This window comes from Akebia trifoliata, chromosome 5 (genome assembly GCF_017979445.1).
Source record: "Akebia trifoliata isolate Shusen 1 chromosome 5, ASM1797944v1, whole genome shotgun sequence".
NCBI lineage: Eukaryota > Viridiplantae > Streptophyta > Magnoliopsida > Ranunculales > Lardizabalaceae > Akebia > Akebia trifoliata.
Window position 1 is genome coordinate 28512328 of NC_141379.1, and position 144179 is coordinate 28656506.

Below are 144179 nucleotides of genomic sequence, written 5' to 3' on the forward strand. Positions count from 1 at the left end.
ATTTTGAATTGTTTAGTTTAATTTGGAGCTTGTTTTATGATTTTTATTTTGTTTTTTTATTTTTCTGAATTTTTTTTTTATTACTATTTCATTTATTGTAATTGGTGAATTAGAGGACAATTCCATTGCTAGTTAAACCTCTATATTCGACGGCCATACTCTATTGATTTTGTTTTTGTTTTTTTGAAGCTCATTCTCTAATAATTTATTAGTTCAAGACCGTCAAAAAAAAAAAAATCTACAAGAAAATATTTGACAGGCATATTTGATGAGATGGTCCGTCAAATTTTTCAAAATTTGACGGGCTGAGACCATCAAATATGGGCTTTTCACATAGTGTATAGTACTAGTCAAACAGATGTCCATATCAAAAGTTACACCATAAAAATTATGATTTGTTTTTGCACCAAAACAAACGTGGATGGAGGTAGTGAGAGTAGAAATGGACACATATGAACTAATAGAAGATAGTATTTTTTAAGGAAAGGCTTTGAGTATGATTTTCTTCCACATATGCTAAGGCAAACCAATTACTCACCGAACGGTGAAATGGATTCTTCAGGAGAAGTGGTAGCAACTGTAACCTCTTGCTACTATTTATTCTCTTTGATGACTTCTTCTCATGGGCAGAGAAACACGAAAAGCAATTATGAGTCGATAAACCAATAAATTCTTTTTGAATTCTTAGATATGGAACCTTTAAAATCTTAGGGTATGTTTGATTGCAAGTAGAATAATTATCTAGCAAATCATTTGTCACCAAGTAAATCCTTTTCCTCTATTTGAGTACAACATGGAAAATCACGCCCAAAAGTTCCATTAAATTGGGTGTATAAGTTTATTTATTTATGGCTTTCAAAAACACGATTCAATGTCACGGTGATGTAGAGAAAAAAATTCTATGAACTTTAAAGAAAAAAAAATCTTGAAAAAGGTTATTTTTCATTGCTAGATTTTAATTTTAAATTTGGGAGTTCGATGGGAGTTTGGTAACCGTCTATTCTTCAAACCTTGGATCAAGTAAAAAAAAAAAAAAAATCAATTTTTTTTAGGATTTGAGTATTTCCATGAAATCAAGAGGGCTATGGTGTTGGATTGCCAATTTGATACATATTTGAGCTTGATGACCCTAGTAAGACTTAAAATCTTATTTAGTTCTCCCTTTTTTAAAAAACAATTAAATTAGAAGAAGGTATGAGCAGTTTCATATGTATCCATAGAGTTTATTTGTAATTTAAAATATTGATCACAGGATTTTAAAGATTACACTACCAAAAAAAAGAACATATTTTTTTATAGATTTGAAAATGAAACAAATCATACCTTCCATGTTGTCTTCTTGAACATACTGATTGAGGTCAAGTCCACTGTTCACGGTTATCCTATTTGTGATTTGTTCCTGAACATGGTGATTGCGGTCAAATCCACTGTTCGTTGTAACATTATAATATGTGTTGAGCTCTTGATGATCAATGCGATGGTTCAAACCAAAGCCATCACTGTTGACCGTAGGCTTAATGTATGTATCGAGCTCCTGATGATCAATGCGATGGTTCAAGCCAAATCCGCTGTTGGCCGTAAGATTAGTAAATGTGTTGGACTCATCAATTTGGTGGTTCAAGTCAAATCCACTATTGGTAGTTGAACTATCCATATTAATGTATAGTGAATATCTAATATTGGGGTTGATTAGGATCTATTTTGGTTCCCTATTTTTATAACTAAAAGGCTCAATCTGCAAAGAAGAAAACAAATACACCTTAGAGGTTGTGAAAACTGAAAAAAAATATATGAGTACTGATTATCTGACTTAACAACGTGACAACTCAATCAACTTACCTGATGTGATAAGTTTGAGAATCATGCTCTCCTCGAGATACAAAGGTGCAGTTTTGTATAAGAGGAGAACACATCACGGTTTGCAAGCCTGGCATGTCAGATAAGTCGATTGAGTATGTCACATGCCTAAGTCAGATTATCAATGATGAAAAAGGCTAAAATTCAAACAAAAATCACTCAACAACTATGAATTTTTTACAATCAAACAAAAAATATCACTCCCTCTCTTTTTTTTTTTTTTTCTGATTTATTAAAAGATACTCTCAAAAGTGTAGACTACTCATTTTAATTTTGAAAATGGTAAATTACTATTTTTGAAATTAAAATATTTTACATAAATAGGAAAAATTATTACATAAATCATAAATATTTTTTTCGCTACAATTTTAATAAAAATAGTTTTAAAAAAATTCGCCTTATAAAATAGTAAATTTTCCCATTCTAACGTAAAATAGTTTAATTCCAAAAATTATAATTTACCATATATATGTAGAAGCAGAAGATGTCGTTGGAGAGAGAGAGAGAACCTGTATTTGGGTGGGAGATTCCTCCATATATATAAAATCGATCGTCTAAAAGTAAACTCATGAGGAAAACGAATACGGAGTTCGTCGAAGCTACCCAGAAATTACTACTTTTTGGACGATTGTGCGTCGAAGCTACACAGAAATTAAGTACTTTTTGGATGAGTAGGGGATCCACAACGGTCTCCGTTCGAAACGAAGGTCATGTGGCACCCCATTTTTAGAGAGAGAACCTGTATTTGGATGGGAGATTCCTCCGTATATATAAAATTCATCTTCTGAAAGTCAACTCATGAAGAAAACGAATACGGAGTTCGTCGAAGCTACCCAGAAATTAAAGTACTTTTTTTTTTTTAATATTTATCAGTTTGATTCATCCATGGATTATAGCATTGTCTTAACTCTTAAGAATGATTTATAATCGTTGGATTTAAATTCTTTATCTTAAGAACATTGGAGGTACTCCAATGTTTCAAAATTAATGACAAGTCTCTTGACTATGGTCATCTCTTATAGGCCAATGAAAAAATAGATATCAATGAAAAAATAATTCTTAATTTTCTTTTTCTAAAACTAGTAATCTTTAATTCACATAGATGATGATGATTACAATAAAGATGGTGATGGAGATGAGTATAATCATCATCATCATCAAATTGATTAAAATTTTTAAAATATATAAATAATTTTTCAATAATTAAAACATAATTTTAAAACTTGACTTAGAATGTTAATCAAATTGATTCAAAAGATTCTTTATAAATTAATAATTTATTAAGTGGAGTTTAAATGATTCATATTTTTTTCTAGGAGACTATTCGATACATATTCTTAATAAAGAGTCCTTCATTTTCTTTGTAAGGTGAGCAAAGAAAATATGTCATTTTCGAAATAAAGACGATTAGTGCATCGTTTGTGGAATTTTCAACTTTTTCTCTATTGATTTGGTCATTCCCTCTATTTTCTTTGTTAGGTGAGCACGGGGTCGGTGATCAACAGTACTCCTCAAGCCTTTACCAACTAACAAGATAACAATCCAAATAACAACAGTTCTTAATTATTATAAGGGTCAAATAAAACATAAATTCCATTTAAGAGCATCAGAAATCATACCAGCATATAATAATAATACACTATAAATTTGAACTGAAATTAAACCTTAAACATTAAAATTTAAAGATACCCTTAGATGAAATTTTAACTTATAAGATATTTAGAAGCAAATATGTTGTTGGAAGAAGAGAGAGAACCTGTATTTTGAGTGGGAGAAATTAAAATTTATTTTCTTAAAGTCGACTCATAAGGAAAACTAATCTGGACTTCGTCGAATCTACCTAGAAATTAAGTACTTGAAATTGATTGTTGGCTGATGGATTTAAAAATCTATTAAAGGTCTAGAGTTTTGTTGACTTTGAGAAAATAAACTATTATGGACTTGGAGTTTATATGGACTTATACTCAGGAATTGATTGTTGCCAGATGGATTTAGAATCTATTAAACATCTTGAGGAAAACAAATTTGCCCACATCCACCAATCTCGTGTATTGAATGGCATTTCTAATTTATAAAAGTATCCTTTTTACTTAAAAAACTACCCTTGAGGACCCTTCATCGAGATACGAGTGAAAACATCAATGGTTCCTACACACGTCCATGTCAGGAAAGTGAGATATGTGATACAATCTTGAGGTCCCTTCACGATTATTCTTTCTTTTAACATCAAACCTTGTGTCTATTGGGTCTTCTTGTCTATTTAAGATGCGAGCCCTTTTGTCGTCTCGACTTCAGTTCTTCTTCCTTTCTTTCTCTGTTTCACTACAAAACAAAGATTAACAGTAGTTGTATATGGGCTATTGTGTCCTGGGGACATTTCGCCAGAGTTTCTAATGACAGTAAATATTATTTTGAATAGGCGAGAAACGTCATAAAAGAGAGTTTCAATTTTGATTACAGGTTGTAGTCAATATCTACTTCACAAGCAATAATATGGAAATACATCAAGGTACTACACGAATTTTTGTCTTTGTTTTTAATTTTATTTTTTATGACAAGGGGACACAAATTTATCTGCAACACATCCAACTGGATCTCCTGTTGTTTTCTTCAATTGAATTCGAATCCCATACTATAGCTTCAACAATAGCTCTTAGGTGATCATCCGAGCTATCTTCATCTTGCTTCTCTTTATTGTCGCTTAACATTTTATCCGGCAAAGGTAGAGACAAAACAGGAAGAGATGTAGAGCCCCCCTCATCAGCTGGGGCCACTGCAAGGAAACTTAATGCACTTGCAACATTGCTAATCAAGGGACGTAGGGTAGCCTCCTCATGGAGACACATGTCAGCAACAGCGAGCGCTTGATACAAACTTGTTATTGAGAAGTCCCCTTGAAGAAGTGGATCTGCCATTTGAAGGAATCTTTTTTGGTCGAGCCTGTTCAACAAAATAGATATTCAACTTACATAAATAAATGACTTTTAATCACAGTTTCAATCAACTTGAATATAAACTGGACATGTACGCATGATTGGACCTGGACAGATATATAAGGTATATGACAAGGCTCACTCATCCATAAAGTTGATCTTGTAACATTATGAAAAAGCATGTAGAATCTCAACATCCCTGACTTAAAAAAGAAAATTTACATATTAACAGAAAACCAAACAGCGAGATTCCATAAAAACTACAAAGATGTTACTTTTCCATTGAAATGTAAAATGAGCCATTGAAATATTCTATACTTGCTCAATAATACTTTTCCATCAAAAGTATGAGAAGCTCCAGCTTAAGGCCACCGGACAACAAAAGCACACCTTTAGGTAAATTACAAGAAGCAACCTTGAAGACATTCTTCACAAATGAGACAACTGTTTTGTGAACAGGTTGGTACCAACACAAATCTCCTTAGAAAAATATAATTGAAGACTACTAATTGGACTCTTTTAAGCAAACTAATTAGTAGACAAGGACACTCAAAGGTCCTCCGACAGATCTCCTACCTCACTATGTTGCTTTGATACTCGAACAAGTAGATTTTAAGAGCATTAGCTTAGACTGAATAAATTTACACGGACAATTCGTAAAAAATGGTCTGTCATGAGTAATATTTTTAACACAAAATGATGGGATTGACCTCATAAGAATTACTTCTTCTGAAACAATAGCTTTGATTTGATCCACAACAATTCCAAATTCCAATTCAGGAAAAAAAAAAAAAAAAAAACCTCTAATGGATTCACATTCAAGCAAAGAGAAACAAAAAAAGTAAAGAGCAAGTAAGAAAATTACCCAAGAAACTAATTTTTGCTCTTCTGCTGGCCTAGTGGTGTCAATGGCTCTTCGCCCTGTGATTAACTCAAGTAAAACAACTCCAAAACTGTAAACATCTGATTTCAACGTCAGATGACCTGTTCTTGCATACTCCGGGGCACAATATCCAAGCGTGCCCACCACCCTCGATGATACATGAGTCTTATCTCCAGTAGGACCGAGCTTTGCAAGCCCGAAATCCGAGAGTTTCGGAATGAGTCCTTTGTCCAACAAAATGTTGGACGATTTCAGATCACGATGTATAACAGGGGGATTGACATTGTCATGCAAATATGCCAGACCTTTAGCGGCTCCTGCTGCTATTTTCATTCTTGTATACCAACCTAACGGCTTCTGGTCTGGTGTGAGATCTACAAACAAATATAAGATACGTATTGAAATATGTGGCGTGTATTGAATTATTGCAAATTCAAAGGAAGATTATTACTTAAAATGTTTCCTTCAAAGAGATAATCACAAAATCAAAAGATTAAATATATTTGACATACCTAGAAGATGATCTTCTAGAGACCCCAGTGGCATATATTCATAAACCAAAAGCCTCTGATCTCCATCAGCACAATATCCAATGAGATTAACTAGATTTTGATGGTGAAGACGATGTAGCATTGAAACCTCAACACGAAACTCTCTTTCTCCTTGCAACTCGTTCCTGCTAAGTTGCTTAATAGCTGCAAGCTGATCATAACGAACCAAAATCAATCCTAAGTTTCTTCAATTATTCAAAGGACTCGACTCATTCATAGTAGTTAATTTAGTCCTCATTTACCTGCCCACTCTCAAGGCGTCCCTTGTAGACTTTTCCAAACCCACCAGCACCCAATAGACGTTCATCTTGAAAATTCTTAGTTGCCAAGGCAAGCTCATGGAAGGTGAACATTACTTCAATATGTTCAGGTGAGGTTTCTTGATTAGGATTCTCTGCAAAACAAAGTGTGGATGAATAAGTTTTGAATGACCAAATAATTTTACACTTCTCAATCGATGTTTATAATAATTATGTCTGCGCAAACCTAGTTTTCTATCAAATTAAGCTCATTAATAGCCAATGCCAGTAAGAAAGATCATATCCAAGTGCCTTACAAACTAAGAAGAATGAACCTAAAGGAAGGAAGTGTTTGCAAATCTTGAAGTGTTTCGAAGAGTATTGATTTTCTGACTCCCCCATGTGGCATACTAAAATTGCTCTCCCGATGAAGCATGTACTAGAACCATATAACTTTTTCCCTCGGGATACACAACTGCACATATTTACGGGGATGTGAAGATGTGTATCCTGATGCATACAATATATGGTTCTAGTGAATGCCACACTAGGAGAGTATTTTGAGAATGCCACATGGGGGAGTCAGATTATTACGACTCGTGTTTCGAAACTGATTATAATTGAATTTGATTTTTTTCCTCTTTCTAAAGAATAGAGTCTGAATTATACTGCATGTAACAATAATAACTTTCCTCTCAAAGAAATAACATCTACATCTTACTTTTTTGGCTCAAAGAACTATGTATCAATGCAAATCCTATAGCTATTAATTTTTAGTCTCATTTTATTGAAACCAGTCTTGCACAAATAACTTTACAAGTTACAAGGAAACATAAAATCATAGATCATCCGATAGTGAAAATTTTGTATCAGATGCATTATGAAATGACGTTGGAGTAGGGGAGGGGGATATAGTAATAGTCAAACAGATGTCCACATTAGAAGTTACAGCTTAAAAGCTATGATTTGTTTTTGCACCAAAACAAATGTGAATGGAGGTAGTGAGAGTAGATATGAACACATTTGATCTAATAGAAGATAGTATTTTTTAAGGAAAGACGTTGAGTATGATTGTCTTCCATATATGCTAAGGCAAACCAATTACTCACTCAACATCCGAAAAGCTGGTGGCCATTGTAACCTCTTGCTAGTATTCCTTCTCTTTGACGCCTTCTTATGGGCTGAGAAACATGAAAAGCAACTTATGAGTCGATAAACCAATAAATTCTTTTTGAATTCTTAGTTATGGAACCTTCAAAACACCAATAGAACCTTTAAAATATTAGGGCATGTTTGATTGCAGGGAAAATAATTATCTTGCAAATCACCAGGCAAATCCTTTTTCTCTGTTTGAGTACAACATGGAAAATCACGCGTAAAAATCTAATTAAATTTGGTGTACAAGTTTATCTTATTTGAGTAAGTCTGGCCTTACTAATGGATTCAATGTCACAGTGTTGTACAGGAAAAAATTCTATGAATTTTAAAGAAAAACAAAACCTTGAAAAAGATTATTTTTCACTGCTAGATTTTAATTTTAAATTTGGGAGTTCGATTGGAGTTTGATAACTGTCGATTCTTAAAACCTTGGATCAAGTTAAAAAAATATCAATTTTTTTAGGATCTGAGTATTTCCATGAAATCAAGAGGGCTATGGTGTTGGATTGCCAATTTGATACATATTTGAGCTAGACGGGCCTAGTAAGATTTAAAATCTTACTTAGTTCTCTCTCTTTTTAGAACAATAAAATTAGACGAAGGTATGAATGGTTTCATATGTATCCAAAGAGTTTATTTGTAATTTAAAATATTGATTATAGGGTTTTAAAGATTACACTACTAAAAAAAGAAAATATTTTTAGTAGATTTGGAAACGAAACAAATCATACCTTCCCTGTTGTCTTCTTGAACATAGCGATTGAGGTCAAGTCCACTGTTCACGGTTATCCTATTTGTGATTTGTTCCGGAACATAGTGATTGGGTTCAATTCCACTGTTCGCTGTCACATTATAATATGTTTGAGCTCTTGATGATCAATGTGATTGTTCAAGTCCAATCCGCTGTTGGCCGTAAGATTATTAAATGTGCTGGATTCGTCATTTTGGTGGTTCAAGCCAAATTCACTATTGGTAGTTGAACTATCCATGTTAATGTATAGTGGATATAATTAGAAGGCTCAATCTGCAAAGAAGAAAACAAGAAAACAAATACATCTTAGAGGTCGTGAAAACTGAAAAAATATAAGAGTACTGATAATCTGACTTAGCCACGAGTCAACTCAATTGACCTACCTAACATGAAAGGTTTGGGAACTGTAGATGTGCCCTCCTGGGGATACAGAACTACAGTTTCCCATAAAAAGGTGTAGTTTTGTATCCCGAGGAGAACACATGTAACGTTTGCAAGTCTGTCATGTCACGTGCCAAAGTCAGATTATCACTGATTCAAAATATAAATGGTGAAAAAGGCTAAAATTCAAACAAAAATCACTCAACTACTACGAATTTTTTACAATAAAAAAAAATATATATCACTCCCTCTCTCTGATTTTTTTTTTTTTTTTGTTTTTTTTGTGTGTGGCTGATTTGCTAAAAAAAAAATGCGCTCAAAATTGTAGAGTATTCATTTTTATTCCGAAAATGGTAAATTACTATTTTTGAAATTAAAATATTTTACATAAGTAGGGAAAATTATTATATAAATCATAAATATTTTTCTCTCTACAATTTTAATAAAAATAATTAAAAAAAAATTTTACCTTAAAATGAGCATTGTATCGTTTTCGAAGTCTTAAACTTTTTCTCTACCGGTTAGGTAATTTCCATATCAGCATATAATAATAATAATAATAAACCCTCATATTTGAACTGAAATTAAACATTGCTTAAGGATACCCTTAGATGCATTTTTAACTTACAAGATATGTAGAAGCAGAAGATGTCGTTGGACGATTACGAAGTTATACGCAGAAATTAAGTGCTTTTTGGACGATTGTGCGTCGAAGTTATACGCAGAAATTAAGCGCTTTTGGATGAGTAGGGATCCGCAACGGTGTCCGTTCCAAACAAAGGTCATGTGGCACCCCATTTTTAGAGAGAGAGAGAGAAAGAAAACCTGTATTTGGGTGCGAGATTCCTCCATATAAAATTAAGTGCTTTTGGATGAGTAGCTGGACTGGCTCTGCCTTAACCCTGTTGACATTAAAAAGAAAAAAAAAAATGGTGTACGTTTCCAAATTCCAACGAAGGTAATGTGGCACCCCTTTGGGTTGATCAGTTGATCGTATCTATCTACACACAAAAGATCAGTTTGATTGGTGATGTGCATCCATTGACTATTAGCATTGTCTTAACTGTAAAGAATGATTCCTAATCGTTGGATTTAAACTCTTTTCCAAGAATTTAGATCTATCGGATACAAGTTATCAAACATGACGAATAGAAGAGTTTCTTGGTGACGTGTCCAGTGCTTCACATCCTTTTAACTTAGTGAAACCGTAAGTGTAAATTAATTGGGCAATGTGAGAATTGATGTCAATTTTAATGTTACTTCAGCATGTTCCATTGAGGTTAAATTAAGAGTCGTGCTAGAGTGATGTTAGGGGGACACATGGGCATGCATGTCCGTTGATGCATTTTACTCATATTTAAAAAAATGCATCTGTGGCATGCTCACCACCATGTTAAGATGTCTCCCGTGTGTCCTCATTGAAGTCATTTCAACATTAATCTTAAATTAAATAAAGGAAAAATGACCAAAAAGACCTATTTTTGAAAATATGTACCAAAAAGTTGTTTCAAAAAAAAAAATGGACTATTTAATACTCTTTTTATTTATTTATCAAATATTACTTTAAAAAATATTTTTACAGCGAAAATACTATAATTACCCTTTCAACGATTTTTGAGATTTAAAGAAAGGTGTTTATCTAAGAATATTTGAGGTACTCCTATGTTTCAAAATTAATGACAAGTCTCTTGACTATGGTCATCTCTTATGGGCCAATGAAAAAAAAGATATGGATGAAAAAATAATTCCTAGATTTCTCGTCTCAAAACTAGTAATCTTTAACTCACATAGATGATAATGACTACAATAAAGATGATGATGAAGATAAGTATCATCAGCGTCATCATCAAACTGATTTGATCTATGTATGTTAGATTTATTAAAATATATAAATAGTTTTCAATAATTAAAACATAATTTTAAAACACAACTTGAATATTCATCAAATTGATTCAACTCAAAACATAGCAAGTTGACTTCAATGAGTCAAATAAGATTATATTGAATTTATGAATAGTTTTTAATAAATAATTTTTTTTTCACATAAATATTAATAACCAAATAAATTTGTCACATTTTTTATTTGACTCAGTATATTTTTAGATCAAACCACTTTGTAAAGTTGTTAGAAGGATATTTTAGGTATTTCTCTTAGAAAAATGTTCTCTTTATTGTCACTTGTCGTTTTATCCGGTGAAGATAGAGACAAAACATGAAGAAATGCAGAGCCCACCGTACTCAGCTGGGGCCACTCCAAGGGAACTTAATGCAATTGCACCATTGCTAATTGAAGAAGTGGATCTGGTTTGAAGCAACCTTTTTGGGTCTTGAAAAGTGGTTGTGCTTGTACAAAGATTAGTTAGTAGAGTTCTCCAGCAATCCAAATGTTCATTCTGCCAATCAAATCCAGTAGATTACATGGCCTCTTTAAGGTCTTCTATAGGATATTCTGAATTGTATCTAGATAATTTTCCATTTACCTTACATTGTATCCTCGAGGAGGAGGATGCGTCTCGGCACTCCTATATATGTAAGAGTTTAATGCTTCATCTATTTTAGCCTAAACCCCCGATTGCCTTCCAAAAAAAAAAAACTCAAATAAACGCATAGTTGGACTTGGCTCCCTTATCCATAAAGTTGATCTCACAACATTATGAAAATGCATGTAGAAGCTCAACATCCATGGCTTATCGAAGAAATTTTTCGTGTTAACTGAAAACCAACTAGCAAGATTCTATTACATATTATATATAAACAAAAGTCATCATTATACAAGACTTTTGAGTAGGTCCCTCTCTCTCTCTCTCTCTCTCTCTCTCTCTCTCTGTATCCAGTAAAGAGAAATCTCTGTGAACATGGCAGCCCCGATAGTTACAATCGGACAAGAGCTTCGATCAAATAGATGATTGGTGATAGCAGAACATCTAGAGATAAGATGTTTGAGTTGGGCATTCAAATCAAAGGTAAGATCTCACCGAAAACTCATAATCGCTAGTTTTCTCCGTCATAGAAATCCTCATCCATTTTCTCATATGTGTTGAGATCTTGGGTTTCAACTTTCAAGTGATTCCTCTCTCTCTCTCTCTCTTCCTTCAAATTACAACAAAAAAAACCCTTGATATTTTGGGTTGAAGATGACTTGATTGGAGAGGGGAAATTTTAGGACTTTTGGGGTATGGGTTGAAGATGAGGTCATCTTGATCGATCATAGATTAACTTCGAATCGGATAATATAGGCCTAGGATATCCGACAAGTCAGTCGAATTCGGATTCGAATGTCAATGTATTACATCCGATCGGATTCAGATTTGAATTCGAATATCAATATTTTTTTTCGGATTCGAATTCGGATATAGACATATCCGATCGAATACCTATCCGTTGACAGCCCTGAGTGGATATAATTAGAAGGTTCAATCTGCAAAGAAGAAAACAAATACACGTTAGAGATTGTGAAAACTGAAAAAAATATAATATAAGAGTACTGATAATCTGACTTAGCCAGGAGGTAACTCAATCAACTTACCTGATGTGACAGGCTTGGGAATCGTAGATGTGCTCTCCTTGGGATATAGAACTACAGTTCCCATAAAAAGGTGCAGTTTTGTATTTCGAGGAGAACACATCTACGGTTTGCAAGTCTGTCATGTCATATAAGTCGATTGAGTATGCCACGTGCCTAATTCAGACTATCATGACTCAATTAAGGGTGAAAAAAGGCTAAAATTCAAACAAAAATCACTCAACTACTATGAATTTTTTACAATCAAATAAAAAATATCACTCCCTCTCTCTCTTTTTTTTTTTTTTTCCTTTTACTGATTTACTAAAAGATGCACTAAAAATTGTAGACTATTCATTTTAATTTCGACAATGGTAAAATACTATTTTTAAAATTAAAATATTTTATATAAATAGAAAAAATTATTATATAAATCATAAATATTTTTCTTGCTATAATTTTAATAAAAATATTTAAAAAAAAAATATCCGCCTTATAAAATTTAAAGATACCCTTAGATGCAATTTCAACTTACAAGACATTTAGAGGCAAAGCTGTTGTTGGAAGAAGAGAGAGAACCTGTATTTTGAGTGGCAGTTGGCTCCATATATTCTTTTATATAACTCCAACTAATTGCAGAAATTAAAATTTATTTTCTTAAAGTCAACTCATGAGGAAAACTAATATGGACTTGGTCGAATCTACCTAGAAATTAAATACTTGAAATTGATTGTTGGCTGATGGATTTAAAAATCTATTAAAGGTTTGTTGACTTTGAGAAAATAAACTAAATATGAAAATGCAGTTGCCCACCATTTTGAAACTCAATATTTGGACCTAAAAAATGTTTTTTCTTGAATTTTTTTTGTTTTACAAACCCAATCTAGACAACAAAATCAAGAGGATTGAAGTGTCATTTGTACCAATGTGACCGTCCATGTGGCTCTAATGTGGATCTTGGACCAGGCTCTACATGGTCCCCCGATATTGATCCAATAAGGATCGGATCGGATTCTTATTAGACCAGGCTTTTTATTGGGTCTCAATATTAAGATCCAGACCTGATCCATTAACAATTAAATTAGGTCAAACCCGATTATATGTATAATCTAAGTAAATAAACTTATTTGTTTATAACTATATGGCTAATTTTTATAGCCTTATGGTTATTTCTAATTTGACCTATAAATTATTTTAATACGGGATTTGATAATAATGCTTTGATGTTATGATTCTTTAAAGGTTTGTTGACTTTGAGAAAATAAACTAAATATGACTTAGGAGTTAGTTGTTGTCCGATGGATTTAAAATCTATTAAAGATCTTGAGGATTTTTTTTTTGCTCACATCCATCAATCACATGTAACCACGTGTATTGAATGATATTTTTAATTTACAAAAATACCCTTGTTAAAAAAAAAAATAAAAAAAAACTACCTTTGTATGCTTGATGTGCAAGCACCGAGGGATCTGTGAGCAAAAAAACGATTCGAGCTAGAGATTTGTGGAGTGCGAGTTTGGCGACCACCACTTTAGAGACTCCGCAAACACATTCGTCCCCAAATTTTCTCTCACACGATGTGAATTTATTCTTCCAAAACTAAACTTAATCATTAATAGCAATTTAACGGTAACAAATCTTTAGAATTCTAAACATGTTAAATCAGTTACTATTATACAAAAAAAAAAAAAAAAAAAACCTATTTCTTGCATCCATAAAAGGAGAGCTGCTATTGGCACCCCAACTTTACTTATTACACCCTAATTAAAAAAAATAAGTAAATGATTTACGTATAATCAATTAGAAAGAAAGAATTCATATTTGCACCCCTATTGGAAAGAAAGAGTTCATATTTGCTCGTCAACTTTTAATTATTATCGATCATTTCTTGTTTTTTTTAATTAGGGTGTAAAAAGTAAAGTTGGGGTGTGAATAGCAGCTCTCTTTTTATGGATGAAAGAAATCACTGTTTTTTTAGTATTAACTTGTTTTTAAGAACTAATTGTTAAATTTTTTTTTTTTTTTTGGGTATAGAGTTCTAAAGATCTTGTAAACTTGTTCGTTACCCTTAAATTACTATTAATGATTGAAGTTAGTTTTGGAAGAATAAAATCATAACGTGTGAGAGAAAATCTGTTAAAATTTTTATTCCTTTTGGACCAATGGGTATGCTGGGTCTCTAGAGTGGGGATCGCAAAAATCGCACTCATTTATAAAGTTAGTTACTGACGTTTACATATATCGATGCTTCATATCTTGTTATTTTTATTATAGAATAATGTGGAAGTGAGCACAATATTTATTTTTTGTTTTTCTATAGTACTTGCTACGCATGTGGCCATTAAATTTGGTCTCGTATATAATATAGAGTGGTTTACAAAAATCGAACAGTCCACGATTCTTCAACTTGTAAATTAGGGTTAGAAGTTTTGAAATAAACTGATTTTTTATGAGGATGATCACTATGGTCTATAACTTGTAATCCTTATTTTAAAAAATGTTTGGCACAATGTTTGACTCTCTTTAGGACTTCCAAACACTTCCCATATATATGAGCCGTTGACTCAAGTTATGACATAAGATCTTAACCGAGTATACACAAAGTGCAATAGTTAAGATTTTATGCATATCTCAACAATACATATCTCGATGATACTTATCTCAAAAATAACTTTTAACCATTAAATTTTGTGTTTACACGATTAAGATCTTGTGTCATATCTTAAGTGCATGAAACCTAACTCATATATATATAAGTGGAGCTTTCGTCAAATAAACTGATGAACACCATAAACCAGTTTAAATATGTTAAGATGTTTGTCCAGTAAACCTGAGGATGATATTCTTCTTAGGTCAAACAGTTGGATGGTCCTCGAGATGCATAATTTATATTTAGAGGACCATCAACGGTGTGCATATGAGAAAAAGAAATTCTATGGGATCACATGAGGATATTGACCGAGACGAATGTGGGAAGAGAAAGGTCATGGTCGCCACGACCTGATGCACGTTAGCATAATCCGTGGTAAGATTCTAACGTGCGCTAACTCTAAAATCGAAAGAACTGTTGAGATGGTGAAAGAGAAGAGAACAACTCGACTTGCTCTATTGGCCTCACAATCTACAAATTTGGTAAGTTTTAATCATGTTCTTGGAGGCATAGTGCGTTTATACCAATAATGATGAATTATTTTCTTAATTTTCTACTTTTTTTTTTGCTAAATTCTATTTTAATTGTGGATGATTCGAAGTGTTCATGTTGGAGTTGTATTTTGAATTGGGTTTCTATTTTAATAGGATAATTTGTGTGTGATATAGTGTTGCTATGTGTTGTTATTAGGGTGTCCTGAGATAGTCTCTTGAGTCTTGATGAGTGGTAAATGGGTATGTTAGGTGTTTGATAATATGCCAAGACCAAGTGAATTACTGTTTTGGGTATTCTTTTAAAGTTGTAAAGCTTTGGTGGTTTTTGGGTGTTGGGTTACTAATGATTTAATTTATTGCTAGGTAGGTTAATGATGGTGATGATATTATATTTTGGCTGTATTATTAATAGTTATGTTTGAGGGTTTAGTTTCAATTGTTTTAAGTTTCTATAATATATAAGATTGGATTCGTTAAATTGAATGGTTAGTTAGAGTCACTATAGTGAGGGTTAGTGTGAGGAAGGTTTGTCGTTAGACTTCATAATTATAGATTATTTTATGGTGTGTAGTTGCTTAAAAACTTTGGTTGAGTCGATTTTAATAGTGAAGAATGAATATTATTGTGCATAGTGGGAATGTGTGATGAAAGAGAAAAACAATTGATAAAAATTTGATATGAGGTTTGGTATTGTATTTCGTCAAAAAATAAAAATAAAATGTAAGTAATTATATTTTATTTTATGGTCCTGTAGATGTTAATTTGTTTTTAAAGCTGGTTAAATATGTTGGAAATGTAAGAACTTGCAAGAAATTATTGACTTCTTTTATACGATTGTTTCATGCATAAACACTATGAATTTTGATTTAATTTGTGTATGATTTACATAATTTAAATCATACATAGAATTACTTGTGTATGATCTTTTACGGATTTGAATCTCATTTCATACACGATGATCAGATATAAAAGTTGATGTGATATGTATAGAATATTATTTGAAGTTGTGGAATTTTGATCTGATCAACTGAGATAAAATATCGGCCTATGGTTGTTAAAAGGATGGTAAACATTCCCTTGGATGAAAGACAGTTCAAACTGCGAGTTAAACTGTTTATCTATCATTCCCTTCGAAAAGAATTTGGGTGTTGGAGAAAAATTGAATTTTCATTGTCAATTGAAATAAATTGTGATTATGGAACTACTATTTTCTATATGAATTCAAAATGCGAGTTGAACTGTTAATCCAGCATTTTTACGTTTTACATGAATTGTTCAAATGAGACACGTTTTCAATTCAGAATCCTATTATAGGTGTCGAAGTTAGGTAATCGGTTTCCCAGCCCACCTCTCTACAGTTATATTGCAGTCCACATTCAGAGTAGCTGATATAGATTGGTTTGCATCGATAAAGAAATAAGTTACCAATTTAGTGTCTAGTGATCTAAGATCTGGAGATTTGATTGGCGGCTTTTGTGGCAAATTATTGCTATGAATTGTCAACAATGGATGGTGCATAAAGATGAATTGTGAATTGTACAAGGTAGTTGATGAGTTATTTTATCTATAGTGGATATGTAGATCAGATAGGAATGGAAATACGTGATATAGATGTATGATGTGTGATCGAGAATGGGAGATATCTATGAATAGTTGGATGTATGAAGTGTTATTACGCAGGCATTGTTTTGTAAGGGGTAATTTTCATAAGTATATATTTTAGCTTCTCCTCTGATTTAGATGTTTAGTGGATAAAAAATAATTAATTTAGATTTTGAAGAAAAATTAATCCGAGGTATTTTTGATATGAAAGATTCACACCTTCAGATTTGGAAGTTCAATCTTGGGGTGTGACAAACATAGAGGTTGAAGAGCTTGAAGATGACAGATTTTGGGGAGAATATGAGAGCATTTACGTCATTTTTCATTAGTCTGTAACACGGGACATCCAAGTTGTTCCACCATGGTGGAACCATATTCCATTGAGTCATCTCATTATTCACACAGACACACACACACACACACACACACACACAAATGCGTGTTGAGTCGGGCAGTGTGGTGTGCTTATGCGTATGTGCGAATCTGTAATTAATTTTTTATTTAAATAAAATCTGTTTTATTTTAAATGCGCCTTTTCGTTTATTTGTAACTGTTTGCTTGAAATAGATAGTTGTATCTTTCCAAATGGGTTTCTCTCCTGAACCATTGCATTGTTTCTTTTGACTCCAAACCTTATTAGGCCTTCTTGCCTATACAAGACACGAACCCTTACGTCCTCTCGACTTCACTACCTCTCTCTCTCTCTCTCTCTCTCCTTTTACTTGAGATTTATATTGCTTTGATTTTTGACTATGGGCTAAAGATCAAACCTGGGGTTTTCCGAGTCTCTGTTTTCACTGCAAAATAGTGATTAACATAGTTCTATATGAGTTGTTGTATCTTGAGGGTGTATCGTCAAAGATTTTTTGCTTGCAGTAACATTGTTTTGCAGATGCAAGAAACATCTTAAATAGAGCAACGTTGTCTGCACCTCAACCTAGTTCATCTTCAATTTTGATTGTAGGTTGTATTCAACATCTACTTCACAAGCAATTATTTGGAAAGAGATTGAGGTACCACACAAATTTATTTGCAAGATATCTAACAGGATCTCATGTTGCTTGAATTCGATTCCCCAATTCTTTAGCTTCAGTAACAGCTCTTTGGCATTCATCCGAGCTATCTTTGTCTTGCTTCTCGATATTGCAGCTTGTCGTTTTATCTGGTGAAGATAGAGACAAAACAGGAAGGGCCACTGCAAGGGAACTTAATGCAATTGCACCATCGCTAATCAAGGGACGTATGGTAGCTTCCTCTTGGAGACACATGGCAGCGACAACGAGCGCTTGATACAAACTTTTCATTGAGATGTCCCCCCTGAAGAAGTGGATCTGTCGTTTGAAGCAACCTTTTTGGGTCTTGAAAAGTGGTTGTGCCTGTACAAAGATTAGTTAGTAGAAGAGTTCTCCAGCAATCCAAATGTTCATTCTGCCAATCAAACCCAGCAGATTACATGGCCTCTTTAAGGTCTTCTATAGGATATTCTGAATTGTATCCAGATAATTTTCCTTTTGCCGTACATTGTATTCTTGGAGGATGCAGCTCGACACTCTTTTGTAAGAGTCTAATGCTTCATCTATTTTAGCCCAAACCAAACAAATTGTGGGAGGTTTTACAGCAAGATTAACAGTCTCATTAAAATCTATACCTTGCATCTATGTGTATCCTTAACCAACCATTCACCATCATCAAGATATTTTGTAATCATTCCAATTTGTTGCATAGGACCAGATAAAGATGACGAGTCAATAAATGGGGAAGCAGTTTAAGACCACCAATTAAGGTTAAATGGTAGTAGCAAAAGGATACTTATGAGTATTGGTATGAAACACTTTTTTTTTTTTTTTTTTACGACACCATTTTGTTCCAGTGTTCGTAGACATGAAATTTTTCTAAAAAATCCCCAATCATCCAAAAGTTCTATGAAATCTTTGGAATCAAACTCCCCTCCCTCATCATATTGACTTTTTTAAAATTTTCTTGCAAATTGATTTTCAAGTAATTTTTGAGGAGTATCCAAAATTTTCAAGGAAGTGGATAAAACCAAGTGAATCATGTACAATCATCCACAAATAAAACATAATATTTGTACATTTGAACAGATGGCTTTGGTACAAGCCTGGTTGACAATCTTCCATTTAATTCTTGAAAAATTCACGAATTTTTTGCTTTTTTCAATGAAAGTATCATTCTTCGGATTATTGAACTATTTTCAATAATTCATGCATTTTAAGTTTAAAAAGATTTTTACGAATTTTTATAAAACTCGATGGGAAAAAAATGCTTTTGGTACTTGTTGTATGTTGCGAAGTGTAAACTTGTAAGTTGTGATGTGTAGCACAAATTGACTTGGAAGTGGTCATGCTTCAAAATTTTGGAGGAATACACCTTTTTATGTCACAAATGTCTCTTTTATCTTTAAAAAAATAATGACATGGCCCTCTACATTTATTTGAGATTACATATTAATTTTCAAAATTGATAATTTGTCCCTTGACTTTGGTTTTCTTTTACAAACCAATGAAACAGTAACCTTCATACCCTCATTATCACTACCATCATTATTACCATCACCAATATATCATCACCTTCACCATTAACATCACCATCACCATCACTATTAACATCACTATTATATTATCGAATTTTTGATTTTCAACGAATAATATATGTATGAAGCATATGCTGCATATTTTTCACTTATTGAAGTTTTGAATTTTTTTTTAGCGGATTTTTGCAGTCCAAAACCAAATAGAACTCGAATTTTTGCCGTATTCCGAATTGCTAACAAGGGGTAAGGTTGTTGGATTCATAGTTTTCTTTTATGTCTTAGGTTTTATGGGGGGCAAGATTTGAAATCAAGACTTTTTATTCTTAAGTGTTGGTGGTGTAGAGTTTTTCCATTTTTAGTGAACCTTAACTAAAAATATTTTACTTTTTGTGATAGTTGAAAAGTCAAAGATTCTTTGATTTGTTTTCTTAAAAGTTGTAAAGACAACTCTCTAAACTTTCAGTCTCACGTTGAATAAACACAAGACTTGTGCTCAACTAATAAAGGTTCATACTCTCCTACTTGTTTGAATGTGAGTGAGAAAAATAGTGGGCCTCATGCGCACATGGTGGACTAAGGTATCAGTGGACTACAGGCCATTGTGTTTGGGACCAACCTGTCAAAAAACCTTAATGCGCACACATAATAAAACATACACAAACGTGTCGGTCCGGGTTGGATTGGGTCTTATTGAAGTTCTTTTTACTGAAAGATCCATTGCTTCTTTTTCAATCTTAACCATTGATCTAAATTTCTATTAGATTAAGTTGTTTGGATCTTCCAACATTAAAAAAAAGGGCCAATTAAGGCCAATTGAGCAGTTGCTCTTTGTACCATTGGATTTTCTACTATAAAGGAATGGTGTGCTCTAAAGTTCTGTACACATAAATAGAAACAATGTTCTGATCTCTCTCTTATGTTCTTTTCGTTTCTACTGCTCATACACCAACTGATTCGATCGAGTTCATTGAAGATCTATTATTTTCGGGTGCATAGTTAAAAGATTTATGACTATTGAATCTTGGAAACTAACCGCTTAAGACTGATTGCACTGTAGATATCATCCTAAGGGAGGCGACTGTTCAATTGTTGATTTATAATGAACAAATAATAATAAACTTCAGCAAGCAAAGTTTGATCCACAAGGAAAAAGATCAATTCAAAGCCAATGCAGATTCTAGTAACCCAATTAAAAATAGAGTATAAAGAAATTACAGTTAAGAAGTAGAATAAAATTAAAGCAAGAATTGAAACTAAAGCAATGTAAAGATTAGAGAGATCAAAACCTTGCAAACTATCTTAAAGTCGGAACAATTTTATTTCTATCTCAATTTACACAACAAAGCTCTTGTTCGTGGATCGGAATGTAAATTAGTTAATTCTTTAGGTGAATCCAAAATATATGTGAATCTTTAACCAAGATGAAATTATCAAATTTATATCTCAAATTCGTCACTGAGCATGATTAAACTTGATCTTATCTAAGTATGAATCATCAAAGTTAGAACCCTAGATATAAATTAGATAATCCCAATCTTAAGAGTCTTCATAGAGGCACATTGAAACAGAGGCAATAAAATTGATGCAACAACAGTAAGATAAATTCACTTCGACTTCATTAATCTCTCTATGGCGAGTCTAGCCGATCATCGCGAAGAACAAATAACAATAAGATAAAATAAAGAGAGCAAAGTATAGAAGACAATGAAGGTTTTTTGTTGCTCTTTGATTCCAAAAACCAGCTTGAAGCTCTTTGATTACACAGTTTGAAAATAAACTAAGAACTAGACTAAGATTACAAGAAGAACTAAAGAAGAAAAGAGAAGAGATGGTTCTTTTAGCTCTCACTCTAAAAGAACTTTCTCTCTCTCACAAAATAGAAAATACAGAGCAAAATTAGGAAGAAGGGAGAAGGACCCCTTTCCTTGAGACAACCCTTCTATTTATAGAATTTCTTTCGGGTTTCGGATAAAATTCGCTCTAGTTGATGTGAGACAAATCTATCATTACAACTGCCAAAGGGTCTAGAAGCTTCAATATGAATCTCGAGGCTAATCTCCCAAGAATTACCACGATGCGCCACAAGGTCATCGCGACGAGGTGACATGGCGGATTTTTGTTCCGAGATTTGGGTGGATGATCCATTTTAGCTCAAGCATTGTAATGAAAATTATTTCCATTTTTATTGGTCTCCAAATTTAGTTTTTTTACTTGCAATCAATATAAATTCTCTTAACTTTTAATAATTTGGTAATTTTATATAATTTGTTTTTATTTGGGGAAGAATAGCAATCAAGTGTTGGTAATCCTTGTGTAATTACCGTCACAAAAATGACTTTATGGGACCTTATTAGCTGTGCCGGTGGGAGAATTGATTTTAAGGACAACAACAATTTTCCATCGATCACTCAATCAAATCGATAAGTAATTCTAACTTGTTCTACTGTCTGTTTTGAGTAAGCGTATTTAGATTCAAGATGTACACTATTTACAACATTTTATTCAAAGGAAAAGTCTCAATTTTATTATTTGAAGAAAAATGCAATCTACAACTCTGAAAACTTTTCTCTTCACCGAGATACGAGTGAAAACATCTATGGTTCTTACACACGTCCATATGTCAGGAAAGTGAGATATGTGGTACAATCTTGAGGTCACTTCACGATTATTCTTTCTTTTAACTTCAAACCTTGTGTCTATTGGGTCTTTTGTCCTCTCGACTTCAGTTCTTCTTCCTTTCTTTCTCTGTTTCACTACAAAACAAAGATTAACAGTAGTTGTATATGGGCTATTGTGTCCTGGGGACGTTTCGCCAGAGTTTCTAATGGCAGTAATATTGTTTTGAATAGGCGAGAAACGTCTTAAAAAGAGTTTCAATTTTGATTACAGGTTGTATTCAATATCTACTTCACAAGCAATAATATGGAAATACATCAAGGTACTACACGAATTTTTGTCTTTGTTTTTATTTTTATTTTTTATGACAAGGGGACACAAATTTATCTGCAACACATCCAACTGGATCTCCTGTTGTTTTCTTCAATTGAATTCGAATCCCATTCTATAGCTTCAACAATAGCTCTTTGGTGTTCATCCGAGCTATCTTCATCTGGCTTCTCTTTCTTGTCGCTTGACATTTTATCCGGTAAAGGTAGAGACAAAACAGGAAGAGATGCAGAGCCCCCCTCATCAGCTGGGGCCACTGCAAGGAAACTTAATGCACTTGCTACATCACTAATCAAGGGACGTAGGGTAGCCTCCTCTTGGAGACACATGGCAGCAACAGCGAGCGCTTGATACAAACTTCTCATTGAGAAGTCCCTTTGAAGAAGTGGATCTGCCATTTGAGGGAATCTTTTTCGGTCATTGAAAAGTGGTCGTGCCTGTTCAACAAAATAGATATTCAACTTACGTGAAGAAATGACTTTTAATCACAGTTTCAATCAACTCGAATATAAACTAGACATGTACGCATGATTGGACTTGGACAGATATATAAGGTATATGACAAGGCTCACTCATCCATAAAGTTGATCTCGCAACATTATGAAAATGCGTGTAGAATCTCAACATCCCTGACTTATAAAAGAAAATTTTACATATTAACAGAAAACCAACCAGCGAGATTCCATAAAAACTACAAAGATGTTACTTTTCCATTGAAATGTAAAACGAGCCATTGAAATATTCTATACTTGCTCAATAATACTTTTCCATCCAAAGTATGAGAAGCTCCAGCTTAAGACCACCGAACAACAAAAGCGCACACCTTTAGGTAAATTACAAGAAGCAACCTTGAAGACATTCTTCACAAACGAGACAACTGTTTTGCGAGCAGGTTGGTACCAACACATATCTCCTTATAAAAATATAATTGAAGACTACTAATTGGACTCTTTTAAGCAAACTAATTATAGCCAAGGACACTCAAAGGTCCTCCGCCAGATCTCCTACCTCACTATGTTGCTTTGATGTTCAAGTAGATTTTAAGAGCATTAGCTTAGACTGAATAAATTTACATGGACAATTTGTAAAAAATGGTCAGTCATGAGTAATATTTTTAACACAAAATGATGGGATTGACCTCATCAGAATTACGATTTGTCCCAACTCTTCTAGAAGCCATGGGCACTCTTATTAACTTCTTCTGGAACAATAGCTTTTATTTCATCCACAACAATTCCAAATTCCAATTCACTAAAAAAAAAAAAAACAAACTCTTAATGGATTCACATTCAAGCAAGGAGAAACAAAAAAAGTAAAGAGCAAGGAAGAAAATTACCCAAAGAACTAAATTTTGCTCTTCTGTTGGCCTAGTGGTGTCAATGGCTCTTCGCCCTGTGATTAACTCAAGTAAAACAACTCCAAAACTGTAAACATCCGATTTCAAGGTCAGCTGACCTTTTCTTGCATACTCCGGGGCACAATATCCATATGTGCCCATCACCCTTGTTGATACATGAGTCTCATCTCCAATAGGACCAAGCTTCGCAAACCCGAAATCCGAGAGTTTCGGATTGAACCCTTCATCCAACAAAATGTTGGACGATTTCAGATCACGATGTATAACAGGGGGATTGGTATTGTCATGCAAATGTGCCAGACCTTTAGCGGCTCCTGCTGCAATTTTCATTCTTGTATACCAACCTAACGGCTTCTGGTCTGGTGCGAGATCTACAAAAAAATATAAGACATGTATTGAAATATGTGCCGTGTATTGAATTATTTCAAATTCAAAGGAATATTATTACTTAAAATGTTTCCTTCAAATAGATAGCACAAAATCAAAAGATAAAATATATTTGACATACCTAGAAGATGATTTTCTAGAGACCCAAGTGGCATATATTCATAAACCAAAAGCCTCTGATCTCCATCAGTACAATATCCAATGAGATTAACTAGATTTTGATGGTGAAGAAGACTTAGCATTAAAACCTCAACAAGAAACTGATTGTTTCCTTGCAACCCATTCCTGTCAAGTTGCTTAATAGCCGCAAGCTGATAATAATGAACCAAAATCAGTCCTAAGTTTCTTCAATTATTCCAAGAAGCACTCAACTCAATTCATGGTAGTAAATTTAGTCCTCATTTACCTGCCCATTCTCAAGGCATCCCTTGTAGACTCTTCCAAACCCACCAGCACCCAATAGACATTCTGGTCGAAAATTCTTAGTTGCCAAGGCAAGCTCACGGAAGGTGAACGTTACTGCAATATGTCTATTATCGTTTTTGCCATTGGATTTTTTTTTGTTTTTGGTTTCAGGTAAGGTTTTTTTATTAGGATTCTCTGCAAAACAAAGTGTGGATGAATAAGTTTTTAATGACCAAATAATTTTACAGTTCTCAATCAATGTTTATAATAATTATGTATGCTCAAACCTAGTTTTCGATCAAATTAAGCTCATTAATAGCCAATGCCAGTAAGAAAGATCATATCCAAGTGCCTTACTAACTAAGAAGAATGAACCTAAAGGAAGGGAAATGTTTGCTCATCTTGAAGTTTTTCGAAGAGTAATGATTTTCTGACTCCCCCACGTGGCATACTAAAATTGCTGTCTTGGTGTGGCATGTGCTAGAACCATAGATCTTTTTTCTTGGGATACTCAACTGCAAATATTTATGGGGATGTGCAGATGTGTATCCCGATGCATAAATATATGGTTCTAGCACATGCCATGCCAAGAGAGTATTTTGAGTATGCCACATGAAGGAGTCAGATTATTACTACTTGTGTTTCGAAACTGAGTATAATTGAATTTGATTTTTTTTTTTCCTTTTTCTAAAGAATAAGTCTCATTTTATGGAAACCACTTGTGCACAAATAACTTTACAAGTTGCAAGGAAACATAAAATCTTAGATCATCCGATAGTGAAAATTTTGTATCGGATGCATTATGAAATGACGTTGGAGTAGGGGAGGGGGATATATTAATAGTTAAACAGATGTCCAGTCCAAAAGTTACACCTTAAAAGCTATGATTCATTTTTGCACCAAAACAAGCATGGATGGAGGTAGTGAGAGTAGATGTGAACACATTTGAACTAATAGAAGTCAGTATTTTTTAACGAAAGGCTTTGAGTATGATTCTCTTCCATATATGCTAAGGCAAACAGATTACTCACCAAACGGTGAAATGGATTCTTTAGGAGAAGCTGGTGGCAACTCTAAGCTCTTGCTACTATTTATTCTCTTTGACGCCTTCTTCTCATGGGCTGAGAAACATGAAAAGCAATTTATGAGTCGATAAACCAATAAATTCTTTTTGAATTCTTAGATATGGAACCTTCAAAACACCAATGGAACCTTGAAAATCTTAGCTCATGTTTGATTGCAGGGAGAATAATTATCTGGCAAATCCTTTTCCTATGTTTGAGTACAACATGGAAAATCACGTGCAAAAATCTCATTAAATTGGGTGTATAAGTTTATCTTATTTGAGTAAGTCTCGCCTTACTAATGGGCTGTTGAGCTCACCTTGTGGCTTCCAAAAACATGATTCAATGTCACAGTGATATAGATAACAAAATTCTATGAACTTTAAAGATAAAAAAACCTTGAAAAAGGTTATTTTTCACTGCTAGATTTTAATTTTAAATTTGGGAGTTGGATGGGAGTTTGGTAACCGTCAATTCTTAAAACCTTGGATCAAGTTAAAAAAAAAAAAAAATCAATTTTTTTAGGATCTGAGTATTTCCATGAAATCATGAGGGCTATGGTGTTGGTTGCCAATTTGATACATATTTGATCTCGACGACCTTAGTAAGATTCGAAATCTTACTTAGTTCTGTGTTTTTTAAAAACAATTAAATTAGAAGAAAAGGTACGAGCAGTTTCATATGTATCCGAAGAGCTTATTTGTAATTTAAAATATTGATTATAATGTTTTAAAGATTACACTACCAAAAAAAAAGAAAATATTTTTAGTAGATTTGAAAATGAAACGAATCATACCTTCCATGTTGTCTTCTTGAACATGGTGATTGAGGTCAAGTCCACTGTTCACTGTTATCCTATTTGTGATTTGTTCCTGAACATAGTGATTGCGGTCAAATCCACTGTTTGTTGTAACATTATAATATGTGTTGAGCTCTAGATGATCAATGCGATGGTTCAAACCAAATCCATCACTGTTGACCGTAGGCTTAATGTATGTGTCAAGCTCCTGATGATCAATGCGATGGTTCAAGCCAAATCCGCTGTTGGCCGTAAGATTATTAAATGTGTTGGACTCGTCAATTTGGTGGTTCAAGCCAAATCCACTATTGATTGTTGAACTTATCATATTAATGTATAGTGGATATCTAATATTGGGGTTGATTAGGATCTATTTTGGTACCATATTTTTATAATTAGAAGGCTCAATCTGCAAAGAAGAAACAAATACACCTTAGAACTTGTGAAAACTGAAAAAATATATATATTAGAGTACTGATAATCTGACTTAGCCATGTGCCAGCTCAATCGACTTACCTGATGTGACAAAGTTGGGAACCGTAGATGTACTCTCCTCGGGATACAGAACTATGGTTCCCCATAAAAAGGTGCAGTTTTGTATCCAGATGAGAATACATCTATGGTTTGCAAGCCTGTCATGTGAGATAAGTTGATTGAGTGTGCCACATGCCTAAGTCAGATTATCACGACTCAAAATATAAATGGTGAAACAGGCTAAAATACAAACAAAAATCACTTAACTACTATGAATTTTTTACAATCAAACAAAAAATATCACTCCCTCTCTGTTTTTTTTTTCTTTTTCTTTTTTTTTTTTTTTTGTGGCTAATTTACGAAAAGATGCGTTGAAAATTGTAGACTATTCATTTTAATTCCGAAAATGGTAAATTACTATTTTTGAAATTAAAATATTTTACATAAGTTGGAAAATTTATTATATAAATCATAAATATTTTTCTCATTACAATTTTAATAAAAATAGTTTAAAAAAAAATTCGGCTTATAAAATAATAATTAATAACAATAATAATAATAATAATAATAACAACAATAATAATAAATAACAACACACCCTCGTATTTGAACTGAAATTGAACATTGCTTAAGGATACTCTTAGATGCATTTTTAACTTACAAGATATGTAGAAGCAGAAGATGTCGTTGGAGAGAGAGAGAGAGCCTGTATTTGGGTGGGAGATTCCTCCATATATCTATATATATATATATATATAAACTAATGAGGAAAATGAATACGGAGTTCGTCGAAGCTACCTAGAAATTAAGTACTTTTTGGATGGGTACAACAGTGTCAGTTCCAAACCAAGGTCATGTGGCACCTCATTTTTATGCCACGTGGCAATTTTGTTTTTGTTTTTGTTTTGTTGTTGTTGTTATGATCTATTAACCGTATGGATATGTGGTCCATCTCTTTGTGTATCTCTACACACAAAAGATCAGTTTGATTCGTGATGTGTATCCATTGATTATAGCATTGTCTTAACTCTTAAGAATGATTTTTAATCGTTGGATTTAAACTCTTTTCCAAGAGTTTAGATCTAATGGATTCAAGTTATCAAACATGAGGAAGAGAAGAGTTTCTTGGTGCCGTGTCCAGTGCTTCACATCCTTTAACTTGGTGAAAGTGTTAATGTTTATTAATTGAGTAATGTGAGAATCGATGTCAATTTTAATGTTACTTCAGCATTTTCCTTTGAGGTTAAATTAAGAGTTGTGCTAGAGTGACCTCAGCGGACACATGGACGTGGTGGCACACGCATGTCCGTAGATGCATTTTACTCATATTTCGGAGAAAATGCATTTATAGCATGCGTGCCACCACATCAACATATCCCCATATATTGTGATGATACCACAGTTATGTTCTTCTCTAACAATGAAAAATACTTGATCGATGTGTAACACATAAAGGTCAAGTACTTGGTGATTAGAGAAATAATCAAAAAATAGTTAGTGTGATTAGAAAACATTAGTACCATTCTATTGATAAAAGGATTATCACTAAAAACTTATAGAGAACATATTATCAAAATGTTTTTGGAAATTTTTTTTATATATTTAGAATATATTACTCTAAAGTGGTTATGTAATTGATATTAACATTTATACTAAATAAAGTTTATTTGTACTTTTTTCTTATTTTTAATTATATTATGTATATTTTGTTTAGATTTAAGTAATACAGAAAATGTATTAATAAAACAAATGGCATGAACACAATTAAAGACTATATTAGAAAAAGTATTAATGGCATGGTACATTGAAGGAAGTATGATATATATGACATACAATCATCATGACTCACATTAATCTTTCTCTTTCTTTCTCTCTCTTGTTGATTCATCAAAACATGCGTTGAAATTTAAATTTTTTTAAAAGAAATGATAAATTATCATTTCCAATTAAAATATTTTATGTAAATGGAGAAAAAACTATTTACATCATAATATTTTTTGACTTTCATTTTAATGATCAATTATAAAAGCATTTTGTTTTATAAAAATTATTTTCTCACACAAAATGTTATATTTCTGAAAATGCTAGTGTACCATTTTCAAAATTAAAATTAAAAGTATATCATTTTTGAAAATTTCAACATTTCTCTATCAATTTAATAATCCACCCCTACCCCTCCTCCTCTGTGCTGGGCGGGCACAAAGTTACTGGTCAATCCTTTACCCATTTAGCTAATTAAATTGGCACTTTCAAGAAGAGAACAATCTAAATAACAGTTAAATAAATCAGAAAATCCATTTATCTTGAACATACACATTAAAAGCATTAGAAACCATACTAACCTATCGAAATAATAATAATAATAATAATAATAATAATGCACATTTGAACTGAAAATTAAAATTGTAATTTAAAAATACCCTTAGATGCAATTTTAACTTACAAGATATATACAGTTGAAAGGAGAGAGTATTTGGGTGGGGTGCCCCATGTATATAACTTAAACTTGTAGGACAACTTAAAATTTATTTTCTAAAAGGCCCATCATGAAAGAAAGCAAAGGCGAAGTTCTCGAAGCTACCAATAAATTAAGTACTTTTTGGATCTATTGCAGGCTGACGGATTCAACAATGTATGATTGTATATAAGGTCTAGACACTATGTTGGATTAGGTGGGGAAGAGTGGAGTTTCTTAGTGATGTGTTTGTACATTGGTCTTCTTTTTTCTTTTTTAGGATGAGTCCTACGATGCCTATGTGTCATGTTTTAGTTGGATTTAAAATACATAGGGATGCGTGCACAACTTGTTTAGGAGCCATTAATAAACTGACAAAAAAACACACTCAAAATTCACTCAATTGACGTGTCATGTTTACCTAACCAAAGAGTCTTTCCTCGGGATACATTTCTTGTATCTATGGTTCTATATATGCAGTTGAGCTTTTTTTTTTTTTTTAAGAAGTAATAGTTGTGCTTATTTTATTTATGTGGAGGGGCATATAGAGACGACATGGGGAGTAAACCCATTCATGCCTTACCATCTCAGCTAACCCTTGGTGAGTTATAGAGTGTCTCTTTTTATTCTATTTATCATTATTCTTTTTTTCTTTAAAAAGTTCAAATCCTATGCAACTAGGGTGGAGGCGTGATTTTTTCCTCACAACCCCCCAGGGTGTTTGCCATGTAGTTAAAAAGACAAAATAATAATGAGAAGAAATTTCTCTCTCCTTCCCACAACGAAAAGAGAAAATTTCCCTATTGCATCACCTTATGACATTCAAAATCATGATTCGATGTCACATGGTTGTAGAGCACGGAATTCGATATATTAAAAAAAAAATTAATTATTTTGCACCATTGAATTTGAATTTTAAATTTGGGTGTTTGGTAACCGTTCATTTTCAAAACTTTGGATCAAACTCTTAAAAATAAAAATAAAAAATTGTGATTTTTTGTTAGATTGTAAAGGTGGTAATCCATGTGGGCACCTTGCATCAGATATCATAAGCTTGCTTCCCAATTAGTAGGAGAGTTGGGATCCACACACTGGCCCAAGGGTAGCGATTTCCCAAGTAGGAGAGCACATAACTCACCTGGCCAATAAGGGGGGGGAGGGACTTTCATCGCCCTTGCAATTTTCATTGTCAATTGCACTAAATTGTGATATGGAACTACTATTTAAATTGTGAATTCAAAATGTGAGAAAATTGCTTTATCTAGATTTTGTATGTTTTACGTGAATTGTTTCAATGAGGCACATTTTTAATTTAGAATCCTGTTATAAGTATCAAGTTTCTTAATGGGTTTCCCATCAGAGATCTCACCTTCCCATTGCAGTCTAGATTCAGAGCAGGTGATACAGAGTGGATTGCATTGATTAAGAAATGAGTTATGAATTTAGTGTTTAGTGACCAAAGATCGATCTAGAGGTTTGATTGGCAGCTTATGCTGTAAATTATAGCTTTGGAATGGCAACAATGGATGGTAATTGTAAATTAGTTATATAATGACATAATATCCGCTTAATGGCGAATTATGAATTGTATAAGATAGTTGGTGAGTTATTTTAGATGTTGGGGTTAGAATCTTGTCTACAGTGGATATATGGAGGTGTATCTCATATACTTACTAAAACATGGAGAGGAATCTCTAAATCCCCATTTAATAAAATGAGTGTAACAAAGAAAAGGACGTTGAGATGAATGAGTGCAAAGAATAGGAAAGATAAAATAAAAAAATACGTGATGAACTAAGAATGTTGATAGAATTAGCGAAAACATATATAGCTCTCTCTCTCTCTCTCTCTCAATAACATGAGACATAGCTTTGGAAAAAATAGAATGGAGGAATAAAATTCATTTAGAAGATAACACAAGAATATCTGCAAGATCTGTAAAATGATGTATCTTGACATAATTCAATGATGGAGTAGTAAAAATACAATATTATATATTCCAAATTCATCCAATTTTCACATAAGTCCTTCATTTTATAACATATATGAAATGGAATCTCCAGTCATTTTCTTCGTTTGAATTTGAATCCCATTCTATTACTTCATCAACCACTCTTTGGCATTCATCAAAGCTATTTTAATCTACTTCTCTTCATTGTCGCTTGACATTTAGTGCAATTGCAACATCGCTAATCAATGGCTGTTGGGAAGCTACCTCTTGGAGACACATGGCAGCAGTAGCAATTGCTTGATAGAATCCTCTCATTGGGAAGTCCCCTTGAAGAAGTGGATCAGCCAGCCGAGGGTACTTCCTTCTGTCCTTGAAAAATGGTCGTGCCTGCTCAACAAAATAACAACATCAACACCAAGTAAATATCGAAGAAACAATGTAAAGAAATGATTTATAATCACAGTTTCAATCAACTCAAATGTAAACTAGACATGAACGAATTGTTGGACTTGGATAGATATATAAGGTACATGGCAAGGCTCACTCATTTGTAAAGTTGATCTCTTAACATTATGAAAATGCATGTCGAAGCTTAACATCCATGGTTTATCAAAGAAATTTTAGGTGTTTAACTAAAAACCAACAAGCAAGATTCGATAAAAACAAAATGATGGGAATGATCTCATAAGGATTACAATTCATCCCACCAACTCTTCTAGAAGCTACGAGTGCTCTCATCGACTACCTCTAAAATAGTAAGTTTAGTTTCATCCACAACAATTACAAATTCCAGTTCATAGAAAATCAAATGTCTGATGGATTCACATTCAAGCAAGGAGAATAAAAAAGTAGGGCTTACACCCATAGCTAACTTGGTCTGCACATTGCAAAGCAACTCGATCTGACATCATGGGTTCAAGTCCAGTATACCCACAAAAAAAAAAAAAACTGAGAAACAAAAAGTAAAGATCAAGGAAGAAAATTACCCAAGAAACTAAATTTTGTTCTTCAATTGGCCTCCTGAGGTCGATGGCCCTTCACCCTGTGATTAGCTCTAGTAAAACAACTCCAAAACTATAAATATCCAATTTGAAGGTCCGCTACCTCCCAATGTTACTTGCAACACATCCAGCTGATGAGGAGACACAAACTTATTTGCAACACATCCAACTGGATCTCCTGTTGTTTTCTTTGATTGAATTCGAATCCCACTCTATAGCTTCAACAATAGCTCTTTGGTGTTCATCCGAGCTATCTTCATCTCGCTTCTCTTTATTGTCCCTTGACATTTTATCTGGTAAAGATAGAGACAAAAGAGGAAGAGATGCAGAGCCCCCCTCATCAGCTGGGGCCACAGCAAGGAAACTTAATGCAATTGCAACATTGCTAATCAAGGGACGTTGGGTAGCCTCCTATTGGAGACACATGGCAGCAACAGCGAGCGGTTGATACAAACTTTTTATTGAGAAGTCCCCTTGAAGAAGTGGATCTGCCAGTTGAGGGAATCTTCTTCGGTCCATGAAGCACTCTCAACTCAATTCATAGTAGTAAATTTAGTCCTCATTTTGCCCATTCTCAAGGCATCCCTTGTACACTCTTCCAAACCCACCAGCACCCAATAGACATTCTGGTCGAAAATTCTTAGTTGCCAAGCAAAGCTCACGGAAGGTGAACGTTACTGCAGTAATATGTCCATTATCGTCTTTGTCATTGGCTTCTTTTTTGTTTTGGGTTTCAGGTGAGGTTTCTTGATTAGGATTCTCTGCAAAACAAAGTGTGGATCAATAAGTTTTTAATGACCAAATAATTTTACACTTCTCAATCGATGTTTATAATAATTATGTCTGCTCAAACCTAGTTTTCGATCAAATTAAGCTCATTAATAGCCAATGCCAGTAAGAAAGATCATATCCAAGTGCCTTACAAACTAAGAAGAATGAACCTAAAGGAAGGAAAATGTTTGCTCATCATGAAGTTTTTCGAAGAGTAATGATTTTCTGACCCCGCCACGTGGCATGCTAAAATTGCTGTCTTGGTGTAGCATATGCTAGAACCATAGATCTTTTTCGTCGGTATACACAACTGCACATATTTATGGGGATGTGCAGATGTGTATCCCGATGCATAAAATATATGGTTCTAGCACATGCCATGCCAGGAGAGTATTTTGAGTATGCCACAAGAGGGAGTAAGATTATTATGACTTGTGTTTCGAAAGTGATTATAATTGAATTTGATTTTTTTTTTTTTTTCCTTTTTCTAAAGAATTGAGTCTCATTTTATGGAAACCAGTTGTGCACAAATAACTTTACAAGTTGCAAGGAAACATAAAATCTTAGATCATCCGATAGTGAAAATTTTGTATGGGATGCATTATGAAATGATGTTGGACTAGGGGAGGGGGATATAGTAATAGTTAAACAGATGTCCAGACCAAAAGTTACACCTTAAAAGCTATGATTTGTTTTTGCACCAAAACAAACGTTGTTGGAGGTAGTGAGAGTAGATATGAACACATTCGAACTAATAGAAGTCAGTATTTTTTAAGGAACGGTTTTGAGTATTATTCTCTTCCATATATGCCAAGGCAAACCAATTACTCACCGAACGGTGAAATGGATTCTTTACGAGAAGCTGGTGGCAACTGTAACCTCTTGCTACTATTTATTCTCTTTGACGCCTTCTTCTCATGGGCTGAGAAACACGAAAAGCAATTTATGAGTCGATAAACCAATAAATTCTTTTTGAATTCTTAGATATGGAACCTTGAAAACACCAATGGAACCTTGAAAATCTTAGGTCATGTTCGATCGCAGGGAGAATAATTATCTGGCAAATCCTTTTCCTATGTTTGAGTACAACATGGAAAATCACGCGCAAATATCTCATTAAATTGGGTGTATAAGTTTATCTTATTTGGGTAAGTCTGGCCTTACTAATGGGTTGTTGAGCTCACCTTGTGGCTTCCAAAAACATGATTCAATGTCAGTGACGTAGAGAACGAAATTCTATGAACTTTATAAAGGTTATTTTTCACTGCGCCATTTTAATTTTAAATTTGGGAGTTCGATGGGAGTTTGGTAATCATCTATTCTTAAAACCTTGGATCAAGTTAAAAAAAAAAAATCAATTTTCTTTTAGGATCTGAGTGTTTTCATGAAATCAAGAGGGCTATGGTGTTGGATTGCCAATTTGATACATATTTGAGCTTGATGGCCTTAGTAAGATTCGAAATCTTACTTAGTTCTGTCTTTTTTTTAAAAACAATTAAATTAGAAGAAGGTACGAGCAGTTTCATATGTATCCAAAGAGCTTCTTTGTAATTTAAAATATTGATTATAGGATTTTAAAGATTACACTACCAAAAAAAAAAAAAGAACATATATTTAGTAGATTTGAAAATGAAACAAATCATACCTTCCATGTTGTCTTCTTGAACGTAGTGATTGAGGTCAAGTCCGCTGTTCACGGTTATCCTATTTGTGATTTGTTCCTGAACATAGTGATTGCAGTCAAATCCACTGTTCGTTGTAACATTATAATATGTGTTGAGCTCTTGATGATCAAAGCGATGGCTCAAACCAAATCCATCACTGTTGACCGTAGGCTTAATATATGTGTCGAGCTGCTGATGATCAATGCGATGGTTCAAGCCAAAACCACTGTTGGCCGTAAGATTATTAAATGTGCTGGACTCATCAATTTGGTGGTTCAAGCCCAATCCACTAGTGGTAGTTGAACTATCCATATTAATGTATAGTAGATATCTAATATTGGGGTTGATTAGGATCTATTTCGGTACCATATTTTTATAATTAGAAGGCTCAATCTGCAAAGAAGAAAAAAGAATACACCTTAACTAGCGAAAACTGAAAAAAAAAATATATCAGAGTACTGATAATCTGACTTAGCCATGTGGCAATTCAATCGATTTACTTGACGTGACAAACTTGAGAACCGTAGATGTACTCTCCTCGGGATACAAAACTATGGTTCCTCATAAAAAGGTGCAGTTTTGTATCCGGACGAGAACACATCTACGATTTGCAAGCCTGTCATGTGAGATAAGTCGATTGAGTGTGCCACATGCCTAAGTCAGATTATCACGACCCAAAATATAAATGGTGAAAAAGGCAAAAATTCAAACAAAAATCACTCAACTACTATGAATTTTTTACCATCAAACAAAAAATATCACTCACTCTTTTTTTTTTTTCTTTTGCTGATTTACAAAAAGATGCGTTGAAATTTGTAAACTATTCATTTTAATTCCGAAAATGGTAAATTACTATTTTTGAAATTAAAATATTTTACATAAGTAAGAAAAATTATTATATAAATCATAAATATTTTTCTCGTTACAATTTTAATAAAAATAGTTTTAAAAAAAAATTGGCTTATAAAATAATAATAATAATAAATAATAATAACAAGAAACCCTCATATTTGAACTGAAATTAAACATTGCTTAAGGATACCCTTAAATGCATTTTTAACTTACAAGATATGTGTGTATAAGCAGAAGATGTCGTTGGAGCTAGAGAGAGAGAGAGATAGAGAGAGAGAGAGAACCTGTATTTGTGTGGGAGATTCCTCCATATATATATATATATATATGTGGGTCGGGTTCCTGCAACACACATTGCGACACACATATAGACAACGTGTTTGTCTTATATGGGCAAAAATGTTTGGAATGGGCTGATTTTTTGTGAGGATGATCTCTGTGATGAGAGAATCATCCTGGCAAAAAATCATCAAATTCCAAAACTTCTAACCCCATCAAAATTGATTTACAAAAATTGGACGGTCTATAATTTTTCAACAAAAATCGGACGGTCTAGAAGTTTTGGAATGGGCTGATTTTTTGCCAGGATGATCCCCTCACCATAGAGATCATCCTCACAAAAAATCAGCCCATTCCAAACATTTTTGCCCATATAAGACAAAACGCGTTGTCTATATGGTTGTCTATATGGTTGTCGTTTGAACCTGATCCTATATATATATATATATATATATGAAAATGAATACGGAATTCGTCGAAGCTACCCAGAAATTAAGTACTTTTTGGATGATTTTGTGTTAAAGCTACATAGAAATTAAGTACTTTTTGGTTGGGTACAACGGTGTCAGTTCCAAACCAAGGTCATGTGGCATGCACCCCATTTTTATACCACGTGGTAATTTTTTTTTTGTTTTTTTGTTTTTTTAATTTTAACTTTTTGTTTTGTTGTTGTTGTGATCTATTAACCATATGAATATGTGGTCCATCTCTTGGTGAATCTACACACAAAAGATCAATTTGATTGGTGATGTGCATCCATTGATTATAGCATTGTCTTAACTCTTAAGAATGATTTCTAATTGTTTTATTTAAACTATTTTCTAAGAGCTTAGATCTAATGGATATAAGTTATCAAACATGAGGAAGAGAAGAGTTTCTTGGTGATGTGTCTAATGCTTCTCATCCTTTAACTTAGTGAAAGTGTTAGTGTTTATTAATTGAGTAATGTGAGAATCAATGTCAATTTTAATATTATTTCAGCATTTTCCTTTAGGGTTAAATTAAGAACTGTACTAGAGTGACCTCAGGGGACACATGAACGTGGAGGCACATGCATGTCCATATATGCATTTTAGTCATATTTTGGAGAAAATACATTTATGGCATGTGTATCACTATGTCAACATGTCCCCCATGTGTTCCTATATATTATGATAATACCGCAGTTATGTTCTTCTCTAACAATGAAAAATACTTGAACGATGAATAACACATAAAAGTCAAGTACTTAGTGATTAGAGAAAGAGTTAAAAAACAGTTAGTGTGATTAAAAAACATTAGTACTACTCTATTAACAAAAAGATTATCATAAAAAACTTACAGAAAACATATTATCAAGATGTTTTTGGGGAAATCTTTTATATATTTAAAATAGATCACTTTAAAGTGATTATATAATTGACATTAACATTTATATAAAATAAAATTTATTTCTGTTTATTTCTTATTTTCAATTATATTATGCATATTTTGTTTAGATTTAAGTAATATAAAAAATATTTTAATAAAACAAATGACATGAGCACCATTAAATATTATATCAGAAAGAGTATTTATGGCATGGTACATAGAAGGAAGTATGACATAGATGATATACAATCGCCATGACTCACATTAATCTCTCTCTTTCTTGCTGATTCATCAAAATATGTACTGAAATTTGAAACTTAAAAAAAAAAATGATAAATTACCATTTTCAATTAAAATATTTTATGTAAATGGAGAAAAAACTATTTTCATCATAATATTTTTCGACTTTCATTTTAGTGATCAATTATAAAAGCATTTTGTTTTATAAAACAAAATTTATTTTCTCACACAAACTGTTATAATTCCGAAAATGCTAGTGTACCATTTTCAAAATTAAAATTAAAAGTATATCATTTGTTAAAATTTCAACATTTCTCTATTAATTTAACAATCCACCCCCACCCCTCCTCTTTTGTGCTCAACGGGCACAAGGTTACTGATCAAACCTTTACTAATTTTGCAAATTAAATTAGCACTTTCAAGAAGAGAACAATCTAAATAACAGTTAAATAAATCAGAAAATCCATTTATCTTGATCATACACATTAAAAGCATTAGAAACCATACTAACCTATCGAAGAAAAAAAATATATAATAATGCACATTTGAACTGAAAATTAAAATTGTAATTTAAAAATACCCTTAGATGCAATTTTAACTTACAAGATATGTACAGAAGCAGAAGATGGAAGTAGAGAGAGTATTTGGGTGGGGGATGCCCCATGTATATAACTTAAACTTGTAGGACAAATTAAAATTTATTTTCTACAAGGCCCATCATGAAAGAAAGCAAAGGCGAAGTTCTCAAAGCTACCAATAAATTAAGTACTTTTTTTTTTGGATCTAGTGCGGGCTGACGGATTCAACAATGTATGATTGTATATAAGGTCTGGACACTATGTTGGATTAGGTGGCGAAGAGTAGAGTCTGTTAGTGATGTGTTTGTCCATTGGTCTTCTTTTTTTTCTTTTTTAGGACGAGTCCTACGATGCCTAAGCGTCATGTTTTGGTTGGATTTAAAATACATAGGGATGTGTGCACAACTTGTTTAGGAGCCATTTATTTTAAACACGAATTGTTTTAGTATTATTTATCATTATCCTTTTTTATTAGTAATAAACTGACTAAAATACACACTCAAAATTCACTCAATTGACGTGTCATGTGTACCTAACCAAAGAGTTTTTCCTCGGGACACATTTCTTGTATCTGTGGTTCTATATATGCAATTGAGCTTATTTTATTTATGTGGAAGGACATATAGAGACTTGAGCATACTGCATAGAGAGTAAACCTAGTCATGCCTTACCATCTCAACTAACCCTTGGTGGGTTATAGAGTATCTTTTTTTTTATTCTATTTATAATTATTCTTTTTTTTCTTTAAATAGTTCAAATCCTATGCAACTAGGGTGGAGGCGTGATTTTTGACTCACAACCCCCAGGGTGATTGCCATGTGGCTAAAAAGACAAAATAATAAAGAGAGAAAATTTCTCTCTCCTTCCCACGACGAAAAAAAGAAAATTTCCTTTTTGCATCATCTTATGACATTCAAAATCATGATTCGAGGTCCCATGGTTATAGAGGACGAAATTCTATGTATTAATTTTTTTTTTGAAATTATTTTGCACTGTTGACTTTGAATTTTAAATTTGGTTGTTTGGTAACCATTCATTTTCAACATTTTGGATCAAGCTCATAAAAATAAAAAAAAAAATTGTGATTTTTTCCATGAAATCTAGAGGTGGTAATCCACGTGGGCACCTTGCATCAGATATCATAAGCTTGCTTCCCAATTAGGAGAGTTGGGATCCACACAATGACCCAAAGGTAACGATTTCCCAAGTAGGAGAGCACATGACTCACCTGGCCAATAAGGGAGGGAGGGAGGGAGGGGTAGCGACTTTCACCGCCCTTGCAATTTTCATTGTCAATTGCACTAAATTGTGATATGGAACTACTATTTAAATTGTGAATTCAAAATGTGAGAAAAATTCTTTATCAAGATTTTGTACGTTTTACATGAATTGTTTCAATGAGGCACATTTTAATTCAGAACCCTATTATAAGTATCGAGTTTCTTAATGGGTTTCCCATCTCACCTTCCTATTGCAGTCTAGATTCAGGGCAGGTGATATAGAGTTGATTACATTGATAAAGAAATGAGTTATGAATTTAGTGTTAGTGACCAAAGATCGACCTAGAGGTCTGATTGGCTGCTTATGTTGTAAATTATAGCTATGGAATGGCAACAATGGATGGTAATTGTAAATTAGTTATATAATGACATAATATCAGGCTTAATGGCGAATTATGAATTGTATAAGATAGTTGGTGAGTTATTTTAGATGTTCTGATTAGAATCTCGTATACAGTGGATGTATACACTATGTGAAAAAGGCCAATATTTGACGGTCTTCGCCCGTCAAATTTTGAGAAATTTGACGGACCCTCCCGTCAAACATGCCCGTCAAATATTCTCTTGTAGAATTTTTTTTTTTGACGGCCCTGGACTATCAAATTATTGGAGAATGGAATTAAAAAAAAAAAAAAAAAAAATCCATAGAGTATGACCGTCAAATTTGGAGGTTTAACAAACAATAGCACGGTCCTCTAATTCACCAATCACAATTAACGAAATAATAAAAAAAAATCAGAAAAAGATAAAACAAAAGAAAAATTATAAAACAAGTTCCAAATTGAACTAAATAACCCAAAATTAATATACATGAAAACCTCTTTGTTAAGATCAAAAATTCTGTCGAAGCTACAAATAACTGACAATAATTAAACTAAATAAGAGCAAATGATATTGAAATTACTGGATCGGCAACATCTTTGGTGGAGGTCGGTGTTGTTATCGTTGTAGATTGGGGAATGAACCCTTGTGCTTCACGTGCCGCTTTTTTCCTTGGCCTTTTTCGCCATTTCCAGCACATCCTCCTGCATGCAGCATTTCATTGCAAGAAACAATAAATCAATCTCTTTGGCAACCAAACCAGGCAGAAGTGACATGGCCAAATCCAATAGCTGGGCGCTGCATTAAGAGGTATAATGCTTAAAAATGTTAGTGTGGAGTGTTTTTACACCTAGTTTAGGATGGACGCATGTCATCTCACAAGAATGTGTTTGAACTTAGGGTATGTTTGATTGCACATGGAAAATAAGGTGGAAAATCAATTTCCATGGAAAATGACATTTTTCAAGTGTTTGATTGCACATGGAAATGGAATTCATTTTCCACCCCATTCAAAAAGTCCACTAAATCATGGATTTCACTTTCCCACCCATATGGGTGGGAAAATGAAATCCACCCATGTTTTCCATCATCAATTATTCCCTACCACCACCACTACCATCACCACCACCATTACACTAACCTTGCCGTCGTCGTCATCGCCGTCGTCACCATCGCCGTCGCCGTCGACTCCGTCTCCGACCACCTTCTCTCTCTCTCTTCTTATTTTTCTTCTTCTCCATCCCTCACCTCCTCCGCCACCGCCTCCACCATCGTCGTCGTAGCAGCCACCGCCACCATTGCCCTCGTCGTTGCCACATCCTCCTTCTCCTCTTCTTATTTTTTCTCATATTTTTTCCATGATTTTATCCAAGTGAAATCAAATAATGGAATTTGATTTTCCAACCCTACCTATTTTCCACAACTAATTTTTCATGGATTTCAAATTCCAAGGAAAGTGATTTTCCATGCAATCAAACATACCCTTAGTGTGAAGCAACTATACTAACGTTCAAAAATATGCTTTAAATACAGTCAAATAAAGAAGCTTGATCTTACCTCATAAATAGGAGTGTCCCTATTTTTGTCTTCTGCAACTGTTTTGAGTGTTTGCTTTGGTCCTTAACTCATAATCTCTTTATACCTCAACAACAACTACTGCAACAAAGACTGTTGTCTGCACCGTCGGTCCTGTTTTCAACAACAATGGTTGTAACTCCTCATAAACAACTGCAAACAGTTTATACAAGCAATTATTAATATCAATTGAATTTGTTTTCTTTTGGGAATTTCTACTCCAGCTTCTTTTGTAGATTTAAGGATTTAATCCTAAAAGAAGAAGATTTCTTCTCTAGTTTTCTTGTAGATTTAAGGATTTACTCCTGATTCAAATATGTTGTGTCATTTAACAGAAATTGTCAAAACCCAACAATTTCTTGGAAATTGTCTTCTAATGGGGCTACTACCAAATCAATACTTCCCTAAACATTCATGAGATTGATAAAAATGTGTATTATTTTTTTTTTAACTTAAAATACGTGAATTATTCCAGAGAATAATACTTTCATTGAAGAAGAAAAAAAATTTGTGAATTTTTTACTAATAAAACGGCAGATTGCTAACAAGGGGCCCAACTAATTGTGTTTGAATTCAACTCCCCCAAGGGTCTGCTCTCCATTCTTGGTCAAGTAAATTATTATTTTCCCCAATGGTGGCTCTACTGGCTCTTTAGTCCTCCCAACTACTCAACTAGTAGTCAGACTTAATGTAGCCAATGATATAGTGTTGGATAATAATTAAATAAGTCCAAGATACCTTCTTCCATGCCCCCCCCTAGATTTCTCTTCTAATTCCAGCGTTTTACCTATATTTCCAAATAAATAACATTTCATGAAAAACAAATGCTGCAACACTTGTACATTCCACCAAACATTTGCATACCAAGTATCATTGGGAAAACAACATCTGCAGTGCTAGAGAGCATCATAATTGTTGTACTGGACTGGGGTGGTTCAAGCTAAAGAGATTGATAAAACAAATTGGTTGAGTTATGTCATAACAAAACAAGAAATATGTATATATAAACAAAACCACTACCTTCAATACTGAAGTTAAGATAATGACCCACGAAAACGACTGAATTCCGAGGGTATAAATGAGCACCAACTGAAATCTGAAAATAGTAAATTTCAAACAAATAGCAAATAAAAAATCATTTTTTTCTCATATGCTACAAATGGAAACACACACGTCATTTCGAAATACGAAAGATCAACAAATAGAAACATTGATTGCTGTAGAAGACATGTAAAGAGTTAGAAAATGAAGAAATAAAGTACCATCACATAGTCTGACTTCTGTGGACTGTTGTGAATTGATATCCGTATAAGAGCTCTACCATGGCGAATTGCCTTCAATCAGAATAACAAAAAGAAAAGGAGTTGAGAGTTGGATCAAATAGACAGGAAGAGCTTAAATTGATATAGACAGAAATGATGTGCATGTCTTCAAGATGAGAAAGTGAGAAAGTGAATGAATATCAAGATAATTATAGAAAAAAGGTAACAAAGATGCCAGGAAGTCCAAAGCGTGATTCCTCCCTGATTGCATGTTTTTTGAACCATGAGAGAATTCAGAAGCTGCATAAAATTATAACGATGCCAGCAAACCTTGAGGTGAATATTTCCGGAGCTATCACGTGTGTCATTAATGGTCACAACATCTGGATAATTAGTCTCAGCATCAAATTGAACCACATCATAAGCTTCATGAAAGGGGTTTCCTAATCAAATATGGTGAAGCCCCAAAGTCAGAATACATAAAGATAAATGGTTAACAATTGATTTAAATTGTTGAACTATAAATACCTAGAGCATCACGATAGTTTAGTTCAAGTTCAAGTTTAGCACCAACAGCAAGGTCAACCACATGGCAAGGAAAGTCCTTAGAACCTACTCTTATTTGAGCCACCTAGTCATAAAATAAAGCACCCACACAATAAGAATTTAAACCAATCCAATAATGTCAAGAAATTAGACTGCGGGTTTTACATTGAGAACAAGTTATAGAAAAGGCTCACAAATTTCCTCAAGGCGTATAGCTATTTCCATGTAAGAAATTATAATATCAAAAAGATAATGGAAATGCCTGATATGCAGGTCAAAAGGAGACTGGAGACATATACTTAGTTTTATATGTATACTTAGTTTTTCATTGTCAAGAAAATTTAAACAATGACAAAATGCAAAATTAGACATTTTTAATGGTAAAAAATTGTACTTTCCAAATAAATCTACGTAAAGATTATACAATCAAATCAGAAATTGGTGTCTTATTTAAATTAAATACATTTATTTTATTCAACTTTTAGTGAGGCATGCGCCTTGTGCACCTTGCACCTTGACTGAGGCAAAGTCAAGAAATGTGCCTTGCTATACCTCGCTCACACTGCCCCGGCTGATATGTATGACAGTGATTTCGGTCTGCCCCACCTCGAGGCGTGCCTCGCCTTGACTATACTGAAAGGAAGTTTGTTGTGCACAATTATGTGTGTTTCGAAAACATCAAAGAAAATAAGATTTATTGCACAATTATGTGTCTCGTAAACATGATAGATAGTAAGATTTATTGCTTTAGAAACTTTGGCTTCGCAAAACATGGATGTTAACAAGTTTGGGAAAATACTTAAAATGTTGACCAGATCCAATTTAATGAACTTTCAGTTCATAGGATCACATTTTCTTCTCCCATTCATTTTTTGTTTTTGCCTTTGACTTGGTTTATTAGTCATTAGAAGAACTACTAAGCATAACCATGAAATATTGACGTAATACAGCGATTCAAAATTTTCAACACAGGTTTCTAACATATATAAAAACTGAGATGAGAACAGCGAAACATAGTTAAATTTAACAGATACAGCAGAACGATAACACTACTGTAATAGTTACATACATCACATCATGTAAGAGCCGTGGATAACATAAGTAGACATACCTCTGCCACCCTTACACAAGATGCAATTTCAGTTCTTCCAGTTGTTCGATCTTTTGCCTGAATGCAACCAAGATTATTACTCTCCCTTGTCTTTATTCTACTCCCATTAACAGAAATAGCATCCTGTTGAATCTCTTCATTCTTTCCACCGTAAGGTCTCAATAAAGAGTAAATAATAGTCCCTTTGCGACTGTAAGAATCCAATTAATTGTACGAGCCCGTTGATGCAGGTAAAATATTTGATGTGGTATAAAAAGGTGGAAGGATCCAAGTGATTGGCACTCCAAGAGCAAGAGGAGGATCAGAAACCACCCATAACGATCCCGATACATTATATGATATTGACTGTGAGAAGATGCCAGAAGAAATAAAATCACAAGAGAATGAAACACCAACGTTTGTTCGGCCTCCAGATCTGGTATGAATAGAAGTTCAGGAGAAATGACAAGTTACCAACTTCATAACACATTTTAGAAAATATCTTATTAAAAAGCTCTCCCTGGTAAGAAGGATAAAATCCATGCAACAACATTATATTACAGTCAAAGAAAATGCGATAGATAAAATACAGAACAAGATGGGGAAACCTTGACTACCATTCGAAATTCAGAACTAACAAGGACCACTGAACAGGTGGAAAAAAGCCGGGCATACTCATGGAAAGTGGAAATGGAAGCAGATGAGTTTCAAGTGAATGGATACGTACAGACAGATCCATTGTTCTAGCACATATCTTAATCTTCCCTACCACATATCTTGGTTGCAAGTTATCAACTTGAAACTCTGCTGCCATTCGAAAACATACAATTCCTATAGCTGCTTCTAAGACTCATTATGGGCTAATGGACTAGAACTTAGAAATAAGTCAAAGAACCTATTGAAACACCCCAAAAAAAATCTGGTCCATACTCATCAACAATCCCCCGCAACTGCTCTTGGGCATGGAGAGATTTTGCATTCTCGAGACCAAACAAAAAAACTTCATCTACCATATAATTGGAAACGGAAAGGAAGTCCCTTTGGAAGACCCCTAGCACCCCAAAGCATTTCTCTTTGAACACTTTATCCATGCTAGCACAATCAATCTCTCCCCCAAAGTGGCGTCGAAGTGTCCTCTATTATCATCAATGGAGATTGGCCCTCCGCCTTGGGCTCTAACAGTAAAAATGAAAGAATTTGGGATAACTTAGCTCATATCCCTCTTTCCAGATTCTAACAAAGGGTAATAAGTCTTATGTTGTTAAAGCTATTCGGCCTGCAGGTAGTACAATGAATCATAAAATTATTTGGGTTAGAAAATCCGTTTCTTGCAAATGTTTCAATGCTTGGCTAGAAATCAAAGGTAGACTCAAAACTCAAGACCTGCTCATCCGTTTAAATCTCTTCACCAAATCTGCAACCTTATTAGAGGATTCATTTTCATTGGTTTCCCTGCTCAAACTTGAGGTTTGCAAGGAACAATGCATAGCACTGAAAAGGGGGCGGCCGAAAACACCAGCTACACCTAACATATGAAATGGATGCATAAGGATGTTATGCTCAGCCTGGAATACAATCATAAACCCAAATCTATGAATATGAATGTCTACAATTCTAAGATTGATCTAAAATGAATGGCTAAAATGCTTTGACTGTGGGGTATAAGATAATCCTTTATAGATCTTTTTTTATTTGGGATACACAAGAAAAAAGATATCCTGTTCTATGACATTGCTATATCAGTCACGTGTGATTTATCACGTGCATTCATCATTATTCATAAAAATTAGGTGAGCATCTCTAGCTACAGCCACTAGTTGCCTAATAGAAATTGGGTGAGCATATGTAGCTGCAACCACCAGTGGCCTCTGAACATGATCTCTAATAATTAATGGCACCATACCGCCAATGCAACTACGCATTGTGATCAAGGCATGGGACTCAATGAATAAAATCAACGATCCAATATGATCCACACACTTTATAAAATGGGTCAATCCGTAATTAGGAATATTTAAACCTACTAAAATGTGGTGGACTAAGAATCAACATAGCTTAGCCATCTCCTCCACAAAAAATGAAGGGTGACACCAAAAATCACTAAAACTAATTAAAAAAATGAAACATGACATACTCTCACCTTTCTTCTCATCTCCTTTAGAAAGCTATGACAGATTCTAAGAAGCATCTTTATGACCTCATTATCACTCACTACTTTGCTTTGCAAACCTTTTCTAGTGCATCTTCTTTTCTTTATCTGAAATTGCAAATATTCATAAATAAATTAAAGCAGAGAAGTTAATATTACATAGGACTAATGCAAAATATACACATGAAAGCAGATCTAATCGGCCCCAAACACCCACACATTATATTGTGATGTTTCAGAATGCAACTGAAATAAGATATATTGATAATAACATCAGTAGGAAAAAAAATCAGAACTCAGGTTTTCTACTGGTTAAAATGTTTAGAAGGTAAGAGACACATTTGCAGAAAAATGTGAAAGGTAAGAGACACATCTGGAGACACCTTTAAAATTAACCGATTCAAACAACCAAACAAGCCATAAATGTGAAAGGTAAGAGACACATTTGCAGAAAAATGAAGATTTTTAGGATGATCGCCTTGGTTCCAATTTGATTTGGAGAAAAGACGCCAATTGAAAACAAGTGAAGCCAGACAACATGAGATAACAAGGAAAAATCACTCTCTCTCCACTTAATTTACTGGAAATTGAGATAAAAAAGAACAAAATGAGCACACAAAAAACAAATAAAAAGCGAGGGAATGTCGTCTTCAGGAGTTCAAATCCTTTCAAAAAGAGACAAAACAGTGAAAAATCACTTATCAAGTAACAGATCGTCAAAAATATCACTAAGAACAGCAAGAACAACTCAATCCACAAACAAATCCCAGAAAAAACCAACTAAAACAAAGCATATTAACAAAATTTCCCTTTTTTCCAACTCAATTCACACAAAAACCAAATAAAAACATCAAATGCAACCAAATCACCAACTTATCTACAGATCGATCAACAAAACTCACCAAACCAAAAGAAAATCAAACAACCTAACACCTGGTACACGGTCGATTCACACTAGACGCATTAACAGAAACAACCAGATCATAATAGACAAATAGATCACAAATGGAGAAATCGAGCGATTGAGCGATGACATCGATCCATACTCCAGAGATAAGATCGATCTAGAGATGAGATCGAGGGAGACAGGGAGAGAAATCGATCGACTGTGAGAAAGTAATGGAGAGGTCGATCGATTGAGTGTGTGTGAGAGAGAGAAAGAGAGAAACAGTTAGAGAGAGAGGCAGAGAGTGAGAAGTCGATCGATCGACTGTGAGAGAGATGGAGAGAAACGGTAAGAGAGGCAGAGAGAAAGAGAAACAGTGAGAGAGAGGTAGAGAGTGAGTGTAATGGACCGAAAACGTGGTCCATAGGCCGCGGAATTTCGGGTTTAAAATTCGACGGGCCAGGCCTAACAAATTTTTTTAGAAAAAGTTGGGATTTTCACGTAGTGATAGAGGGGCATCTCATATATTTACTAAAACATGGAGAGGAATCTCTAAATCCCCATTTAATAAAATGAGTGTAACAAAAAAAAATGACATTGAGATGAATGAGTGGAAAGAATAAGAAAGATAAGAAAAAAAAAAGAAAAAACGTGATGAACTAAGAATGTTGATAGAATTAGTGAAAACATATATAGCTCTCGCAATAACATGAGACATAGCTTTGGAAACAGTAGAATGGAGGAATAAAATTCATTTGGCTGATAACACAAGAATATCTGTAAGATCTGTAAAATGAAGTATCTCGACATAATTCAACGATGGAGTAGTAAAAAAGCAATATTATATATTCCAAATTCATCCAATTTTCACATTAAGTCCTTCAGCAACAACTCTTTGGCATTCATCAAAACTATCTTAATCTACTTCTCTTCATTGTCGCTAATCAATGGCCATTGGGCAGCTACCTCTTGGAGACACATGGCAGCAGTAGCCATTGCTTGATAGAATCCTCTCATTGGGAAGTCTCCTTGAAGAATTGGTCAGCCAGCCGAGGGTACTTCCTTCGGTCCTTGAAAAATGGTCGTGCCAGTTCATCAACAAAATAACAACATCAACACCAAGTAAATATTGAAGAAACAATGTAAAGAAATGATTTGTAATCACAGTTTTAATCAACTCAAATGTAAACTAGACATGAACGCATTGTTGGACTTGGATAGATATATAAGGTACATGGCAAGGCTCACTCATTTGTAAAGTTGATCTCTTAACATTATGAAAATGCATGTAGAAGCTTAACATCCATGGTTTATCAAAGAAATTTTAGGTGTTTAACTAAAAACCAACAAGCAAGATTCGATAAAAATAAAATGATGGGAATGACCTCATATGGATTACAATTCATCCCACCAACTCTTCTAGAAGCTACAAGCCCTCTTATCGACTACCTCTAAAATAGTAAGTTTTGTTTCATCCACAACATTTACAAATTCTAGGTCATAGAAAATCAAATGTCTGATGGATTCACATTCAAGCAAGGAGAATAAAAAAGTAGGGCTTACACCCATAGCTAACTTGGTTTGCACATTGCAAAGCAACTCAATCTGACGTCATGGGTTCAATTCCAGTTTACTGTAAAAAAAAAGGGGAAACAAAAAGTAAAGAATAAGGAAGAAAATTACCCATGAAACTAAATTTTGTTCTTCAATTGGCCTCCTGAGGTCGATGGCCCTTCGCCCTGTGATTAGCTCTAGTAAAACAACTCCAAAACTATAAATATCTGATTTGAAGTTCAGCTGACCTTTTCTTGCATACACCATATGGCCCTGCCACTATCGATGTATCCCCAGTAGGACCAAGCTTGGCAAGCCCAAAATCGAAGACTTTTGGATTGAACCCTTTGTCCAACAAAATGTTTGACGATTTCACATCACGATGTATAACAGGGGTATTGGCCTTATCATGCAAATATTCCAAACCATTAGCGGCTCTGGCTGCTATCTTCATTCTTGTATACCAGCCTAACGGCTTCTGGCCTCGTGAAAGATCTACAAACAAATATGCAACACATATTGAAATATGTCACGCGTATTGAATTATTCCAAATTCAGAGGAAGATCATTATTTTAAATGTTTATTTTTTTTTTGGATAAAATATCGTGAAATTAGAAGATTTAGTAGAATTGATGACATACCTAGTAGATGATCTTCTAGAGACCCCAATGGCATATACTCATAAACCAAAAGCCTCATTTATTACCTGCCCACTCTCAAGGCACCCCTTATAGACTCTTCCAAACCCACCAGCTCCCAATAGAAATTCTGCTCGTAAAATTCTTAGTTGCGGAGGCAAGCTCACAAAAGGTGAATGTTTGTCCTTCAATTTTTCCATTATCATCTTTGGCTTCTTTTTTGTTTTTGGTTTCATGTGTGGCCTTCTGATTAGTATTCTCTACAAAAGAAATTGTGGATCATTAAAATTTTGAACTATAGGATTTATTTTTATTTTTTATTTTTTACCATTCTTATTAATACATTTATTGATAATTCTGTCTGCTTGAACTTAATTTTCTATCAAATTAAGCTCATTCATAGCCAATGCCAATAAGAAAGATCATATCCAAGATCCTTAAAAACTTAAAAGAGTGAAACTTAAGGGGATGGAAATGTTGATATGTTAGGTAACACTTCTGAGTCTAAATTCCAACTATTTTTCTTTTTTAAATTCAATGAATCTTCATTGACTCGTCTGAGAAAACTCAGTCTCGTCCATGAACAAGAAATACCAAGATTTGAGACCATGGACATGACTTAGTAGGCCTATGTTTTAAATCTAAATGAAGAAGGCGTTGTCTTCTTGAACATTGTGATTGAGGTGAAGTCCACTGTTCATTTTTATCCTATTTGTATTGTGTTCCCAAACATAGTGGTTATTGCGGACAAATTCAGTGTTGGCCGTAAGTTTATATGTGTTTGACGCCTGTGTATGATTGTGGCTCAAGCCTAATCCAGCACCATTGGCGGTAGGATAAATATATGTGTCGGGATCATGATGATCACTATGATGGTTCAAGCCAAATCCGCTGTTAGCCATAAGATCATGTGTTGAGTTCATCCTGATTAGGGTGGTTCAAGCCAAATTCTCTATTGGGCGGCATGTACGTGTTCATGAGCTCATCCTGATTAAGGTGGTTCAAGCCAAATCCACTATTGGTCGTTGGACGATCCATATTGTAGTTGATTGACTACAGCCAAATCTCTCTCTCTCTCTCTCTATTTTACATCACGAAAAATTAAAATTTTTCCAAAATAGTGGACTATTCTTTTCTAATTCTGATAACAGTAAATTCACTCTTCTATAGAATCGTAAATGGTTTTCCACTTTAACTTTAGTAGTAGTTTTAAAAAAATTCTGCTTCTAGAGAAATAAATTGCTTCCCACTTACGTAAAATATTTGAATTCCGAAACGGTAATATATCATTTTCGAAATAAAAATGATTAGTGTATCGATTGCAGAATTTTCAACTTTTTCTCTATCGATTTGATATTTCTGAATCATGGGATCAACAGTACTCCTCAAGCTGTTACTAACTAACAAGATAACAATCCAAATAATAACAGTTCCTAATTATTATAAGGTTCAAATAAAAAATAAATTCCATTTAAGAGCATCAGAAATCATACCAGCATATAATAATAATACACTATAAATTTGAACTGAAATTAAACCTTAAACATTGAAATTTAAAGATACCCTTAGATGAAATTTTAACTTACAAGATTTTTAGAAGCATAGATGTTGTTGGAAGAAGAGAGAGAACCTGTATTTTGGGTGGGAGAAATTAAAAGTTATTTTCTTAAAGTCAACTCATGAGGAAAACTAATATGGACTTCGTCGAATCTACCTAGAAATTAAGTACTTGAAATGATTGTTGGCTGATGGATTTAAAAATCTATTAAAGGTCTAGAGTTTTGTTGACTTTGAGAAAATAAAGTATCATGGACTTAGAGTTTATATGGACTTAATACTTAGGAATTGATTGTCGACAGATGGATTTAAAATCTATTAAACATCTAGAGGAAAAAAATTTGCCCACATCCACCAATCACGTGTATTGAATGGCAGTTCTAATTTATAGAAGTATCCTTTTTAGTTAAAAAACAACCCTTGTATGATTGGCGTGGCAAGAGGGATCTGTGAGAAAAAAATGATTTGGTTTAGAGATTTGTGGAGTGCGATTTTGGTGACCCCCCACTTTAGAGACTCCGCATACCCATTGGTCCACAGATTTTCTCTCACACACTGTGAATTTGTTCTTCCAAAACTAAACTCAATCATTAATAGCAATTTAACGGTAACAAATAAGATTACAAAATCTTTAGGACTTTAAACGTGTTAAATAATGAAGTTACTATTATACACACACAAAAAAAAAAAAAAAAACTATTTTTTTATTTTTTATTTTAACTGTTAAGTCTATAAAAAAAAATTAATACTTAATAAATCATAGTTTCTTGCATCCATAAAAAGAGAGCTGCTATTGGCACTCCAACTTTACTTTTCACACCTCAATTAAAAAAAATAAGTAAATAATTGAGAATAAGTAAAAGTTGGGGTGCAAATATAAACTCTCTCTCTGCTAATTTTTTTATTTTCTTTTTTTACATGAAATTGTTTGAATGAGTACTATAATGTTTTGTATTGTTGAGGTTATAATTTTAGCCAAACCTTTGTAACCATAATACTTAATATTAAAAAAAGAAAAAGAAAAAAAAAAAAAAAAGACTCCAAGCTCCAACAAGTTCAACCAATTAATACTTAAAAAAATGTTGATTTTCTTAGTCCTTCGGGCTTATTTTAAAACTAGTTTTTATTTTCCCTTAAGTTGAGTCAAGTCGACAACTTATGAGTTGACTTAGACAAATCAAATAAAAAAAATTAAATCTTTAAATAATGTAAATAATAAAAATATTTATTTTTGCTTGACTTGATGAATTTGAAATTGACCCGGACTGAACTGACAAGTTGACTCATTATTTTTGGAGTTGGTTTAGTAAATTGATTCAGTTAATGAATTTTCTTAAAGGATTAATGTAACTCTTGTTGTGCCAAAATCAACTTATCGTGACTATGGTTAATATTTGTATTAAGGATTCAAAATTTATCCTCAAGTTGTAAATAAAAAATTGACATTCGTACAATTACAATTAATAGAATCATAAACTTCACATTCATTACTTTTATAAAAAATGCGCATAAGAATAAAAAATGTATGGTCTACTAAAAAAAATTGGGAAAAGATTTAGAGTTCCAACTTATATAGGAAAAAAATACTATCAAGAAGATTGCGGACGATGAAGAGAGAGGTGAGAATAACGATCCAATTATTACTTTAAATTAGTATAATCATTGAGGTTATTTTTGGAAAAATAGAAACTCGACATTTATTTATCACATACCAATTTCTTAGTTATTTATCACACCCAATTAAAGAGGAGAGAGAAAGAGTTCATATTTGCGCCCCAACTTTTACTTATTATCAATCATTTACCTTTTTTTTTTTTTTTAATTAGGTCGTTGTAATAAGTAAAGTTGGGGCGTGAGTAGCAGCTCTCTTTTTATGGATACTAGAAACCATGATTTTTTTAGTATTAATTTGTTTTAAAGAATTAATTGTTAAAAAAAAAATAGTTTTTTTCATATAGAGTTCCAAAGATTTTGTAATCTTATTTGTTACCGTTAAATTACTATTAATGATTGAAGTTGTTTTTGGAAGAACAAAATCACAGCGTGTGAGAAAAATCTGTTAAATTTTTTATGCCACGTGAACCAATGGGTATGTGGGATCTCTAGAGTTGGGGTTGCCAAAATCGCACTCAGTTTATAGAGTTTGTTGGTGACTTGAACATATATCGGTGCTTCACATTATTATTATTATTATTATTATTATTATTATAGGGGACGGATCAAGGGACATATGAAAAAACATATGTAAAAACAATGTAACATTAATAAATGTTCAAAATATGGGTTAGAAGTTTCGAATTGAGCTGATTTTTTGTGAGGATGATCTCTATGATGGGAAGATCATCTGAAAAACAAATTAGTCCAATCTGAAACTTCTAACCCCATTAGAAGTGATTTAGAATGTGGACCGTCGATTTTTTGTTAATTTTTACCAATAATTTGTAAATCACTTTTGATGGATTTAGAAATTTCAAATTAAGCTGATTTTTTGTGAGGATGATCTTCTCATCATAGTGACTATCATCTCAAAAATCAGCTCAATCCAAAACCGCTAACCCATATTTTGAAAAACCATTGTTTTTTACATATGTTTTTTATAGAACAAGGCTGAAGTGACCTCAATATTTATTTTTTCCTTTTTCTATAGTTCTAGCAATATTTTTTTTTTTTTTTGAATATTTTGGGGTTGTTGGACGTACGTCCCACACTACATTTTTCAGGGGATAAAAGATTTGGTGTTAAAGAAAATAACAAATTACCTTTTGGAAGATTAGGTTGGTACTTGGTACATATGTGTCCATTAAATTTGATCTCGTATAGAATATAGAGGGGATTGCATCCACAAAGAAATAAGTTATGGATTTATTATTAAGTGACCGAATATTTGGAGGTCTGATTGGCAGTTTATGTGGTAAATTATAGTCATGGATTGGCACCAATTGATGGTAGTTCTGAATTAGTGGATAGCATGATATAATACCGGTTAGAAGGAGAACTCTGAATTGTATAAGGTAGTTGGTGATATATTTTAGTACTTCTAGTTAGAATCTTGTCTAAAGTGGATATGTAGATTAAATAGAAATGGAAATATTTTGTGTAGATGTGTTGATCAGGGTCTAGAAAGTGATTTCTAGAACTCTTATTGCATGTACTTTACGGATAAATTGTACATTAAATCTCTTTATTAGACATAATGCATGGCTAGTCCATATTTATCATTGATTTCAATAAAATGATGTATTTTAGAATTAATTACTGTTATTTTCATATAACAGGAAAAAATCGTAAAGTTTCAAAGTGACTCAAAAAATTTCGAAGTTACCACTGTGATTTAGGATTCGAAACAATACCAAGTATCAAAATTCAAGTCATTTGGGCCCACTTGGACCGCGACACCTTGGTCAACGTGGGCAACGTGATTGAGTTCGTGATTCCAACCTTGAGATTCGCATAAAAATTTTGTGATTGAATATTGTTCGCATTGAATTAGGATTTTGTAATTTTTATGTTTACAGAAGCGTCCCAAAACCCTAGAAACCCTAATCTGGTCTCTATAAAAAGAGACCAGATTAAAATGCATCTCATCTCATCTCTCTTGAAATCAACTTCTCTTCTTTTATTATTTTAATTTTAGGTTTTTATATTTTTTTTCTATCTTAATTTGAAGATTGTAAGAAGATTCTGTCCGTTTCAAAATCAAGAGCAATAAAGAAGAATTATTTTCTCTCATTTCTATTCTCTTTTATTTTATTTATTGTTCTTGCGATGATTATTGGTTAGAACTCTCCGTTAGATCGGTTGAAGACATCGGAACAAGACTTTATCAGTGTTTTTATTATTTTCATAATTACTCCATAGTTTTATTGTGATAGTTTTTAAGTAATTATTATTGGATTAAATATTGATTGCTTCTCCAAGTTATGATGGTTCATTCTTTAATAAGTTCAAGATGAACCATGCTTCATAGAGAATAATAATTAATACTTGTCTCATAATCTTAGTTTAATTTATCGCATACTTTCAATCTCTTTTCTAAAATAATTGTTTGATTTTCTGATCCATAAACATTAACTTTGTTTAGTAGATCGAGATAAATAGATAACCAAAAATCATTGATAGAACTTGTGAAGGTAGATCCGATTAGTCTACACTTCTCCATCGTATTCTAAACATTTTCTTCTATATAATTGCATTTCAAAAACTATTTTTAAATTGAATATTAAAATTGGATTGGATTTAAAGTAAAAGATTTCTAGGTTAACGTTGTCTCTGTGGATCGATCCTTACTTGCCAAGGTTTTATTTTGTTCTTATTTTATCATAATCTACAATTCGAACAAGTGTGATCGAGGCTAAGACATATCTTTAAATAATTGGGTATATGAAGTTTCAATAGGCCAGCATTGTTCTATCAACAATAATTTTCATAAACCTGTGTTTTATCCTCCGCTCTGAATTAGATATTTTGTAGATAAAAAATAAGATTTATTTATGAAAAAGTGATCAACTTTTGACGAATTTACGATTCTGGCAGGCTCAATGTTCATTTTAATTATCAAAATGTGAACAATAACGAATTCAAGGGTTTTTAAAGTGACTATTTCGCAAGTTTAAAGTGACAATTGTCACTTTAAACCTCCGAAATAGTCACTTGGTTTGGAATTTTTTTCAATGAAAACGTGATTGTTCACGTTTTAGTAATTAAAATGAACAATGACTTGGAATAGTAATTCACCAAAAAAATAATGAACTTCGATTTTCAAGAAAAAAAGCTAATCTGAGGCATTTTCGATCTGCAAGAAGTAGAACTTCAGATTTGGAAAGCTTTAATCTCGAGGCATGACAAAAATAAAGGTTGAAGAACTTGAAGATGAACATTTTTTGGGAGAATAATAAATAGCTTTTGGCTAGAAGATGCCAATTTAATAAAATAAGTGTAGTAAAGATGAGAATGTTAAGATGGATGAGTGAAAAGGCCAAGAAAGATTCTATAAAAAATATGAATTAAGAGAAAGTTGGTTGAGATAGTTTACAAACCCAATTCGAAAAAATATTCTAGTTGAAGATCCTAAAAGAACGAGAACAAGACCCCAAAGAACATTGATGGAGATAGTAAAAACAGATGAATTCTCTCTTTTTCTGTCAATAACATGAGAGTTGGCTTTGGACAGAGTGGAATGGAGGATCATAATTCATTTTGCCAATCCCAAAATTTTGGAACGAGGCTTTATTGTTGTAAATCAAGTTAATTCATTTGGACAAATAAAAGATTTATCTCTACATAATTCAATGACAAGGTAATTAAAAAGGATATATTTCTCTAAATTCATCCAATTTCTCATACAAGGATACACAAGAGCCCTTCAATTTTCAAATTACAAAAAATAGGCAGACAGGTGAATACTTCACTCAAAATCTTGTTTCCCACGTATAGGTTAATTTGCAATCAACTCAATTCAACTCCCAAGATAATATCATTGTCATAGTGGAAAGCTTGTATAAGAAATTAATAGAGGGACAAAATTAGATGTAATGAACAACAACTCTTTGCCATCCATCCGAGCTATCTTCATCTCACTTCTCTTTATTGTCGCTTGACATTTTATCTGGTGAAGAGGGAGACAAAATAGGACGAGATGTAAAGCCCCTCTTGTCAGCTGGGGCCATGGCCAGGTAATTTAGTGCATTTGCAACTTCACTAATCAATGGACATAAGGCAACGTTCTCCTGGAGACATATGGCAGCAACAGCAACTGCTTGATAAAATCCGCTCGTTGGGACGTCCCCTTGAAGAAGTGGATCTGCCATCCGAGGGAACTTCCTTCAGTCCTTGAAAAATGGTCGTGTCTGTTCAACAATTGTAGATGACTTCAACCCAAGAAGGACTATTGAGGGCTGCATTCAGATTCTTTGGTTACGAAATATCTGAAGAAAAACTATCAATTAATATTTATGATTGGATTTAAAGACACTAGCCATAGCACCGGTGACTATTTCATGAGATAAATTAAAAGATGGATGGGAAACATTATTAGCATCTAAGAAAGTAGGAACATCTCCAACACTAGGTTCACTTGTAGAATTTGGTGAATTAGTAACATTTATAATTATAATAGGAGGCACAATGACATCTACAATTAGAGTACCACTTGAAGTATTAAGAGTGCTTTGAGTAATATAATCAATAGGTTCAATTGTATTAGATGTGTTCCCTTGAGGAGTGGTACCTAATAACTCCCCCTGACTTCTGGCGCTTTTTGAATCAGAGAAAGGAGAAAATGATCTAAACCATTCACCATCATTGAGATATTTTGTAATCATTCCAATTTGTTGCATAGGAACAGATAAAGATGATGAGTCAATAAATGGGAAAGCAGTTTCATCAAATACACATGCCGAGATCAATAAACGTAGTAGCAAAAGGATACTTATGAGTATTGGTATGAAACATTAAGGTTAAACCAATTAATACAATATGACGATGCTTTTTTTCTTTTTTCTATGACACCATTTCGTTCCAGTGTTCCTAGACATGAAATTTCTGTAAAAAATTCCCAATCATCCAGAAGTGCTATGAAATCTTTGGAATCAAACTCTCTCTCCCCCCCCCCCCCCCCCCAAATCACATTGAATTTTTTAAAATTTTCTTGCAAATTGATTTTCAACTAATTTTTCACAAGTATCCAAAATTTTCAACAAAGTGGATAAAACCAAGTCAATCATGTACAATCATCCACAAATAAAACATAATATTTGTACATTTGAACAGATGGCTTTGGTGCAAGCCTTGTTAGCAATCTTCTATTTAATTATTGAAAAATTCACGAGTTTTTTGGTTTTTTCAATGAAAGTATGATTCTCCGGATTATTGAACTATTTTGAATAATTCACGCATTTTAAGTTTAAAAAGAATAAAATGTATTTTTACGAATTTTTATAAAACTCGGTGGAAAAAAAAACGTTTCTGTTACTTGTTGTATGTTGTAAAGTTTAAACTTGTTAGTTGTGACGTGTAAACTTTGAAGCTGTCATGCTTCAAAAATTTGGAGGAATCTATCTTTTTATGTCACAAATGTCTCTTTTATCTTAAAAAAAATAATGACATGGCCCTTTGCATTTATTTGAGATTACACATTAACTTTTCAAATTGATGATTTGTCCCTTGACTTTGGTCCTTTTTTATAAACCAACGGAACAATAACCTTCATGCCCTCATTATCACCACAATCATTATTACCATCACCAATATATCATCGCCTTCACCATCATTATCATATTTCCGAATTTTTGGTTTTCAAATTTTTGAAATGAGATGGATAATATACGTATGAAGCGTATGTCGAATATTTTTCATTTATAGAATTTTTGAATTTTTGTACCAGATTTTTGCAATCCAAAATTGAATAGAACTCGAATTTTTGTTGTATTCCGAATTGCAAACAAGGGGTACAAATTTTACGTTGTTGGATTCATAGTTTTCTTTTCTGTCTTGGATTTTTGTTGGGCCTTCTTGTCTATATAAAATGCGAGCCCTTTTGTCCCTTCTCTCCTCTTGACTTCAATTCTTCTCTCTCTCTCTCTCTCTCTCTCCTCTTGTACTTTTGATTGTTTATTTCTTTGATTTTTGACTTTGGGCAATGGATCAAACAGTGAGGTTTTACTAGTCTCTGTTTTACTACAAAACAAAGATTAAAAGTAGTTGTATATGGGCTATTGTGTCCTGGGGATGTTTCGCCAGAGTTTCTACTGGCAGTAATATTGTTTTGCAGAGGCGAGAAACGTCTTAAAACAAATTGACCTAGTCCGTGCCTCTACCCAGTTCATTTTCAATTTTGATTACAGGTTGTATTCAATATCTACTTCATAAGCAATAATATGGAAATACATCAAGGTACTACACGAATTTTTGTCTTTGTTTGTTTGTTTTTTTTTTTTTTTTCTTTTTTAATGATGAGGAGACACAAAGTTATTTGCAACACATCCAACTGCATCTCCTGTTGTTTTCTTCGATTGAATTCGAATCCCATTCTATAGCTTCAACAATAGCTCTTTGGTGTTCATCCGAGCTATCTTAATCTCGCTTATCTTTGTTGTTGCTTGACATTTTCTGGTAAAGATAGAGACAAAACAGGAAGAGATGCAGAGCTCCCCTCATCAGTTGGGGCCACATCAAGGATACTTAATGCAATTGCAACGTCGCTAATCAAGGGACGTAGGGTAGCCTCCTCTTGGAGACACATGGCAGCAACAGCAAGCGCTTGATACAAACTTCTTATTGGGAAGTCCCCTGGAAGAAGTGGATCAGCCATTTGAGTGAATCTTCTTTGGTCCTTAAAAAGTGGTCGTGCCTGTTCAACAAAATAACAACATCAACACTAAAGAAATGACTTTTAATCACAGTTTCAATCAAGTCGAATATAAACTAGACATGTACGCATGATTGGACTTGGATAGATATATTAGGTATATGACAAGGCTCACTCATCCATAAAGTTGATCTCGCAACATTGTGAAAATGCATGTAGAATCTCAGCATCCATGACTTAACAAAGAAATTTTACATATTAACAGAAGCCAACCAGCAAGATTCGATAAAAACTACAAAGATGTTACAAGCTTTTGATGGTAAAATGAGCCATTGAAGTGTTCTATACTTGCTCAATAATATACTTTTTGGAGAAGCTCCAGCTTAAGACCACTAGACAACAAAAGCACACGATGCAACCTGGAAGACATGCTTCACAAACATATGAGAAGCTCCAGCTTAACCACCACCAGACAACAAAAGCGCACGCCTTTAGGTACATTATAAGATGCAACCTTGAAGACATTCTTCACAAACGAGAACACTGTTTTGCGAACAGGTTGGTACCAACACCTATCTCCTTAGAAAAATATAATTGAAGACTACTAATTGGACTCAATTAAGCAAACTAATTAGTAGCCAAGGACACTCAAAGGTCCTCCACCAGATCTCCTACCTCACTATGTTGGTTTGATACTCGAACAAGTTGATTTTAAGAGTGTTAGCTTAGACGGAATAAAGTTACACAGACGATTCGTAACACATAGTCTGTCATGAGTCATATTTTTAACACAAAATGATGGTATTGACCTCATCAGAATTACGATTTGTCCCAGTTCTTCTAGAAGCCATGGGCACTCTTATTAACTTCTTTTGGAATAATAGCTTATATTTCATCCACAACAATTCCAAATTCCAATTCATAAAAAGAAAAACCTCTAATGGATTCACATTCAAGCAAGCAGAAACAAAAAAAACTAAAAGAGCAAGGAAGAAAATTACCCAAGAAACTAAATTTTGCTCTTCTGTTGGCCTAGTGGTGTCGATGGCTCTTCTCCCTGTGATTAACTCAAGTAAAACAACTCCAAAACTGTAAACATCCAATTTCAAGGTCAGCTGACCTGTTCTTGCATACTCCGGAGCACAATATCCATAGGTGCCCATCACCCTCGGTGATACATGAGTCCTATCTCCAATAGGAACAAGCTGTGCAAGCCCTAAATCCGAGAGTTTCGGAATGAACCCTTCGTCCAACAAAATGTTGGACGATTTCAGATCACGATGTATAACAGAGGGTCGGGCATTGTCATGCAAATATGCCAGACCTTTAGCAGCTCCTGCTGCTATTTTCATTCTTGTATACCAACCTAACGGCTTTTGGTCTGGCGCGAGATCTACAAACACATATAAGACAAGTATTGAAATATGTGGCGTGTATTGAATTATTGCAAATTCAAAGGAAGATTATTACTTAAAATGTTTCCTTCAAAGCGATATTGCAAAATCAAAAGATTAAATATAATTGACATACCTAGAAGATGATTTTCTAGAGACCCCAGTGGCATATATTCATAAACCAAAAGCCTCTGGCCTCCATCAGCACAATATCCAATGAGATTAACTAGATTTTGATGGTGAACATGAGTTTGCATTAAAACCTCAACAAGAAACTCTCTATTTCCTTGCAACCCATTCCTGTCAAATTTCTTAATAGCCACAAGCTGATAATAATGAACCAAAATCAGTCCTAAGTTTCTTCAATTATTCCAAGAAGGACTCAACTCAATTCATAGTAGTTAATTTAGTCCTCATTTACCTGCCCACTCTCAAGGCATCCCTTGTAGACTCTTCCAAACCCACCAGCACCCAATAGACATTCTGCTCGAAAATTCTTGGTTGCCAAGGCAAGCTCACGGAAGGTAAACGTTACTGCAGTAATACGTCCATTATCGTCTTTATCATTGGCTTCTTTTTTGTTTTGGGTTTCAGGTGAGGTTTCTCGATTAGGATTCTCTTCAAAGTCTGGATCAATAAGTTTTTAATGACCAAATAATTTTACACTTCTCAATCGATGTTTATAATAATTATGTCTGCTCAAACCTAGTTTTCTATCAAATTAAGCTCATTAATAGCCAATGCCAGTAAGAAAGATCATATCCAAGTGCCTTACAAACTAAGAAGAATGAACCTAAAGGAAGTGAAATGTTTGCTCATCTTGAGTGTTTCGAAGATCAATGATTTTCTGACTCCCCCACGTAGCATACAAAAATTGCTCTCCTGATGTGGCATGTGCTAGAACCATAGATCTTTTCCTCGGGATACACAACTATTCATATTTATGGGGATGTGCAGATGTGTATCCCGATGCATAAAATATATGGTTCTAGCACATGCCACGCCAGGAGTGTATTTTGAGTATGACACAAGGGGGAGTCAGATTATTACATTTCGTGTTTTGAAACTGATTATAATTGAATTTGATTTTTTTTTTTTCCTTTTTTCTAAAGAATAGAGTGAATAATACTGCATGTAACAATAATAACTTTCCTCTCAAAGAAATAACATCTACATCGTACTTTTTTGGCTCAAAGAACTATGTACCGATGCAAATCCTATAGCTATTAATTTTGAATCTCATTTTATTGAAACCAGTCTTGCAGAAATAACTTTACAAGTTACAAGGAAACATAAAATCATAGATCATCCGATGGTGAAAATTTTGTATTGGATGCATTATGAAATGATGTTGGAGTAGGGGAGGGGGATATAGTAATAATCAAACAGATGGCCAGCTCCAAAGTTACACCTTAAAAGCTATGATTTGTTTTTGCACCAAAACAAACGTGGATGGAGGTAGTGAGAGTAGATATGAACACATTTGAACTAATAGAAGTAATATTTTTTAAGGAAAGGCTTTGAGTATGATTCTCTTTCATATATGCTAAGGCAAACCAATTACTCACCCAACGGTGAAATGGATTCTTTAGGAGAAGCTGGTGGCAACTGTAACCTCTTGCTACTATTTATTCTCTTTGACACCTTCTTCTGATGGGCTGAGAAACACGAAAGCAATTTATGAGTCGATAAACCAATAAATTCTTTTTGAATTCTTAGATATGGAACCTTTAAAATCTTAGGGCATGTTTGATTGCAGGGAGAATAATTATCTGGCAAATCATTTGTCACCAGGCAAATCCTTTTCCTCTGTTTAAGTACAACATGGAAAATCACATGCAAAAATCTCATTAAATTGGGTGTATAAGTTTATCTTATTTGAGTAAGTCTGGCCTTACTAACGGGTCATTGAGCTCACCTTGTGGCTTCCAGAAACATGATTCAATGTCACAGTGATGTAAAGGACAAAATTCTATGAACTTTAAAGAAGAAAAAAAAACTTGAAAAAGGTTAATTTTCACTGCTTGATTTGAATTTTAAATTTGGGAGTTCGATGGGAGTTTGATAACCTTCTATTCTTAATACCTTGGATCAAGTAAAAAAAAACAATTTTTTTCAGGATCCAAGTATTTCCATGAAATCAAGAGGGCTATGGTATTGGATTGCCAATTTGATACATATTTGAGCTCGACGGCTCTAGAGTATGATTTGAAATCTTACTTAGCTCTCTTTTTTAAAAAACAATAAAATTAGAAGAAGGTACGAGTAGTTTCATATTGATTATAGGATTTTAAAGATTACACTACCGAAAAAAAAGAAAATATTTTTAATAGATTTGAAAATGAAACAAATCATACCTTCCATGTTGTCTTCTTGAACATAGTGATTGAGGTCAAGTCCACTGTTCACGGTTATCCTATTTGTGATTTGTTCCTGAACATAGTGATTGCGGTCAAATCCACTGTTCGTTGTAACATTATAATATGTCTTGAGGTTGAGGTCTTGATGATCAATGCGATGGTTCAAACCAAAGCCATCACTGTTGACCGTAGGCTTAATGTATGTATCGAGCTCCTGATGATCAATGCGATGGTTCAAGCCAAATCCGCTGTTGGCCGTAAGATTATTAAATGTGTTGGACTCGTCAATTTGGTGGTTCAAGCCAAATCCACTATTGGTAGTTGAACTATCCATATAAATGTATGGTGGATATCAAATATTGGGGTTGATTAGCATTTATTTCGGTTCCATATTTTTATAATTAAAACGCTCAATCTGCAAAGAAGAAAACAAATACACCTTAGAGTTAGAGAGGTAGTGAAAATTGAAAAAAAAATATAAGAATACTGATAATCTAATTTAGCCACGTGGTAACTCAATCGACTTACCAGATGTCAGGCTTGGGAACGGTAGATGTGCTCTCTTCCAATACAAAACAACGGTTCCTCATAAACAAGTCCAGTTTCGTATTTCAAAGAGAACACATCTACGGTTTGCAAGCCTGTCATGTCAAATAAGTCGATTGAGTATGCCACTCGCCAAAGTCAGATTATCACGACTCAAAATATAAATGATGAAAAAGGCTAAAATTAGACTATTCATTTTAATTCCGAAAATGGTAAATTAATATTTTTGAAATTAAAATATTTTATAAAATAGTAAATTTCCCCTTACTAACATAAAATAGTTTACTTCCAAAAATGATAATTTATCATTTTCAGAATTAAAATGAGCATTGTATCATTATCGAAGTCTTAAACTTTTTCTCTACCGGTTAGGTAATTTCCATATCAGCATATAATAATAAACCCTCATATTTGAACTGAAATTATACATTGCTTAAGGATACCATTAGATGCATTTTTAACTTACAAGATATGTAGAAGCAGAGGATGTTGTTGGACGATTACGGAGTTCGTCGAAGCAGTAGGGATCCGCAACGGTGTCCGTTCCAAACGAAGGTCATGTGGCACCCCATTTTTAGAGAGAGAGAGAGAAAGAAAACCTGTATTTGGGTGGGAGATTCCTCCGTATATAAATATATATATAAAATTCATCTTCTGAGAGAGAGAGAGAGAGAGAGATTAAGTGAACTTTTTGGACGATTGTTTTTGTTTTGTAGTTGTGATGTATTGACCGTTTGGGTATGTGGTCCATCTCTTGGTCAATCTACCGACACAAGAGATCAGTTAGATTGGGGATGTCATCCATTTTTATGTCACGTGGCAATTTTTTGTTTTTTTGTTTTTTTTTCGTTTTGTTGTTGTTGGATCTATTAGCCGTATGGATATGTGATCTCTTTGTTAATCTACCCACAAAAGATCAGTGTGATTGGTGATGTACAAAACCGTTGTTTCTTGCATCCATAAAAAAAAGAGTTGTTATTGGCACCCCAACTTTACTAATTACATTCTAATGATAAAAAATAAGTAAATGATTAAGAATTAGTAAAAATTGGATTGCAAATATATACTGTTACTCTCTCTCTCCACTAATTTTTTTATTTTCTTTTTTTTACATGAAATTGTTTGAATGAGTGCTATAATGTTTTGTATTGTTAAGATTATAATTTTAGCCAAACCTTTGTAGCTAATTAATATTTAATATTAAAAAAAAAAAAAAAAGACTCTTAGCTCCAAGAAATTCAACCAATTAATACTTTAAGAAAAAATGTTGATTTTCTTAGTCCTTCAGGACTCATTTTAAAACTAGTCTTAATTGTCCCTTAAATCGATTCAAGTCAACAACTTTTGAGTTGACAGAGACAAATCAAATAAAAAAAATTTAAAATCTTTAAATAATGTAAATAATAAAAATATTTATTTTTGTTCTAAATATATCATTTGCTTGACTTGATGCATTTGAAATTGACCCAGACTGAATTGACAAGTTGACTCATTATTTTTGGAGTTGGTTTAATAAATTGATTCAATTAATAATGGATTTTCTTAAAGGATTAATGTAACTCTTGTTGTGCCAAAACCAACCTATCATGACTATGGTTAATATTTGTATTAAGGATTCAAAATTTATCCTTAAGTTCTAAATAAAAAATTCACTTTCGTACGATTATAATTAACAAAATGGTAAACTTCAAATTCATTACTTTTGAAAAAATGTGTATATGAATAAAAATGTATGGTCTACTAAAAAAATTTGGGAAAAGACTTAGAGTTCCAACTTATGTAGGAAAAAAAGACTATCAAGAAGATTGCGGACGATGAAGAGAGAGGTGAGAACAACGATCTAATTATTACTCTAAATTAGTATAATCATTGAGGTTATTTTTGGAAAAAAATAGAAACCCAACGTTTGCTTAATACAACCCAATTTCTTAATTATTTATCACACCCCAATTAAAGAGGAGAGAAAGAAAGAGTTCATATTTGCACTCCAACTTTTACTTATTCTCAATCATTTACTTACTTTTTTTTTTAATTAGGGTGTAATAAGTAAAGTTGGGGCATGAAGAGCCGTTCTCTTGTTATGGATGCAAGAAACCATGATTTTTTTAGTATTAATTTGTTTTTAAGAATTAATTGTTAAAAAAATATAGTTTTTAGGTATAGAGGTCTGAAGATTTTGTAATCTTATTTGTTACCCTTAAATTACTATTAATGACTGCGGTTAGTTTTGGAAGAACAAAATCATAGCGTGTGAGAGAAAATCTGTTAAAATTTTTCTATGCTACGTGGACCAATGGGTATGCCGAGTCTCTAGAGTGGGGGTCGCCAAAATTGCACTCAGTTTATAGAGTTTGTTGCTGACGTGTACGAATATCGGTGCTTCACATCTTTTTTTTTGTTTTATAGAATAATGTTGAAGTGACCTCAATATTTATTTTTTGTGTTTCTATAGTTCTAGCAATAACTTTTTTGAATATTTTGGGGTTATTGGGCCTGTTTTTAGAGGATAAAAGATTTGGTGTTAAATAAAATAACAAATTAGCTTTTGGAAGGTTAGGTTGGTACTTGATACGTATGTGTCCATTAAATTTGGTCTCGTATAGAATATAGAGTGGATTGCATCCACAAAGAAATAAGTTATGGATTCAGTGTTTAGTGACCGAAGATCTGGAGGTCTGATTCGCAGTTTATGTGGTAAATTATAGTTATGGATTGGCAAAAATTGATGGAAGTTGTAAATTAGTGGCTAGCATGATATAATATCGGTTTGAAGGAGAACTGTGAATTGTATAAGGTAGTTGGTGAGTTATTTTAGCACTTTTGGTTAGAATCTTGTCTAACGTGGATATGTAGATTGAATAGAAATGGAAATATTTGATGTAGATGTGTGATCGAGGATGGAATATATATATATATATATATGCCAGCATATTGTTCTATCAACAATAATTTTCATAAGTTATGTATTTATATGTTTTATCCTCCGCTCTGATTTAGATATTTTGTGGATAAAAGATTTATTTATGAAAAAGTGATCAACTTTTGACGAATTTATGATTCTGGCCGGCTCACTGTTCATTTTAATTATCAAAACGTGAACAATAACAAATTTGGGGGCTTTTAACATCACTATTTCGGAGGTTTAAAGTGACAATTTATGATTCCGGCCGGCTCACTGTTTATTTTAATTATCAAAACATGAACAATAACGAATTCGGGGGTTTTTAACATGACTATTTCGCAGGTTTAAAGTGACAATTGTCACTTTAAACCTCCAAAATAGTCATTTTGTTCGGAATTTTTTTAACGAAAACATGATTGTTCACGTTTTGGTAATTAAAATGAACAGTGAGTTGGAATCGTAAATAACTCATTTTCAGCTCACGAAATAGTAATTCACCAAAAAAATAATGACTTTCGATTTTCAAGAAAAATAACTGATTTGAGGCATTTTTGATCTGAAAGAAGTAAAAATTCAGATTTGAAAGCTTGAATCTCGAGGCATGCAAAAATAAAGGTTGAAGAACTTGAAGATGACAAATTTTGAGGAGAACAATAAGTGACTTTTGGCTAAACGATCCCCATTTAATAAAATGAGTATAGTAAAGATAAGAATGTTAAGATAAATGAGTGGAAAGACCAAGAAAGATTCTATAAAAAATATGAATTAAAAGAAAGTTGGTTGAGATAGTTTGGGCATGTTAAACAAGGATGACTACAAACCCAGTTTGAAGAAATATTCTAGTTGAAGATCCTAAAAGAACGAGAACAAGACCCAAAAGAACATTGATGGAGATAGTGAGAACAGATGAACTCTCTCTCCCTCTCTCTCTATCTCTCAATAACATGAGAGTTGGCTTTGGACAAAGTGAAATGGAGAAACAATTCATTTTGCCTATCCCGAATTTTTGAAACAAGGCTTTATTGTTGTAAATCAAGTTAATTCATTTAGACAAACAAAAGATTTATCTCTACATAATTCAACAACGAGGTAATTAAAAAGGAAATATTTTTCTAAATTCATCCAATTTCTCATACAAGGATACACAAGAGCCCTACAATTTATAACATACATGAAATAGGCAAACAGGTGAATGCTTCACTCAAAATCTTGTTTCCCACGTATAGGCTAATTTGCAATCAACTCAATTCAACTCCCAACATAATATCATTGTCACAACAAAAATAGATGCTTTTAGTGATACATTTTTAGCAGCAGCCAAAATAGGCACCACTATAGAACATGGCCTGCGCGCGAAAACTAACAAAAAATTTCGCGAAAATCACTGAAATCTGTGTTTGGTGTATGATGTCCTTCTACTAGAATAAAATAGGTTTGGCACTTTGGAGTGGAGTAATGTTAATTTCCAAAATCAATAATGCTCAAATCCTCACTCATTTATCAACTTGCTTTCTATTGCGATCTTGTGAAAGAGATAGGGGAGTTGATTGAGTATGCCACGTGAGGGAGTCTGATTATCACTGACTTGATCATAGCGGATGGTAAAATGTTTGAAGAGTCACATGCTTATTTTGGCATGCATGGCATGAGTTGAAATATTGTTGACTACTTACCAAAGGTGACTCAGGTAGGTCAATTGGTGTTCATATTGAAAACGGTTTCTTTGTACCCTTGTTACTACTTCGGTCACTAGCCCTGACTTCATCATCTCTACTTAGCAGTTAGTGTAACAACTACGGAAATGGCCTGCTCCCGTCGTGTGATGGGTAATGTGTACGAGTCTAGGAGAGCAATTTGAGAAACATTCTAGATTCATAAACATAGCTCAATGGTTTAATTCATTGTAACAGTTTTTGTTTCATTTATAGAGTTCATAGATAAATTCCTACGAACTACTGCATATAATATATTATCTATCCTTTTTCGTACCTAGTTTGAACTTATTCAACCATTTTCAAATTGTTTGGCAGGATCATTTTGTTTTGATCGTCTCCGAATTGATGTACATACCATGGAAATATGCACAACAAGAAGCTAAAATTAGAGCATCTTCAAGGGACGATAACTTGTGCACTCCATCAATCAACGTTGCATTTGCTGAGACTTTTGAATTATGCGTAACAGAATATCTGAAAGAGCAGGTGTGATCAAACATACCAAAGCTTCTATGCCTTTGTGATAGTTTTTGAACTCCACATGTCCTGTGACATATATATTTAATCCATTTTCTTGCATGTCTCACAGGTCAGCTCTTACTTCATGAAAAAACTTCTTAGGATTGTTCGTGATATTGTTCTCCATGTGAAGGGAATGAACAAATCTGGGAATGATGTACCCGCTCAGGTGGCTGGTTCTAATGTACATATGGGGGATGAAGCATTGGAATTCCTTAAGCATGTCTGTGCTATTCTTGCTCTTGACCATAATGTTCAACATGATATTCTGGTAATACTTCTTATTCTAAATATAAATGGCATTATAGAAGAATATATTAATTTTCTTTAGGAATCCAGCTGAATCACGATATGCTTGAGACAATGGTTCAGTCTGCTTGAAACATTGTTGTTGGTTTGAAAAGAGGGCTAGAGTGATGATTTTCTGGAATTTCAGGGAGAGGCTCTCGAGGAAATGCCATTTTTCCTCAATGGCTTAAGCATTATTCGAAAAGGTGCGAAAAAGATTATGTTATTGGAGTTACATGGCTTTTTTGGCGCATTTGGACCAAGACTTGCACCTTACAGGGATGTTGTTGTGCTATGTGCGGTAATTATAATGAATAATACCAAAGAGAAAAACAGGAAAGAAATAAAGAACACACACAGATTTAACGTGGTTTGGCGATGTGCCTACATCCACAAAAACGAGAAGTTGAATTTTCACTATCTGTTAAATTAGGGTTACATTAGATGAATTTATAGTAAACCCTAGCCGTACAATAGGTATTAAAAATTTTCAATAATACCCCTATACCATACCAACAATCCCTCTCTCAACTCTGGTATCTACCTGTTTTCTCTATATACGTGTTCCACTCAATATGGACCACATACTACAACAGATGTACTATATTTCTTTATTTATTCTCTTTGCTTTGTAATATTACTACAAAATATCCCTCATAGTTAATAGTTTTTTCTTGTTAAAACATTTAATTTTCACAAAGGTCTTTAACTATATGATCATTTCTGTTGACTTTAATCTCTCAACTTGCAACTCGAACAGTTTGATGGATTTTCTTTAACTTCTTCCATCACTATTTTTTTTTTTTCCTTTCTTCTCTATTTCCGTTTCTCTCTTTATGTTGAACATATGCATCCGCTTCTGATTAAAGTAGTATTTACATTCCTAAGTGTTACCTTTTGTTTGAGGGATAAAGAATTGGAAGTATGAAACTATGGATGTGGTTCATTTTACTCTGATTTAATGAGTGTATACTTAAGATTTGGTCACAAACTTTAGAATGTGAAATTATGAATTCTCAATTGTTGTTTGATTTATTTTTTCCCTTGATTTTCTCTTTATTGGAGTTCTTTGCTATTTATTTGTATATAATTATCTATATATATATATATATAGGGTCCCGTTCAGCAACAAACATTTTGGCAAAACATTTTTCAAAACTAGGGTTAGAGGTTTTGGAATGGGCTGATTTTTGGTGAGGATGATCTCTACGGTGAGGAGATCATCCTCGCCAAAATTCAGCCCATTCCAAAACTTCTAGCCCCAGTTTACAAGTTGAAAAATCGTGGACCGTCCATTTTTTGTAAACCATTTTTGATGGGGTTAGAGGTTTTGGAATGGGCTGATTTTTGGTGATGATGATCTCCTCACCGTAGAGATCATCCTCACCAAAAATCAGCCCATTCCAAAACCTCTAACCCATGTTTTGAAAAATGTTTTGCCAAAATGTTTGTTGCTGAACATTTCCATATATATATATATATATATATATATATATATGGGAAATGTTCAGCAACCTAAGTTTTACCACACACTTTAACAAACGTTTTTTGTCCTACATGGGTTAGAAGTTTTGGAATGGCTGATTTTTGGTGAGGATGATCTCTATGATTAGAAGATCATCCTCCCCAAAAATCAGCCCATTCCAAAATGTTTAGCCCCATATTTACAAGTTGAAAAATTGTGGACCATTCATTTTTTGTAAACTATTTTTGATGGAGTTAGAAGTTTTGGAATTAGCTGATTTTTGGTAAGGATGATCTCCTCACCATTGAGATCATCCTCACCAAAAATCAGCCCATTCCAAAACTTCTAATCTATGTAGGACAAAACACGTTTGTTAAAGTGTGTGGTAAAACTTAGGGTGCTGAACGGGACCCTATATATATATAGGGTCAAGTTCAAGGGCCAACTTTTTGGCAAAACATTTTTCAAAACATGAGTTACAAGTTTTGGAATGGGCTGATTTTTGGTGAGAATGATCTCTACGGTAAGGAGATCATCATCATCAAAAATCAGCCCATTCCAAAACTTCTAATCCCATCAAAAATAGTTTACAAAAAATGGATGGTCCACGATTTTTCAACTTGTAAACATGGGTTAGAAGTTTTGGAATGGGCTGATTTTTGGTGAGGATGATCTCCTCACCGAAGAGATCATCTTCACAAAAAATCAGCCCATTCCAAAACTTCTAACTCATGTTTTGCCAAAAAGTTGGCCCTTGAACGTGACCCATATATATATAGATGCACACAGCTAGATTGTCCATATGGGAATAGGGAATAAGGAGTTATTCTTTCTTAGTCTTACCTCTTGTCTGTCTCTATTTGGTCATTCTATACATGAAGCATGGCTAGTCTAATTTTTGTCTTGTAAAATTTTCCTTTCAGTACAGTTGGTGCTCATTGATCACATAAAATTCAAATAGGAGAGAAAATAAATTAAATTCATTTGATATGGTTTGGACATATACAAAGAATACCGATGACACTAGTGAGTAGATTTTGAGTAAATTTAGGGCTCTGGAAAGGGCAGGAGGCCAAACATGCCACAAATAGTAGTAAGAAAAGGAAGTACATTGCCTGACCAAAGTTTTGGCCCAGAACAGAATGGAATTGGATTCGTGTTATTGACCCCAATATTTAGGATAAACCGTAAGATCATGCTGTAATTTCTCTTCTGTGAGTTCTAGTGTCTCAAGGATTGATAGGATCATTTGCAGTCTCTATTCAACAGGTAATGAAGAAGAATCTGTTAAAATATGTTCGTGTGAGGGAGTTCGATCCAGAAGCGAAGTTTTTCAATCCTTGCCTGTCTTTCACCTTACCAAATGTAATTTGCAGGTAAAGGGTTCTTGGGAAATTTCTATATTGTCTTTGATCAATTGAAGGAAAAAAGAAAGTTGTTATTAATAATAAAAACAAATAGAACAAAGTGTAGATTTATTATAATTTCATTACTAATCATCCTGGTGGACTGGTGGTGTTTGGGGACAAAGACATTGGGTTGGTGGGTTGGGTGGACTGGCGGTAGTTGTTGAACTCTGTTCAGGCGCACTCCAACTCTTTCTTCTAAACCAAAGCCCTTACTTCCTTCTACCTTAGTCAATCAAGTCCTCTTTTTTTTTTTCAAGTTGAATTGCTAACCTTTTAGAAAATTGATTAAACCACGTAATTCTGTTTGCAGCTACTGCAATGACTGCAGGGACCTAGATTTATGTCGTGACTCAGCTTTACTTGCCCAAGAGTAGCGTTGTGCCATGCCCCAATGTGGGCAGCCTTACGATTGTGGGGTAATGGAGAATGATCTTTTTCAAATAGTTCGTCAAAGACAACACCTTTACCATCTACAGGACCTTGTGTGCCTCAAATGCAACCAAGTGAAAACTGCCCATTTAGCTGAACAGTGCACATGTGGTGGCTCATTCAAGTGCAAAGAAGATGTGTTCGAGTTCCATAGTAAAATGCAGGTCTTCCTAAATATAGCCATTCGACAAAAATTTCAACTTCTCCAGGAGTCTACTTTGTGGATTCTTGAAGTTCAATAACGGTCCAAACCTGGCTCTGCACATTCACTACTATAAGTTAGTGCCCAATCCAGGCATCGATCATGATTATAATAGAGATTAATCGAGCTAAAACTTCTTGGCCATTGATTAAAGCGATTGAAAGTGTGATTAAATTTCAGAGGTGATAAAGTTGCATGACCGTCTATTAGTCCCAAGCTCAGACAAAAGGTTGGCAGTCAGGTGCGATGGGTTTCTCCTCGCTGAGGCTAATCTCTCATTTGAAGATTTTCATCATCTCACTGTCTAATTCATTGGGTTGTATATTTGTTACCATCAAATTTTACAATAGGCATAGTATTAGGCAAAGGGAGGGTTTTGGAAGGTTATTCATTCTTGAGATTCGTGATTGACTCCAATATTCAGTAAATATATGTTAATATGTTTGGGTTGCTGAAGGGATTTTGGTTGTAAAAATAATTTTTACAAAACATAGGGGTATCTCCAATATTCATCAGCAACATGTGAGGGGCATGTGTAAAATCAAATTTTTTTTTTAAACTTCTTATAGCAACGGCCAAAACCATAGCTAAAGGACTAAAGCTACGGCCATTACCTTCAAATCGTCTTTATAGCTACGGTAATAAAAATTAATTAGCGGCGGCCACTACCGTCACTATAGGCCTCATTTCTCTCTTCGGCGACGGTAATACAATCAATTAGCTGCGAGTTTTGACTGCCACTATAGGAGTTCATATGGCTTTAGCTATGCCATCAACTGTGGCGTTTCGGCCATCACTCTTGATAACAGCGGCGCTATTTTGGTATTTACGGCGGTTTTTGACCCCCGCTAAAAACCTAAAATTTTGTAGTGTGTAATAGTGGAAAGCTTGTATAAGATATTAATAGAGGGACAAAATTAGATGTACCGAACAAGAATCTTTGCCATCCTTCGGAGCTATCTTCATCTTGCTTCCTTTTATTGTCGCTTGACATTTTATCTGGTGAAGAGGGAGACAAAACAGGAAGAGATGTAAAGCCCCTCTTGTCAGCTGGGGCCATGGCAAGGTAATTTAGTACATTTGCAACTTCACTAATCAATGGACGTAAGGCAACGTTCTCTTGGAGACATATGGCAGCAACAGCAACTGCTTGATAAGATCCTCTCATTGGGAAGTCCCCTTGAAGAAGTGGATCTGTCATCTGAGGGAACTTCCTTCGGTCCTTGAAAATGGTCGTGTCTGTTCAACAAAATAACAACATTAACACCTAGTAAATATCGAAAAAACAATGTAAAGAAATTAATGATTTCGAATCAAAGTTCCAATCAACTCAAATATAAACTAGACGTGAACACATTGTTGGACTTGACAAGGCTTATTTTAGATATATAAGGTACGTGACAAGGCTCACTCATCTGTAAAGTTGATCTTGTAACATTATGAAAATGCATGTAGAAGCACAACAACATCCAAAGAAATTTTACGTGTCCACTGAAAACTAAATATCAAGATTCAGTAAAAACTAAGAAAATGTTACTAGCTTTAGATAGTAAAATGAGCCATTGAATTGTTCTATACTTGCTCAATAGTACTTTTTCATCAGAAGTATCGAGAAGCTAATACTCTTCACAATTGACCCAATTGTTTTGGGAATAGGTAGGTCCCAAAACAAATCTCCTTAGAGCAACAAATGTAACATCTATTGCTCAGGTTGAATAGATTTACAAGGATGGCTCATAAAAATTGTTTTGTAGTCATATTTTTAACACTAAATGATGGGAATGACCTCGTAAGGATTACCATTCGTTCCAGCTCTTCTAGAAGCCACGAGCACTCTAATCGACTAAGAATAATAACTTTTATTTCATCAACAACAAACCTCTGACGGATTCACACCCAAGCAAGGAGAAACAAAATGTAAAGAGCAAGGAAGAAAATTACCCAAGAAACTAAATTTTGTTCTTTAATTGGCCTCCTGGTGTCGATGGCCCTTTACCCTGTGATTAGCTCTAGTAAAACAACTTCAAAACTAAAAATATCTGATTTCAAGGTCAGCTGACCTGTTCTTGCATACTCCGGGGCACAACACCCATATGTCCCCACAACTTGTGAGGATAGATGAGTCTTATCTCCTGTAGGACCAAGCCTTGCAAGCCCGAAATCTGAGAGTTTCGGAATGAACCCTTCGTCCAACAAAATGTTGGACGATTTCAGATCACGATGTATTACAGGGGGATTGGCCTTGTCATGCAAATATTCCAAACCATTAGCCACTCCTGCTGCCATCTTCATTCTTGTATACCAGCCTAACGGCTTTTGGTCCGGTGCAAGATCTACAAACAAATATGGGACATGTATTGAAACATGTGACGCCTATTGAATTATTGCAAATTCGGAGGAAGATTATTATTATAAATGTTTTTTTTTTTTTGGGGGGATAAAATATCGTGAAATTAGAAAATTTAATAGAATTGATGACATACCTAGTAGATGATCTTCTAGAGACTCCAATGGCATATACTCATAAACCAAAAGCCTCTAATCTCCATCAACACAATGTCCAATGAGATTAACCAGATTTTGACGGTGAAGGATACTCAAATGTTAAAACCTCAACAAGAAACTCTTTGTTGCCTTGCAACCCATTCCTGTTAAATTGCTTAATAGCCACAAGCTGAATAATGAACCAAAATCAGCCCTAAGTTCCTTCAATTATTGCAACAAAAAAACAGGTCCCAATTCATTTCAGGTTTAGTTCACATTTACCTGCCCACTGTTCTAAAGGTGCCCCTTGTATACTCTTCCAAAGCCACCTTCTTCCAATAGACATTCTGGTTGACAACTCTGAGTTGCTTCAACGAGCTCAAGATAGGTGAATGTTTTATCTGCAAGTACTTCTTTGTTTTAGTTTTCCTGTGTAGTCTTTTGACTAGGATTCTCTGCAAAAGAAAGTGTTGATCATCAAAATTTTGAACTATTATATATATATATATATATATATATATATTTTACCATTCTGAATACAATTTATTGATAATTTTGTCTGCTTGAACCTAATTTTTTATCAAATTAAGCTCCATGTCAATAAGAAAGATCATATCCAAGATCCTTAAAAACTAAGAAGAGTGAAACTAAGGGGAGGGAAATGTTGGCTCATTTGAAGAGTTTCCAAACTGACTTGTGTAATAATTGAATTTTTCCTTCTTACTTAAAGGAAGAGAGCTTGAAATTTCTGAGTTAATAATACCCAAAAGTGGAATTTCAGTTTAGAACATGGTTTTAAATCTTGTCAAGACCTAGATGACTCGATATAGTTCACCAACAATACGGATAGACAAGTCATCTCAAACATTGAAACCATCATCAAAAGTCGTGTTTAAGTCAATCCAATGTCTAATCGAGGACTATAACAAGAATTATAATTAGGAACGGTTTTGAACGGTTCCTAAACAGGCCTGAAACGGTTCAATGGACCATTCCCAGTCACACGAGTGCAACAGGTTTAATCAAGGGTCAACATGACCATGGAGGGTCGACCCAAAAAATTTATAGCTTCATAGGGTTTGACCGTCCGATTTAATTATATCCAACGGTCGGGTAACTTTTGTTAAACCGTTGGATATAATTAAATCGGACGGTCGAGAGTGCTTATTACGTTTAAATGATAACTTATAGGTTTTTACTGCGCCATCCCTCATCTTTTGACTTATTAGTGTCACCTCCCTGACTAAAAAACAGCAGATAGTGCTTATTACGTTTAAATGATTACTTATAGGTTTTTACTGCGCCATCCCTCATCTTTTGACTTATTAGTGTCCCCTCCCTGAGTGAAAAACAGTAGAGAGAACTCGTATGTTCTCTCTCGTCTGTTCTCTCTAAAAGTCTCGAACAACCCTCCTCTGTTCTCTCTCGTCTGTTCTCTCTAAAAGTCTCGAACAACCCTCCTCTCTCTCGCTGCAACTCCTCGACGAAAACCTCTCTCTCTCTCTCTCTCTCTCTCTCTCTCTCTCTCTCTCTCTCTCTCGCGACGCCGAAACCCTCGAACCTCCTCACTCTCACTCTCTCTCGTTGAAACCCTCCTCTCTCTCGCTGCAACTCCATCGACGAAGCACGAACACGAACACGAATGGCTCCTCTCTCTCGTCGAAACCCTCCTCTCTCTCGCTCCTACTAAGTTACACTCTCTCTCGCTTTCGCTGCAACTTCGTCTCACGAACACGAACGGAGGTTTGATTTTGATCTTCACTTTGATGCATCTATGATCCATGATATACATTGATTTCTTTATCAATTTGGGGATCTATATTTTCTTCATTGATTCTATTGATTTATATGTATTATGGTGTTTATTTTACGATTTTGGATCTGGTCTTTTCTATTTTTTGAATATTACCTTTGCTCTCCTGGCATTGGGCATGTTGTATGGGCCACTTTGATAATGGAAACCGTTGATACTGTTGTTCCCCTTTGATCCATCAAAAAGAGAAATTCCCAAGTTTAAATCAAGATTGAGATCAGTGGCTACAAAACAATAATAAGAAACATACTTTAGATCAATTCATGTAAATGTGTTTTGTTGGAGGCTCACAACAATAGCATATAGTATCATCTCCATTACAACTAACTCAACAAAACTGGATTAATTACATTGACTAATACCTCCAACCTATCAAAAAATAAAAAAACAATAAAAACAAAGTAATACCTCTATTGTTCCTCTCAAAAGTAATCTCCCTCTCATATGTGCTCAACTCAAAGTTGGTGACGGCTTCCTTTCCATTACATTTTATGGTCGCCTTGTCACAAGCCTTGATTTCCATAATAATAAATAAATAAAATGACATTCACGTTAGTTTTTAACTCTATTAAGTTTGAGAATTTGAAAAACAAAAAAAAAATTTGAGTATTAGGGTGATTGAAATTTATGATTTATATGTATCTATATTTTCAATTTGGGGATCTATATTTTCTTCGTTGATTCTATTGATTTACATGTATTATGGTGTTTATTTTACGATTTTGATATTTTTTTGCCCTTAATCGAGCAAAATTATGTTTTTTCCTTTACAAAATTATGGTGTTGGATTACTTTTCCTATTTCAAGCTTTGTTAGAAATGGCTGAAGCAAAGCCATTTCTTAGTATGAGGAAACCAGTGGGATGTTTTTTTACCCTTAATCGAGCAAAATTATGGTGCTTATTATTTTTTTTTAATATATATTTGATTTTGAAAAGTTAGATTACTTTTCCTATTTCAAGTTTTGTTAGAAATCATAAATGATTTCATTGAATTTGCTTCCAAATTCAAAAAGAATTATTATGCTTCCAAATCATAAATGATTTCATTGAATTTGCAAGAACATGGAATTCCTCCCAATTGATCACTCTATAAACCAATCCACTGTAATACAATCACTAAGGCCCACTTAACTTAACTTTATAAGTTAAAAAAAATAAAGTAAATTCTAGTGATGGATCAAAAGCCACAAAAAAAAAAAAAAAAGTTGATATATTCTTTCCTACACTATATATAGAGCCTCAATGCCTTCATCTTCCTCAACCATCCCAAAAATACTCATTAATTTGATTTCCTTCATTAACCCTCAATGCGTAAAGAGATCAAGGATCCTTTGGCTATTAGTAGAGTTATAGGGGATGTTATTGGCCCTTTTAATAGAACTCTACCTGTTAGAGTCACTTATGGGACAAGAGAAGTTAACAATGGATGTGAGTTTAGACCTTCCGTTGTTGAGATTGGAGGTGAAGGCCTAACAACCTTTTACACACTGGTAAGGTATCAATTCCGGTCCTCTTCGGCCATGTGCACGAATATACTTGTGATTTTGATAATTTTCTTGTTATTGGTTTACTTGATCTGATTTGAATTTATTATTATTTCACAGAGAATTACAATTCTCACATTGATATATATCTCTGATGCACATTTTGTGAAACCACTCACAATTGGTTTTGTCAGGTTTGCTATCAAAATGGGCAAATTTTATGTTGTCTTTGTAGGGAGAAAGACCGGGATATTTTTCACCTGGGAAGAATGTCACCAATACGTGGATAGATATCCGTCAGCTTGTTACAAATCATTTTCATCGTATGAGGAAGCCACAAGGCACTTTATCGAAGATAGGCGTACTCGTGATATAGTTGAAGAGAAATTCCATGAAGTAGATGATCAATTCCATGACTTGAAGTAAGAATTCTATGAAGTGGAGCATGTGGAATTCAAGAAAAAATCATATGTATTTAAGAGATTACATATACTTTGTATAATTATTTTCATATTGTCTTTAGTCATGGGTATGTATTTTCTTTGAACTTAGTAGATTTCAAGAGAATAATTGATTTTGGATCTTAATGAGTGAATGTATATTGTATATTGGCTTTAATTATTTATTGCCTTTAGCCTACCTTGCATGTAATTTTTTATTGCCTTTAGCCCAACCTCAACACCACCCCTTGTTCGTTTAAGCATCATGATATCGGCATGGCTACGAAGAATGTTACTTGGTCTATCTTAATTGTTGGTGGAGAAGAAATGAGGGATTGAAACTCATAATACATTTTTGTATTCGAGCTAGTTTTGTGCAGTTACTTTTGAATGAAAAGTTATTTTAGTGGGAAATATCAGGTAAGAGTATTTTAGCCAATCAGTGGGAAGTTATTTTGTGCATGTCACGTTTGATAAAAAATCACGATGAGATTTTGCGGGATTCTACCACATTTTTCCTAAGCTGAATATGCACATTTGCAGAGAAGCGAAAACAGCAATAAAAATTTAAAGTGTAACGACTTAAATGCCTTTACACATTATACACAATTCAATCGATTATCCCCACATTTTTACTCTTTAACGACAGAAAGGGTTTGTCGTTAAAAGAGTTTCAAGAACCCTATTGTGAACCCCATCGTGAGCCTCTTGCTGCTGCCATTTCTGATGGTTCGAACACCACCACCACCAACACAATATTGCCATTTTCTGCTACAGTAAGAAATCATGAACCATAAATTACACATCTTTCTTCTTTTCTTTTTTTTCAAATAGATGATTGTGTGAACCACAAACACGAGTTATGCATTTCAATGGGATGGTTGTGTTAACCACAAACTTTCTTCCTATATATGAGATTTCAATTCAGGGGTGGTAATTTTAATTTCGTTTTGGTCATCATATCCTGATTTTTCAATCTGGGTACTCTTCATATTTATTATTATTTTTTTCATTATTTTGAGCCCCAATTTTCTCAAAATTCTTGTTTATCTAATCCAGCTTTCTTTTTGGGGTGATTTAATATAAGTTTTAGTAATCTTTGATAGCCAAGAACTATGAGTAATAGAATTTCATAAATTGGACGGCCCAAAACTGTCCAATTTTATAAATTAGATGGCCAAAAACCGTCGAATTTAGTAATTCGACGGCCTAAAACTGTCGAATTTGAAATTTTTTTAACAGAATTTCAACGGCATTAGGCCGTCGAATACTATATTTACGACTTAATTTAAAGACTAATGAAAACTCCTTTTTATGCATTTGTCTTCAACCCATACCTGCGAAAAAAATCACACATTCATATCCATATCGACATTCACATCCCATCCACACCAATTTGCATTCAAGCATTCAATTCATAGTATCAAAGAATAATAAGATTTAAAATAAAAATTACTTATATACGTCAAAATTTTAATCTCATGTATTGTAAGAATTCTTGAGATCATGTTCACATACATAATGTAATGAAGTCTAAAACCAAAAACAGGGTTTTTGTCTTCAAGCCACTGCTGTCTATTTCTAGCCCCAAAGGCACATCCCGCCTCACCACAGGCTGAAGGACTTTAGACTTCTTCCTTGCCTTAGCAGCAACCTTGGAGACTTCTTCTGCATTCAAGTGTGCCAGTGCTCTTCACTGTTCTATACATCTGCATGACCACCACACAAAACTGTAAATGACTCAAACTATAAGTTGTTTTGCACCTATCCCCTTAATACTCTTATCAATTAACAATGTCAATAACATACACCAAGGAGCATTTTAGACGGCCTTGTTTTACGTACCAGACTGTCAAGGCCCCCATCAATGTGAAATAAAATTACCCCCATTCCCCTTCTTCTATCGATCTCTGCCTACTCATTCAATAATGTTAATGTACATTAGGCAAAGAGGGTTTCATTTAAAAAAACTCTGCAAGAATTTCGAACGTCACTCACCATACAAGAACAAATTGTGATCTCCTCTGCTGTCAATGCTGATGTAACCTCTACCAACATGCCTGAAATGGAAAGCCAGTTAAGATGGTTACCGAAAAGAGAGGAAATACATGAAGTTTAATGTTCACGACAAAAGAGACATTGGTCCTCAGGATTTTAATTGCTCGTATTACTTATCCACCTAGGCATTATTAAGTGATTTGTTTGACTATTTGTACAAACTATATTGTATTCAAGCTAGTCCAGATAAGTCTCTCTCATACCCCACATCTCACAATATGAACGTATATTGCATATGATATTAAATGGATGTATGATTTATTAATTAGTTTCTAATTGGTTTATGCTGCCATGTTAGTTAGTTGCTTAAAGTTAAAAGACCATCTCAAAAAAAGGAAAATAGCTGGAATTGATATTATTTATATATAATATACAGGCATGCTGGTTGGTAGCACTCCAAAGCCAATTACTTGTTTTTTCCTTCAGAGAATCAAGATACCTGCTTTCCCTTTGGCTAGACTGTTTATTGGGTTGGTCTGTGTTCCATTACTTTTGCCCACATTTTCTTTAAGACAGTAGCAGGCAACTTCATTTTAACACAATCAATTTTCTAGGTTTTTAATGTTGGAGGGATGTGGTATTGTTCTTGCCTCTTGTAGAACATGCAAGAAATTACTTGAAAGCAGTAACACATACATCTCTTCTTAGTATCAGTAGACATGGTAACTCATATATATGTATATAGAGAGAGAGAGAGACACACACACACACACACACCCACCTACATATATATGTATTAAACTAGAGAAGAAAGATAATGAAAAAGTTTAGTATTTTTTATCAGTGTTGGAAGTTAAAAGTAGTGAAGCTAAAGCTAGCCCAAGAGGAAAGGAAAATGCTGGAATGACACAAACGGAGACACAAAGGTGACAAAAATTATTTATTTACAATACAAAGAAGGTGGTCCAGTGTAAGAAAGTATTAATCAATGATTCATTAATGCTCACCTTTAATTACTTGATCACTTCCCAAGCTCAAACTCAATAGGGTCACCCCTTTCAAAACTGGAATCGAAAACAGTTCCATCTGTAAGTGTTCCCTGCCATGTCCAGTAGCATTAGTTAAAAAATGAAAATAATTCATTAACGTATTAAAAATGGAAACATGAACTTCTAATTAAGTCCATTGAAAAGAACCAAAAATCTCCAAATTTACTATTTGCGGGTTATATGTTGATAAAATGGTTTGAGTGCAACTTAACTCAATGTAAATTTTGAACATGCTGAAGAAATTAAACCCATTGCCATTGTAACAAAATAACTCAAAAATCAGGCGAAGGTGCAATTACTATGATTTACTTACTATACCTAATTATCCATTTGAGTAAGACAGTGAGAAAAAAACATGCATTTTATAAGTCTGACCAATTCAGAAGAGTGACTACTCTTGACATTTGTAACAGGTAAATATGAGATGATGTTAATTGAGTATGGAAGGAAACACTTCAAGTGAGAAGGATTTCTAGATGAAGTCTTTTTGAAAAACTTCAACGTAAAAGAGTTCCAATACTTCTATTGTTTAAAATGATCTACCTTGATACATTAATTAGAAGATTAATAGCTGTAATATTCCTATTAACATAAAAAACAATGCAAAACAAAAGCATCTACCAAACAAATCATATTTCACAGATTTTATGAAGCTGCCTTATGCCCTCATAAAAGAACAAACCTATAGCTTTATAACTAGAGTGGGTCCGAACCTACAGTACTACATTAGAAAAGAGATGCACATTCATAGGAACACAAGCAAAAAATAATACCCTAATAATCCTCTCTATGGTTTGATAAATCTTAGTAGCATTCAACATATTGGCAAGCTGGTGGAACGAAATGTAGCGTAGGAAAAAGTACAATACAGTGATACACTGAAAAACCATGGTACACTTGATATGCAAAGATACATCTCACTGTGAAAACAATACTCATCATCATCAAAGCTTTATCCCAAATTTTGGGTCTGAATGAACGATATCTTGTTCAATTTTGTGTAAAGCCATGTCTTGGTAAATCCAAATATGTTCATATTCGGATCCACTATCTCAATCCACATTCCTTTTCAAAATCAAATATATATTAAAAATTAAAAAATTAAACACCATAATTTTGTAAAGGAAAAAACATAATTTTACTCGATTAAGGGCAAAAAAAATATCAAAATCGTAAAATAAACACCATAATACATGTAAATCAATAGAATCAACGAAGAAAATATAGATCCCCAAATTGAAAATATAGATACATGTAAATCATAAATTTCAATCACCCTAATACTCAATTTTTAGTTTTTGTTTTTCAAATTCTCAAACTTAATAGAGTTAAAAACTAACGTGAATGTCATTTTATTTATTTATTATTATGGAAATCAAGGCTTGTGACAAGGCGACCATAAAATGTAATGGAAAGGAAGCCGTCACCAACTTTGAGTTGAGCACATATGAGAGGGAGATTACTTTTGAGAGGAACAATAGAGGTATTACTTTGTTTTTATTGTTTTTTATTTTTTGATAGGTTGGAGGTATTAGTCAATGTAATTAATCCAGTTTTGTTGAGTTAGTTGTAATGGAGATGATACTATATGCTATTGTTGTGAGCCTCCAACAAAACACATTTACATGAATTGATCTAAAGTATGTTTCTTATTATTGTTTTGTAGCCACTGATCTCAATCTTGATTTAAACTTGGGAATTTCTCTTTTTGATGGATCAAAGGGGAACAACAGTATCAACGGTTTCCATTATCAAAGTGGCCCATACAACATGCCCAATGCCAGGAGAGCAAAGGTAATATTCAAAAAATAGAAAAGACCAGATCCAAAATCGTAAAATAAACACCATAATACATGTAAATCAATAGAATCAACGAAGAAAATATAGATCCCCAAATTGATAAAGAAATCAATGTATATCATGGATCATAGATGCATCAAAGTGAAGATCAAAATCAAACCTCCGTTCGTGTTCGTGAGACGAAGTTGCAGCGAAAGCGAGAGAGAGTGTAACTTAATAGGAGCGAGAGAGAGAGGAGGGTTTCGACGAGAGAGAGGAGCCATTCGTGTTCGTGTTCGTGCTTCGTCGATGGAGTTGCAGCGAGAGAGAGGAGGGTTTCAACGAGAGAGAGTGAGAGTGAGGAGGTTCGAGGGTTTCGGCGTCGCGAGAAAGAGAGAGAGAGAGAGAGGTTTTCGTCGAGGAGTTGCAGCGAGAGAGAGGAGGGTTGTTCGAGACTTTTAGAGAGAACAGACGAGAGAGAACAGACAAGTTCTCTCTGCTGTTTTTCACTCAGGGAGGGGACACTAATAAGTCAAAAGATGAGGGATGGCGCAGTAAAAACCTATAAGTTATCATTTAAACGTAATAAGCACTCTCGACCGTCCGATTTAATTATATCCAACGGTCGGGTAACTTTTGTTAAAATGGCTGACGAAACTGATGCCTTCGAACGCCTCCCTATATATACATATATATATATGGGTCCCGTTCGCCACCCTTAGTTTTACCACACACTTTAACAAACGCGTTTTGTCTTACATGGGTTAGAAGTTTCGGAATGAGCTGATTTTTGGTGAGGATGATCTCTATGGTGAGGAGATCATCCTCACCAAAAATCAGCTCATTCCAAAACTTCTAACCCCATCAAAATTGATTTACAAAAAATGGACGGTCCACGATTTTTCAATGTGTAAACATGGGGCTAAACATTTCGGAATGAGCTGATTTTTGGTGAGGATGATCTCCTCACCATAGAGATCATCCTCACCAAAAATCAGCTCATTCCGAAACTTCTAACCCATGTAAGACAAAACGCGTTTGTTAAAGTGTGTGGTAAAACTAAGGGTGGCGAACGGGACCCTATATATATATATATATAGGGGACGGTTCGAGGGACGTCTCACAAACCAGCTGAGAAACCCATGTGTGGGCGTCGTTGGATTTGCGACATTAGACGGCTTGGATTTCGTTTTAAAATAAAACGTGCGGCCAGTTGGAAAACGTGTTTTGTTATTAAAAGAATTAATGTATTTTCAAAAAACTCCCTCAAATCTTTTAAAAGAATTGATTTATTTGCAGAAAACTTCCTCCATTCACCGCCCACCATTGTTTCTCTGCAATTTTTGCTTTTTTTTTTTTTTTAAATGGTTGGCTGAGGACTCTCTTCTCTCACTCTTCGCTGAAAACAAAGAGTGAAGCCCATCCTTTTCAATCACGAAGGTCGACGTATGATGAAATCCGTTGATTCAGATGACCGTCACCGAGAGTTGGCTCCCTCAAAATTGATGGAAACCAGAAGAAGAACAATGAGAGTGAAGCTATGTGTGTGTGTGTGTGAACTCAAGAGAGTCTTGTACCTGGTTCAGATCACTTGCTGCCCAATTTTGAAGATGAGATTTGAGTAAAAACTGGATTTAGGCCATGTTTTGAGACTTAGAATAGTTTTCCCTAAAAACAAATTTCGACTGTTTTTTTTATATTTAAATTTCCTTGCTTTATAAGGGATAAAAATATTAGGATTCCATACAGGATTGAAGAATCTGAATGGATCATTAGGCTTGAATAAATAAGCTCAAAGTGGGTAAGAGAAAAATAAGGGAGAAGAAAATATCTTCATGGATTTTGTTTCATTTTGAGTAGGAGCTGAGTTCTAGAAGGGAAGAACATAATCAACATCGTCATTTTCATCGTCTATGCCTTACCCCATATTTTGTTTTGTCCCCAGCAGTTTTGTTGGATTATAGTGAGAGATAATGAGATTTTATTTAAGTTAAGAAAAGAAAAAATAAAGAAGGAAGGAGGTATTTGGAAATACCTCAAATATTTCGTTTCGTCCCAGCTGTCTCACAATTGACTCGAATAAGTAATCCAGGCCATTGATTCCCCCAGATCCAACGACGCCCACACATGGGTTTCTCAGCTGGTTTGTGAGACGTCCCTCGAACCGTCCCCATATATATATATGGGTAGCGATCAAGGGCAAACTTTTTAGCAAACTTTTTGGCAAAACATTTTTCAAAACATAGGTTAGAGGTTTTGGAATGGGCTGATTTTTGGTGAGGATGATCTCTACGGTGAGGAGATCATCATCACCAAAAATCAGCCCATTCCAAAACTTCTAACCCCATCGAAAACAGTTTACAAAAAATGGACGGTCCATGATTTTTCAGCTTGTAAACATGGGTTAGAAGTTTTGGACTGGGCTGATTTTTGGTGAGGATGATCTCCTCTCCGTAGAGATCATCCTCACCAAAAATCAGCCCATTCCAAAACCTCTAACCTATGTTTTGAAAAATGTTTTGCCAAAAAGTTTGCTAAAAAGTTGGCCCTTGAACGCCACCCTATATATATATATATATATATATATATATATATATATATATATATATATATATATATATATAGGGTGGCGTTCAAGGGCCAACTTTTTAGCAAACTTTTTGGCAAAACATTTTTCAAAACATAGGTTAGAGGTTTTGAAATGGGCTGATTTTTGGTGAGGATGATCTCTATGGTGAGGAGATCATCCTCACCAAAAATCAGCCCAGTCCAAAACTTCTAACCCATGTTTACAAGCTGAAAAATCATGGACCGTCCATTTTTTGTAAACTGTTTTCGATGGGGTTAGAAGTTTTGGAATGGGCTGATTTTTGGTGATGATGATCTCCTCACCGTAGAGATCATCCTCACCAAAAATCAGCCCATTCCAAAACCTCTAACCTATGTTTTGAAAAATGTTTTGCCAAAAAGTTTGCTAAAAAGTTGGCCCTTGAACGCCCCATATATATATATATATATATATATATATATATATATGGGAAATGTTCAGCACCCTAAGTTTTACCACACACTTTAACAAACGTTTTTTGTCCTACATGGGTTAGAAGTTTTGGAATGAGCTGATTTTTGGTGAGGATGATCTCTATGATTAGAAGATCATCCTCCCCAAAAATCAGCCCATTCCAAAATGTTTAGCCCCATGTTTACACGTTGAAAAATCGTGGACCGTCCATTTTTTGTAAATCAATTTTGATGGGGTTAGAAGTTTTGGAATGAGCTGATTTTTGGTGAGGATGATCTCCTCACCATAGAGATCATCCTCACCAAAAATCAGCTCATTCCGAAACTTCTAACCCATGTAAGACAAAACACGTTTGTTAAAGTGTGTGGTAAAACTTAGGGTGCTGAACGGGACCCTATATATATATATATATATATATATATATATATGGGAAATGTTCAGCAACAAACATTTTGGCAAAACATTTTTCAAAATATGGGTTAGAGGTTTTGGAATGGGCTGATTTTTGGTGAGGATGATCTCTACGGTGAGACGATCATCATCACCAAAAATCAGCCCATTCCAAAACTTCTAACCCATCAAAAATGGTTTACAAAAAATGGACGGTCCACGAGTTTTCAACTTGTAAACATGGGGCTAGAAGTTTTGGAATAGGCTGATTTTTGGTGAGGATGATCTCCTCACCGTAGAGATCATCCTCACCAAAAATAAGCCCATTCCAAAACCTCTAACCCATGTTTTGAAAAATGTTTTGCCAAAATGTTTGCTAAAATGTTTGTTGCTGAAAGGGACCCTATATATATATATATGGGTCAGGTTCAAGGGCCATGTGAGAAAACATGTAAGAAAACTTTCGTTTTTCAAAATAAGGGTTAGAGGTTTTGGATTGAGCTGATTTTTTGCAAGGATGGTCACTATGATGAGAAGATCATCCTCACAAAAAATCAGTTCAATCAGAAACCTCTAAATCCATCAAAAGTGATTTACAAATTAGTGATAAAAATTGAAAAAAAATCGACGGTCTACGTTCTAAATCACTTTTAATGGGGTTAGAAGTTTCAGATTGGGCTGATTTTTTTTTTTGGATGATCTTCCCATCATAGAGATCATCCTCAAAAAAAATCAGCACAATCTAAAATTTCTAACCCATATTTTAAAATTTTATTTACCGCCGAAAGTTTTCTTACATGTTTTCTCACATGGCCCTTGAACCTGACCCTATATATATAGGGTCATGTTCAGTAACAAACATTTTGGCAAACACTTTGGCAAAACATTTTTCAAAACATGGGTTAGAGGTCTTGGAATGGGCTGATTTTTGGTGAGGATGATCTCTACGGTGAGGAGATCATCCTCACCAAAAATCAGCCCATTCCAAAACTTCTAGCCCCAGTTTACAAGTTGAAAAATCGTGGATCGTCCATTTTTTGTAAACCATTTTTGATGGGGTTAGAAGTTTTGGAATGGGCTGATTTTTGGTGATGATGATCTCCTCACCGTAGAGATCATCATCACCAAAAATCAGCCCATTCCAAAACCTCTAACCCATGTTTTGCCAGAATGTTTGTTGCTGAACATATATATATATATATATGGGAGCGGTTCGGCAGCCCTAAAGTTTGCCAAACATTTTTTGTAAATCACTTTTGATGGGGTTAGAAGTTTTGGAATAGGCTGATTTTTTGTGAGGATGATCTCTACAGTGAAGAAATCATCCTCACAAAAAATCAGCTCATTTTGAAAGTTCTAACTCCAGTTTACAAGTTGAAGAATCGTGGACCGTCCTATTTTGTAAATCACTTTTGATGGTGTTAGAAGTTTTGGAATAGGCTGATTTTTGGTGATGATGATCTCTTCATCATAGAGATCATCCTCACAAAAAAGCAGCTCATTTCAAAGCTTCTAACCCATATTTTGAAAAATGTTTGGCAAACTTTAGGGCTACCGAACCGCCCCCTACATATATATGAGTGGCGTTCTTTTGACAAAATCCTAGACAACATTCTAGACAAAGCATTTTGTCTTACATGAACTAAAAATTTTAGAATAGGCTGAATTTTTGTGAGGATGATTTCTATGATGAGAAAATCATCCTCATAAAAAATCAGCAAATTTTGAAATTTCTAACCTTAATTTATAAGATGAAGAATCGTGAAATGTCAATTTTTACCGTTAGTTTGTAACCACTTTTCATGGGGTTAGAAGTTTCAGAATTGGCTGATTTTTTGTGAGGATGATCTACTAATTATAGAGATTATCCTCACAAAAAATCATTCCATTCCGAAACTTTTTAGCCATATAAAACAAAATTTTGTCTAGAATATTAGCTAGGATTTTGTCAAAAGAATGCTACCCTATATATATATATATATATATATATATATTTACATATAAAAGAAATATGGAATTCTTCGATGTAGAAGAGTCGTCACCGACTTTTACAAAACCAACCTTCGCGATTGGTGATTATGGATGATTATTGAAACTTCTAGAAAGGTTCGTAGAATACTCTAGAAGAATCCAGAAGCTTCTAGAATGTTTCATAACTACACATTAATAAATTTTTGGAGTGTGTCTAGATGTTTCTTTAGAAAATTCTAGATTTAGGTAGATTCTAAATAATTCTTGTAACATCTTTCCAAGTCTATAAATAAGGAAGGAGTCCTTATTTGTGAGTAGAATAAGTCAAATGAATGTGATCACATAGAAATAAGATTTCTAATAAGAGTTTAGTGTTTCTTTTTAACAAGTCCTATGAGGACTTGTGTTATTTGTTTGTAAGGTGATAGTGCTAGAGTGCAGAGGTGGTGTTGAAATTTTTGTTGGAATTTCTACGAAAAGGAGACATGAAAGACAAGAATCTTCGTAGGGTCACATTCAAAGATTCTTCTAAATGACTCAACAATTGGTATCAGAGCTCCAACCCTGAAAACTACCTAGAAATTAAGTACTTTTGGATTGATCAAAACTGCGAGACTTTTTTTGTTGTCATCGATTATAAGGATATATGTTTTTCTAAGTGGGCAATTTATTATGGAACCATAATTGTAAAAAAATCTTCGAAGTAGTTAGATGTTTTGGTTGCAACTACATATGTTGCCAGAGTGTCAGAGATAAAATTTGCCTCTCTCCAAACATGACAAATTTTCTAGTTCTGAGAAAATAAAGAAAGTTTAGAGAGAAAAATGTTAGGTTTCTCCTAATCTTCATAGCCTTTCCTTTGTTAAAGAGAGAGAGTGTATTTTCTTATATGATAAGAGAGAGGGTATTGTCAATTGTGCTCTCCTTATTTTATAGAGAAAGAGTTGTATTTCTTTTGCAATAGTAAAATCCTTCTACAGTTTGCCCTTAGTTTTTACTCCAATTTTTGGAGATTTTCCACGTTAAATTTTGGTATTCATCATTGTCATTTTTCTTTCTTTTCTACTTCAGTTGTAATTGTATGGCCCGTACCACAACTTTCTAACACCAACTACATTGAAAAATCAAGAAGGAGCTGCTCTAAAATCTCCTTTGTTATCTCTCAATATTCCTTCTCACAACCAGAAAAACCTGGATTTTTCTTTGACCTTTCACTTTCAAAATTTTATTTTTTCAACATTCAAACATCAAGAAGAAGACTATGGATTTTGGAGAGGTTGAAGATGATAGGTTTTGGAAAGAAACCCAAAGACATATTTTGTTTGATCTCCGAAATTTTAACAAAATTTTCTTGAATTTATCCGAATCAAACCCTCACCAAATCCAAACTTTGTTACCATGCCCTTTAATAAAACTAATAAAAACCGTGAATTATTTTTATCCCCTCATGTAAGGATTAATTAGAAATTGGAAAAGATATAGATAAGTTAGAATAAGAGGGTAATGCCATTTATTGAGAGAGAAGTTTTTTGCTCACAAGAAAGTCAACCCGGGATTTCACCAATCCCAACCAATAGCATGAAGCCGAGGGTATCCAAGGACACCGTTCTGGATCCCTACTCTTTATGAAATTACTCATGTTAGGGAAGCGATTAATTAATACACACGACTTTGTGCCATTGGTTGATCTGGATTGAGTTTCTTGTAAGCAAAAAATTTCTCTCATTGACTAGTTCTTAGAAAGATGGAGATAGGTTGGGAAGGTAAAGATGAGTTAAACTACTTTGTCGATGGTTACCTATGTCTAAGTAGTCTTACGCATATTGTTAAATTGTATTAGAAGTGAATTATTAAGTAACATTAGGATTAGCAATTAAGTATATAAGTCCCAATTATTAGGAGTGTGTGAGAATAATGGAATGTAATGACACAAAGATCAATCTCCAAGGGTTAGCGACATGGCCAAGACCACATCTTAGGAAGCAGAGGACTTAAACTCGAATTCCTCCTTAGGGATTTATCCTAGAAATTGGCTAGTGCATGTTTTGGGGGGATATATAATATGAATCAATAATAAGGATTTGAGATAGAGCAACGTTCTATTGACTCAAGCCAGCTTTGAAACAATGATATTTGAAATTTAATAAAATTGATGACAAGCCCCCTTGACCTCAGCCTACTCTAATAGACTAATGAAAATGACTTAAATGCCCTCATCTTCAACTTGCATGTTGCAGCCAAAAACTCCTGATTTTCGTTCTTAGAACCAGGCATCCTTAACATTTTGGGTGAAACTTTTTCCCTTCATCCTCTAACTTAAGAATCTATCTACTTCAGCCTTCAAACATCAACGAACCACGTTAAAAGCTGTGTGTTTATTTCTATTTCTTTCTAGTTTCTCTTTTCGTATTATTCATCATTATTGCCGCACGAAGCACAACAGTTGTTCTCTTTAAGACATTGTTCGCCTCTACAAAACTTTAATTGTAAGTAAAAACTCTGATGGTACGCCCGCAGGATACAACCATACAATCTCATCTTCAATCCATGGTTTTTAGCATCACCTTAACTAACCCCTTATAGAAAACCTTGCTACAAAATTTTCAATGTCTTTTACTTGTCAAAAATCCTGTTTTGTTATTAATGTTTGAAGGCTGAAGTAGATAGATTCTTAAGTTAGAGGATGAAGGGAAAAAGTTTCACCCAAAATGTTAAGGATGCCTGGTTCTAAGAACGAAAATCAGGAGTTTTTGGCTGCAACATGCAAGTTGAAGATGAGGGCATTTAAGTCATTTTCATGAGTCTATTAGAGTAGGCTGAAGTCAAGCGGGCTTGTCATCAATTTTATTAAATTTCAAATATCATTGTTTCAAAGCTGGCTTGAGTCAATAGAACGTTGCTCTATCTCAAATCCTTATTATTGATTCATATATTATATATCCCCCCAAAACATGCACTAGCCAATTTCTAGGATAAATCCCTAAGGAGGAATTCGAGTTTAAGTCCTCTGCTTCCTAAGATGTGGTCTTGGCCATGTCGCTAACCCTTGGAGATTGATCTTTGTGTCATTACATTCCATTATTCTTACACACTCCTAATAATTGGGACTTATATCCTTAATTGCTAATCCTAATGTTACTTAATAATTCACTTTTAATACAATTTAACAATATGCGTAAGACTACTTAGACATAGGTAACCATCTACAAAGTAGTTTAACTCATCTTTACCTTCCCAACCTATTTCCATCTTTCTAAGAACTAGTCGATGAGAGAAATTTTTTGCTTACAAGAAACTCAATCTAGATCAACCAATGGCACAAAGTCGTGTGTATTAATTAATCGCTTCCCTAACATGAGTAATTTCATAAAGAGTAGGGATCCAGAACGGTGTCCCTGGATACCCACAGCTTCATGCTATTGGTTGGGATTGGTGAAATCCCGGCTTAACGCCGGCATCTGCCTATATTATTTATATACATGTTCCACTCAATATGAGCCACATATATCAACAACAACCTAATCCATGCCTCAACCCAATTCATCTTCAATTTTTTTAGAGGTTGTATTCAACATTTAATTCACAAGTAATTATTTGAAAAGACATCAAGGCACTACAAAAGTTCATTTGCACCATATCCAACAAGATCTCCGGTTGCTTTCTTCGCTTGAACTTGAATCCCATTCTATGGCTTCAGCAACAACTCTTTGGCATTCATCCGAGCTATCTTCATCTAGCTTTGCTTGAAATTTTATCCGATGAAGATAGAGACAAAACAGGAAGAGACGCAGAGCCCCCCTCATCGGCTGGGGCCACTGCTAGGAAACTTAATGCAATTGCAACATCGCTAATCAAGGGACGTAATGTAACTTCCTCTTGGAGACACATGGCTGCAACAACGAGCGCTTGATTCAAACTTCTTATTGAGAAGTCCCCTTCAAGAAGAGGATCTACCATTTGAGGGAACTTGTTTCGGTCCTTGAAAAGTGGTCGTGCCTGTTTAATTAACAAAATAACAACATTGACACCGTAAAGAAATGATTTTTTGTCACAGTTTCAATCAACTCGAATATAAACTAGACATGAAAGCATTGTTGGACTCGGATAGAACAATAGCTTTTATTCAAATTCCAATTCATGGAAAATCAAATCTGTGATGGTTCACATTCAAGCAAGGAGAAACAGAAAAGTAAAGAGCAAGGAAGAAAATTACCCAAGAAATTAAATTTTGTTCTATAATTGGCCTCTTGGTGTCGATGGCCTTTCGCCCTGTGATTAGCTCTAGTAAAACAACTCCAAAACTATAAATATCCGATTTCATGGTCAGCTGACCTGTTAGTGCATACTCCGGGGCACAATACCCAAATGTCCCCACCACTCTCGATGATAGAAGAGTCTTCTCTCCAGTAGGATCAAGATGGGCAAGCCCGAAATTAGAGAGTTTTGGATTGAACCCTTCGTCCAACAAAATGTTTGACGATTTCAGATCACTATGTATAACAGGTGGGTTGGCATTGTTGTGCAAATATTCCAGACCTTTAGCGGCTCCTGCTGCTATTTTCATTCTTGTATACCAACCTAACGGCTTCTGGTCCGGTTCAAGATCTACAAACAAATATTAGACACGTATTGAAATATGTGGCGTGTATTGAATTATTCAAAATTCGAAGGAAGATTATTACTTAGAAAATGTTTCCTTGGATGAAATATCGTGAAATCAAAAGATTTAGTATAATTGACATACCTAGAAGATGATTTTCTAGAGACCCAAATGGCATATACTCATAAACCAAAAGCCTCTGATCTCCATCAGCACAATATCCAATGAGATTAACTAGATTTTGATGGTGAAGAAGACCTAACATTAAAACTTCAACAAGAAATTCTCTGTTTCCTTGGAACCCTTTTCTGTCAAGTAGCTTAATAGGTTCAAGCTGATCATAATGAACCGAAATCAGTCCTAATTTTCTTTCAATTATTCCAAGAAGAAAAAGAAGGTAGTCTCAGTTTATAGTAGCTTAGTCTTCATTTACCTTCCCACCATTCTCAAGATACCCCTTGTAGACTCTTCCAAACCTGCCTTCTTCCAATACACATTTTGGTTGAAAATTCTTTGTTGCTGAGGTGACCTCACTAAAGGTGAATCTTTTCACTGCAATATTTCCATTAAGTTCTTAAAACATCGAATACATTTAATATCTTTCATACTAATTCCCAATAATTTTATCAAATTGATCTTATTAATAGCCAATTCCAGTAAGAAAGATCATATCCAAGAGCCTTACAAACTGAGAAGAATGAAACTAGGGGAAAGAAACAAAAGGTTGCCTACTAAGCTTTGAAAATTAAACTAAAGTAGGCAAATCCAATTGCTACAATGGAATAAACAGAAAGCCACATAAGTCTAGTCTCTTTTCTCATATAATAAATTTCTTCTCACTGAAATAAACATATAAATCAAACTTTTTTGGAATATTTACGAAAACGTGATAAACTTTTGACGAATCTACGATTCTGGCTTACTGTTCATTTTAATAACCAAAACATGAACTGTAATAAATTCGGAGGTTTTAAAGTTGAGAAATTTATCAAAATGGACAACTTTTCAAACTTAATTACCAAAACGGAGCACTATACATCTTAGTTACCAAAATGGTAATTTACTGTTTTGGTAAATATGTTATTTTATCGTAACTGTACAAATAGTCATTTCTACATTTTTGCTACCGAATATACCCTTTTTATCAGAAGAATCCTTCCAATATGAGATCAAAATGTATTTTATACAATGTCAAAAGAAGCCTTCTGACATGAGATTAGAATGCATCCTTCTGACATTGTATAAAATATATTTCGATCTCATGTCAAAAGGATCCATTTGATTTGTATAAAATACATTCTAATCTCATGTCAGAAGGTTCCTTCTAACATTTTATAACATGCATTCTGATCTCATGTCAGAAGTATCCTTCTGACAACAAGGTTATTTTCAATACCAAAAATATGGAAATTTTTATTTTTATTGTTTTGGTAAAATAAAATATTTACCAAAATGGTAATTGATATGTCATGCATGTTTTGGTAAATTTTCCTTTAAAGTAATTATTTCGCAGGTTTAACATGACAATTTCTCAGGTTTAAAGTGACTATCTTACTAAAAATAGCAAAACCTATGAGATAGTCACTGTAAACCTGCGAAATCATCACTTGAAAAACTTGTGATCACATTGTTCAAGTTTTGAAAATTAAAATGAATAGTTAGTTAGATTCAGAATTTCATATCTAATAAAAGATATGATTTGTGTTTGCACCAAAACAAACATGGATTAATGGTGTAGTGAAAGTAGATATGAACACATTGAATTAATAGAAGACAAATCTAGAAAGGAAAAAAAAAAGGTCAATGGAAAAAATATTGGGACATTCTATTGGCACCCCAACTTTTACTTATCACACCCCAGATAGTTAAATTATTTATCACACCCTAACTAAAAATTAAGACAAATCCTTAACACAAGAAACTAAGATTTCCATATCAAAATTTTCTCATAATACTTGCACAAGGTAAAAAGAAGTCATGAATTGCCACTATCGACAATAATCCATCAAAAAGAACAAGTTAACGTCAATTATATGAATCTCATGTTCTTCACTCTACATATCTCTTCGTCAAAGAGAAGAAAATATTCAGAACTAACTTCTTTGCTAAAGTTAGAGATTGATATTCTCACCCTATTTTTTTTCCTAATTTAGTTGGGGTGTAATAAGTAAAAGTAAGGATGCCAATAGAAGTTATCAAATTATTTTTTCTTCAGCTGACCCAAAAAAATTTATAAAAGGCTTTGATGATTATTCTCATCCATATAAGCAAACCAATTACTCACTTAGCGGTGCAATGGATCTTGTTGGAAAAGTTGGAAACTGCAAGTCTGAGAAACATGAAAAGCAAGTTATGAGTCGATAAACCAATAAATTCTTTTTGAACTATTTGATAAAGATTTTATATCTTCAATGGCCCAGAAGCTTGTAAGGAGAGAGATAAGGCAAGTTGTGTCCAATGTGAGACTAAACTCAACACGCCCTCACACGTGTGGACCGGACTTGGTCAAAGCACGTGGAGATATGAACTGGGTGACGTGGAGGAGAGGAAGACCTGCTCTATTACCATAATAAGTTTGGGGGTCAAACTCAAAACCAATTGGCAATGAACAGAAAGGCCCAGGAGTTTATAACAAGAGAGACAAGGCAATTTGTGTCCGAGATGAGAATAAACTCAACACTAAAAAATTAAATCAAAAACAATTTTCTTCTTCACCTCACCATTTGAACCTTTACAATTTTAATTACAACATGCTGATATTTTAGTATAAAACTTTATTTGATTTGAAAGGGAAAAAAAATTCCCTCTTCTTGGAGTTGTCTTTTAGTGAATAAGGATGTGTTTGGATTGAGAGAAATGGAGAGAAGAGAAAATAAATGAGTTTCTCTCCAGTTTGAATTGTTAAGTGGGGAGAGAAGAGGAGAGAAAAAAAAAGATGGGTTTTCTTTCTCCCCAAAAGTGGAGAGAAGATGAGAGAAATGAAGAGAAACCCTTTCAAATATTTTATAATGCCAACTCTGCCCCCAGATCTCTTTTAAGATATTTTAAAATTCTAAAGTTGTCTCAAGTTCTCTCCTGTTTAAGAGAAGAGAAACTCAATTTCTCTCCACCGTATTTGGATTTACAATAGAGATTTGGGGATAATTTTGAAATTTTAAAATGTCTTAAAAGAGATCTAAGGGCAGAGTTGGAATTATAAAAAAAATTTAAAAGGCTTTCTCTCCACTTTTGGAGCGAAAGAAAACTCACTTGTTTTTCTCTACTCTTCTCTCCAATTCTTTTCTCTTCACTCCCCACTTAACAATTCAAACAAGAGGAATGGAGAGAAACTCATTTATTTTCTCCTCTTCTCTTCTCTTCTCCCCACTTCACTCAAACAAAACACAGCCTAAGGCTTCATCAGGGAAAGTTAAATTTGAGTTTTTGAATCTTTCATTGATTGCATATTTTCCTCTTTCAAGTTTTAGTCCCACATCAATTGAAAAGAAATCTTTCAATGATTTTTTAACAGTGATTTATATTTACTAGCTAGATTTGATGGTTTTCTTTATTGATGATTCCAGCCATTAATTTGATCGATATATATTGCTAGTTAGGCAGTTCTTTCTTTCCCTTTTTATTATTATTATTTTTTTTTATGTTTTCGATGATTAGACTCGACAAGTTGATTCAATAGAGTTTGTGCCCGAGTCATTGTGAAATCCAACTGAGTCGACTTGACCAACCAAGTTCTATACATTACTATATAATATTGTTTCTTCAGCCAACCAAAACAAATTTAGGGAAGGCTTTGACGATGATTCTCTTCCATATATGCTAAGGCAAGCAATTACTCACCAAACAGTGCAATAGATTCTTTAGGAGAAGCTGGTGGCGATTGCAATACGTTCTTCTCATGGGCTGAGAAACACAAAAAGTAACCTATAAAAATTTATTGATTTGAAAGGGAGAGAGTTTTTCTTTTAGTAAACTTCTATTGAAAAAAACAGATTTGAATTTCTTCTTCAAGTTTTAGTCCCATACGGATAGAAGAGAAATAGTTGTATTTTATACTTGGATTGGGCCTGTTATCGAACGGACCTTTCACTGTCCAAACCTGATCCATTAATGGGCTGACCGGGCTAAAATCTGACCCCTTCACAGCCCATTTGATTGAAGGTATATATATATAGGGTCCCATTCAGCATCAAACATTTTGGCGAAAATTTAAGCCAATCATTTTTGTCCTACATGAGTTAGAAGTTTTGGAATGGGCTGATTTTTGGTGAGGATGATGAAAAAACTTCTAGCCCCATGTTTACAAGTTGAAAAATCGTGGACCGTCCATTTTTTGTAAGCCATTTTTTATGGGGTTAGAAGTTTTGGAATGGGCTGATTTTTGGTGATGATGATCTCCTCACCGTAGAGATCATCCTCACCAAAAATCAGCCAATTCCAAAAACTTCTAACCCATGTTTTGAAAAATGTTTTGCCAAAATGTTTGGTGCTGAACATTTCTATATATATATATATATATGAGTAAAATGCACATACGTTGCATGTGAACTATTAAAAATTATATTAATTTTTTATAATATTTTATAAATAAAAAAATTAACTTATTTCTAAATGATAAACACTTATTCTAATCTTTGAAGTACTTGGTAATTGTATCTTTCTATTTATATTTCTTTAGACATCTTTTCTTATTATTTATTTTATTATTAAAAAATAATAATAAATTAATCTATGAATTGCACACATTTGTATCGAACTAGTGCGTTTGATACATATGATCTAAAGCAGGGGTGGAGTTAGGATTTTTTTTGTAGGGGGGCAAATTATAATTATACTTAATGGTGAGGTTCTAGATCTTGAAGATGACTTGTTTTTGGGGACAAAACTCAAATGTTTTTAATTGTAATTAGAATAACAAACATCTGAACAACTCCAAACGCATTCAAATATCCAAAATAAAATATCATAAAAAAAAATTGGAAATCAAAGAAAAACGGAGATTTAGAATAGATGAAACTACAAACCTCTTAGTGTCGCTGATTTCAGATTTTTATTCAAATTTAAGGATCTAATTGACATGGCGAAGAACTCATCTTGGGAAAATCTGTTCTGCGAATCAATTTTTGCTCTTTTGTCTATGTATGAGCAAGAAACCAAAAACAAATTGTAACCACATAACCTTTGTAGCATTTAAAAAAATATATAAAAAATAAAAATAACAACAACAAAAAAAAAAAGATAGAAACTTATTTTGAAGTTAGATAACTTCTGAAGAATCAAAACCCCATTATTCTCTCTTCCTCTTCCTTTCCCATTGACTTCCACATGAATACTCGACAATAAAACTCTCAAAACTACTGAAAAATTATTAAGCTGTAGAAGACTTTGAATATCTCTTGTTTTAGGAACAAAAATCATGAATTTTTTGTTATAAGCTGAAAAAATGGATGTTTAGGGTTTTTTTTTAGTCTAAAGAAGAAGAACAAGGTCAAAGTGGGGCATGTCATTAGTTTGAAAACCAGGGGTATCTCAAATGTTGACCATTTTAATATGAGAGTTGTTATTGGCACCCCAACTTTTACTTATTACACCTCAATTAAAAAATTAAAAATTTAGTCAAAGGTTGAGAATAAGTAAAAGTTGTGTGCCAATAGAAACTCCCTTTCTCTTTTTTTTGTTTATATTTTTGTTTTGCTAGATTTAGGATTTTATATAAGCCTACTCATGATTGTAAACAATTGCCTAAGTTATTTGAATGTATTATAATGCTTTCTAGTGGTAAAGTAATAACTTGAACCCAACTTTTGTAATGTTTGAATAGTGTATTTTAATATTTAATTAAAGTGGGATAATAATTTAAGAAATTAGGGTGTAATAAGTTTAATTTGAGGTGCCAATAAAAACTCTCTCTATCAAAGGAGTGCCCAAATCACCCAAAAGTTTTGAAAAGGTGGCGTACAACTCACAACAATGTCAAAGGGGGGCTTTGTATAACTTGAACATGAGGATTCTCAAATAATCAACAAATTATAGGGTATTTAACCCTGTCAAAAAAATAAAAAAGAGGGGGCAACTGTCAGTACCCTTGACGCCTTTCTAGCTCGGCCACTAATCTAAAGCATATGTAAATCGCTAGCATGAACATAAGTTTAAATTTCTTCATGATAATTAAGCATCATTACATTTTGCCTCAACATGACCGTTGTAAATATACTTATCTTTGTTGAGGCTGTCCATCAACATGACTGTTATTAGGATGTTAGGGATTCCTAAGAAAATTGCATCTCTAGGAAAAAGAGTATTAATCACTAGAATATCAGTACTGATCTCTAGGAAAAAGTGTACCCTAGATCCCCAGCTCAATTGTTTATAGTGTGTTTGTGTATGTGCGATAGAGAGACCACTTCAATCATAATTTTTTCATCATTACCCTTCAATCCCAACCTCTTTTCACTCTCCCATCATTTCCCTTAAACCCCAATCTATGATGTCCTAATTGCCCTCCATAACAACCACTATGCAAGAACCCTATTTCTTCAAATTTGATTTCTTTTTAGGCAAAAATACCTATCTTCTCTATTTCTCAAAGACTCAAACTCATAATAAGTTAAACTTATTTTCTAAATTCTAACTTTTTTTTTTTTTTTTTGATTCAATATCTTGGTTGTCTCTTCCTCAATTGAGATAGCGCGGTCTCATCCATGAACGAGATCTAGGCGACGTGAAATTATACTGAGATTTGAAATTATGGGCATGACTTGGTATGCCTAAATTAATCTAAATGAAGAAATCATACCTTCCATGTTGTCTTCTTGAACATAGTGATTGAGGTCAACTCCACTGTTCACTTTTAAACTATATGTGTTGTGTTCCCAAACATAGTGATTGTGATCAAACCCAGAGTTTGCTGTAACATTATCTGTGTTTAGTTCTTGGATATGAAGGCGGGTCGCGCCTAATCCATTACTGTTGACCGTACGATTAATATATGTGTCGAGCTCCCGATGATCAATATGGTGGTTCAAGCCAAATCCACTGTTGGTTGGAAGATTATTTGCATTTTGCTCATCCTGAATATAGTGGTTCAAGCCAAATACACTATTGGTCGGAGGACGGTCCATATTGTTGTATATCGAGGCTCGGAAAATCTACTATTGGGGTTAATTAGGAGCTATTTCGGTAGCATATTTTTAGAATTAAGTCTCAATCTGCAAAGAAGAGAACCAATTAAACACGCGATAGAGGTTGAGAAAGCTTATAAAATCAAACAAAAATCACCCAACTACTCTAAATTTTTCTCTGATTTATAGAAACATAGACTGAAAATTGAAATTTTTTTCAAATAATAAACTATTTATTTTAATTCTGAAAATGGTAAATTATTGTTTCTGAAATTAAAATAGTTTATGTAAGTATAGGGGAAACAATTTACTATTCTAGAAAATCATAAATATTTTTCACAATTTAATTTTAGTAAATGTTTTCTTTTTAAATCGCTTTATTATTTTATTTCACTTTTAATATCGTGGGTATCCCCACCCTTCAGGTGAGACTAATCCCTCGGTCACATGCACTGCCCCCCAGAAAGTCATGCATGCAACAATTTGAGTCAAGGGTCAATAGGACCCTAGAGGGTGGCCCCGAAAAAATTCATAGCTTCATGGGGTTTCGAACACTTGACTTGCTTTTTGCTGAGGAGCTTATCAAGACTCGACTTGCCACTAGGCCAACCCCTTAAAAAAATGAATAGGGAGCTACCATTTTTAGAATTTTCAAAATTTTCTCCATTAGTCTAGTACCCTTTAGGGTTGCAACCTGGGCGGGTTGGAGGGTCAACCCATGCTCAACCCAAGTTGTAGAACCCTCAACTCGAGCTAAAATTAACTTGACCATCGGGTTAGAGTTAATTAACCCAAGCTCTAATCCAACCATCGGGCTAGAGTTCATTAATCTAAACTCAACCTGAGATTGAGCTACTAAAATTGGGTTGAGCTCGGGTTAGTCCAAGTTAGGTAGTTTTGGGCGGGTTGAGCTAATTTTTCTCTCTTCAAAATTTATGTAAAAATGATTCATCTTCAAAAATCTGTAAAATACTATACTTAAACATATATAGCAATAAATTTAAATATAGAAGAAAAAAAATTAATAAATTAAAAAGATTTTTTTCCTTAGTTTTACAAATACATTTAAGAAGAAAAAACTATATATATATATATATATATATATATATATATATATATATATATATATATACATATATAACGTTCCATAGACAACATTCTAAACAACGTTTTGTCTTACATGGAAAAAAAGTTTCAGAATTGACTGATTTTTTGTGAGGATGATCTCTATGGTGCGGAGATCACCCTCACAAAAAATCAGTCGATTCTAAAACTTCTAACCCTATGAACGCCTTCTAGATTTAAAGTAATTGAAAATGGATAACTACGAAACTCCCAAATTTAAAGTAAAAAAATTCAACGATAAAAATTAAGTCTTAATTTTTATTTTATTTTTTCAAAATTATTAGAATCTTGTCCTCTACAACCCTGTAACATTAGATCATGATCTTGAATGCCATAGATTTATATCATTAGGCATCACAACTTTCCTTGATAACTTAGTAAGAAAATGTTTTTTTAACAAATATTTAAGTGAGACCCACATCTTAAAAAAAAAAGATTAAATATCTATCATGCCCTCAATTCTTTTAATCAAATACCTATTTTATCATATCCATGTAGAGTATTTGATTAAAAGAACTGAGTGTATTATAATTATAGGGTTGGGATCCGTTGACCCCTAAGAATTACTCATGAAAAAACATAGGCTTTTAAACGCAAAATCTAATGGTAGAGATTTATGAGTATCTTGATAACACAAATCTTAGAGATACTTATCCCGAGGATAAATCTCAACCATTGGATTTTGCATTTAAAAAATTAAGATCATGTGTTCTTTTCATGAGTCATTCTTAGGAGTCTAGGAATCCTGACCCATAAGTATTTAATCATTTACAATGATGTGGATCTACCCAAGATTTGTTGAGTAACAAATTTGATAAAGTAGGGGAGTTTTTGTAATAAAACTTTTATTAGTAAGATCGTCACTGTAAATTAAAATACATACCAATGATCTTGCTACCTCATGTTCATGTATGTTTTGGGAATTAAAATGAACGTACTGAAATGAGAATTTTAATAAAAGTTGTGCATGTTTTGGGAATTTTCTCAAGTATTTTTTTGATAAGCGAACATCAGCACTACGTGAAGAAAAAAGGGTAAATTCAATGCCAAGAACTGTCGAATTTAGTTCAATCTAAGCAAATTCGATAGACGTTGGCATTGAATCTACCCCTTTTTCCATGTAATGCATAACGGTTAGGAGAGGAGAAGGTGGGTTCAACGAGGTTTGATTATATGTCAACGGATCAACAATATTCCTTAAGCATTTACCAACTTAGCTACATAAGTTGCCTCCAAGAATAGAGCAATTTTAATAACAGCTCCTAATAGGCACTGACTAGTAGCACGCACACAAAACTTGATAAATAACCTTTTTTATTATAGCCTGTAATTTAACTTATTAATTGCACTTCATCATCAGTGAAGTTAAGTTTAGGGTTTTTCACCTTCATGTGACTTTGTCTTCTCTACTCATGAATTGTAAATATGCTCCTTATACGATCAAATCGTTCTTATAAAAATTATTAAACCAACAATAATTTATGTGAGCATAGTTGAAGAAGACGAATGAAAAACAAAAAACAAAGGAGTGCAATATTTTAATTTTGAGTGCAATCATCCAAATGTAGTACAAATAAAAAATTTTAAGTGATGAAGTGCAATTGGTAGTGGGTGGTGTGCAACTAATCCATCCCTTCCTAATATTTTTTGTTCAAATAAATCAGAAATTTCATTTAGCTTGGTTTTAAGAAAATCATAAATCATAGCGCAGCATAATAATAATAATAATAATAAACATTTGAACCGAAATTAATCATTGAAATCTAAAAATGCCCTTTGACGCAATTTTAACTTACAAGCTATGTAGAAGCAGAACACGTGGTTGGAAGGAGAGAGAGAGATGCTTCCACATACAATTTCTCACAGACAACTCATGAGGAAAACGAATACGGAGTTTGTCGAAGCTACCCAGAAATTTAGTGCTTTTGGATCGATTGTGGGCCGACGGATTCAACAATGTATAAGCGCTAGAGATTTGTCGGATTACGTGCAGAAGATTAGAGTTTGTTGGTGACGTGTCTGTCTATTGGTTCTTCGAACACCAAATTTTACTAACTGCACCCCATGATGTTTGATAACTCTTTGCTGATTTACATATGAATTGGGATGACGTTAGCAAAAGTTGGTGTGGCATATATAAAATTCTTTGGGTTAATCTCCCTTTCTTGCGCAGAATATGACAAAGTTCCAAGTTAAGTACACTGTTCATTTTAATTCTTAAAACATGCATTTGTCATTTTTATAACCTACAAACTCATTAGTCTGTTATTTTTAATATCTATGAATTCGTAGATATACCAGTGAATTCATTGATTATAAAAGTGATGAATTCCCTTGAAATGCATGTTTTGGGAATTAAAATAATTAATGTACCAAATTTTGAGTCAATTTATCATTTTTTATTGGAAAAATTACTTAAAGGACCCTCGTGGAAGAGTTTTTTTTATATAGTACCTAAGCTTTCAATGATTTCTTTGCAAGACATTTAGTAAACTTTTTCTTCCTAGATGGCCATTGGACATCATTTCTCACGATTGAATGCCTCAACTATTCGAACTCATCGTTTTCATCCAAAAATTAGATTTTTGACATCTCAATTGAGTTTCGGAGACTTCACTTCATCAGAAAAAATTCAAGAAAGAAGAAGATGTTTTCAAGTGTTTTTTCAAACATTTTGAAAATGCATGTAAAAATTAGGATTTTTTTTTTCACTTGTTTTCTTAATTTTTGAATGAAAATTGATCAAGAATGATTCTTTTGGGTTGAAATCATTTAAACAAGTCGATATCTCAAGTTTTTAGTCGATCTTTGCATGTATTTTAGTTGGAAAAAAAAAATTGAACATGGGTAGGTTTTATTAGTGTCGAGTTCACCACTTTTTATTTAAAGAAGTAGTGAAGTCGACAATAATTAAAAAGAGTCGAGTTTGATAGTAAATAAAAAGTCGTGAACTCGACACTAAATAATGGTTAGTTCGATCATAAAAGTTGTGAACTAGATACTAAATAAAAAAGCGTTGAGTTCGATAGTAAAAATGGTGAACTCGATAGTACAAGGGACCGATAAGAAAGAAAAAGTTTACTAAATGTCCTATCACGTTATCGAGAAAAATTTAGGGACTATTTAGAAAGAAAACCTTTCGTGAGGGTCCTTTAAGTAATTTTCCCTTCTTTTATTAGTCTTTGGTTAAAATATAAAAATTGAAAAATTACTAAAACTGCACATTATTCAGAATTAAATTATTTTATGAAAATGGTAAAATAGATGTGTTTTATTTCAACAACACGATTTTTCTTGTCCCCTTCCCCCCTCTCTTGGGGATTTCTTTTGCTCAACAAACTTTGAATTCCTAGCATTGGGGCAGTTGGAGTTTGAGTGGCCAAAGGTAATGCAAGAGCTGCACCTTGAGGGATACCAATCATTTTTTACCCTCGTATCAACACGAATATCCTTGTTGATCCTCACTTTAAAGATTCTGGAGAGGTTTGAGTCAGCCCTGATCTCCACACAAATTCTAGCAAAAGAGAGCCTACTACCTTCCTCAATGGCATTGTCCAAGTACGATGGCCTTTCAACACCACTAGCAACATAACCAAGACCTCTAGGGATTCACTAGTGTTTAGGAAGGTTGAATAGCTTGATCCACAGGGGGATGGAGGCTGGTTTTTTCTTTTCTGATTCCACTAGAGGATCCCAACGCTTGAGTACCATAAGTTTCCCTCCAACAAATCAGGGGTCTTTCTCAAGAACATCATGGATGTCATCTTCTTCTCCAAATCTAAAAAAGAAGAGTTTGTTGTCATTTGAGAAAATCTCTAGAGAGCCTTTCACTTTCCAAAAGGAGGTCATTGCATTTTTCACCAATAAGAAAGGTAGTTTAGCATTGAAAAAATGTCCAACCAAGCAGCTATCCCATGTAGAGATATCTTCTTCCAAAACATCTTCAGGGCAATTGATTAGCACATCCTTGCCTTTTCTGGTGGGCTCGAAGAAAGGTATCTTAGTTATACTCTTTGTCGAAGCTATCGAGTCAAATAATTTTGCCCAAGATTTGAGAGTCTTTCCACCTTTTCTAGTCCCTATCCCATTGGTTCTCTCTATGACCCTCTGCCTTTATGAAAGTTATTAATGGGTTTGCCAACAGACCCTTGGTTACCTCCCCTTAAATAAAACTAATAAAATGAACAATATGCCATTTGGTAATTTTTCAATTTTACTATACCAATTTGGTAATTCTCCCTTAGATAAAACTTATAAAAACTGTGAATTACTTTTACCCAATCATGTAAGGATTCATCAGAAGTTGAAAAAGATAGAGATAAGTTAGGACAAGAGGGTAATGCCATTTATCGAGGAGTCCTTTTTTGCTCAAGGTGCTCACGGGCTCGTCACTAATTGCCACGTCAAGCATATATGGGTAATTTTATAACTAATAAGAAGGGTACTTTAGTAAATTAAAAATGCCACTCAGTACACGTCGGCATATGTGATTGCTCACAAGAAGGTCAACTAGAGATTTCACCAATTCCAATCAATAGCTTGAAGCCGTTAGTATCAAGGGTAGCCTCAATTTACAAGCTTACCCTCGTTAGGGAAGCCCTTAATACACGTGACTTTGTGCCATTGGAAGTCGACATTGGTTGATGGGATTGAATTTGCTGGGAGCAAAAAATTTCTATCACTGACTAGGTCTTGGAAGATGTGAGGAAGGTAAAGTTGACTTTTTTTATCTATTTATTTTATAAGCTAAACTAACTAGTAGATATTTAGTTACCTATCCCTAAGTAGTCCTACACATATTGTTAAATTGTAAAGGAAATTTAAAAAAAAAAAAAAATCTATTAAAATAAATATTAATAAAAAAATATTAACAAATTTGTTGTTGTTATCAATCAAGATCTTGATCGATGTTGACAAATTATAGATCATCAAGATCATGATTGGGGTGTAATAAATATTTTAATAAGTAAAAAAAAAAGTTTAAATATTTGAATAAAGTGTTTATATAATTATTTTTGTTGTATCAGATCCTAGCTAATGATAGACATATTCCTAAAGGTCTGATTACAACAGACATATAAAATGTTATATGTAAGTCCAATGACCACAAGGTCGTGGTTGATTTCCTCAAAGACATCATTTTCTCAAGATTTGGTATACCTTGTGCCATCATAGGAAAATACCTCATAATGCATAAAGTAGCTACTTTATATCACCCACAGACCAGTGGGCAGGTAGAAATTTTCAATAGTAAAATTAAGATCATCCTAGAAAAATTAATTATTCTTTCAAGGAAGGATTGGTCATCACACTTGAAATTATCCCACCGAATCAAGTAATTTGGTCCAGTCGGATTTAGACTTAGTGAAGACAATATGGTCTAGATATAGTTTTAACTACTAAATTTTGAGTCTGATTCAGATATGGATATGGATCTGAATAAAAGAAATTGGATTTGTGTATGGATGTACTCAGATCCGAACTGAAATTAGCTCATTTTAAATCCTAACCAATATCTACCAATTAAATTAAGTATCATAAATATAGATTGAGTCTCATCACCACAAATTTATTATAACCAATTAAAGGGACGAGAAAAGAAGAAAAATAAAATGCTTCCATAGCCTAATACAAGAATTACATATCTTTGGCTATAACATAAAAATAATAAAAACATCCTTCTTAATTTATCTTCATCCTTGTCACCATCGCTTCTCCAAATCCATGTTTATAAAACAGAAATAATGAATGAAAAAATAATTAGATAAAAAAAAAAAAAAAAAAAGAGACAAAAAATAATAATAATATGATTTAAAAATGAGTAATAAAAAAAAAACCTTCAAATAATTGTTGATATTTGAGCTAATTCCTATGTTTCATGATTTAAAATGACATGTTAGCGACAAAATAACTAAAAATGTTAAAAAGGGTAAAGCCAGTAGGTGTCCCTAACCTACCCATTTCATAATCGTGTTAGACGAGTCGACACTATTATCACATTAACCCAATTAGGCTTGAACCAAACTCACTAATTTTGTATATATAGTTCATTGGTCATGTTAAGATTTCCACCCATATTGATTTAGAAGTCTTTTAATTTGCAGATCGATGTTATTTTAGTCAATATTGTGCCATAAGCACCTGAAGGAACACATGAGTTGCCCCTGCTAGAGGAATTTCTGAAAATCCTCTTCAAAAATATATTTGGCCTTCTCATGCAAAATTGGGTGGGCCTCCAATAATCTAGTGGTTGTGGTTCATTTGTGCTGGGCTGAATATTTCAATAGGCGGAGAGTTGATGCGTGAGAGAAATGTAAAACTCTATAGAGAAGGTAAATCGTGGGTGTGGGGAACAAAGACAGATGACGCAAACGACATCATCAAAGGATGAGCTCCATTTGTTTCTAAAATTGACCCAAGTTAAAAATTGGGTCGTTTTTATTGGGGCGACTGATCAAATCTGTTGATTAGAAACGACTGCTTATAGTAGTCATTTTGTCCGCAAAATCAAGGTCCCAACTTCTTTATTATGACGTAGTGTTCCCTATGGACGGAGCCTGACCCATATCTGGGCTTTGCCCAATCCATAGACCATGGTCTTGTCTAAGGACTAGTCCCGCAACGCCCCGCACATCACACACAGTGGGAAAGTGAGGGTACACTCTCGCGGGTGGCCTGAGGAATTATTGCTCATTGAGCTAACCCCTTGGGATTTCTAATAAATTCTTTTTGAATCCTTTAATATGGATCCTTTCTTCAATCCCCAACATTAACAATCAAATCAAAAAGTCATTTCTCCTTCACTTCATCACCTTAACAATCATGGATATGAATTTGATAGAAATTAAAATAGTCAAAATAAATCGACGTCCGGCAAGGGCACAAAGTCATTATCCAAGTCTAAAATCTAAATTAAGAAACCATACCTTCCTTGCTCTATTGCTAATCTAAGTGATTTTGAACAATTACATTGTTGGTTGACCCACGATTTTGAGCAAGTTGACTATCGGCCCACCCATGATTTTGAACAAGTTGACTGTCGGCCCACCCATAATTTTGAGCAAGTTGACTGTCGGCCCGCCCATGATTTTGAACAAGTTGACTGTCGGCCCACCCACAATTTTGAGCAACTACATTGTCGGTTGACCCACGATTTTGAGCAAGTTGACTATCGGCCCACCCACGATTTTGACCAACTACATTGTTGATTGACCCACGATGATTTTGATCAGGTCGACTGTTGGGCAACCCATGATTTTGAGCAATTATAATGTTGGTTGACCCACGATGATTGTGAGCAAGTTGACTGTTGGGCAACTCTCGATTTTGAGCAACTACAATGTTGGTTGACCCACGATGATTTTGATCAAGTCGACTGTTGGGCAACCCACGAATTTGAGCAACTACATTGTTGGTTGACCCATGACGATTTTGAGCAAGTCGAATGTTGGGCAACCCACGATTTTGAGCAACTATATTGTTGGTTGACCCACGACGATTTTGATTAAGCTGACTGTTGGGCAAGCCACGATTTTGAGCAACTACATTGTTGGTTGACCCACGATTTTGGTCAAGTCGACTGTTGGGCGACCCACGATTTTGAGCAACAACATTGTTAGTTGACCCATGATGATTTTGAGCAAGTCGACTGTTGGGCGACCCACGATTTTGAGCAACTACATTGTTGGTTGACCCACGACGATTTTGAGCAAGTCGACTGTTGGGCGACCCACGATTTTGAGCAACTACATTGTTGTAGTTGGTTGACCCACGACGATTTTGAGCAAGTCGACTGTTGGGCTACCCACGATTTTGAGCAACTACATTGTTGGTTGACCCACGATGATTTTGAGCAAGTCGACTGTTGGGCGACCCACGATTTTGTGCTACTACATTGTTGGTTGACCCACGATTTTGAGCATGTCGACTGTTGGGCAACCCACGATTTTGAGCAATTAAATTGTTTGTGGACCCACGACAATTTTGATCAAGTCGACTGTTGGGCAAGTACAATTTTGAGCAACTACATTGTTGGTTGATCCACGATTTTGATCAAGTCGAATGTTGGGCGACTCACGATTTTGAGCAACTACATTGTTGGTTGACCCACGATTTTGATCAAGCCGACTGTTGGGCGACCCACGATTTTGAGCAACTACATTGTTGGGCAACCCACTATTTTGAGCAAGTACATTGTTGGCTGATCGACAACCCATCATCGATCTCATTATGGTTCAACTGAACCATATGGCAGTAGATCAGGGTCAGCCAAATCTAATATTGGGGTTAATAGAAGACTGTACAGGTGGGAGATTCCTACACAATGCTCTCCTTGCATGTATATATATATATATAGGGTCCCGTTCAGCACCCTAAGTTTTACCACACACTTTAACAAACGTGTTTTGTCTTACATGGGTTAGAAATTTTGGAATGGGCTGATTTTTGGTGAGGATGATCTCTATGGTGAGGAGATCATCCTCACCAAAAATCAGCTCATTCCAAAACTTCTAACCCCATAAAAAATGATTAACAAAAAATGGACGGTCCACGATTTTTCAACGTGTAAACATGGGGCTAAACATTTCGGAATAGGCTGATTTTTGGGGAGGATGATCTTCTAATCAAAGAGATCATCCTCACCAAAAATCAGCCAATTCCAAAACTTATAACCCATGTAGGACAAAAAACGTTTGTTAAAATGTGTGGTAAAACTTAGGGTGCTGAACATTTCCCATATATATATATATATAGGGTCCCGTTCGCCACCCTTAGTTTTACCACACACTTTAACAAACGCGTTTTGTCTTACATGGGTTAGAAGTTTCGGAATGAGCTGATTTTTGGTGAGGATGATCTCTATGGTGAGGAGATCATCCTCACCAAAAATCAGCTCATTCCAAAACTTCTAACCCCATCAAAATTGATTTACAAAAAATGGACGGTCCACGATTTTTCAACGTGTAAACATGGGGCTAAACATTTCGGAATGGGCTGATTTTTGGGGAGGATGATCTTCTAATCATAGAGATCATCCTCACCAAAAATCAGCTCATTCCAAAACTTCTAACCCATGTAGGACAAAAAATGTTTGTTAAAGTGTGTGGTAAAACTTAGGGTGCTGAAACCGAATGAGAAACCAATGCTTCTCATGCGTTAGATTTTTCGAAAGCAACGGCTGAGATGCGTTCTCACGTCTCGTCCAATTAAAAACGGAGTTTTAGATATTAAAAAAAAACTCCCTCAGTTTTTTTTCTTTTTTTTGTTATTCACTATTTCTATTAACTAACATATTTTCTCTCTCTCTCTCTCTCTCTCTCTCTCTCTCTCTCTCGACAGAACGACTGAAAACCTGAACTCTCTCTCTCCCTCTCTCTCTCTCTCTCTCTCTCTCTCTCTCGATATCTTGCTAACGGAGAGACACCCCGTAAAAACTTGAGGTGAGCTTGGTGTTTCAAGACCAGAATTCGCAGACCAAAAATGAGATTTTTTCGCTGAAGACGGAGAATTACGGGTTTTGAGATTGGAATTGGATAGAGATTTTAGGGATTCAATAGGAGAATTAAGAGATGGTGATAGGGGAGGGATTTGAATCTTAAGCTGTGATCCAAACAGAACCATTCTACTATCAGATTTGGATAATTTCTGATTGAATTCTTCATCAATTAGAACATCAACAATACCAAGACCAACACCTCTTGAATCAAGTTTCTTCATTAAACAAGGTTCTGGGGATGATTTAGTAATAGTTTTTCTATCTAAGGCAAGTGGGTTTTTAAAACTAGAGAAGGGTTTAATATCTAGGATTGAGGTAGGGCTCATCATTGCTTCAGTTTCAGAGAAAATCTTTGAAGAGAAACCAGTAAACAACCTAGGAGAATTGAAGAAAGTGGGTTTTGTGTATTTGGTGGTGGGAGATGGGATAAACCCATTGCCAGCCATTAAAGATTGTTTACAGGCCATTGTTCTTGATCTCTTCCTCAGCATTTCAAATCCTAGATTCATACAAATTTATATTCTCACTACAAAACAAGAATAACCTATTAAAGAAAAAAACATATTATTTTCACCCTTTTACTCTGTATGTATGTGTGTGAGAGAGAGTCACTTAGAATGAATGTTAGAATAAAAATGGGATTTTTAAGGAAAACAAATATCTAGGTCTTTCTATCGAGAGAAAAATGAAGTGTTGGGTAGAAACCAAGAGTCCCAATCAGTTGGAATTTCTGTCGAGAGTCGAGAGAGAGAGCTCAGGTCTTCAGTCGTTTTGTCCAGAGAGAGAATATGTTAGTTAATAGAAACAATGAGTAACACAAAAAAAAAGAAAAAAACAAATCTGAGGGAGTTTTTTTAAAATATCTAAAATTCTGTTTTTAATTTGGACGAGACGTAAGAACGCGTTTCACCCGTTACTTTCGAAAAATCTAACGCATGAGAAGCATCAGTTTCTCATTCGGTTTTGAGGACGTCCGTCGAACCGTCCCCATACACATATATATATATATATATATATACGGAAATGTTCAGCACCCTAAGTTTTACCACACACTTTAACAAACGTTTTTTGTCCTACATGGGTTAGAAGTTTTGGAATGAGCTGATTTTTGGTGAGGATGATCTCTATGATTAGAAGATCATCCTCCCCAAAAATCAGCCCATTCCGAAATGTTTAGCCTCATGTTTACACGTTGAAAAATCGTGGACCGTCCATTTTTTGTAAATCAATTTTGATGGGGTTAGAAGTTTTGGAATGAGCTGATTTTTGGTGAGGATGATCTCCTCACCATAGAGATCATCCTCACCAAAAATCAGCTCATTCCGAAACTTATAACCCATGTAAGGCAAAACGCGTTTGTTAAAGTGTGTGGTAAAACTAAGGGTGGCGAACGGGACCCATATATATATATATATATACATAAAATTCTGACTAATTGAAGAAATTAAAATATATTTTTCAAAAACTCATGAAGAAAATGATTAAGGAGTTTGTTTTGAGTATAATCTTGAGTCGTGCTTCATTGACCTCAAGATTGTACCTCATATTGCACTTCCAGATGTGAAAGTGTGTAAGAACCATAGATACTTTTTGACTTGTATCTCGATGAAAAACATCTATGGTTCTTACAAACTTTCACATCAGGATGTGCGATATGGGGTACGTTCTTGAGGTCACTCCAACATTATTCTATTCATTATGGTTGTGGTCCATAAGCCGTGTGTTCACATTGCTCTTCATGCATGTATATGCTATATATATATATAGGGTCCCTTTCAGCAACAAACATTTTGACAAACATTTTGGCAAAACATTTTTCAAAACATGGATTAGAGATTTTGGAATGGGCTGATTTTTGGTGAGAATGATCTCTACGGTGAGGAGATCATCCTCATCAAAAATCAGCCCATTCCAAAACTTCTAGCCCCATGTTTACAGGTTGAAAAATCGTGGACCGTCCATTTTTTGTAAACCATTTTTGATGAGTTAGAAGTTTTGGAATGGGCTGATTTTTGGTGATGATGATCTATTCCCTGTAGAGATCATCCTCACCAAAAATCAGCCCATTCCAAAACCTGTAACCCGTATTTTGAAAAATGTTTTGCCAAAATGTTTGTCAAAATGTTTGTTGCTGAACATTTCCCATATATATATATATATATATATATATGGATGGGGTTCCTATGACCCCCATTACGACTCACCGTTTGTCTTATATGGGCAAAAATGTTTGGAATGGGCTGATTTTTTGTGAGAATGATCTCTATGATAAGGGGATCATCCTGACAAAAAAATATCTCATTCCAAAACTTTTAACCCCATCAAAATTGATTTACAAAAACTTCAAATTGTTGAAGAAATTAAAATATATTTTCTCAAAAGACTCATGAGGAGAATGAATAAAGAGTTTCTCGAAGCAATCAAGAATGGTTGTGGTCCATAGACCATGTGAACTATATATCTATATTATGGTTGTGTTCCATAGACCATGTGTTCACATTGTTCTTCATGCATGTATATACTATATGTATATAAAACTTCAACTAGTCGAAGAAATTAAAATATATTTTCTGAAAGACCCATGAGGATGATGAATAGGGAGTTTCTCGAAGAAACCAAGAAAATATATATATATATATATATATATATATATATATATATATATATATATATATATATATGGGAGCGGTTCAGCAGCCTCATCATGGTGCCTCATATGGTGCCATGCATTTTTCAAAACATGGGTTAAGCTTTGGAATGAGCTGATTTTTCGTGAGGATGATCTCTATGATGAGGAGATCATCCTCACCAAAAATCAGCTCATTCCAAAACTTCTGACCCAGTCAAAAGTGATTTACAAAAATTGGACAGTCCACAATTCTTCAACTTGTAAAATAGGGTTAGAAATTTTAAAATGAGTTGATTTTTTGTGAGGATGATCTCTTCACCGTAGAGATCATCCTCACAAAAAATCAGCATATTCCAAAACTTGTAACCCCATCAAAAGTGATTTACAAAAAATGCATGGCACCATATGAGGCACCATAAGGGACTGTTGAACCGCTCCCTATATATATATATATATAGATAAATCCCACTTGTTGGAGAAAGTAAAACTACATTTTCTCAAAGTCAACTAATGAGGAAAATGACCTCCAGGAAATTAAATACTTGCATATATATATATATATATATATATATATAATAAAATGACCTCGAAGCACCTAGAAATTAAATACTTGCATATATATATATATATATATAGGGTAGCGTTCAATGGCCAACAGTTTGGCAAACACATTTTTCAAAACATGGGTTAGAGGTCTTGGAATGGGCTGATTTTTGGTAAGGATGATCTCTACGATGAGGAGATCATCATCACCAAAAATCAGCCCATTCCAAAACTTCTAACCCCATCAAAAATGGTTTACAAAAAGTTGACGGTTCATGATTTTTCAACTTGTAAACTGGGGCTAGAAGTTTTGGAATGAGCTGATTTTTGGTGAGGATGATCTCCTCACCGTAGAGATCATCCTCACAAAAAATCTGCCCATTCCAAGACCTCTAACCCATGTTTTGAAAAAGTGTTTGCCAAAATGTTTGCTAAACTGTTGGCCATTCAACGAGACCCATATATACATATATATATGGGTCAGGTTCCGTAGACACATAAAACTACAACGTTTTGTCTTATATGGTTAAAATGGTTCAGAATAGGATGATTTTTTGTGAGGATGATCTCTGAGGGGATCATGCTTGCAAAAATCATTTCATTTCAAAACTTATAACCCCATCAAAAGTGATTTACAAAAATTCGACGGTCTAAAATTTTTCAACTTATAAATATGGGGTTAGAAATTTCATAATGGGCTGATTTTTGGCAAAGATAATCTCCTCACCATAGAAATCATCCTCACAAAAAATCAGCCCATTCCAAACATTTTTGCCCATATAAGACAAAACACGTTGTAGCTTTATGAGTAGCTTTATGTGTGTTCGGATCCTAATCCTATATATATATATATATAGGGTCAGGTTCAAGGGCCATGTGAGAAAACTTTCGACGGTAAATAAAATTTTAAAATATGGGTTAGAAATTTTGGATTGAGCTGATTTTTTGTGAGGATGATCTCTATGATGGGAAGATCATCCAAAAAAAAAAAATCAGCCCAATCTGAAACTTCTAACCCTATTAAAAGTGATTTAGAATGTGGACCGTCGATTTTTTATCAATTTTTATCAATTTTTATCACTAATTTGTAAATCACTTTTGATGGATTTAGAAGTTTCTGATTGAGCTGATTTTTTGTGAGGATGATCTTCTCATCATAGTGACCATCCTTGCAAAAAATCAGCTCAATCCAAAACCTCTAACCCTTATTTTGAAAAACGAAAGTTTTTCACATGTTTTCTCACATGGCCCTTGAACCTGACTCTATATATATTTACTAGCTAGATTTGATGGTTTATTTTATTGATGATTCCAGCCATTAATTTGATCGATATATATTGCTAGTTAGGCAGTTCTTTCTTTCCTTTTTGTTTTATTTAATTTTTTTTTTAAACTTTTCGATTAGACTCAACAAGTTGATTCAATAGAGTTTGTGCCGAGTCATTGTGAAATCCAATTGAGTCAACTTGACCAACCAAGTTCTATACATTTCTATGTAATATTGTTTCTTAAGCCAACCAAAGCAAATGTAGGAAAGGCTTTGATTATGATTCTCTTCTATTATATATGCTAAGGCAAGCAATTACTCACTAAACAGTGCAATGGATTCTTTAGGAGAAGCTGGTGGCGATTGCAACACGTTCTTCTCACGGGCTGAGAAACACAAAAAGCCACTCATGAGTCAATTGTTGATAAACCTATAAATACTTTTCAAAAACTATTTTCTTCTTCATTTCACCACCTTAACGATCAAGTCACCAATGTTTTAATATAAAATTTTATTGATTTGAAAGGGAGAAAGTTTTTCTTTTAGTAAACTTCTATTGAAAAAAATAAATTTGAATTTTCTTCTTCTAGTTTTAGTCCCATATGGATAGAAGAGAAATGGTTGTATTTTATACTAGGATTGGGCCAATTATCGAACGGACCTTTCACTGTCCAAATCTGATCCACTATGGGCTGACTCGTTCACAGCCCATTTGGTAGAAGATCAATATATGTTCATCCGTTCAATTTTATTGGTTTTTCATATACTAGCAAAATGCACATGCGTTGCATGTGAACTATTAAATAATTATTAAAAAATTATATTAATTTTTTATAATCTTTTTATACAAAAGAAAATTAACTTATTTCTAAATGATAAAAACTTATTCTAATCTTTGAAGTACTTGGTAATTGTATCTTTCTATCTATATTTCTTAAGATATCTTTTCTTATTATTTAAAATTATTTGTTTTATATTAGTTGGGAAGAGTTTTAGTTTTGAATCTTAGTTTGTGAGATGTTAATCTCTATTATTAAAAAATAATAATAAATTAATCTATTAATTATTGCATGCATTTGTATCAAAATAGTGTGTTTGATACATATAATATAACGTAGGGTGGAGTCACGATTTGTTTTGTTGGGGGGCAAATTGGAAATCGAATATCCAAATTAAATAAAATACAATAAATAAATAAAAAATTTGGAAATCAAAGAAAAAGCGGAGATTTAGAAGAGATGAAACTACAAACCTCTTAGTGTCGCTAATTTCAGATTTTTATTCAAATTTAAGGATCTGATTGACATGGTGAAGAACTCCTCTTGGGAAAATTTGTTCTGCAAATCAATTTTTCCTCTTTCGTCTATGTATGAACAAGAAACCAAAAACAAATTGAAATCACATAACCTTTATAGCATTTAAATAATTAAAAAAAAAAAGTAAAAATAACCACGGCAAAAATAAAGATAGAAACTTATTTTGAAGTTAAGTAACTTCTGAATGATCAAAACCTCATTATTCTCTCTTCCTCCTCCTTTCCCATTGTCTTCCACATGAATACTTGACAATGAAACTCTTAAAACTAAAAATTATTAAGATGTAGAAAACTTTGAATATATCTTGTTTTAGGAACAAAAATCATGAACATTTTGTTACAAGTTGAAAATAAGGATGTTTAGGGTTTTTTATTAGTGTAAAGAAGAAGAACAAGGTCAAAGTGGGGCATGTCATTAGTTTGAAAACCAGGGGTATCTCAAATGTTAACCATTTTAATATGAGAGTTGTTATTGGCACCCCAACTTTTACTTATTACACCCCAATTAAAAAATTAAAAATTAAGTCAAAGGTTGAGAATAAGTAAAAGTTGTGTGCCACTAGAAACTCCCTTTCTCTTTTTTGTTTATTTTTTTATTTGTTAGATTTAGGATTTTATATGAGCCTCGTTGTAATTGTAAACAATTACCTAAATTGTTTGAATGTATTATAATGCTTTGTAATAGTAAAGTAATAACTTGAACCCAACTTTTGTAATGTTTAAATGGTGTATTTTAATACTTAATTAAAGTGGGATACTAATTTAAGAAATTGGGGTGTAATAAGTTTAATTTGGGGTGCCAATAGAAGCTCTATCTAACAAAGGAGTGCCTAAATCACCCAAAAGTTTTGAAAAAATCTTTTTATTTTTGAATATGAGTTTTTCCAAGAAATTTAAAAGATTGTGGCATTAAATTTCCAATGTGATAATCTATGTGAGCCCAGCCTGTTTTAAAGTTTTAAGAATAACATTTTCCCTACTAACTTAGTAAGATTTTAACTCTCACTAAAGATCATTGAACTCAAATGGATTACTACGTTGGCAATCCAATACAACATCTCCCTAGGTTACATGGAAAACTCAAATAAATAAAAAAATTAAAATTAAAAAAATGAAAATATTTTGAAAATGGACAACTATCAAACTTTTGTGGAACTCCCTAACTTAAAATTAAATTTCAACGATGAAAAATAATATATTTTTAAAAATATATTTTTTAAAGTTTGTAGAATTTTGTCCATTATAACCTGTGGCATCAGATCATGTTTTTGGATGTTACAATATGAGCTCAACAACCCTTAGTCAGATTTGAAATTTCGCCCACTAGATTTCATGGAAAACTCATTTCCAAAAACAAAACAAAAAATCAAAATATTTTCTTGGGCTCGATCAATGGTTTTGAAAATGGATTGCACCGCTGTCCAATTTCCATGGAACTCCCTAATTTAAAACTAGCCTTAACATGACCGTTGTAAAGATGTTCATCTTTGTTGAGGCTGTCCATTACTAGAATATCTGTACTGATCTCTAGGAAAAAGAATACCCTAGATCCTCAGCTCAATTGTTTATAGTGTGTTTGTGTATGTGTGATAGAGAGACCACTTCAATCATAATTTTTTCATCATTACCCTTCAATCCCAACCTCTTTTCACTCTCCCGTCATTTCCCTTAAACCCCAATCTATGATGTCCTAATTGCCCTCCATAACAACCACTATGCAAGAACCCTATTTCTTCAAATTTGATTTCTTTTTAGGCAAAAATACCTATCTTCTCTATTTCTCAAAGACTCAAACTCATAATAAGTTAAACTTATTTTCTAAATTCTAACTATTTTTTTTTTTTTTTTTAATTCAATATCTTGATTGTCTCTTCCTCAATTGAGATAGCGCGGTCTCATCCATGAACGAGATCTAGGCGACATGAAATTATACTGAGATTTGAAATTATGGGCATGACTTGGTATGCCTAAATCAATCTAAATGAAGAAATCATACCTTCCATGTTGTCTACTTGAAAATAGTGATTGAGGTCAACTCCACTGTTCACCTTTAAACTGTATGTGTTGTGCTCCCAAACATAGTGATTGTGATCAAACCCAGAGTTTGCTGTAACATTATGTGTTTAGCTCTTGGATACGAAGGAGGGTCATGCCTAATCCATTACTGTTGACTGTACGATTAATATATGTGTCGAGCTCCCGATGATCAACATGGTGGTTCAAGCCAAATCCGCTGTTGGTTGGAAGATTATATGTATTTTGCTCATTCTGAATATAGTGGTTCAAGCCAAATACACTATTGGTTGGAGGATGGTCCATATTGTTGTATATCGATTCCCAGAAAAACTACTATTGGAGTTAATTAGGAGCTATTTCGATCCCAAATTTTTAGAATTAAAAGTTTCAATCTGCAAAGAAGTGAACAAATTAAACACGCATTAGAGGATGAGAAAGCTTATAAAATCAAACAAAAATCACCCAACTACTCTAAATTTTGTCTGATTTATAGAAACATAGGCTGAAAATTGAAAATTTATCCAAATAATAAACTATTTATTTTAATTCTGAAAATGGTAAATTATTGTTTTTGAAATTAAAATAGTTTATGTAAGTATAGGGGAAACAATTTACTATTCTATAAAATTATAAATATTTTTCACGATTTAATTTTAGTAAATGTTTTTTTTTTTGAAATCGCTTTATTGTTGTATTTCATTTTTGATATGGTGTGTATCCCCACCCTTCGGGTGAGACTAATCCCTTGGTCACATGCATCACCCCCCGGAAAGTCCTACGTACAACAATTTGAGTCTAGGGACTATAGGACCCTATAGGATGGCCCCGAGAAATTCATAGCTTCGTGGGGTTTCAAACACTTGACCTACTCTTTGCTAAAGAGCTTATCAAGGCTCGGCTTGCCACTAGACCAACTCCTTGGAGTTAAAAATAATAATAATAATAAATAAAAATAAAAAATGAATAGGGGCTAACATTTTTAGAATTTTCAATTTTTTCTTCATTGGTTTGGTACCTTTTAGGATTGCAACTTGGGCGGGTTGGAGGGTCAACACAAGTTGTAGAACCCTCAACTCGAGCTCAAATCAACCTAATCATTGGGTTAGAGTTAATAACCCAAGTTCTAACCCAATCATTGGGTTAGAGTTCATTAACCCAAGCTCAACCTAAGATTGAGCTTCTAAAATCGGGTTAGTCTAAGTTAGGTAATTTTGGGCAAATTAAGCTCATTTTTCTCTCTTCAAAATTTATGCAAAAACGATTCTTCATCTTCAAAAATCTGTAAAATACTTTACTTGAACATATATAGTAATAAATTTAAATATAGAAGAAAAAAATCAATAAATTAAAAAGATTTGTTTTCTTAGTTTTACAAATATATTTAGGAAGAAAAAATTATTTTTGTTAAATATATACATGGTCAGCGTTCCGTAGATAGCATTCTAAATAACGTTTTGTCTTATATGGTAAAAAAGTTTTAGAATGAACTAATTTGTTGTGAGGATGGTCTCTATGGTGAGGAGATCACCCTCACAAAAAATCAGTCAATTCTAAAACTTCTAACCCTATGAAAAATGGTTACTAACTAAAGCTAAAAATGAATGTCCCACGATTCTTCAACTTGTAAATTGGGGCTAATAATTTCAAAAGAGGCCGATTTTTTTGTGAAGATGATCCCCTCGCCATAGAGATCATCTTCACAAAAAAAATTTCTTCCTGAGCCAAACTAGCCTAACTTACTTAGTAAGATTTCAAATCTTACATCTTACTAAGAGTCGTTGGGCCCACATGGATCATCACATTGGCAGCCCAACACGACAACCTTCTAGATTTAAAGTAATTGAAAATGGACGACCATGAAACTCCCACATTTAAAGTAAAAAAAATTTAACAATAAAAATTAACTCTTTATTTTTATTTTATTTTTTCAAAATTCTTAGAATCTTGTCCTCTACAACCCTGTAGCATTAGATCATGATTTTGAATGCCCCAGATTTATATCATCAGGCGTCAACACTTTTCTTACTAACTTAGTAAGAAAATATTTTTTTTACCAAACATTTGAGTGAGACCCACATCTTTTAAAAAAGATTAAATATCTATAATGCCCTCATTTCTTTTAATCGAATACTCTACACACACATATATATATATATATAGGGAAATGTTCAGCACCCTAAGTTTTACCACACACTTTAACAAACATTTTTTGTCCTACATGGGTTAGAAGTTTTGGAATGGGCTGATTTTTGGTGAGGATGATCTCTATGATTAGAAGATCATCCTCCCCAAAAATCAGCCCCTTCCGAAATGTTTAGCCCCATGTTTACACGTTGAAAAATCGTGGACCGTCCATTTTTTGTAAATCATTTTTAATGGGGTTAGAAGTTTTGGAATGAGCTGATTTTTGGTGAGGATGATCTCCTCACCATAGAGATCATCCTCACCAAAAATCAGCCTATTCTAAAACTTCTAACCCATATAAGACAAAACACCTTTGTTAAAGTGTGTGGTAAAACTTAGGGTGCTGAACGGGACCCATATATATATATATATATATATATATATATATATATATATATATATATATATGGGTAGCGTTCAAGGGCAAACTTTTTAGCAAACTTTTTGGCAAAACATTTTTCAAAACATAGGTTAGAGGTTTTGGAATGGGCTGATTTTTTGTGAGGATGATCTCTATGGTGAGGAGATCATCCTCACCAAAAATCAGCCCATTCCAAAACTTCTAACCCCATCAAAAACAGTTTACAAAAATGGACGGTCCACGATTTTTCAGCTTGTAAACATGGGTTAGAGGTTTTGGAATGGGCTGATTTTTGGTGCCTCACCAAAAATCAGCCCATTCCAAAACCTCTAACTCATGTTCTGAAAAATGTTTTGCCAAAAAGTTTGCCATTGAACGCCCCCCTATATATATATATATATATATATAGGGGGGCGTTCAATGGCAAACTTTTTGGCAAAACATTTTTCAGAACATGAGTTAGAGGTTTTGGAATGGGCTGATTTTTGGTGAGGATGATCTCTACGGTGAGGAGATCATCCTCACCAAAAATCAGCCCATTCCAAAACTTCTAACCCATGTTTACAAGCTGAAAAATCGTGGACCGTCCATTTTTTGTAAACTGTTTTTGATGGGGTTAGAAGTTTTGGAATGGGCTGATTTTTGGTGAGGATGATCTGCTCACCGTAGAGATCATCCTCACCAAAAATCAGCCCATTCCAAAACCTCTAACCTATGTTTTGAAAAAAATTTTGCCAAAAAGTTTGCTAAAAAGTTTGCCCTTGAACGCTACCCATATATATATATAATGCCCTCAGTTCTTTTAATCAAATACATATTCTATATATATGTAGAGTATTTGATTAAAAGAAATGAGGGTATTATAATTATAGGGTTAGGATCCGTTGACTCCTAAGAGTTACTCATGAAAAAACATAGGCTTTTAAACACAAAATCCAAGGTTGAGATTTATGAGTATCTTGATAACACAAATCTTAGAGATACTTATACCAAGGATAAATCTCAATCATTGGATTTTGCATTTAAATAGTTGAGATCATGTGTTCTTTTCGTGAGTCAATCCTAACCCAGAAGTATTTAATCATTTAGAATGATGTGGATCTACCCAAGGTTTGTTCAATAACAAACTTGATAAAGTAGGGGAGTTTTTGTAATAAAACTTTTATCAGTCACTTTAAATTAAAATACATACCAATGATATTGCTACCTCATGTTCCTGCATGTGTTGGGAATTAAAATGTAGTTACTGAAATGGGAATTTTCTCAAGTATTCTTTTGATAAGCGAGTATCAGCACTAAGTGAAGAAAAAAGGGTAAATTCGTCGACAAGTACTGTCGAATTTAGTTCAATCTAAGCAATAATAATAATAATAATAATAATAATAATAATAATAATGATAATAAACATTTGAATTGAAATTAATCATTGAAATCTAAAAATGCCCCTTGACGCAATTTTAACTTACAAGCTATGTAGAAGCAGAGCACGTGGTTGGAAGGAGAGAGAGAGAGAGAGAGAGAGAGAGAGAGATGCCTCCATATACAATTTCTCAAAGACAACTCATGAGGAAAATAAATACGGAGTTTGTCGAACCTACCCAGAAATTTAGTGCTTTTGGATCGATTGTGAGCCGACGAATTCAACAATGTATAAAGGCTAGAGATTTGTCGGATTACGTGCAGAAGATTAGAGTTTGTTGGTGACGTGTCTGTCTTGGTTCTTCGCCAGTTTTTTTTAACAGAGTTTCTATTGGCACACCAAATTTTACTAACTGCACCCCTTGATGTTGATAATTCTTTGCTGATTTACATATGAATTGGGGTGGTGTTAGCAAAAGTTGGTGTGGCATATATGAAATTCTTTGGGTTAATCTCCCTTTCGTGCGCTGAATATGACAAAATTTCAAGTTAGATACACTGTTCATTTTAATTCTTAAAACATGCATTTATCATTTTTATAACCTACAAACTCATGAGTCTATTACTTTTAATATTTATAAATTCGTAGATATACCAGTGAATTCATTGATTATAAAAGTGACGAACTCTCTTGAAATGCATGTTTTGGGAATTAAAATAAACATTATACCAAATTTCAAGTCAGTTTATCATTTTTTATTGGAAAAATTACTTAAAGGACCCTCGTACAAAAGTTTCTTTCTATATAGTCCCTAAGTTTTCAATGATTTCTTGGTAAGACATTTAGTAAACTTTTTCTTCCTAGATGGCCCTTGGACCTCGTTTCTCACGATTGAATGTCCTAACCGTTCGAACTTATCATTTTCATCCAAAAATCGGATTTTTAACATATCAATTGAGTTTTGGAGACTCCACTCCATCAGAAAAGATTTAAGAAATAAGAAGAAGTTGTTTTCAAGTGTTTTTTCAAACATTTTTGGAGATGTATGCAAAAACCATGATTTTTTCCCTTTTTTTCTTAGTTTTTAAATGAAAATTGATCAAGAATGATTCTTTTGGGTTGAAATCCTTTAAACAAGTCGTTATCTCAAGTTTTTAGTCAATCTTTGCATGTATTTTAGTCGGAAAAAAACAAAAGTTGAAAATGAGTGGGTTTTACTAGTGTCAAGTTCACCACTTTTTATTTAAAGAAGTAGTGAACTCGACAATAATTAAAAAGAGTTGAGTTCGACAATAATTAAAAAGTGGTGAACTCGACACTAAATAGTATTGAGTTCGACAGTAAAAGTTGTGAACTGGATACTAAATAAAAAAGCGTCAAGTTCGACAGTAAAAATGGTGAACTCGACAGTACAAGGGACCGTTAAGAAAGAAAAAATTTACTAAATGTCTTGTCATGTTACCGAGGAAAACTTAGGGACTATTTAGAAAGAAAACCTTTCGTGCGAGTCCTTTAAGTAATTTTCCCTTCTTTTATTAGTCTTTGGTTAAAATATCAGCTAAAAATTGAAAACTTATTAAAGCTGCACATTATTCAGAATTAAAATATTTAATGAAAATGGTAAAATAGATGTGTTTTATTTCAACAACATGATTTTTCCTATCCCCTCCCCCCTCACCTTGATCGTGTATGCCTCCTTTTACAAGTTTGAGAGACCAAGTCACTCAAGTCTCTCCCTAGCTAACTTGTTAGGTCTAATTCAGTATTCTATCTCATTTGTATCCAACTCAAAGCCCACTGAATCACCAACTCAAAGGACATTGAGAAGGTTTTTTTTTTTTTTTTTGGAAGATTATCTGGGTTAAGGCAGACCCAAACCAACTACAACCTTAGGAACCACGAACCACTAAGATCTTGATCAAGGATCAGCAAGAAATCAATAGGAATAGAGCTATAGTCTAGCACATGGCAACCAACAACAGATTGCATTGATGTAAGGAAGTCAGCAGCCCTATTAGTTTCTATGAACATGTGGGAGAAAACAACTTCATGGAAGGAAGAAATTAACCTTGAGATAGCCAAACATAGATAGTGAATATACCAAGGGGGATTCCAAACATTGTTAAGGATGCAAACAACAATAAATGAATCAGACTGAACTTCAATACGAGAGTACAGATGGGCGACAACTAAATAGATCCCTTCGAGGATTCCTTGTAGCTCATGATGTAAAACTAATTTAGGAGAGTCCAATCCAACTAGAGCACCTATCATAATATCCTCATTGTCCCTAATAATAGCTCCATAGCCACCTCTAAAGAAGAAAAAAGCACCATCAGCATTTAGAGCCCACCACCCAGTCTGGGGTTTTTTCCAAGAGCAAAAGGTTCCTCTTCTATTAGAGAATGATGCTTGGAAGTCCCAAGCAAACATGAAGGCCCTGTTTTGATCCGAGTCCTCAACATTGTCAATTTCATCTTCGAAATTAATCCAAATATCCTCCAAGATGTTGTGGAGCACCAAGGAGAGACTCTTGAATTTGTTTCAATAAATACAATTGCACCTCTCTTGCCAAAGGTGATAGATGAAAGTACAAAAAACAACATGTTTAATACTGTGGATAACGAAGTTTCCTTTTAAGTTAGTCGCAGCCCAATCCACTTCCTCTTCCCAATTCCTCTGAGCTCTACTTAGAATTCATCTTTTAAGGATATCAGTCCATATACCTCTCGCAAAGGGACACAGGCTAAAAAGATGAGTATCATCTTCAACATGACCTCTACAAAGTCTACAAGTAGCATCCACCCTAAGCCCCTACTCATTAAGTTTCTTCAATGTTTTAAGCCTACCCCTCATGGCTAGCCAAGCAATGAAGTTATGCCTCGAAAGCCCAAATTTGTCTAGGAGTAGCGAAGTGGGTCGATCAAATAGTAGAAGCTATTGAAAAATCGACATTGGCTGTTCTTTTCCATACCACTCTATCTGCTACTCCATAATGGATTGGAACTTGACCAAACTGATGCGAGAACTCAAGCAAAGTGTCTTCTCTTCCCTCAGGAACTGTCCACTTACCATCCATGATTAGGGCCAAGACTTTAGCCCTTGGACCAACTCTTGAGTCATAGGTAAGATCCTCGTTGAATATAGGACTTAGGATGCCGAGGGGATGCCATGCCTCATCCCAAATCTTGGTGGCGCATCTATTGCCAATGAGATGAGTAATGTTGTTGAAAGCATTGTTTCTAACTTTAAGGATTTTTCTCCAGCTCCAGGAGGCTTCCTTAGGGATCTTAAGAGTCCAAAAAAAAAAATTCTTTCAATAGATGAGATTTGACTCATCTGAATCAAAGGGAGTCTTGGTTCGAAGAAATCATCTAGGCATAGCGTGTGATTGAAGCCTTGTTCTACTTAGTAATGCTTACTAAGCCTAGCCCTCCATCAACAGTAGGTTTGCACACATCCTTCCAACACATTGAGATATAGTTTTTCTAGCTATCAGGCCCAGCCCATAAAAATCGAGCATAAATTATTTTCATTTCCTTGAGAACCTTGGTCGTAAGGATAAAGTGATTGCACCAATAAACTTTAATGCTAAGAAAAATCAATCTAACCAACTCCAATCTTACAGTTAAGAAAGGAATCTGTCTTTCCAAGAGTTTATTCTCAAGGACAACTTCTCAATAAAAGTCTGACAATGTCTAGTAGAGAGCCTAGAAGAAAGAAGGGGGAGCCCCAAATATCTAATAGGAAGATTCCTTTTCCTGACTCTTAAAATTTTCGCAATATCATCATTTACGAATCTATTATCTCCAGCAAGAAAGATCGAGCTTTTATCCGAGTTGACCTTCAGACCAGTTAAGTTGCTAAACTCAATAAGAACTGAATAAATGGCCTCAACACTCTTCTTATTATCCTTGAAGAAGATAAGAAGATCGTCCGCAAAACAAAGATGAGTAATCTCCTGTTTCACACATCTAGGGTGGAAATCAAACTACTTGCATTTGACTTTTTCTTGGAATAAGGTTGAGAATTTTCATAATGAGGACAAATAGGTACGAAGACAGAGGATCACCTTGTCTTAGACCTATTTTTCCTTTGAACCACCCAACAAATAAACCATTGAAGGAGATAGTGTAGGACACACTCGAGATACAATCCAACACCCAATCAATAAAGATCTGAAGGAATTTGAAAGCTAAAAGGGTAGACCTGACAGCTTCCCAATCAACCATATCATACAGTTTCTTCAAGTCCACTTTGACAGCACCCCTAGTGTTTGTCTTCTTCCTGTGGTAATTTCTAATCAACTCATGGGCTAGAAGAACATTGTCTGAGATGTTTCTTCCTTTAATAAAAGTTGATTGGTTCAACCTTACAAGATTGTGCACCACCTAACTGATCTTGTTGGTAAGAATTTTAGAGATAATCTTATAAAGCACGTTACAATAAGAAATAGGTCAAAAATTAGAAAGTTCCTTGGGCAAATCAATTTTAGGAATTAAGGATATAGTTGTTGCATTGGTTTCCTTGAGCATGTTGTCACTTTGAAAAAAACTCTTGATAGCCTTAAAGAGATTTGATTTGATGATGTTTCGTGTTTTTCGGTAGAAGCAAGCATTGAATCCATCAGAGCCAAGAACTTTGAATCCATCTATACTGAACAGGGTACTTTGAATCTCACTATCCAAAACATCCACGCCAAGAAGATCTTGATCCAAACTAGAAAGATATTTAGAGAAGGATACATTCTCCTAGTTGCCCAGAATGTTGTTCATGTTGTTGGAGCCTATAACGGATTTAAAGTGTTGAACTACTTCTAATTCTAGATCTGCAACATCAGTGATAAGACGACTTTCTCTCCCAACAATGATAGTGATCATCTTTCTAAACCTCCTAACCTTCAGAGAATGGTAAAAGAATGCATTGTTGTTGTCTCTAGTTTTAGCCAGTTGACTCTTGACTTCTACTGAATCTCAGATTCTGGGACTCTAAGGATATTGGCATAGGCATTAGAAAGCCTTCTTTCTACCTGTATAGGGAATGCAAGTCAAGGATTCGCTTGCGAGGTGAATTGGACAGTAGCTAGCCACTATGAGCTTCTCTGTGGGATTTAAATCTGTCTTCAACCTTGGCCTTATTCCAAGCTTTCAACGCCTTAACAACTTTGAGTTTGATAGTGAATCTGTGAAAAGGATTCCCATGCACTCTCATGTCCCAAGCTTCCTTGAGAACAGTAAGAAAGCCATTTTCATCAACCCAATAGTTGAAAAATCTGAATGGCTTCTTCCCCCCTAACATAGCTCTAGAGGTATTCACTAGACATGGGTTGTGATCTAATAAGCCAGTAGGCATAAACAACCCTTCAACTTTATTGAATTCATCCACACACTCGACATTAACCAAAATTCTATCCAACTTGGACCAAATCCTCATTGATTCCTCCTTATTATTCCAAGTGAACATAGTCCCAGAGACTTTGATATCAATGAGGCAGCAATTAGAGAGACACTCAGTAAACTCCCTAAAGGCAGCAAAATTAATGTTCCTTCCACCCACTTTCTCAAATTGATTCTTGACATAGTTGAAGTCCCTCATGAGAATCCAAGGCATTCTCATTACAAGAGAGGTGTCATCTAATTAGTTTTACTAACAAGGAGAACGCTCACGATGTTTGGGTCCCAAAAAACCCAAATCCTACCATTGATGACCTTATCGTAGTTGTCAATGCTTCGCCATGAGGGGCAAACTTTCTTCATGATTCTATCAACATTTTAGCTACCAAGTTTGATTTCAATTAGGATAATGATGGCTAACTTCTTCTCCATAATGAGGTTCCTCACCTCATTGTGCTTTGCAAGGTCCTTTAGACCCTTAACATTCCAAGAGGCAAAATTCATTGGGAACCAGGTGGGTTTCCCCCTCCCTCTTATAGCAATGTCTATACTTGGCTCTGAATAAGTCCATTTGTCAATGTCTCCCTCTATTCTAGCATACACCTTCTTCTTGTTAGTCTTTGGGTAGGCTTTCCCTTTGATGCCTTCAATCCCTGAGATTGGCTGAATGCACCCTATTTTCATACCTAGGTTGGCTTCACTAAGGGCCTGGAACCTACTAGTAAGAATACTATTCTTGTTCTTTTTCTTCCTCTTCTTAGGGGGTCTAGAGAGCTCCCTCCTCCTCTTATACAGCTCCCTGAGGGGCATTGAGTATGGGGTGTTGGGTTAATTTTAGAAACCTGAACATTAGCTTTAAGTGTTGGGGGCACAGAGCACTCCCCCTCTTCCACAGAGTTGTTCCATTTCATAGCCTCTTCTCGGAATCTTCATTAGCTTCTATGGGGTCCATTGATGTGTTGTTATTCTCAATGGGCCATGGGTTTCTTTGATCATGATTCCAACAACTGCATTGGGACTTCTTTTCCAATAGTTGACTTGCTTCCAATCACTTGCAACTGGTTCAACAATGGTGGCCTCTTCTTGGTTGTTCTTCTCGGCTATGCACTCTCCTGGGGGTTTCTACTTTTGCTGAACAAACCTCGAATCCTAGCATTGGGGCAGTTGGAGTTTGAGTGGCCAAAGGTAATGCAAGAGCTAACCAAGACCTCTAGGGGTCCATAAGTGTTTAGGAAGGTTGAACAGCTTGATCCACGAGGGAATGGAGGCTAATTTTCTCTTTTATGATTCCACTAGAGGATCCCAATGCTTGAGTACCATAAGTTTCCCTCTAACAAACCAGGGGCCTTTCTCAAGAACATCATGGATGTCCTCTTCTTTTTCAAATCTGAAAAAGAAGAGTTTGTTGTCATTTGAGAAAATCTTCAAGGAGCCTTTCACTTTCCATAAGGAGGTCACTGCATTTTTCACCAATAAAAAAGGTAGTTTAGCATTGAAAAAATGTCTTACCAAGTAGCTGTCCAATGTAGAGTTACCTTCTTCCGAAACATCTTCAGGGCAATCGATTAGCACATCCTTGCCTTCTCTAGTGAGCTCGAAGAAAGGTATCTTGGTTAAAATCTTTGTCAAAGCTGTCAAGCCAAACAATTTTGCCTAAGGTACGAGAGTCGCTCCACCTTTTCTAGTCCCTATCCCATTGGTTCTCTCTATTGTGGCTGATCCTCTGCCTTTATGAAAGTTATTAATGGGTTTACCAACATACCCTTGGTTACGACCCCTTAAATAAAATTAATAAAATGAACAGTATGCCATTTGGTATTTTTTCAATTTTACCATACCAATTTGGTAATTCTCCCTTAAATAAAACTAATAAAAACTGTGAATTACTTTGACCCAATCATGTAAGCATTAATCAGACATTGGAAACGATAGAGATAAGTTAGGATAAGAGGGTAATGCCATTTATTGAGGAGTCGTTTTTTGCTCACGGACTTGTCGGTGATTTCCACGTCAAGTACACATGGGTACTTTTGTAACTAACAAGGGTACTTTAGTAAATTAAAAATGACATTCAATACACGTGGGCATATGTGATTGCTCACAAGAAAGTCAACCAGAGATTTCAACAATTCCAACCAATAGCTTAAAGCCGTTTGTATCAAGCGTGGCCTCAATTTACAAACTTACCCACGTTAGGGAAGCACTTAATACAGCTGACTTTGTGCCATTGGTTGATGGGATTGAATTTCGTTGGAGCAAAAAATTTCTATCATTGACACGTTCTTAGAAGATAGGAGATAGGTTAGGAAGGTAAAGATCATGATTGGGGTGTAATAAATATTTTAATAAGTAAAAAAAAAGTTTAAATATTTGAATAAACTGTTTATATAATTATTTTTGTTTATTCATTTACTAATTAAAGATAGACGTATTCCTAAAGGTCCAATTACAACAGATATTAAAAACAATCATTAGGGTCACATAACAAGTGGTATTTGGACGAAACATGTATAGGATGTTACATGTAAGTCCAATGACCACAAGGTCGTGGTTGATTTCCTCAAAGACATCATCTTCTCAAGATTTGATACCCCTTGTGCCATCATAAGTCATAGAGGGTCACATTTTTGCAATCATGTCTTCAATAACTTGATGAGAAAATACCTCATAATGCATAAAGTAACTATATCGTATCACCCGTAGACCAGTGGGCAGATAGAAATTTCCAACAGGAAAATTAAGATCGTCCTAGAAAAAATAATCAGTCCATCAAGGAAGGATTGGTCATCACACTTGAAATTATCCCACCGAATCAAGTAATTTGGTCGAGTCGGATTTAGATTTAGCGAAGACAATATGGTCTAGATATAGTTTTAACTACTAAATTCTAAGTCTGATTCAGATATGGATACAGATCTGAATAAAAGAAATTGGATCTGTATATGTATATACTTAGATCTGAACTGAAACTGGCTCATTTTAAATCCTAACCAATATCTACCAATTTAAATTAAGTATCATAAATATAGATTGAGTCTCATCACAACAAATTTATCACAATCAATTAAAGGGACGAAAAAAGAAGACAAATAAAAAGACTTCCATAGCCTAATACAAGAACTACATATCTTTGGCTAAAACATAAAAATAATAAAAACATCCTTCCTAATTTATCTTCATCCTTGTCACCATCGCTTCTCCAAATCCATGCTTATAAAACGCTTCTCCAATTCCATGCTTATAAAACAGAAATAATGAATAAAAAAATAATTAGATAAAAAAAGAAAGAGACAAAAAAATAATAATGTGATTTAAAAATGAGTAATTAAAATAAATAAATAAAAACCTTCAAATAATTGTTGATATTTGAGCTAATTCCTATGTTTCTTCGTGACAGAATAACTAAAAATGTCAAAACGGGTTAAGTGGGTATATGTCCCTAACCTAGACCCAACCCATTTCATAATCGTGTTAGAGGAGTCGACACTATTATCACCCTAATCCATTTAGGTTTGACCCAAACCCACTAATTTTGTATATATGGTTCGTTCGTCATGTTAAGATTTCCGCCCATATCTATTTAGAAGTCTTTTAACTTGGAGATTGATGTTATTTTAATCAACATTGTGACATAACAAGCACCTTAAGGAACACGTGAGTTGCTCCTGCTGGAGGAATTTTAGAAAATCCTCTTCAAAAATATATTTGGCCTTCTCATGCAAAATTGGGTGGATCTCCAATAATCTAGTGGTTGTGATTCATTTGTGCTGGGCTAAATATTTCAATAGGCAGAGAGTTGATGCGTGAGAGAATGTAAAACTCTAGAGAGTAGGTAAATCGTGGATGTGGGGGAACAAAGACAGATGACCCAAACGACATCATCAAAGGATGATCCCGATTTGTTGTTAAAATTGACCTCAATTAAAAATTGGGTCATTTTTATTGGGGTAACTGATGAAATCTGTCAGTTAAAAATGATTGCTTATAGTAATCGTTTTGTCCGCAAAATCAAGGTCCCAACTTCTTTATTATGACATAGTGCTCCCTATGGATTAAGCCCGACCCATATCTGAGCTTTGGCTAACCCATAGACCATGGTCTTGTCTAAGGACTAGTCCCGCAACGCCCGCACATCACACGCAGTGGATAAGTGAGGGTGCACCCTCACGGGTGACCCTGAGGAATTATTGCTCATTGAGCTAACCCCTCGGGATTTCTAATAAATTCTTTTTGAATACTTTAATATGGATCCTTTATCTTCAATCCCCGACATTAAAAATCAAATCAAAAAGTCATTTCTCCTTCACTTCATCATCTTAACAATCATGGATATGAATTTGATAAAAGTTTAAAGAGTCGTGATAAATCGACCCATGGCAAGGGCACAAAGTCATTATCCAAGTCTAAAATCTAAATTAAGAAACCATACCTTCCGTGCTCACAATTTTGACCTACGAATCGGGCTTACGATTTGGAGTAACATCACTGCCGGCGTACCAACGATTTTGAGTAAGCCAATCGTACCAACTATTTTGAGTAAGCCAATCGGGCTTACGATTTGGAGTAACATCACTGCCGGTGGGCCTACAATTTTGAGAAAGGCAATCGGGCTTACGATTTGGAGTAACACTACTGCCGGCGGGCCTACAATTTTGAGAAAGGCAATCGGGCTTACGATTTGGAGTAACAGCACTGCCGGCGGGCCTACAATTTTGAGAAAGCCAATCGGTGGACCAACGATTTGGATTAACACCACTTGTTATCCACCCCAAAAAACCCATATTGCAGTAGATCAAATCTAATATTGGGGTTAATTAGAAGAGCAAGGGTAAACCTGTGTACAGGTGGGAGATTCCTACACAGAGTTCTCCTTGCTTGTATATATATATATATATATATATAAAACTCCGACTAATTGAAGAAATTAAATTATATTATCTCAAAGACCCAAGAGGAGAATGAATAAGGAGTTTCTCGAAGCAACCAAGAAATTATATTATATACACACGAGTCGTGCTTGACTGACCTCAAAATTATACCTCATATTACACATCCAGATGTGAAAGTGCGTAGGAACCATAGACGTTTTTTGACTTGTATCTCGATGAAAAGTATCAATGATTCCTACAAACTTTCACATCAGGATATGCGATATGGGGTATATTCTTTCGGTCACTCCAACATTATTCTATATATTATGGTTGTGGCCCATAAACCATGCGTTGAAATTGTTCTTCATGCATGTATATACTATGGCCTGCTTGTTTGCAATGTAAACCATCACAAAGACAAAATTTTGTATTTACTAAATTTTACATACTTTTGTGATTAGAATGTTTTGTTGTGTCCAATGCAAAATTTTACGTTTACTTGATTATCACGGTAACGTCAAAAAAAAAAAAACTGAAAAATTTTTATTTTTCTTTCTAAAATTTTGTTTAAAATTAAATAAAAAATGATAAATAGTTACCTATCACTTTAAAATAAATTAAAAAATTATAAACAAAGCATTTCTATATAGGTCATACAATGTTATTCTCTTTAAACCAGGGTTATAATAGAAATCTAAAATCTCTTTAATCAGCTACAATTTACTTTAAACCATCTACTACATGATACCAACTTCCACTTACTAATTTTTCATTTTGAAAAGAAACCCCATTGCCTCAAACATGCTAATATTAGCACTAATAGTGCCCAAATGTAACTCACCCCAAACTCATTTTAGTACCCTACATCCAATGAAAAATATTTTTTTTTAATTTATAAAAGATAAATATAAATTAGCGCAAGTAAGACTATTATCCCACAATTATTATTATTTTTAATTTAAGAAATAAATATAAATTAACGAGGTAGGATTCTATCCCTCGTTTTTCTTATATTTAAAAAATCATTTTTTTTTTTAATTTTGTAATTTTAAAATATAAATAGAAATTAGCTCCAAGTATGATTCTATCCTACAAGTACTTAAGAAATTGGGAAAAGTGAGAGAGAGCAGAGAGAAAGAGAGAGAGAAAGGAAATTTAACATAACGTAAATTTTTGTGGAGGTATTTTCTCTGCAACACTTTACGAAGATTTCTTGCAATTTTAATTAAGTTTTGTGTTATTTTACGGTGAGAACCACCAAAATTTTAACATCCAGGCACCCCACATCCCTCAAACAAACGTAAACGTTTCTGTTTGCACTTGTCTACAGTGCAAACAAGCAAGCCCTATATATTTAAAACTTCGACTAGTTGAAAAAATTAAAATATATTTTCTCAAAGACCCATGAGGAGATTGAATAGGGAGTTTCTCGAAGCAACCAAGAAATTATGTATACATATATTGTGGTTGTGGTCCATAGACCGTGTGTTCACATTGTTCTTCATGCATGTATATACTCTCTCTCTCTCTCTCTTCATATATATATAATTTTGACTAGTTGAAGAAATTAAAATGTATTTTCTCAAAGACCCTTGTGGAGAATGAGTAAAGAGTTTCTCGAAGCAATCAAGAAATTATATATATATATATATATATATATATATATATATATTATGGTTGTGGTCCATAGACCATGTGTTCACATTGTTCTCCATGCGTGCATGTATGTATATATATATATATATATATATATATATATATATATAAAACTTTGACTAGGGAGTTTCTCGAAGAAACCAAGAAATTATGTATATATATATTATGGTTGTGGTCCATAGACCGTGTCTTCGCATTGCTCTTCATGCATGTATATACTATGTATATATATATATATAAATAAAACTTCGACTAGTTGAAGAAATTAAAATATATTTTCTCAAAGACCCAAGAGGAGAATGAATAAGCAGTTTCTCGAAGCAACCAAGAAATTATGTATATATATATATATATATATTATGGTTGTGGTCCATGGACAATGTGTTCACATTATTCTTCATGCATGTATATACTTTCTCTCTTTGTCTTATATGGTTAAAAAGGTTCAGAATGGGCTGATTTTTTGTGAGGATGATCTCTATGTTGAGGGTATCATCCTTGCAAAAAATCATTTCATTCTAAAACTTCTAACCCCATCAAAAGTGATTTACAAAAATTGGACGGTCTAAAATTTTTCAACTTATAAACATGGGGCTAGAAGTTTCATAATAGCTGATTTTTGGCAAGGATGATCTCCTCACCATAGAGATCATCCTCATAAAAAATCAGCCCATTCCAAACATTTTTGCCCATATAAGACAAAACACGTTGTAGCTTTATGTGTATACAGATCCTAATCCATATATATATATATAAACTTCGACTAGTTGAAAAAATTAAAATATATTTTCTCAAAGACCCACGAGGAGAATGAATAGGAAGTTTCTCGAAGCAACCAAGAAATTATGTACATATATAAATCATTCTAGAATGACCTCAAGATTGTACCTCATATTGTACATCATGATCATGTGAAAGTGCATGTGTAGGAACAAAAAATCCTTTTTGACTTGTATCTCAATGAAAACCATCTATGGTTCTTAGAAACTTTTACATTAGGATGTGTCATATGTGATACAATCCTGAGGTCACTCTAGCATAATTCATATATATATATATATATAGAGTAGCGTTCAACGGCCAACAGTTTGGCAAACATTTTGGCAAACACATTTTTCAAAACATGGGTTAGAGGTCTTGGAATGGGCTGATTTTTGTGAGGATGATCTCTATGGTGAGGAGATCATCATCACCAAAAATCAGCCCATTCCAAAACTTCTAACCTCATCAAAAATGGTTTACAAAAAGTGGACGGTTCACGATTTTTCAACTTGTAAAATGGGGCTAGAAGTTTTGGAATGAGCTGATTTTTGGTGAGGATGATCTCCTCACCGTAGAGATCATCCTCACCAAAAATCAGCCCATTCCAAGACCTCTAACCCATGTTTTGAAAAAGTGTTTGCCAAAATGTTTGCCAAACTGTTGGCCACGGATAGGGACCCATATATATATATATATATATATATATATATATATATATATATATATATATATATATATATATATATATATAGGGTCCCTTTCAGCAACAAACATTTTGACAAACATTTTGGCAAAACATTTTTCAAAACATGGTTTAGAAGTTTTGGAATGGGCTGATTTTTGGTGAGGATGATCTCTACGGTGAGGAGATCATCCTCATCAAAAATCAGCCCATTCCAAAACTTCTAGCCCCATGTTAACAGGTTGAAAAATTGTGAACCGTCCATTTTTTGTAAACCATTTTTGATGGGTTAGAAGTTTTGGAATGGGCTGATTTTTGGTGATGATGATCTATTCCCTGTAGAGATCATCCTCACCAAAAATCAGCCCATTCCAAAACCTGTAACCCATATTTTCAAAAATGTTTTGCCAAAATGTTTGTCAAAATGTTTGTTGCTGAACATTTCCCATATATATATAGTCTTGATAATATTACTCGCCAGGTGGCATACTCAAATGACTCCATGACCTGGACAAGTTTGCGAATCGTAGATCTGTTTGCCTTGGGATACACTTTTTATGGGGAAATGCACTCGTGTATCTCGAGGCGTACATATACATATATATGGGTCAAGTTCAAGGGACATTTGAGAAGACATATGTAAAAACAATGTAACATTAATAAATTTTCAAAATATAGGTTAGAAATTTTGGATTGAGTTGATTTTTTGTGAGGATGATCTCTATGATGGGAAGATCATCCGAAAAAAAAATCAGTCTAATCTGAAACTTCTAACCCCATTAAAAGTGATTTAGAATGTGGAACGTTGATTTTTTACCAATTTTCTCAATAAATCACTTTTGATGGATTTAGAAGTTTCTGATTGAACTGATTTTTTGTGAGGATGATCTTCTCATCATAGTGGCCATCCTTGCAAAAAATCAGCTCAATCCAAAACCTCTAACCCATATTTTGAAAAACCATTGTTTTTTCATATGTTTTTACATATAGCCCTTAAACTGCCCCCTATATATATATAGAGGAAATGTTAACGTTCAATACTTCATGGCGATGTTAACATTATCCAATAATTTTTTTTTCCAACAAGACCCCTTCTTATTTTGTCTTTTAGTGAAAAAGACAAGGGTATATTGATCTTTTATATAATAAATGTTTTTTTACATAATAAATACTATAAGCATTTAAGTATTTTTAATTTTTTTTTTTTTTTTTTTGTAGTAAATTTCTTTGGCAATCAACGCCAACATAATAAATACATTTATTAAGAGCATAATAAATGTGTTTATTGGGTAAAAGACTAATATGTTTTTGTATTTTTCACTAAAAAAGTAAAACGAGCTGGGGTATTATTGAAAAAAAAAAGTGTTGAACAATGCTAACGTCCCCATGAGGTCTTGGATATTGGCATTCCCCATATATATATATATATATATATATATATGGGTGGTGTTCTTTTGACAAAATCCTAGACAAAGTTTTGTCTTATATGACTAAAAAGTTTCGGAATGGGCTGATTTTTTGTTTGGATGATCTCTATAGTGACTAGATCATCCTCACAAAAAATCAGCCAATTCTGAAACTTCTAACCCCATGAAAAGTGGTTACAAACTAATGATAAAAAATTGACGGTTCACAATTCTTCAACTTATAAACTAAGGTTTGAAATTTCAGAATTGGTTGATTTTTTGCGATGATGATTTTCTCACCATAGAGAACATCCTCATAAAAAATCAGCTCATTCTGAAACTTTTAGCCCATATGTGATACAATCATGAGGTCACTCCAACATTATTATATTTATATATATATTCTTGATAATATGACTCGCCAGGTGGCATACTCAAATGACTCCAAGATGTGGACAAGTTTGGAAATCGTAGATCTTTGCACCTCCTTGTTTTGTTTTTTAGTGAAAAAGACAAGGGTGTATTGGTCTTTTATACAATAAATGTTTGTTTACATAATAAATAATATGATCATTTCAGTATTTTGAATTAAATATCTTTTTTGTAATAAATGCTTTGGCAATCAATGCCAACATAATAAATGCATTTATTAAAGGCATACTAAATGTATTTATTAGGTAAAAGACTAATATGCCATTGTATTTTTCACTAAAAAACAAAACGAGGAGGGGTATTATTAAAAAAAGAGTGTTGGACAATGTTAACGTCCCCATGAGGTCTTGGACGTTAGCATTCCCTATATATATATATGGGTCTCATTCGCTGTCTCACGCTTTAACAGACGGAATAACAAACATATTAAAACCGTTGGATTAAACGCGATTGGACGGTTGAGATTGAATCTAGACGCAATTTGTGTTTAAGTTATAAACTATAGATTATTTACAGCGCCGTCCTTCTATTGTTAAATATTTAGTGTTATCTCCCTGAGCTGAATTCAACAGAGATAGAGAGTTATTCTCTCTCTCGCCTGAAACCTTCTCGACCCTCTTCTCACTCTCTCATTCTCTCTCGTTCTTGCTGCAACTTCCTCCCCTCAACTACCTCCCTCTCGTCCCTCTCTCTCAATCTCTCCCTATTCTCTCTCGCTCTCGTTGAAACCTTGTTCGAACGGTTTCACAACTACCTCTTTCTCGACGAAGATAGGTACACTCGCTCTCTCTCTCTCTCTCTCCTCCCATCACTCTTTTATATTAATTTGATTTTCCGATTTGATGAAGACAAAAAATCCGTAATTATTTAGGATTTTTTTTAATTTCGATTTGAGAATATTTCATCTAGCTTTCATTGCTGGTCTTTCTGTCTTTGGCAGGCACTCAATGTCGACAAACCATGAGGAACATTCACTAGACCAATCTTTCGATGCGGTCATTATGACGGTGAGTAAACCTGCTCTATGGAAAATTTCAAGTTTAATAATAGTGTAATAAAATAAAAAAAATTTACCAATTATCTTTTTTAGATTTTTTAGAATAGCATAAAATTTTAGTTTCAAATAATTCAATTTAATAAGTGATACAATAACTTGAACCAAACTTTTGTAATGTTTGAGGATGGAACGTAGCAACGATTGAAGTTATTTAATAGTTTTTTGTTTGAGTCGTAGGACGGTGATAGTCTTTTATAATGCTGGAGTTGTTTGAAAGTGTTATAATCCTTTTTAATGTCGAGGTAATAACTTGAACCAAACTTATGTAATGCTTGAATTGTGTGTTTTAATATCTTTAATTGGGGCGTGATAAGTAAAAGTTGGGGTGCCAATATCAGCTCTCAAACTTTCGGTTTCTAGTAAATCTGCTCCAAATGCATTTTCAATGGGTGTCCTGCAAGGAGAAAGAACTGCCCGCTGTTAAGATCAATGCCGCTGATGTGAACATTATTTCAAATGAGCTAGAGGTTAGTATGTCTTGCCATCTTACTGTTATACTTGGTGTGCTTCTGTCAACATAGCTGTGGTAATGGAAGCAAGTATCCAATTATGAATTAGTAGGCTAATATAGACATGTGCATGAACCTCAATGACATTCTTGACTTTCAGATATCTGAGAAGAAGGCAAAGGCATGGTGTGCCTCCAAGGGAAATATCCTTTACTTCGAGACTTCTGCAAAAGAAGGTTTCAACGTGTTAGCAGCTTTTGAGTGCATAGCAAAGAGTGCTCTCAAGAACGAACCTGAAGAAGACATGTGAGTAACAGTAGTACGCTATCATATTTTTGTTTGTATTTTGGAAATATTTTTATTGACTTTCTAATTAATAGTTTTAGTCGATGTATCTTTCCGATAAACCGAATGAGGTTAAGACATTGTTTAAAAACTGAGGTGTATTGAGTGAGCATACAGTGTATAATATGTTAAGTTAATTTTAATTAAAACATAAGAATTTTAGCCAACATTTTATAAAGTAGAAACTTGAGGGATACATGGACATTGTTAGCTTTATGATTTTGTAGTTGTAATCTCTTACGAGAGTCTAATTGTTTTAGGGGACTTAATTGTTTGTTTGTTGATGTTGAAGATATCTTCCTGACACCATTGATATAGCAGGCGGAGGAGGACGACAACAAAGATTCTCGGGTTGTGAATGTTTAAAGTGTTTGGTTGCAGTATTAATTTGTTTTGGGATGGAAAGGCAACTGCATTTTCTCCTCTTCCATTCATTATTACCCTGATAAATTCAGGGAACTTTGTTAAGGTTCTATGTGTATTGCAACTGGTCGAAATGAGAGAAACTTTGTTAAGGCTTTGAATTATTATTTTTTGCCCCGATATTGTATTAAGATCGTTCCTCGTTTGCTTATTTATCCTACATATCTTTAGTATTGTAATCTAATTCAAAGCCGCTTTTTCTTCCATGTGGTCTACACCTAATCCATTTTTGAGGAAAATTCATCCTGAAAGAACAAAATCATGTTACTGCAAGTGAAACAAATGCTTATTTGAATAGGGAAAGGCTAGCCTCACTATTCAAATATGTGTATTAATCCTTAGAAGATTGGAATTAATCTCAATGAAATATGTGTTTTTTCTCAAATTGTAAGGGTTATGTTGATGGAGAGCCCCAACCAACTAGACCTTCTTTATGGTGGGATTTTATATTATTTAAAGTAGCAACAAAGGAGAGTCAATTATGGTCTTATGCCTCGTTGACTGTTGGTATCCTTCGATAAAGGGATATTTTCTTTGGAGATAAGTGTTAATGATAATTTATATACCTACTGACTTGTTGAAATTCAAAAAATTCCAGGTTCGTTTATGTTTAAACTGCCAAGATTATGTCCGTGCACAGATCCTCTCAAGGAACATTTCAAATCCCATGAAAACCAAAGTGCAGTGGATCTCTTTTTACTAATAAAACTCTTTTAAGACATTATCAAGTCTTGAGTGACAACCTAGACTATCTTAAAAATTAAAATGCATGAAACAGGGTAGGTTAATTGCAGCTCTTTGATTCATCAGAAACCAAAAAATACATTTTACATTGATCACTCTTTATATATCTTTCACTATAATCACAGAATTAGAGTACAGGTTTAACACAACATTATTCATACATCAAAGTCCTTTTAAGTTACAACATATATGAAACGGTCAGCGAGGTGAATGCCTCACACAAAATAATATTTCCCATTTATCTTAATTTGAAATAAACCATATCCTACTCACCATAATCAAACTAATCTCCTGTTGTTTCCTTCCCTCTATTCGAACTCCATTCTATGACTTCAGAAACAGCTCATTTGCATTCATCCGAGCTATGTTCGTCTCAGTTCTCTTTGTCACTATTTGACAATTTATCTGGTGAAGATGATGACAGAATGGGAAAAGATACAGACCTCCCCTCGTCAGTTGGGGCCATTGCAAGGAAACTTAGTGCACTTACAACATCCCTAATCAAGGGACGTGCCGTAGCTTCCTCTTTAAGACACATGGCAGCAATAGAGCCCGCTTGAATAAATCTTCTTATTGGGAAGTCCCCTTGAAGAAGTGGATCTGCTATCTGAGGGAACCTTTTTAGGTCCTTGAAAAATGGTCGTGCCTGTTCAGCATAATAACAGCATCTACACCAAGTAAATATCGAAGAAAGAAGGTATCGAAATGTTTTTGAACCACAATTTCAATCAACTTGAATATAAGCTAGACATAAACACGTCGTTGGACTTGGACAGATACATGAAGTAACCGACAAGGCTCTCTAAAAGCTAAACATCTATGGCTGATCAAAGAAAATTTTACGTGTTACCGAAAACCAGCCTTCAAGATTTGATTAAAATTATGAAGAGCATACTTCCCCATCAGAAGTATCAAGAAGCACCAGCTTAAGAATACTGGACTGCAAAAGCACATGACTTCAGGTACATTGCAGGATGCTACCATGAAGACATTCTTCACAATCGAGACAATTGTTTTGCAAACAGGTAGGTCCCAACACAAGTCTTGTTAGAGGAACAGTTGAAGACTACTAATTGGAATCTTTTGACCAAACCAATTAATAGTCGAGAATGTTCAAAGGTCCTCCACAAGATCCCTTACCCCACAAAGTTCCTTGACATTCCTACAAGGTAATTTTACGAGCTTTAGGTAAACAGAAGTAGCAGCTTTTGTTTGAAATCTAGTTTTAGGTCAGACTGAATAAATTTACACGGATGATTCATAAAAATTGATTAGTGATGAATCATATTTTTAACATAAATTGATGGGGATGACTTCATAAGGATTACGATTAGTCCCATCTCTTCCATTATACTCGAGCACCCTAACCAACTTCTTCTTGAATTCATCAACACCATTTCTAAATTCCAATTCAAAGAAAATTCATTCTCTGATGGATTCACATTCAAGACAAGAAAAAAACAAAAAGTAAAGAGCAAAGAAGAAACTTACCCAAGAAACTAAATTTTGCTCTTCAGTTGGTCTGGTGGTGTCGATGGCTCTTCGCCCTGTGATTAACTCCAGTAGAACAACTCCAAAACTGTAAACATCCGATTTCAAGGTCAGTCGATGTGTTCTTGCATACTCCGGGGCACAATACCCATGTGTCCCCATCACTCTCAATGACACCAGAGGCTTATCCCCAACAGAACCAAGCTTGCCAAGCCCGAAATCAGAGAGTTTTGGATTATACTCTTCATCCAACAAAATGTTCGACGATTTCAAATCACGATGTATAATAGGGGGATTGGCCTTGTCATGCAAATATTCTAGACCTTTAGCGGCTCCTACTGCTATTTTCATTCTTGTAGACCAGCCTAATGACTTCCGATCCGGTGCAAGATCTACAAACAAATATGTGACACATATTGAAACATTGTCGTAGACGAATTATTGCAAATCAAAGGAAGATTATTTCTTAAAAAGTTTCCTTCGACGAAATATCGTGAAATCAGTGATTTAGTACAACCACCGTACGTAGTAGATGGTCTTCAAGAGATCCTAGTTGCATATACTCATAAACCAAAAGCCTCTGATCTCCATCAGCGCAATATCCAACGAGACTAACCAGATTTTGATGGTGAAGTAGACTTAGCGTTAAAACCTCAACAAGAAACTCTCTGTTTCCCTGCAACCCATTCCTGTCAAGTTGCTTAATAGCTACAAGCTGATCATAATGAACCGAAATCAGTCCCAAGTTTCTTCAATTATTCCAAAAAAGAAGAACAAAGGTCCTAATTCAAAGAAGGTTTTGTCCTCATTTACCTTCCCATCATTCTTGAGGCGCCCCTTGTAGACTCTTCCAAACCCACCTTCTCCCAATAGAAATTCCAGTCGAAAATTCTTAGTAGCTAAAGCGAGCTCATGGAAGGTAAATGTTTGCAATGCAATAATACCAACTTTGTCTGCAGCTTCTTTTTTGTTTTTGGTTTCAGTTGTGGTCTTTCGATTCTGATTCTCTGCAAAAGAAAGTGTAGATCATTAAGTTCTTGAACAATCAAATATTTTTTTACTATTCTTAATACAACTTGTCGATAATTCTGTCTAATCAAACCTAATTTTCTGTCAAATTGAGTTCATTAATAGCCAATGCCAATAAGAAAGATCATATCCAAAAGCCTTAAAAACTGAGAAGAGTGGTCCTCAGAGGAGAGAAATGTTGGCTCACATGAAGTGTATTGAAACTGATTCAATAATTGATTTTTTTTTCTTTTCAAAGAAGAGAGCTTGAAATTTGTGAGCTAATAATACACAAGTGTTGAATTCCATTTTAGAAGAGACACAATTCCTCGCAAAGCTTTGGAAATTAAATTAAGCACAGAAAGCTGAAGTAAGCAAATATAACTGCTACAATGGAATCAGGTAAACCACATAAGGTTGCTCTGTTTTCTCATCTATGGATCAATTATGCATGTAACAATAATAAATTTCCTCACACAAAAATAATATCTGCATCA

The 144179-nt window shown here is 34.1% G+C and overlaps 6 protein-coding genes, 1 long non-coding RNA gene and 3 pseudogenes across 15 annotated transcripts in view; 1 reads left to right on the forward strand and 9 right to left on the reverse strand.

Annotated features, from left to right (window-relative positions):
* Positions 1-2708, reverse strand: part of LOC147401969 (putative serine/threonine-protein kinase PBL7) — a 43609-nt gene extending 40901 nt beyond the window's left edge. Inside the window, exon 1 of one of the 4 annotated variants that reach the window (XM_086443478.1) lies at positions 1324-2027. In XM_086443478.1, coding sequence (XP_086299604.1) covers positions 1324-1654 — 331 coding nt within the window. In that variant the 5' untranslated portion in view covers positions 1655-2027. Of the gene's footprint in view, positions 1-1323 lie in introns of all 4 variants that reach the window. The other 3 variants (XM_086443476.1, XM_086443475.1, XM_086443479.1) reach the window with 3 other exon arrangements.
* Positions 2709-4427: 1719 nt separating this feature from the next.
* Positions 4428-64182, reverse strand: LOC147401971 (putative serine/threonine-protein kinase PBL25). Its single transcript, XM_086444459.1, has 8 exons — positions 64056-64182; positions 8353-8645; positions 7573-7644; positions 6467-6618; positions 6186-6375; positions 5656-6047; positions 5123-5217; positions 4428-4797 (listed from the first exon to the last, which is right to left on the reverse strand). The coding sequence occupies exons 3-8, from the start codon at positions 7577-7579 to the stop codon at positions 4428-4430; spliced, it is 1206 nt and encodes a 401-aa protein (XP_086300585.1). The 5' UTR covers positions 7580-7644; positions 8353-8645; positions 64056-64182.
* LOC147401972 (putative serine/threonine-protein kinase PBL7) lies at positions 22269-64184 on the reverse strand. Of its 2 annotated transcripts, none has more exons than XM_086443473.1 (7): positions 64056-64184; positions 63041-63458; positions 62252-62341; positions 61105-61301; positions 24364-24553; positions 23835-24226; positions 22269-22935 (listed from the first exon to the last, which is right to left on the reverse strand). In XM_086443473.1, the coding sequence occupies exons 2-7, from the start codon at positions 63375-63377 to the stop codon at positions 22552-22554; spliced, it is 1590 nt and encodes a 529-aa protein (XP_086299599.1). In that variant the 5' UTR covers positions 63378-63458; positions 64056-64184; the 3' UTR covers positions 22269-22551. The 2 variants fall into 2 exon arrangements, with proteins under 2 accessions (XP_086299599.1, XP_086299600.1); XM_086443474.1 differs by lacking the exons at positions 22269-22935; positions 23835-24226; positions 24364-24553 and adding exons at positions 58781-59331; positions 60291-60682; positions 60820-61009.
* Positions 31397-50043, reverse strand: LOC147401973 (receptor-like cytoplasmic kinase 185; annotated as a pseudogene).
* Positions 64185-73268: 9084 nt separating the features above from the next.
* On the reverse strand, positions 73269-77338 carry LOC147401974 (putative serine/threonine-protein kinase PBL7; annotated as a pseudogene).
* A 15110-nt stretch (positions 77339-92448) lies between these two features.
* On the reverse strand, positions 92449-103793 carry LOC147401975 (putative serine/threonine-protein kinase PBL7; annotated as a pseudogene). Its single transcript, XR_015178776.1, has 9 exons — positions 103589-103793; positions 100343-100754; positions 98571-98681; positions 97387-97449; positions 95834-95878; positions 93983-94101; positions 93694-93883; positions 93163-93554; positions 92449-92945 (listed from the first exon to the last, which is right to left on the reverse strand). The product of XR_015178776.1 is annotated as a putative serine/threonine-protein kinase PBL7 (transcript).
* A 24252-nt stretch (positions 103794-128045) lies between these two features.
* LOC147401976 (uncharacterized) lies at positions 128046-128573 on the reverse strand. Its single transcript, XM_086444460.1, has one exon. It carries the CDS (start codon positions 128571-128573, stop codon positions 128046-128048), a length of 528 nt encoding a protein of 175 aa, XP_086300586.1.
* A 2787-nt stretch (positions 128574-131360) lies between these two features.
* On the reverse strand, positions 131361-133773 carry LOC147401977 (uncharacterized). Its single transcript, XR_015178238.1, has 2 exons — positions 132786-133773; positions 131361-131593 (listed from the first exon to the last, which is right to left on the reverse strand). It is a non-coding gene; the product is annotated as an uncharacterized LOC147401977 (long non-coding RNA).
* A 5201-nt stretch (positions 133774-138974) lies between these two features.
* LOC147401978 (ras-related protein RABG3f-like) lies at positions 138975-140141 on the forward strand. Of its 2 annotated transcripts, XM_086441593.1 has the most exons (4): positions 138975-139172; positions 139400-139464; positions 139561-139689; positions 139832-140141. In XM_086441593.1, the coding sequence occupies exons 2-4, from the start codon at positions 139420-139422 to the stop codon at positions 139979-139981; spliced, it is 324 nt and encodes a 107-aa protein (XP_086297719.1). In that variant the 5' UTR covers positions 138975-139172; positions 139400-139419; the 3' UTR covers positions 139982-140141. The 2 variants fall into 2 exon arrangements, with proteins under 2 accessions (XP_086297719.1, XP_086297718.1); XM_086441592.1 differs by lacking the exon at positions 139400-139464.
* Positions 140142-141208: 1067 nt separating this feature from the next.
* Positions 141209-144179, reverse strand: part of LOC147401979 (putative serine/threonine-protein kinase PBL7) — a 6547-nt gene continuing 3576 nt past the window's right edge. The window contains exons 4-7 of one of the 3 annotated variants that reach the window (XM_086443480.1): positions 143488-143681; positions 143200-143389; positions 142675-143066; positions 141209-141829 (exon numbers count right to left, since the gene is read on the reverse strand). In XM_086443480.1, the coding sequence (XP_086299606.1) occupies positions 141557-141829; positions 142675-143066; positions 143200-143389; positions 143488-143681 (1049 nt within the window). In that variant the 3' untranslated portion in view covers positions 141209-141556. The other 2 variants (XM_086443481.1, XM_086443482.1) reach the window with 2 other exon arrangements.

What these genes read in the sequence shown, in the direction of transcription:
- LOC147401971 (XM_086444459.1), bottom strand. An exon ending in AGCAAAAATTAGTTTCTTGG is followed by an intron (nt 5,218 to 5,655) that starts GTAATTTTCTTA and finishes TCATTTGTGAAG; the next exon opens with AATGTCTTCAAGGTTGCTTC. An exon ending in CTCATACTTTTGATGGAAAA is followed by an intron (nt 4,798 to 5,122) that starts GTATTATTGAGC and finishes TTTGTTGAACAG; the next exon opens with GCTCGACCAAAAAAGATTCC.
- LOC147401972 (XM_086443473.1), bottom strand. Translation starts at nt 63,377, where the DNA reads ATGGATAGTTCAACTACCAATAGTGGATTTGGCTTGAACCACCAAATT. An exon ending in GATGCCTTGAGAGTGGGCAG is followed by an intron (nt 24,554 to 61,104) that starts GTAAATGAGGAC and finishes CATTATTATCAG; the next exon opens with CTTGCGGCTATTAAGCAACT. An exon ending in AGCAAAATTTAGTTCTTTGG is followed by an intron (nt 22,936 to 23,834) that starts GTAATTTTCTTC and finishes TTTGTTGAACAG; the next exon opens with GCACGACCACTTTTCAATGA.
- LOC147401976 (XM_086444460.1), bottom strand. Translation starts at nt 128,573, where the DNA reads ATGCCTTGGATTCTCATGAGGGACTTCAACTATGTCAAGAATCAATTT.
- LOC147401978 (XM_086441592.1), top strand. Translation starts at nt 139,113, where the DNA reads ATGTCGACAAACCATGAGGAACATTCACTAGACCAATCTTTCGATGCG. An exon ending in TCGATGCGGTCATTATGACG is followed by an intron (nt 139,173 to 139,560) that starts GTGAGTAAACCT and finishes TGCCAATATCAG; the next exon opens with CTCTCAAACTTTCGGTTTCT. An exon ending in TTATTTCAAATGAGCTAGAG is followed by an intron (nt 139,690 to 139,831) that starts GTTAGTATGTCT and finishes CTTGACTTTCAG; the next exon opens with ATATCTGAGAAGAAGGCAAA.